General features: G+C 40.6%; 3 protein-coding genes across 4 annotated transcripts; all 3 read left to right on the forward strand.

The window, feature by feature from the left end:
• The first annotated feature begins 14,646 nt into the window (after positions 1-14,646).
• il6st (interleukin 6 cytokine family signal transduce) lies at positions 14,647-41,179 on the forward strand. 2 transcript variants are annotated; one of them, XM_072371301.1, is made up of 16 exons: positions 14,647-14,861; positions 15,193-15,270; positions 15,811-16,137; positions 16,375-16,522; positions 16,927-17,081; positions 17,262-17,416; positions 17,774-17,936; positions 18,943-19,022; positions 22,390-22,648; positions 23,504-23,674; positions 29,988-30,089; positions 31,242-31,388; positions 31,515-31,655; positions 36,701-36,791; positions 37,283-37,364; positions 40,015-41,179. In XM_072371301.1, exons 2-16 carry the CDS (start codon positions 15,201-15,203, stop codon positions 40,618-40,620), a joined length of 2,697 nt encoding a protein of 898 aa, XP_072227402.1. In that variant the 5' UTR covers positions 14,647-14,861; positions 15,193-15,200; the 3' UTR covers positions 40,621-41,179. The 2 variants fall into 2 exon arrangements, with proteins under 2 accessions (XP_072227402.1, XP_072227403.1); XM_072371302.1 differs by having other exon boundaries at positions 14,648-14,861; positions 15,835-16,137.
• A 1,299-nt stretch (positions 41,180-42,478) lies between these two features.
• purg (purine-rich element binding protein G) lies at positions 42,479-54,012 on the forward strand. Its single transcript, XM_072371937.1, has one exon. It carries the CDS (start codon positions 42,919-42,921, stop codon positions 43,948-43,950), a length of 1,032 nt encoding a protein of 343 aa, XP_072228038.1. The 5' UTR covers positions 42,479-42,918; the 3' UTR covers positions 43,951-54,012.
• Positions 54,013-56,346: 2,334 nt separating this feature from the next.
• Positions 56,347-115,734, forward strand: slc38a9 (solute carrier family 38 member 9). The gene is made up of 15 exons (XM_072372701.1): positions 56,347-56,572; positions 59,952-60,094; positions 85,643-85,772; positions 91,718-91,836; positions 91,947-92,010; positions 92,167-92,260; positions 93,016-93,186; positions 94,600-94,659; positions 97,917-98,126; positions 98,219-98,326; positions 101,329-101,435; positions 102,724-102,837; positions 107,979-108,127; positions 109,814-109,903; positions 114,620-115,734. Exons 2-15 carry the CDS (start codon positions 59,997-59,999, stop codon positions 114,783-114,785), a joined length of 1,680 nt encoding a protein of 559 aa, XP_072228802.1. The 5' UTR covers positions 56,347-56,572; positions 59,952-59,996; the 3' UTR covers positions 114,786-115,734.
• Positions 115,735-144,179: the final 28,445 nt, after the last annotated feature.

Below are 144,179 nucleotides of genomic sequence, written 5' to 3' on the forward strand. Positions count from 1 at the left end.
GTTATGCCGCAGAAATGGTCTGTGGTCAAGGTGAGGAAGCACTGCCATCCCGCGCCGAGGTCTCTGGGCATGGAGCCGGCACCGACGCAAGAAAATCCTCCGCTTCTTTGGGTGAGGTGAACGCGTTGTACTGGGCACCGTCTTTAACTTTCAGAGTGGCCAGATAAAGTAAAAACAAGTCCAGACCTTTAGCTTGCGCTGCATCCATAGCCTGGTGAAAACCTTGGCGTCTTTGACAGTGAAGTTGCTGAAATCTGGAAAAAAGCAAATCCTCCGACCTCCGATGGAGAGAGGGTCCTTCCTGGTAGCACCTGGCAGGTCGAATAGCGAAGCATGTTGAAAATTAGGGTATGGTTAGCTCCTTGGTTGTGGGCGTTGTCATTGTAAATGTGATACGCTCTCATAATCTCAATCTGGATGTCACAGAGAGTGGGGAACCATTTAGATAGAGAGTGTGATAGAAACTGAGTAGCGTTGGACCCCTCAAGCCCCTCTTCAAGGTCAGTGACGCGGATATTACACCTTATGTTCCTGTCCTCCATGTTGACTAGCTTGAGTTCCATAGTCTGAAGAGCCTGGTCGTGTCTGTTCAATGTACTGGAGTTGCATACAATGATGATTTTCAGTGTATAGTGTATAGCACTTAGCTTCTTATCGTTGTGTCTTCCCACCTGTTGAATCTGGGAGAGGCGCAGTTCAAGATAGTCACGCTGCTTCTGCAATACGGACTCTGCAATGGCGTCAATATCTTGACGGTTGCTTTTGACTTTTGTAGACATCGTTGTTATCTATCTTTTGAAAACACAAAAGGCCAGTAAGGAAACCTGTAGCTCTGATAAAAATCAACAATTTGGTGATGCTGGGCAAAGTGACTCCCAAAATGCTGTAATGTTGTAATTGTCTCTGTTTGATCTAATGTGGACCCCAGGAAGAATAGTCTTCATGTCAATGAAGACTAATGGGGATCAAAAAGATACAATAAGCAACAACAAACAATACCTATGTCTCATTTCTCTTTCTTTTTCTTCACCCTCCCTCTTTCCCTGTCCCTCAGTCAGGTCTCGGCACTATTACATGTAAAGGGTGGCAACACCCATTCCGAAATCCCGCCATTCCGCCATCCCGCTATTCCGACATCCCACCATTCCGACATCCCACCATTCCGACATCCCGCTATTCCGACATGCAAACGTCCCACCATTCCGACATCCCACCATTCCGACATCCCGCTATTCCGACATTCAAACGTCCCACCATTTCGACAAGGCTTTCCGTATAAGGAAATGTGCGTTACTCAACAGGTGAGTCCCTTCTTTCTGTTCATGCAATTTAAATGTTTAACACATGTTTACAGATAAGCGTTATTAAAAACACAAAGTCTGGGCAACTGGAGGAGGAGAAGCAGACCGCGGTGGTTTTTAATCACACACTCCAATGCCACTTGTTTCAACTTCCGAAAATTTAATCCAGGAAAAAAAGGCTTACAAATATGGACCGAAGCGGCTCCATAACACGCACAAGAATCCAAAAGAAACGAAAGTTAACTAAAAGAAAGCAAATACGCAGCATGAAGTGGTCAAAATTGGTTTTACGCATGCCTATGTGCGTCTGGCACATGCGTCTTCGGGCTCTCCCACGTTGGTTTGTGGATAAAAGCTATATGTTCAGCTGTAATGTCATGTAAAAACAATCTCTACATGACATTTACTCCCAGGTGTGACCAGTTAGGTCCTTAAGATATCAACAGGCTGTATAAAGCCTTGCGCAACGGCTGTGTGTCTGTGCCAAATGCGCAAAGCCCATCCGCGCTTCCCATAATTGGAGCGAGTACTCATGAATACTACTAACTACTAACTACTACTACTAACATGAATAAACGTTTTTACTGCATTTTGTTGTGTTTTATACGTTCTATGCTGTCATTTCTCTCCTCTCCTATTGACAAGGCAAGGCAGAGTGCTCGCAACTGTGTCCTGTGCAGTAGCCATGATATCTGTAATTGCAATTATTACTTTTGCATATGATGACAGCGTGCAAAAGACGCATGGGCTCTGTGGAGAGCTCCGCTCCAGCTGGCTGCTGTGACAGGTCACTGACACTGTATTTCTGCTTAATCAGTTTCAGTCTCGCCAGAGTTACATTAATATCTGTATTTTTATATTTGAAATTCAGGGGATTTTGATAATAGATTATTAAAGTTTGTTTGCGAGGCCTCTGTGGCCTCTGTATGTGCAGAGTTTGTGCGCCAAACTTTAGGGTATATTTGCGCCGGCATATCATTAGTGCAAAATGTTTTGGGTAAAAAATAGGCTATTAAAAGGAACTGTCGGAATCGCGGTATGTTAAAAAAAAAAAAACCTACCACCTACCGAATGGCGAGATGTCAGAATGGCAGCATGTAACCACATGTAAAGTATTGTAACAAAAATAAATGAATAAACAGTACTTCGGAATCAAGGGGAGCGTTACATTCTTAAAGCTTCCCTTGACAAAGCAAATGTAGCGTACTCGAGGACGCCCGAAAAGGGGGGAGACCCAGTAAATCTTTTGGGTCTCTACTCTGGGTTTCAAAAACACAGAAACCTAATTTACAATCGTGAGAAAGGGGGTGGAAAGCAGTCTCACTGGAGCCTTTCACCTATCTCAAGTTTCTTGAGATAGATTAACATCTGCTTGCTGGCCAGAGCTGTGTTTAGACTCACCTTTTAGTAGTTGTGAAAAGTTGTGAAACATAATCACGGACAGCTCAAGCTTAATTTTAAGGCTTTTCACAATGTTGTACATGGTACACCAGGAAAGTTCTGCCATGGTCTTGGCTGTCGTGCCGTGGAGCCACAGTGCCATCTGGAGGTCGGTGGTACCGAATCTTTGAATTAGAATCATTCTGATTAAAGACTCCTGTGAATACTCCTGTGACTGCAGTATTGATACGAATGAACTGTGTGTGTTACAATAAACCAGAGATCCAACCTACGGAATAACATTCAGTTTAAATCAAATGTTTATGTAATTACCGTCTCCTACCTGAAACTGGTACCGATTTAAGCTCACTATAATCGATTGTCTTTCATAATATGGACGCTGTCAAATGTTTCCTGTATATCATGCTTATGTTTCATGCCTGTGTTATAATCATTATACTAATGTACTCTTTGAATGTGCGCTGGGATGCTGAGATAAGAGATTAATTTTTACTTTGTAAAAGTTAACTTGAGAATGAAGCCATTCTGTTACACCCAAACCAATTCAGACACCTCACTGGCTTAGAGCTGAGAGCGAAACTCCTCCCTCGCGAGTAAAACTCAGACACACAAAGATTCAAACTCTCTTATGCTGTTATTATAATCTCTTAACTCTCTCTCTCTTAAGCTTAGACTTGTCTCTTCTTTTCTGACTTAGCTCCCTTACTTCACTTATTGTATTCTCTTTACACTTAGGGCCCGTCCACACGCATACATATTTTATCGTTTCGGCATGGCGTCCAGACAGATATGGCTTTTTCGAGGTGTGAAACCGGTATTTCAGAGTCACAGAGTGGGAAAATCCTAAAACACTGCATCGCCCAGAGTCGTCTGGACGACGAATGCTGATTTTTCAGAAACGATGACATATAAGCCCCGCCTCTCTAACCATTAACCTCAGCCGCCGTCGCTAGATCATAGACATATAAAGAATAAAACTTTAACAAGTCCATTATACTTGTATTTTTCCAAACTTTATGTCTATTGTCATAACAACAACAACAATGGTGGACTACAGGCTTGTACTACCTTTATCCATAGACATTATAAAGATTCTTTATATGTCTATGCCTATATACGCATGCTCTGTGGCTTCTCTTCCGGTTTTAGTGTATTGGTGTGGTGGCATCACAGCGCCACATACAGGCCTGGCATATATACTACAGTGTTATGTGTCGTTTCCAGTGACTCCGTGTGGACGCAGATATTTCTGAGAATTTTTTCAAAACAACAGCATATTGGGTGAGACTGCATACTTGTGTGGACGGGCCCTTACTCACAAAGAAACTCCATGTGGCAGACTGAAATTAATTCAGAAAGAAAGGATCGGAGCTTTGTGTTTTCATTTATACTCAGTTAAGTTTTCCTTTTTGATAAAGTTTAGTTAAAACGCGCCTGTCATTTGATTTTTGGTCATTTTGAGTCGGCATCGGTCCGACACCACTCAGCTTCAAACTCCTGCGGCCAAAAGGGACTGAGACTCAAACTGGTACCACCTGACTCTCTCCTCCTTTCTCTCTGGCATCCTGAGAGACGCCGGCAGAAAGCAACGAGATGCCCATAACACCAGCGAAACAGGATGGGACCCAGAGGTATGAGCTTTGGGCTCCGCTGTTTCTGACTACTAGGAAAGAACTCCAGAAAGCTGACCGCCTGGTGGACGGGTGACTCCACTCACAGTAATGCTGAGGTCCCTTTTAAGTTTTGTGCTGTGACTGGTGGTAATACACTGCAAAATTTTTCGCTGTGAATTTACAATAAGTAATTGGATAAATTTTGCATGACTTTCACGGTAAAGATTACAGCAATATATTCTGAAATATGCTTGCAGCTACGGTGTACATTTTAGGACATCCTCAGGATTATGCAATTCAGCGTCATTCTTCAGATGAAAAGGTGTCACACTCGCACCAAAAGGCTTCATAAAAAAACTTTTCACAATGAACGGCCTCAGAAAAACAAATGTCAGACTCAACGGCTTCAGCTCAAAAGTTCTCATATAAAACAGCATCAGCTCAAAAGTTCTCATATAAAACGGCATCAGCTCAAATGTTCTCATATAAAACGGCTTCAGCTCAAAAGTTCTCATTTAAAACGGCTTCAGCTCAAAAGTTCTCATATAAAACGGCATCAGCTCAAAAGTTCTCATATAAAACGGCATCAGCTCAAACGGCTTCAGCTCAAACGGCTTCAGCTCAAACGGCATCAGCTCAAAAGTTCTCATTTAAAACTGCTTCAGCTCAAAAGTTCTCATTTAAAACGGCTTCAGCTCAAAAGTTCTCATATAAAACGGCATCAGCTCAAAAGTTCTCATATAAAACGGCGTCAGCTCAAAAGTTCTCATATAAAACGGCTTCAGCTCAAAAGTTCTCATATAAAACGGCTTCAGCTCAAAAGTTCTCATATAAAACGGCATCAGCTCAAAAGTTCTCATATAAAACGGCATCAGCTCAAAAGTTCTCATTTAAAACGGCATCAGCTCAAAAGTTCTCATTTAAAACGGCTTCAGCTCAAAAGTTCTCATATAAAACTTCATCAGCTCAAAAGTTCTCATTTAAAACGGCTTCAGCTCAAAAGTTCTCATATAAAACGGCATCAGCTCAAAAGTTCTCATATAAAACGGCATCAGCTCAAAAGTTCTCATATAAAACGGCATCAGCTCAAAAGTTCTCATAAAACGGCTTCAGCTCAAAAGTTCTCATATAAAACGGCTTCAGCTCAAAAGTTCTCATATAAAACGGCATCAGCTCAAAAGTTCTCATATAAAACGGCATCAGCTCAAACGGCTTCAGCTCAAAAGTTCTCATATAAAACGGCTTCAGCTCAAACGTTCTCATATAAAACGGCTTCAGCTCAAAAGTTCTCATATAAAACGGCATCAGCTCAAAAGTTCTCATATAAAACGGCTTCAGCTCAAAAGTTCTCATATAAAACGGCATCAGCTCAAAAGTTCTCATATAAAACAGCATCAGCTCAAAAGTTCTCATATAAAACGGCTTCAGCTCAAAAGTTCTCATATAAAACGGCATCAGCTCAAAAGTTCTCCTATAAAACGGCTTCAGCTCAAAAGTTCTCATATAAAACGGCTTCAGCTCAAAAGTTCTCATATAAAACGGCTTCAGCTCAAAAGTTCTCATATAAAACGGCTTCAGCTCAAAAGTTCTCATATAAAACGGCTTCAGCTCAAAGGTTCTCATATAAAACGGCTTCAGCTCAAAAGTTCTCATATAAAACGGCATCAGCTCAAAAGTTCTCATATAAAACGGCATCAGCTCAAAAGTTCTCATATAAAACGGCATCAGCTCAAAAATTCTCATATAAAACGGCTTCAGCTCAAAAGTTCTCATATAAAACGGCTTCAGCTCAAAAGTTCTCATATAAAACGGCATCAGCTCAAAAGTTCTCATATAAAACGGCTTCAGCTCAAAAGTTCTCATATAAAACGGCTTCAGCTCAAAAGTTCTCATATAAAACGGCATCAGCTCAAAAGTTCTCATATAAAACGGCATCAGCTCAAAAGTTCTCATATAAAACGGCATCAGCTCAAAAGTTCTCCTATAAAACGGCTTCAGCTCAAAAGTTCTCATATAAAACGGCTTCAGCTCAAAAGTTCTCATATAAAACGGCATCAGCTCAAAAGTTCTCATATAAAACGGCATCAGCTCAAAAGTTCTCATATAAAACGGCTTCAGCTCAAAAGTTCTCATATAAAACGGCATCAGCTCAAAAGTTCTCCTATAAAACGGCTTCAGCTCAAAAGTTCTCATATAAAACGGCATCAGCTCAAAAGTTCTCATATAAAACGGCTTCAGCTCAAAAGTTCTCATATAAAACGGCTTCAGCTCAAAAGTTCTCATATAAAACGGCTTCAGCTCAAAAGTTCTCATATAAAACGGCTTCAGCTCAAAAGTTCTCATATAAAACGGCATCAGCTCAAAAGTTCTCATATAAAACGGCATCAGCTCAAAAGTTCTCATATAAAATGGCTTCAGCTCAAAAGTTCTCATATAAAACGGCTTCAGCTCAAAAGTTCTCATATAAAACGGCATCAGCTCAAAAGTTCTCATATAAAACGGCATCAGCTCAAACGGCTTCAGCTCAAAAGTTCTCATATAAAACGGCTTCAGCTCAAAAGTTCTCATATAAAACGGCTTCAGCTCAAAAGTTCTCATATAAAACGGCATCAGCTCAAAAGTTCTCATATAAAACGGCATCAGCTCAAAAGTTCTCATATAAAACGGCTTCAGCTCAAAAGTTCTCATATAAAACGGCTTCAGCTCAAAAGTTCTCATATAAAACGGCATCAGCTCAAAAGTTCTCATATAAAACGGCATCAGCTCAAAAGTTCTTATATAAAACGGCATCAGCTCAAAAGTTCTCATATAAAACGGCTTCAGCTCAAAAGTTCTCATATAAAACGGCATCAGCTCAAAAGTTCTCATATAAAACGGCATCAGCTCAAAAGTTCTCATATAAAACGGCATCAGCTCAAAAGTTCTCATATAAAACGGCTTCAGCTCAAAAGTTCTCATATAAAACGGCATCAGCTCAAAAGTTCTCATATAAAACGGCTTCAGCTCAAAAGTTCTCATTTAAAACAGTCGCCGGCTCTACTTACCTGTCTGTAGCAATTCAGTATGAATCGTAACGGCGAGGTCACCGCTGTTCGCCCAAAAGAAGCAGACACACCTGAAAAAGAAATAAGCGGCTTGCCGCAGTCTCTGGTAGATGAATAGCCGAAGGACCAATCCTCAGGTTACGAGACTACCAGCAGTGAGCCCACTGACCGGCTATTAGATTAGAAGGAACAGATTGCGTGATGACGTGGGACTCTTATACTGGGGCATGCACCCTATCTCATCACATCATCACAGGTAACTTTGTTGGTATAATAACTCGACCTGCACATATGTGAGATGGAAATATCCAGTGTTAAAGCACTGCCTCTGGCGATCAGGAGGAATGAAATAGAACAATGTGATCATTTCACGCTGTTTGTTACAGAAATCAAAGTAATTCGGCTGCTCTGGTGGGGACGAGGCTCGGTGGCGAACCTTCGGCCACTCTGGTGGGGGGTTTATGGGGGACAAAAAGGAATTGGGCTGGAGGGTAGATCTGAGCCCAGCATTGACCCGCTCCATCATCTGCTCAGTGAATTTCAGGTGAGGAGAGGAGGGAGAAAGGGAGGGTGAGGAGTGCGATGACCTGTCAGAGGTTTGGGGGGCAGGGGAAGGTCCTGGTCTTGGTCCCTGGTCCTAGTCATTGGTGCTGTTGAGAGGGTTGGGGGCAAATAAGGACCCCTCTTCTTGCCTCTGATGTCCCTCCTTTCCGAAGCTGTTCTCGGGTGGGGGCAGATGGCGTTCCTCCTTAAGGTTTCTGCTGGGATTTGTTTGTTCCTCTCTATGAGATAACTCCTCGTTTGTCTCAGCCTTGGCCCCGAGCACAGATGGATGACGTAGGAAATAAATATGTTGGAGGTGAACAGTTTCACCTCTGACTTGTTAAAATTCATGTGCCTGTGTTCCCAAAAAAATTTAAGATTATTAATAAAATGCACTGAGTGGTCAGCACATGCCAATAAAAGCCATTTATTCAGTGCCAACAACCTGCTGAATCTTTCCTCTCCTCCTCTGACTGGTGGTACAGGTCCACTGATGACTACAGCTGCATTCAGCGAGCTCATTGTGTTTAATAATCCAATGAAGTCCCGTTTCAGAATCTCTTTCTTGGACACATCATTTGACCATGTATGCAGAACAAGTTTGTCACAGTTGGATATTCATCTGCAATATCAAGAATTCTCTCCTTCAGATCGTTAACCATGTCCCTTGGAAAGCAGAGAACTTTAGTGTTCTTACCGCACATCCTTTGTACATAATTTACGGCAGAGTCACCCATAGTCAGAGTTTCAGGCCCATCCTTTAGCTTTCCCTGTGGCCTTTTACTTTTCAACAGGTTTTCAGTCCTTGCCTTACTGCTTTGGGATGGATGGTCATCCAATAGAGATCCAGAATCCTTCGATAGTGAAGCAAATATGTTCTGCAGTTTTAAACAATATAGAAACATTCAGTTGAATAAAACACTGAGAGTATGTCTTTTCTGGACCAGAAAGAGCAGCCATGGATGAGTATATCACTTCATCTCTGAAGGCTGATATAATCTGTCCGTCCTCATCTCCAGCTGGTGCAGGTTTCTTCTTTGTGGGTAGGAAGGACGGTTCACTTAGGCCATGTATAACTACAGCCCTCTAAATTAAATCACTATTAAGAAGAGATACCCACTCCCATTAATCTTATCAACTTTTGAACTGCTCAAGGGTGCCACTATCTTCACCAAGCTGGATTTAAGAAATGCTTATCACCTCGTCAGGATCAGAGAGGGAAATGAGTGGAAGACAGGGTTTAACACCCCAAATGGACATTGTGAATATGTGGTGATGCCTTTTGGACTATGTAATGCTCCAGCTGTCATTCAAGCATTTGTGAATGATGTTCTCAGACAGTATATCTGAATATTTTTGTGTTTGTATCTTTGGATGACATTTTGATTTTCTCACCAAATAAGGAGTCGCATGTAGGTCATGTTCACAAGGTTATTCAGAAACTTTTAGAGAACCAGCTGTATGTTAAAGTTGAAAAGTGTTATTTTCATGCAGATACTGTCAGTTTTTTGGGTTACATTATTTCAGCTGACATGATGCAAGGGTCCAGCTAAAATCAGTGCTGTAGCTAATTACGAATAACAGGATGCACTCCTGCGCCTATCTGTCGTGTGAGTTTACACCTGCAGAGAGGAATTACGATGTGGGGAATAAAAAACTGTTGGTGGTCAAGGCAGCTCTAGAGGAGTGGCGGCACCGTTTAGAGGAGACTGAACAGCCTTGTCTAGTGTGGACAGACCATAAGAACCTGGAATACATCAGGAAAGCTAAAAGACTCAATTCACGTCAGGCTAGCTGGACTTTATTTTTTAACAGGCTTAATTTCACGTTGTCCTTTCGACCAAGTTCACAAAATGCTAAGCCTAATGCTCTGTCTCGTCATGACTCTGAACCGGTTGCCAAAGAACCCCAAATTATCCTTCCAATGAACTGTGTGGTTGGTGCAGTGTCATGGCAAATAGAGTCTGATGTGAAGCAGGCAAAGTCCAGCACCTAGTGCGTGTCCACATAACCGTTTGTTTGTCTCGTTGTCATTACACTCCATGGTAATCCACTGGGCTCACATATCCTTGCTCACATGCCACCCAGGGGTCAAACGAACCATGTCCGTGATTAAGCAGTGATTGTCCAATCACTGGATTATTAAACACAAGGAAGTCTTGGAGTATGTTGCGGTTTGTTCGGTATGTGCAAGAAATAAGACTTCTTCTCAGGCCCAGATGGGTCTGTTACACCCGCTGCCTGTTCCTCAGCAACCGTTGTCCCACATCTCCATGGATTTTGTTAAGAGACTCCCCCCATCTAAAGGTAACACAACCATTCTGACCGTAGTCGATCGATTATCCAAGATGGCACACTTCATTCCACTCCTCCAGTTACCCGCTACTAAGGAGACTGCAGAGGTCTTGATGACTTATGTGTTTAGCATTCATAGTTTTTCTAGTGACATTGTTTCATATAGAGGGCCGCAGTTAATCTCTCGGTTCTGGACAGAGTTTTGTTGGCTCCTTGGTGCCACTGTTAGCAGGACTTCTGGTTATCATCCACAGGTGATGTGGTCAGAGTGAATGTGTCAACCAAGAGCTTGATACGTGTCTAAGATGCCACGTCTCCCGAAATCAGACCACCTGGAGTGACCACCTCACTTGGGTCGAATATATGCCCACAACACCCTTCCCTCATCAGCCACAGGTCTCTCACCTTTCCAGTGTATTCATGGCTACCAGCCTCCTCTGTTCCCGGCCAATGAGGGAGAGATTGTGGTCGCAATGGTCAGGCGCTGTCACCGGATCTGGGCTGGTGCTTGGTGGGCTTTCCTCAGGAACTTCAAAATATTGTTGAAGTTTTCATGTGAAAGTGTATGTCATTTGTATTATGAGTGGTCTTGTCAGCCGCTTCCTGTTTTATATTTTGTACTCACCTTTTTCCTCTTTAATTTCAGACCATGGCTTTCATCCTTTGTGGGATTGTCTTCCCCGCCCAAATTGTTTCCACCTGTTTTCCTTGTGGCGAACTCAAGTATGGAATTTAATACAAACTTAAGCCTTTAAAAGACTCCAACATTCCTTTGTTTGTGTGTAAGGACCAGAAATCCCCCATTTCTACACCAAGAAAGAGAAATTTACAACAACCTTTGCCATATGGAAAGGACTGTGGGGGAGTTTCTCTGCCCCTCTTTCCACAGACCTGCGCCATAATCTTAGGTGGATGCATTAACGACTTAGTGCTAATTAAGCTGAACAAAAAAAGAACCCTTTTAGGAGAATATTGGAGAAAACTAGACTATAACACTCCCGACCTTATCTGGACAAAGTCATCCAACGGTGACATTTGTTATTGTTTATCATATTTTTATTACATTTTCTCATAACACAAAACATATAGAACTGCTCAGACACGGCAGAAAAGGGAAAAAACCAACATCAAAACTGCTTTGGGTATGTGGGTACAGTAAATAGAAAATAATTAAGAAAATAAAAATAAAAAATAAAAATAACAGTGGGCACATTTTCCATTCAATTACAGTACTAGACCAGTAGCTTTGTAATTTCACACATGACCAGAGGCAGTGGACATAATTACCAGTCTCAGAGGCGCATTTCCAGCAGAGCGGGGAGATATTAGCATCCATTTTGTTCTTGACAACAGGTGTAATATGTTGAATGATGAAATGACCTCAATCAAGCAGGGAACAGAAGTTTGGGGTTGTGATAAATGTATCAAAATGTCATCTGCATATAAAGTACTTTTGTGTTCCTTTTCACCTTCGAAAATACAAGAAATTAAAGTCAGTGGGTCTACATGATGAGATTAAATGGATTATAGCTATAGTTGGGTTATGCTCCTTATCTGAGGGTAATTATCCTTGGATATATGACGGTGAATTAATTGAGTCACTGGCACAAAGCATGCAATACCGTAGTACGGTAGGTAGCGCTGTACCCATTTCAGCTATCGCTAATAGAGTCACTTCCTGTTGACGTCTTCACCACCAACAACAACAAAAGTAAGGCATTTGAAAAAGATGGTGAACGAAGAGCGAGATGAAGCTACATCCCTCTACATCGGTGATGAGCTGGTTAAGGTACAAACGCGATGCACAACGGCGCATTCTCCATCGCGTTGTTTGTTTCTTTCTGACGGCGGCGACAACAACAGTAATATCATCTCCTTCGACTTCCGGGTGACGATCACAGGAAAAAATCTGGAGCATGCGCAGAACACTCGATCCGATCCACTGTCGTCTACATGCACGTTCAGTGGGCATTTATCCCGGGGTCTTAATTCGATCGCAAGTAACCCGATCCGATTCGATTTCTTGTCAGATTAATGTGTCTACATGAGCTGATTAACTCAATCTTATTGTAATTTTTACCATTATTCTGATCTGCTTGCCAGCATGTAACCTCACTGAGTGTTTTGCCTTACTGCTTGGGCCAGCGGTTCAATTGCAATATCAAAGAGCAGGGGGCTGAGGGGGTCACCCTGCCTATTCCCGCAGTGGAGGGGGAAGTTATTGGATCTCAGCCCATTAGTCAGAACCTCTGCCATAGGAGTATTATATAGAACCCTAATCCAATTCACATGTTGCCTAGACCAAATTCCTCCAGAGCGTAGAATAAATACGACCACTCGACCTCGTCAAATGCCTTCTCGGCGTCGAGAGACAGCACGAGGGCCGGGTCCTTGTAGTTCTGAGTTAATTGAATGATGTTAAGGAGCCTCCTCGCATTGTCACAGAAGTTCTGGCCCTTGACAAAACCTGTTTGGTTTCTTGAGAATATGGGGCAGAACATTCTCCAGGCGTAGGGCCAAAATTCTGAAGAGCACTTTTTAGTCAGAGTTAAGTAAGGCTATCGGACTGTAAGAGGCACAGCTGTCTGGACATTTTCCTTTTTTAAGGATGAGAGAGATGTTGGCCTCCCTAAGGGATTGAGGTAGAATCCCATTTTCAAATGAATGATTGAGCATAGACAACATAGGGTCTAAAAGAATACCTCTAAACTCTTTATAAAACTTGCAGCCAAACCCAGCTGGCCCTGGGACCTTACCAGACAGCATAGATTTCAAAGCAAATAGCACTTCCTCTCTAGTAATTGGGGCATTAAGTTGTCATTTTTGATCATCCGTAGCTTTGGGCAGTGTTAAATCTGCAAAAAACTGATGCATAATGACAAAGCATTGTCAGGCTTTTCAGAAACATATAGGTTGGAGTAAAATTATGCAAAGTTTTTATTAATAGTTTTAGTATCAAATGATCTAACACTATATTTTGAGAATCTGCCCTCTTCTTGGCAAGACTAGCAAGATACCTGCCAGGTTTGTCCCCAAACTCATATAGTTTCTGCCTGGCAAATTTAAGGAACAGTTCAGAGTCCTGAATGAGAAAAGTATTCAATGCAGTACACGCATGTAACAGCTCCTTAAGCAAATCAGGACTCGGACTAGATATATGATTTTTCTCCAGTTCAGCTGTCAGGTACCGAGGACTCAGGAGACAGACGCAGGGTCGTTTTGGATTCCTAGAGGGTTTTTATTATTAAACCAAAGCACACAGAACACAGCAAGGCAGGGCGATCTCACGGCAGAGCAAAAGAATGGGCTATGGAAATCTAAACGCTCTCCTCTGTAACTATGGCAGAGGAGGAGCGCAGCTATGAAAGTTACAAAACAAATCTCTCCAAACTGGGAGGAAAACAGAAAAGCTATGAACAATTAAACAAACAAAGACACGCTCTCCTTATGAGGCGGATTTAACAAAAGACGCACTCTTAAAACAGAGGCACTATAAACTTTAACTATAACTTAAAGCTCTCCTTTAACGGAGGCGACTATGAATGAAATCAAAATGATCACCAAATTTCCAAAAATAGCATATCTGCCGTCTCCCTGTTGGGCTTTCGCTTTGGCTAAGGGGATATTGAAAAAGAAAAAAATATTATTTGAAGATAACAGTTTACAAGAACATTTTGTGACAACATCCATACAGTTAGAGAAAAAAAACCAACAACAGCATAACACGACAAAATTGTAATACAGAAAAATTAAGTAAAAAGTAAGACGTGACATTAATTAATGTCGGAAGGCAAACTGTTAAGATCTTTGAATAGATTTATAGTTCTTGTCAATTTCTTATTAGGATTTTTATGATGGCTTCAAGGGGATTTCTTGTTGGTCTTTTTATGTTCTATCTCTGTGCCAAATGTCATTGATTTGTAAGTGCTGTAGCTTTAGGGCTTCCACAATAGGTGGTGCTATTGGGCCATTTTGCCCGGCCCGTGCACGAGACCCCTAAAATATCAAAGATCTCACATTCCCTCGTGAAAAAAAAGTGGCATGGCTTTTTTGTGTAAGTCCTGAAAAAGGATATTCATTCACTGGAAGAATTTGGCGATGGCGATCGTTTCAATGACAAAGAAATTGTGATCTCTAGATGCTGATTCCACGCTTGAAAGCAATCACGATACTGATTGGCTTTTCCCTTATGATGTTTTTTACTTATTATTATTCAATCAGTCTCCATTTATACTGTCTGTACATTTATGTAAAGTCAGCGGCTACAGTATGAGTGCCTTCCTGTAATACAAGAGGCGGGGACATACTGGAAAACAACGGTGAAGAACGCCTCCGAAATGTCTCACTAATTTGATGGACAGTTTTTCTGTCCAATCAGAAAACAATGTGTGTTCCCCGGCCATCGAAACAGATTCGCCAACCATAAGCAGCAGTGAAGACTCACAGCAGATATGAGCTAGAACCATCACTATGTTGTGAGATCGTATAAAAACCTGCAACTTCGCAACGTTTTTGCAACATAAATTTTGCTGAACGGGAAGTGGGTGGTCCCAAATGAGAACCGCTGGCAGGGACGTGACTCAGACGGTGATCAAATCTGACCTAACTTGTTTCGACGGTTTTTAAGTTTTTACCTTAATGCTTGTACTTGAACATCTTCTTAGGTAAGTAACAACCTGTATACTGCGACTGAAGAAACAATCCAGTTGGTAGGGAAGGCACTATGAGCTCTCTGATAAAACACTATGTCGCCATTACGATGTACGATGTTACCATAACGCTCCCGTTATTATTGCTGATCTGTAGTTTAGAATTATTTGCTGGGGTCACTGTGTACAAACGTTGTCACATTTATTTAGGGCTTAGGGTCTTAGGTTTGAGGTTAGGAGCGTCAGAAGACGATTTGTGTGATTTTTTCCCTTTAAGGCTGATTATGGATGGTTTGTGTGGCTCTTGTCCTTCCTTGACGTACTCTACGTTTCTGTACCTATGTAGTCGTCGTCATGGTGTCTGCCAGGCTGTTCCAGTTGTTTGGATTAGCTTGCCTCGCCTCCCTGTTCCTTGCGAGAGACGGTCAGTATGATTTATATCAGGATATTAGAAGTTTTTACTTAAAATGAGCTAAATACAACATATGACATTATTGCACCATGTGATCATGTAAAAGCAGTGTGTGAAAATCTGAGTCAACACCTTGTTGAACCCCTGTTGTAACAGCAATAACTTGAAGTAGTTTTTTCTACTTTCACATCTTTTAGAAGGTATTTTGGTCCCCTCTTCTTTCCAACATTGCTTCAGTTCATTGAGATTTACAGTACTGGTTTATGCCCAAAGGAGTATTCTGAATTTCTGCAGAGGGACTATTTGTTTACCCAAATCAGCATTTGACTGTATTTCCCTGAAAAGCGATATATCTTAATATTAGCCTATTTTATTAACACGGTTTTAAAAAATTGTGTTTGTGAATGCTCTTTGCAATGTTGACTAGTGTTTCCAAACTTTTTGTTTATTTACGAGGGCCAATACAATCAAAATGTATTTTTTGTTTTTGCTGATGTATTGGTTGAGTTTGAATTTGAAAATTGATTAACCTTTTTTCCACTTTATTGTTAGGTGGTGGGGGGGTTTGGTCGTCAGAGGACAACAATTATTTGGTGACAGCTCCACAGAATCCTTTCCTCGAGATTGGGACAAACTTCACGGCTACATGCATGATCACTAACACAGCTGAAGTCACTGTGGATGATCTCTACTGGAATCTGTCCAAGACGACTGTATCCAAAGAACACTATATAAAGATCAACAGAACAACTCTTAATGTCACTGTCCCCATCATAAATGAGGAACCTGGATGGTTACATTGTCTCTGCAACAAAAAGTCCCCCGACGTTGTCCTGAATAAAAGCAAATTCATGGGAGGGATTTGGCTCAGGAAAGGCTGTAAGTTTTGCTGTAATCAAAAACATGACTTGCTGCAGTTGTGAATACTCATGTTAATCCCGTAGTTACTCGTAGTATTTCCAGTTTAGCTTTTCTTTGGCTGTAGAAACAGCTAAAGAGAAAAAAAGATACTAAGTGGAAACAGAGGAAAGTTATTTGAATAAAAATGTCATTTACTCAGATTTTTTAGGAGGAAAACAAAAAAGTTAAGATGTTTTATGTTTGTCCCATCATCAGATCGTCCAGAGAAACCGGAAAATCTTTCCTGTATAGCAGTACAAGAGAAAACTTACATCTCTCCAACAATCAGTTGCGAGTGGAAAGCAGTCGGACGCCAAACTAATGAAATACCTACAACATACTGGCTGATAGTTAAAGGAATGAAGTGAGTCCGCTGCCAAGTTTTTGCACTACCACTATGAAGTTATCATTACATTTTTGCATCATTTCAGCTTTTGATTCATTAGTTCATAGTTGAATAACTTCAAGATGGCTGTTAAGATCTTAATACAATCCTCTGTTAATGTCAAAATATGCTGCTTGGTTCGCGATCATTCAGTGTCTGCTGTTTACTAAGAGTTTATAGATTCCTAATCTACATTTCCTTAAAGCTCCTTTTGGACATGCAGTTTACTCTGTAAAAGTATTTCAATTCTGCATGTAATATTTTTATAACTAGCTTCACATGGAGAATCAGACTTCATAACCCTTTGACATTTTTGAGAAAATATGAAGGAAATGAGAGTAAGTTTATTGATGGGTTCTTTTGAATTAATTTCTTGTCCACAGTGAAAACAAGTATAATACATCAACACCTAACAACAGAGCCCAAGTGTCTTTTGACACATACCCCAACTTTATGCCTCTAGAGATTTGGGTGGAGGCACATAATAAACTGGGAACAGCAGAGTCTGAGCATCTGAAAAATGAGGCAAACTTCTTTGGTAAGTAAAAGTGATGCACGGTATGAGTTATAGTTCCACAGTACAGACATGTTTGTGTTCTTGTTGTATTCTGGTCTAAAAATGCAATCAACTTAATGTCTGGATAAACGTGACTCAAGTGTGTCATTACAGTTCTGATTCATCATTGTTCCTCATTGCTTGCTTGGTGTATTGTTGCAGTGAAAACAAACCCTCCATCAGAGGTGAAAGCCTACTCGGAGAAGGGTTTCCCGCTTTCTCTATTCATTAATTGGACTCATCCAATTGATACAGTGTATGTGAAATTGATGTATCAAATCCGATTTTGCCCACTGGGATCTCACAATTGGACCTATGTAAGTATTTTTGAGTAAACTTTTTATCTTGTTAAAAACTAAACATAAAATATCCTTGTTGTATTAATTCTGAAGAAAATGGAAAAATACTTTATTTATCCCTAAGGGAAATGACATTGTTGCAGTAATTTCTTTTGTCTAAACAGCCATTAAGGCTTTCATTATACGTAGCCTATTGCTGCTGGCAGGAATAACCTCCTGTATCTCTCTGTCTTACAGTGTAACTGAAGAAGCTTATAGCCCATGTTATTATGTTTTTTTTGTTTGTGTCTTCTGTCTTTTAATCATGTATGGGTTTTTTTTGTATGCCTTTTTTGTATTAGCAGGTCACTGAAAGATGTGTTTTACATTTTATAGGTACCTCTTGCAGATACAGACAAGTATATACAATCCTACAGACTCCAGAAACTTATACCAGACACAGTTTATACAACTCAGGTACGCTGCAAAAATCATTTAAAGGACTATGGTTACTGGAGCAACTGGAGTACTAATGCTACCGAAAGAACGTCAGAGTGCCGTGAGTATTACAGCTGCTTTCAGATTTAAAACACAAAGTGAAAATACAATACAATAAAAGACAAACAAATCTTTTTTTGTGTTTTGATCTGGTACTCTTGTTGCTCTTTTGGACATTTCAGAGCCGTCTCTTCTTTCTGAGACGGCTCGGGTCCTTCAATGTCTGCAGTGACATCATGTGCATGTTTTATCACACTAACATTGAGAGTGCACTGTTCTATGCTGTTGTCTGCTGGGGGAGTTGCACTTCAGACAAAAACTGTAGGTGCCTGGACAAACTGGTGAAAAAGGCCAGTTCTGTAGCAGGCAGAAGGCTGGACCCTCTCAGTGCTGTGGTGGAGCAGCGGATGAGGAAGAAATTATGTTCTGTTTTGGAGAACAATAAACATCCTCTCCACAGCATCCTGGCAGGTCAGAGGAGCAGCTGCAGTGAGAGGCTGCAGGACTGAGAGGTTCCGGAGGTCCTTTGTCCCCACAGCCATAAGGCTTTTTAACAGTGACTTCTGAGATATTTTTCTCTAGATATTTATTTATTCATTTATTACTATTATTATTGTTCTAATATAAAATCAATGTAAATATTTAAAAAAGATTTAAATTTCCCCCACTGGGGGATGAATAAAGTATTTTTCTATTCTATTTTTATTTTCTATTCCATTTCTTGTGCTCAGACTGAGGCACTAACATTGAATTAAGGTGGCAACATTTCAAGAAAATTTCTCCTGGAAATATGTCCCATAGCATCCTCATTGGCATAGCACATATGGGCTGGCAAGTGCAAACTTCTGTGTAGCCTCAATGGTTAATCTTCAGTAACACAACAGCAATATGATGGAAATGTGGCATGTAGTGTAAAAGCTCTTTGAGTGGTCAGTTAGACTAGAAATGCGCTATATAATTACAGTCTATTCTTTATTTAGGTAAAGATACATGTTGTGATGATTCTGTTTTTACTTTCCATCTTTCTATATTTAACTATTGTTTCCTTATCTTTTTGTTTGGCTAAGGACCATCAAGTAAACCGGATTTATGGAAAACCACTATTGAGAATGGCATAACTGAACGATATGTGCAGTTAATTTGTAAGGTAAATTCCCACATCATATTCAGTTTACCACAGACCTCTTTAACTGAATGATAAAATCATTTTTTACTACATTTTAATTATTGCAAAATTGTAGTCCGAGTCTGAAATATGATCTGACATCTATTTGTAATTTATGTGTACTTCATGACGAATTACAGACCAGTTTGACATTTATTAAGGGTAACATAATATAACCTTTTTAACAATTTGACACAATTTCCTGAGCTTTTATTGAAATATATAAGACAGGCTTTGGTCATCAACTGTAGGTTTAAGCAAAGTGTCCCTTCTCTCACCCTTAGTGAAAGGGCTGTTTGGAGGGGCAAAGAGTGAGCAACAACATAGGGGTTAGTTTATTTATGTATGTTTGTGTGTTGTCATGCTAGCTGGCACTGACATGAGTTTATATCATAATGTGTGTTTACATGCGTTACCTGTCATCAAAACCTGGGTGTCCGGAGTGCAATTTGATGTAGTAAACAAACACAATGATGCTATTTCTCCAGTCATAAATAAGTACTCGACTGATCTGAGATGGACATGGTTTAGTAGTGTTGCACTGTAAGTTAGCATCAGATGCTAACAAGGCAAGTTTATTTGTAGAGCACAATTCGAACACAAGGCAATTCAAAGATCACAAGAAAATCATCACAAGAAGGCAAATAAAATCATTCCAAAAACATAAAAAAAAGTATAGATATATAATTAATTACTTAAATTAAAAGCGAAGAGTGCAGATAATATACTTTCAGTTGTCATATGCACAGCTGAATAGAACTGTTTTCAGCCTGGATTTAAACATAGTCAGAGTTGAGGCCTGTCTCACATCTTCTGGAAGACTGTTCCAGATTTTAGGAGCATAAAACTGAAATACAGCCTCACCTTGTTTAGTCCTGACTCTGGGCACCAGCAGGAGACGCCTCCCTGAGGTTCTCAGAGTCCGGGTTGGTTCATATGGCTCTAACATGTCAGAGATGTACTTTGGTGATAGACCATGAATAGACTTGTACACAAGCAGAGCTGTTTTAAAATCTATTCTCTGAGCTACAGGAAGCCAGTGCAGGGACCTTGGCACTGGACTAATATGGTCATATTTCCTGGTACTAGTCAGGTCTTGAGCAAATAGTAAACAATGCTTTCTCATAAACCGTCATGGACTGAGCTGGAGATTTCCACAGCATAGTAATGCATGTCTATTGTTAATTCCTGTTTAAACATTTTGTAAATATTAACGTAATTGTGAGAATGCTGCATTTCTCTTTATTGTGAGAATGCTGATTAAGCATTGCCACTAATGTTTTCCTGTTTCTCTTTATTATTATTATATGTTCCGTACGTTTTTTGCCATTTAACTACTTCCGCATACTTTAAGAGTTAACTATGTATTCCAATGACACGGTATGCTCATGTGTAGAGTGGAGGCTCCAACTGACAGAGTGGAAGAATACAGAAAGATTCTTCAGAAAAAAAGTTTTTAACCTGTCACTGTTTCCAAAATATTTAAGCCACAGAAGTAATTTTAGCATTAAAACATAGATACATTTGTCCTCTTTCAGTCAGTGTGACTTTCATAGCCTTCAGGACTTTACTTTTTGAATTGGAAGCGAGTCAGAGTCACAAATGACTTTCTACTAAATTTTCACATTTTTCTGCAATGTTTCTCTTCTTTGTGAGTTTTTTTCACTTTTTGTTTTTCCATTTTTCTTTTTTCTGTAGTTTTCTAACTACTTCTACTTCTAACTACTACTTTCCTGCATACTTTCACTTATTTTGGTCTCAAAACGTTCAGCTTGTTCAGGAGATGGGTGCAATATATTTTGGTATTTCTGACTTTTATACTTTTTAAAATATTTAACTTTGACAGAAGAAGTGACACACTGATCATTTTCAGCTTGATCATTTTCACTTTCATACAGTTTAACAAACAGAAACAAATTTTAAATTAAAATGTAGGAACATTTGTCCCCTTTCAGCCAATGCAGCTACTAAAGAACTCACATTTACAGAATTTCAGCTATGAGCCTTGAAGCGAGAGAAACCTTTCAAATTATCTCACTTACTCCAATGGAAAGTTTGGTCTGTTGCAGCAGATAGCTTCAAGTGTGTTCAACTGGCTGCTGTTTAAAAATCTTTCACTCCATTGAAATAAAAACTACATTACCGTGTTCCTCTAACCCTTCTGGTGCTGACAGTCTTCAAATTATTTTCCTCGCTCTTTTAGTTTTCTCACAGGACGTCATAGTATCCATTCAGCCATTTCTGCTGGTTCTACTGGGTGTGAGCTCGTTAAGCCACAGCTGCTTACACACATTCCTATAACTGTGAGGACATCCCTCTTCCACGACTTTGCTACATATCACACTGCAACTATTTAACTATTACCCACTTGACTTCTGCTAAATTTTCACTATTTTTAGCTTTTTTAGCATGGTCAGCGATCTCCATTTGGCTTTTCAGCATTCTCACTGCTGTTTCGCAGGAACAGCTTTTTTTTTAGTTAAATAATTGTTCTTGGAGACCTACATCTTTGTCAGACACATTCAGATAATGTAATGTTAACATTCAGATAGCAGTGCACCGTGTTCACTGCCGCAGCAGAAGAAGAGAGGACCGGTGTTGTACTTAAAGCGCACCTTATCCACACAGCAGCGGGTTGTCCCAATTACAGATCATAACTGTTCAATTAGAATGCATTCAATAAAACAAAGTAATGGCAATTGAAAACATTTTGATTATTCGAAACCCGTTGTGGTAGGTAATTTCATTAACTTTCCCTCATCTGAGGTTCAGACATTGAGAGTTGCAACAGATCCCTCTTTGTGGTACAGTTTCTTTACATTGAACTGGAGCAAGTTATGAAAACAGTCCAATGAAAAGTGGTTGTTGCTGGAATATTACCCTCAACTATAGCTTATCCACTGAATTCTCAATCAGTTGTAAGATGCATTCTGTTCATTACGACTGGCAACATAACACTTCCATGTGAAACTTGCTTCACTGGTCGAGCAGATTGGATTCAATGGACAGGGCTGAGAGCTGGTAAACGTGGAGTTGCTAGGCAATCAAAATGGCTTCTTTGTCATTGTGATATATTAACAGTGACAATGAAACAGTAATGAGACAGGTTGAGATGTTGCTCTTGACCACTAAGAGCTCAATCTATGTGCAATTCATTTTCATTGTTTGAATACATTGTCTATTAAACCATAGGGATGGTTACCAAAATAAGTTTGGTTTTAGTAGCTTTTGACATGGATCTTGTAGGAATCTCACTAGAAGTACTCTTAGTTGTTTTTCTATGCACTTTGTACTGTTGTACCTTATAAATTGACAGTTAACATACACTGTTTTGACTTTGCACTTTCAGGAGCCTCAACTTAGCAACGGGAGGATATCAAGATTTGATGTAAGGATTAACAACAAAAAGGATGAATTCAAGAATGGAAGTTGGGAGAGTATCCCAGTCAACAAGTCCAAATCAGATAGCAGCTCCAATCAGAGGGGTATCATGAAGCTTAAAAAGATTTTCCTCCCTGACAAGCAGTCTGTGAAAGCGTGCGTCACTGCCAGCAATTCTGTGGGGACGTCTCCTGAGGCATGCTTGGTCATCTCTGCAAAACCACATGGTAGGTGTCCATAGCAGTTGTCCAGTGCAGGCCACACGTGGATAATATAAACCAATAATAAATAGTTTGTCGCACAACCTTCTCGGTCATAACACGTCACATTGTAAAGACTGAGACTGAAATCACAGCAATGGTGAACAGGGGAGCTCCAGTAATGTTGTCAAAGCAATTAGTTTTTCTGGTGAGAAATTATATTACCAAATAATAAAAAAAAAAAAGAGAATTATCTATTAGTCTGGAAGGAGTTGTCCTCAGCAACATGTGAATGGATCAGAATCAGTTTTATTTCGGCAAGTACGTAGACACATACAAGGAATTCTTTACTGGCAGATGTTGTCTCTCGCATGCACTTTTCATAGATAATATTAAGAAGAGATTAAAATATTTGTATATACCGTGATTCACCAAACTACTTTCTCTTCAACACTAGAGCTTTCTACAGAACTGCTTTCTGACTGTACTTAGATACCAGACTAGATTGACCATGTACCCACTGACAAAATCCAAGCTTAATATGCTTCATGACAGATTTGGGCTCCCAAATTTAACTTGCAGAAAACCAAAGGGCCTCACTTGTATCTTAAATTACCACACAAGAGTTTGTTTGTGTCTCACAGCTGCTGTTTTGTTTCTGAGATGTATTAAATCTGAAGTTTTAAGCCATCCCAGATACAGAAGTGGAGCTACAAGTACTTGTGGAGCTACAAATACACATATCTTGCCTACTGAATAACTACTCTAAATCAAGGTTTGATGGGTTAGAAAGAGAGAAATCATTTAGACTCTTTGCAGCATCCCATTATTGATGTTGTTTCAAATGTTAAGTTTAAGGTTTTGTGTATATATCTATTCCAGAGCATACCCCAGTGAAAGAACTGAAGGTGTGGCCACATGGGGATCGGCTGCATCTGGAATGGAACATTCCTAACAACACAGCTGTATCAGAATATGTGATCGAGTGGATCAGTGACATTCACATGGACTGGCAGAGAGAAAACAGAACAACCAGACATACAACAATTAAAGGTATTTTCTTTCCTTTACAGAATTGGGGAACACAAATAGTGGAGTTTGCGATTTAGGTTCACATAACATTAAAGGGATTTTTCACCATGTTAGGCAATCTGGCTTTAATGATAATGTAGCACCCACTGCTGTATTGTATGATGGAATGTGTCTATAGTAACAAACTGTAATACTACAATAGTACAGTCAAGAAGGAACGTAAGGCACCAGATGATTTACTGTATCAATACTTTTGATTCATTTGATTGAAATTCTTTTTTTCTCAACCTGGATTTTGTTTTTGTAGTAAAATATGGAAAACATACAAACATTTTTCAGTTGGACCCATATTGAACACGAATGCCACAACCAGCTAAACATTCACAATGTAAAAACACGGGACAGTTAGATGGGACAAAGTAAAATTATTTGTATGTGAAACTGAGAGGTTGCTGAAAGCTGACAGCCCCGAACTTTTCTAGACATGTTTTGAGAATACAAAGGAGCTATATGTGAGAATACAAATGTTGGTATAAGACACATTCACTAATAACTACATTAAATTAAATGAAAATTAGATGAAAAATACTTTATTTATCTAGCATTTATTTAGCAATGTCTCATGTTCTGGAGATTTTAGGAAGCTGGGTGGAAAATCTCCACAAGACGTTGGTAGTGAAAGTTGGGGACATCCGTGTTCACACGCCACTCCTTCAGAACATCTCTAGTGTGTGTGTGCAAGCCCATAATGTGTACGTGAATGGCTAAATCTAGTATTAAGTGCTCATTTTCCACCTGTGCATTTAATCTCTCCTGTTCCTTTTCTTGATGTGAAATCCCATGTCATCAGTTAGCCTTTAATAGACGTTTCATTCTTGCTGCCTTTCCCATTAGGCAAGGCAAGTTGGTGATTGAAAGTGCTTTACAGATAAATTAAAACAGTAGAAATAAAAAGCATGATTTCAAATTTAAACAAAAAAGAAAAAAATATGAACAATAGATCAAATCAGAGCAATAAAGATAAGATTGAATAAAAATTCAATAAAATAATATATATGAAAGATAAGATAAAATAAACTGTAATGAAAATATAAATGATGATAAAATCAGTAGTTAAAATATGTTTATATTTTGAAACTCAAGCTTATTTGGAGCTTTATTTAAATGCAACTGAAAATAAATGTGTCTTTAACCTGGACTTAAATACACTGAGTGTTTCAGCTGATCTGAGGCTTTCTGGGAGTTTGTTCCGGACATGTGGAGCATAGAAGCTGAATGCAGCTTCTCCAGGCCTGGTTCTGACTCTGGGAACTGATAAAAAACCGGATCCAGATGACCTGAGGGATCTGGAAGGTTCATACAATGTCAGGAGGTCACTGATTCAATTCAGTTCAATTCAGTTTTATTTGTATAGCACCAAATTACAACAATTGTCATCTCAAGGCACTGATTGATGTATTTTGGTCCCAGACCATTCAGAGCTTTATAGACCAGCATCAGATCTTTAAAGTCTATCCTCTGATGGACAGGCAGCCAGTGTAAAGACCTCAGAGCTGGACTGATATGGTCCACTTTTTTGGTTTTAGTGAGGACTCGAGCAGCTGAGTTCTGGATGAGCTGCAGTTGTCTAACTGACTTTTTAGGCAGACCTGTAAAGATGCTGTTACAATACTCAAGCCTAGTAAAGATATGCATGGACTAGTTTTTCCAGGTCCTGCTGATACATCAGATCTTTTAGCCTTGATATATTCTTAAGGTGATAGTAGGCTGACTTTGTTATTGCCTTAATGTGTTTGTCCAAATTTAGGTCTGAGTCCATCACTACACCCAGATTTCTGGCCTGGTTGGTAAATGGACTGTACTTGTATAGCACTTTTCTAGTCTAGATGACCACTCAAAGCGCTTCCAACACTACATGCCACATTCACCCACTCACACACACTCATACAGCACGTCTTAAGTCTACACATAACTACGTGTCTTTCTAACCATTCATACTCCGATGGATACATCGGTAGACAACATGTAGCCCAGGGAAGCCAGAGTCTAACCACCGACCTTCCAATTGATGGGTGACTGCTCTGTAGTTTTTTAGGTGTATAGATTGAAGCTCTGTGGTGACTTTCAATCGTTTCTCTTTGGCTCCAAAGACTATTACCTCAGTTTTGTTTTTGTTTAGCTGGAGAAAGTTGTGGCACATCCAGTCATCAATCTCCTGAATGCATTTACCAAGGGCCTGTACAAGTCATTGGTCTCCTTGTGACATTGTAATATATATCTGCTTGTCATCTGCATAGCTATGGTAGTTTTATTTTGTTGTTTTTTATAATCTGTGCCAGTGGGAGCATGTTGATGTTAAACAGAAGAGGTCCCAGGATGGAACCTTGGGGAACTCCACATGTGATTCTTGTCTGCTCAGATGTTACCTATTGACACAAAGTACTTCCTGTTCTCTAAGTATGATCTGAACCAGTTTAGTACAGTTCCGGAAGACGCGCCCAGTTCTCCAGTTGTTTGAGTAATATATTGTGGTCAACTGTATCAAAAGCAGCACTGAGATCCAGTAAAACTAAGACTGACATTTTTCCACCGTCTGTATTCAGACATATGTCATTAAACACTTTGGTCAGAGCAGTCTCAGTGCTGTGGTGCTGTCTAAAGCCTGACTGGAAGGTATCATAGCAGTTATTTTGTGTTAAAAAGTAATTAAGCTGTTGAAAAACTGCTTTTTCAATGATCTTACTTAAAAATGGGAGATTTGAGATGGGCCTGTAGTTGTTCATTTGCATCTTGTGAAGATTGTCCTTTTTCAGCAGAGGTTTAATTACAGCTGTTTTTAGTGGCTCTGGAAACACACCTGACGTTAAGGACAAGTTCACAATCAGTAACAGGTCTGACTCCAAAGTCTTTGAGACCCCTTTGAAAAAACCTGTTGGTAGGATGTCTAAACAGCAAGAGGAGGACTTCAGGTGACGTAAGATGTCCTCCAGGTCTTTACTGTTAATGGGTTGAAACAGTGTCATGGTGTTTAAACCGGTTTTCGGTGGACACAGTACATATGCTGAACCTGCTGCTGATGTACCAACTGCTTGTCTAATATTTTGGACTTTGTCTATGAAGAATTTGGCAAAGTCATTGCAGGCCATGGTGGAATGGAGTTCAGTTGCCACTGACACAGGGTTTGTTAGCCTGTCAACTGTAGCAAATAAGGCCCGAGCATTATGACTGTTTTTGGTGATGATTTCCTTGCATTCCTCAGTTGTAAATTATAAGAATGAAGTTTCTCTTTATAGATGTCATAATGAACCTGGAGATTTGTTTTTCTCCATCTGCACTCAGCTTTTCGACACTCTCTTTTCCCATTTTTCACCAGTGTGGAATTTCGCCATGGAGACTTCTTCCTTCCAGAGATAACCTTCACCTTAATGGGAGCAATAGTATCCATAACATTTAACATTTTAGTATTAAAGCTACTGACGAGCTCACTGACTGAACCCCCGGACAGGGCAGGTGTTAAAGAGAAGACCTGGTTAAAGGTCTCACTACTGTTTTCAGTTATACACCGTTTTGAGATCACTGCTGTTGAGACATTTGTGTGCACTGAAATCGTACTCTCAAAGAAAACACAGGAATGGTCAGACAGGCCCACATCAGACACAGTGATATTTGAAATGCTCAGACCCTTAGAGATCAGTAAGTCCAGAGTGTGCCCCCTATTGAGTGTGGGCTCTGTTACATGCTGAGTCAGCCCAAAGTTGCCAGAGTGTTCAGCCTCACAGCATCCTGTCAGAGTTTGTTCAGCCTCCTTAACCAGACTGGCTCCAGAGGAGCTGTATGCACTTTTTACATTTGCATAGAATAAATCCAACTTTTTATTTTTTCTGGTGAAGCAGTTGACAAACTGTTGCATACTTTGAAGTGTAGCATAGAGGGACATGTGGTTGAAATCTTCAAAGCTCTCTATGAATGCATTAGGATGTTGTGTTCGTAACCTGGCAACAGCTGAGCTGAGCCACAGAAAGCGTAACTAACGGCATCGGGTAATATATACACTGCTATTTGAGTAACACGGGTGAACTCTCTCAGTGGATAATGTAGATGGAATTCATAGCCAACAATGTGAAGTCCTACACAAAGATCCTCTTTTTCGTAATGGCATGTCCAAGATTACACTTATTTATTCTTGACAAACACTGGAATATCTCCGTCTTTGCTTTAACAACTCTTTTGAATGTCTGTCTGCCTGAATCATCAGAAAGCAGGGTAGAGAGGTGCTGGAGTCCGATGTATTACCCTGCAGCCATGTTTTGGTAAAGCGCATAACATTGCATTCTCTTGCTGCGTCGATAGGTCCAGGCTTGTGCATTTTATTTGCTAGTGATCTCATATTCCCCGTGAGAATTGAGGAAAAATGTGGTTTATACTTCCTCGACCTGTCTCTCCGTCTTGCATCTGCTTGACAACTACAAGATTTATTTAACTCGTTGGGGATTTTGTTTTTTTTTCCGGGAGGTTGAATGATTTTTGGAAAGCTCTGTAAGCTGCTTCCATTTGTAAACAGCTCTTCCATTGTCATGGTAGTTCAACACAACAGATATTAGAACGTGTCAGAAATATGAGAAGAGATCATTTAAACAGCACAGCTTCTAAACTAACTCAGAAAAATTTCTCAAAAGTCTGTTGGAATTTTCCACAATTAGAAAAATGGATTCATTCAAGCTAATACAAGTTGTTGTCACTCAGGTGCGGTGCAAAAGATTGAACTATCTAAGTGTTTGTTTTGGTTGTGTTTAACGCTTTTCTAAGTTTGGCTGCTGTGACAAACAGAAAAAAGCTTTTCTGAGTGACACTTTTCCACTTCCACTTCCACTTTGGTTGAACCCAAAATATTCCCAGGCCAGATTAGATAACTGATCCCTGCACTGAGTTCTGGGTCTGTCTGTAGAGCATATGTCAAAGTCTGCAGTTGGATGATATTTTTGTGGCGTGTTCAAGTGTTATCCTTTGCACCAGACACAGCTGATATGAAGAGCTAGCAGGGCCTGTTTGGTTGCTGTTGGTTTGGTCTGTGAGGACCTTCATGCTTGAACATGGCGTTTGTTATTACAAGATTCAGATCCGTTCCCCCAGTCATCCTGCTCACACTTTTTCCATCATTTCCCACATGATCACTGAAGTCCTCTCAGTGGAACCTCCTCTGGACACTGGGAGATGCTATTGGACAAGTGATGGTCATCTCGGTCACAATATCCATTGCAGTCACAGTGATCTGCAAGTTCTAGATTATGGTCAGGAGTGCTTTCATCCATTGTAACAACTCAAGCCAGGACCTCAGTTTGTCCCAGTCCTTTTTAAAGTGTGGTTCAACATTTCTGATCATTACAACAAAGCTTCATGTATTCCAACCTTGTAACGTTAGCTAATTGTTCCCAGAGCAGTTGTGTCTCACTCACATGCAGACTTTTCTTTTTTCCTGCAAAAACTCTCCCTAAAAGATTTCAGCAAAAGACTTCAGTAGTGGTCCTTTTCTTGTTTTTAGATGCTTTTAACAACGGTAAAGGTAATGTTCCAGTTTCAAACACTTCCACTTAACCCCTTTCTTATCACTCTGCAGCTTTTTTAGTGTTCAAAGGTCATGGCGTTCTTGTTCAATATGATTCCGATTGCAGATTTTTATCCTGCATCCATAAATGAAGGAAATTAGGCTGAACTCATTTTAGGGTACAGAGAAGAGAAGAGAAACAAATAAATTCCATTTCCCAAGCATGTTGGAGGCCATATTTTGCACAACTCCTTGAACTTCTCATAGATACAGTTTTCTTTTACTCTGGGACCTATAAAAAACTTTCATGATAGTAATGCAACTAGAATATGAAATACAGAGAACAATACACTCTTTGTTTGCTCTTCAGATTATTCATCAACTGTGATAAATACCACACTGACTCAGGCAACTACACTTATTTCTACATTTAACACATCTATGAACATACTGTATATTATGTGTTTGCCAGAATGACAAAAGTAGTTTAAAACTCTTAGGGTTCCACAGTTAAATATGAAACTTTAAGGCCCGTTGAGCAAGCTTTTGATGTATTTACACATACAAATCTGTGGCTAGCCAGGTTTAGCCCATTCTACATCTGTAACTGCAAAAGTAGAATACCTCACGTTTTGCTGTAAATTTTCATATGCTGGTACACTGTTTCAGTCAGTTGTGTGTTTTTTATCATCATGAATGCTAAAGCCCAAACATTTTTCAAGGTTCACAAACTTGACTGTTAGCTAACATGTAATAACACAATTTACCTCCTGATCGCAATGTCAAATCCAGGGAACCTTGAGCGCTTTGTTTGCTACAATGTGTCTGTGTATCCCATATACATGAGACAGATTGGGAAACCAGCACGGAAAGAAGCCTATCTGGAGCAAGGAGGTAAGATATTTTCCTTGACAGTGACTCACAGTAAAAAGTAAATCATTGCATTTTTTTTTTAATTATACTAATATTAAGAAAGAGTATGGAATAGGATCATTAAAAAGGAAATAAAAACGTTGTTTTCTTAGATATTTCTGTCCATAGTTGTGCTTTCTTGTTATGTTGTCTTAAAACGTGCTTTATTCTGTTATAAATTTGACTTTGGCAACAGTTGGTGTTTGGAACAGAGCACCTCTGGGGATTTTTGTTTTAAAGACTTTATGTAGAAGTTCTGCTTTGTTTGAATTTAATTTTTTCAAAAACATTTTTGTAATACCCTTTGATGAATAATCTAGATTCCACTCGTCCATCCCTTTTTAAGCGTTTTTATTGATCCTTTTAGGTTAGTTTGCTCATTTAAATGTACAGGACAAAGCACATATGGCCATGAAACCTATTTGAGCTCTGAAACTATTTTGAGTTTTTTTTTACTAAAAATAATCAGCAGAGTAATGAAAATAATCCGAAACTAAAGTAAAGTTCTTTATTGTCCCATTGTGATGATAGTTTATGATATGGCTCAGCTGTTGGATGAAAAATGTTGGCCCTTTTTGGGATTAATAAAGTATTATCTAATTAATGTGAATTAAATTATTCTTCTGAATCTTGTTCACATTATGTTTGGACTATTTTCACTTCTTATAACTCTGTATTTAGCACTCATTAGCCACTTTTAGTCTCTATTTCAGTCTCCGTAGTTGTGGTTTGTATTTTCAGATAACTGTCTTGATGGTATGTTCTATGTTTGTGCTGCTTTGTTGCTCGAAGCTCAAAGCTGGAAAATTGGTGGGATGGTTTTATTGTGAAAAATGAAAATGAAATTAGATGTATGTATCACAGAGTTGGTTCTGTTTAGCATTTTGGTAAGTGGTTTTACTGGAGCACATTGCTTTGGACAGACGGCAGCACAATAAAGTGGAAAGTACTTGGTGAACACAACTGTAAACTGTCCACATTGTTGCTTAGATTTTTATTTTTGACATTATTTGACAAGTATAGTTCAGTGCAGCCATTTTCAGCAGAAATAATTAGTTTGAAGTCCATCTGTATGTTCCTGTAGGAGGGACCCCAGTATGACCAGCATAAATGATGTTGTTGTTTTGGTTGCAGCTCCATTACAAGGACCATCTGTTGAACTGAATGGTTACCCAGGACATGATGTGGCTGAAGTGATGTGGAAAGAGATTCCGAGGAAAATCAGACGGGGCTTCATCACAGAATACAAAATATTTTATACAAATGGAACTAAAATACAGGGTATGTTCCTGTTGCATAGTACCATGAAGAGTTTGTTTTATTTCTCCACTTTCACTTTGCAGTTGGAGTTTTGCTAACATTATCTTAACTACCAGTTTACTTGTTTTCTGTTTTGCTTATTTGCAGTCGTAACAGTACCAGCTAACACCACTTCATGTTTTCTGAAGTCCTTGTCGGCCAACACCAGATATGACGTGTGGATTGAGGCTTCAACCATCCGAGGCTCAGCAAAAGGCTCTAATCACTCCTTCACCACACTAAAATATGGTCAGTATAAAACCACCCTCTTGATCAGCTGTTGCTTTTCCAAACACTGGTGGAGTACAAAATATTGATAAAGAGCTTACATTTGATTACATTGACCATTCATTCTCACAAAGACTTACTTATCTATTTATATATTAGTTTCATTTGTAACATTCAAATGTTATTTTATTTACAAGTTATTACTCTTTTGCATTGATACTTAATTTTCTGCTTAAATTAAAATATGTATATTAAAATATACAATATACGACAAATAAGGTGCACATAGGCGCTTAAAAAGTTTCCTGTAGTGCAGAATGAAGTGTTATTGTCCTATATAGAAAAAGGGGAGGAGTTGAAAAGTTTGATAGCCACAGGGAGGAAGGATTTCCTGCAGCGTTCTGTGGAGCACCTCGGAAGTGTCAGTCTACGACTGAAGGTGCTGCGGTAGGAGTCCAGTGTGGCATGCAGGGAGTGTGTCCCATTGTTCAAGATGCTCAGCAGTTTCCTCAGCTTCCTCTGCTCAGACACCTCTGCCAGAGACTGCAGTTCCACTCCCAGGACGGAGCCAGCCCTCCTGATGAGCTTGTTGAGCCTGTTGGCATCAGCTGTCCTCATCCTGCTGCCCCAGCACACCACAGCGTAAAAGAGGACGCTGGAGACCACAGAGTGATAAAACATCTGCAGCATGGTCCTGCAGATGTTGAATGACCTGAGTCTCCTTAGGAGAAAAAGGCGACTCTGCCCTTTCTTTTAGAGGGCATAGATGTTGGCTGTCCAGTCCAGTTTATTGTCTATGTGGAGCCCCAGGTACCTGTAGTGTCCACCTCAGTACCCTTGGTGATGGTAGGGTTGGGATAGAGGAGTGTTCTCTTCTTCCTGAAGTCCACCTGTAGCTCTTTGGTTTTTCCTATATTGAGTTGCGGGTGGTTCTGTCCAAAGCTGTCCACCAGATCTCTGCATTCAGCTTCCTGGTCACCGGTGATGCAGCCCACAATGGCAGAGTCATCCGAGAACGTCTGCAGATGGCATGATTGAGAGCTGCACCTGAAGTGGGAGGTGTAAAGTGTGACCAGAAAGGGTGGGAGGACCTTCCCTTGAGGAGCCCCTGTGCTGCTCAGTATAGTGTCCGAGGTGGTGTTCTGCAGCCTCACATACTGCGGCCGACCTGTAAGGTAGTCCCCAATCCAGGTGACCAGCGAGTCTTTCACCTGCATGTCCAGGAGCTTACTGCAGGTAGAGCAGGTCTTATGGTGTTAAACGCACTGGAAAAGTCGAAGAACATGACTATTACAGTGCTGCCTGCCCTGTCCAGGTGCGTGTAGGCTCTGTGCAGTAGGAAGGTGATGGCATCGTTAGCTCCAATACGTGGCTGGTATGCAGATTACAGGGGGTCTGGTTCCACAACTGATCGGACGTCATTGGACCAGCCTCTCCAATGACTTCATGGCATGTGATGTTAAAGCCACGTTGTAGTCACTGTTGGAGTTTGGGAGATTGTTTTTTGGCACCGGGACCAGGCATGTTGTTTTCCACAGAGCAGGAACAACCATCATGCTCAGGCTCAGCTGGAAAATCCATTAGCAAACATCACAAAGCTGGGCCGCACATCCTTTCAGGAGTTTGGGGCTCAAGCCTTCTGGGCCTGCAGACTTGCCTGGACGTAGGCGGCTGAACTCCATCCTCACAGCATCCCTACTGATCGTGATTGGAGGCTCTGTTATATTAGGAAAAGACAAGGGTAAAGCTTGTAGTTTAGGAGGAAGACGTGTCTACCTATCAGAAAGTGAGAATGTTGAAGACGCTGAACCCTACATTGCCTCAGATGCGTCCATTGCTTTGTGAATATGTAATGTTTGTGTATTCTTATAGCTGCACTAGTGGCAGCCTGCTGTAGTAGCTTTGGACATTTAGTCTCTTGTGACCTTTATCTGTGAATACAGACCTTTATTTTAATTTTTTTGCTGATTGACCTTTCCAAATCCCAAGTAATACCTGGAATAAGACTCCAAGTCCAGATGAGTTGAAGAGGAGATGTGTTGGATGGAAAGCAGGAACAAAATGTTAAAACGGGAGGATGAAGTTTGAACCATTTCTTCCCTTGAACATTATGGGAAGTGTGAGATCACTGGCAGGTAAAATGTATGTGTTTGGAGCTTTAATGAGGATGCAGCGAGAATATCAGGAAGGCATTATTGTTATGATCTATTTTTATTTATTTATTTTTTACTGGATTATGGTTACAGGAACAATTCCAACATCTCTATTCAGATTTAAGAATCTATGGGCATAAGAGATACGTTAACTTCTGTTAACAGCAGATGATATAATCCTGGACATGTTATTGAGAAGGATGGTATCTGCACCCCAGACGGTTTCCCGTGAGTCCATGTTGTCCACCAAGAGTTCACCTGTGTCACCTGCTGATGTTTGGAGGTATTATTGAATGAAATAGAATTGGATTGAACTGATTAAATCAGGACTGTCCAACCTTGGGTTAATCAGTCTGGTTGGTCCCATCCAATAGCAGCTGATTAATTTGTGCTACCAGGTGTTCGTGGACTAGTTTGTAAAGCCAGTAGGTGTGTATGATGTCAGGGCCGGTGCAGTCCAACTCTTAATACCCTGTCTTGGATGTCTGATGTTGTGATGGTCACTTGTTCTTGTTCTGGGAGATTGCTGTAGTAAGCCCTCAAATCCACTAGCAGTACAGCATTGGTATTATGTGATGCTTCTTTCTCCCATATGGATCCTGGATGGATCTATTATAACCTTATCACCCTGCCACTGATAGTACACTTTGGATGGTTCACGAGAAAACATCTGATCTATTCTCCTGGCTTCAGCTTCTCTTGTATACCTTGTCAGGCAGGTAGTCAGAGCTGTGAGTCATTGTTTGGCAGTATGTATGGACAGTTTGTTTTATTTCTTCCTCATGAAGCTCTGATATCTGGCTAACCTCCTTCCGTGCTGCCTCGATCTTCCACTCCATCGTGGGTACTGCCCCTTACTGCTTTTTGTGTTGTTCATCTTGTAGCCAAGCATCTCTAGGATCACTGCAGATGTGGTGTGCTGCATTCACATCGTCTAGGAGACTTTCAGAAGGTCCACGAAGGCAGTTAATGAAGTACTTGTCAGACATAAAGTTTGTGGCAGAGAGTGCAACTTGCTTTTCCGGCATCCACGGAGTTTGCATTTTCAGAACCAGTGACTCAAACACACCAAAGAAACTGATTGGCTTGGTCAGCCAGAATCAGCAGCAGCAGGGAACTTCGGCCAGCAAAGGTTTATCCGTCTCGATTGGACCGGCCTGCTCCTACTTGTTGTCATGCTGTAGAATCAGTTTGGTTTCAAAACCAAGCTGTTTCTGGGTCAAAGTGCTTTCTGAAAAGTGAAGTATTTTTTATGCTGCTTTTCAGTTTTCCTAGTAGAGTGACTCCACTGCTTCTGTAGTCGAACATCTTTGGATAAGATATTGACGCTTACAAAATCTTTTTCCATGCTGTCACAGTTATGAACAGAACACATCTGCCATTTTAGCAACCAGTTTCTCCTATGATTAGTGAGAGCACCACACAGCAAGGTGTCAGAATTGGTTGATGCTGCTCCCCCCACATAGTCTACAGTATTTAGAACTTTTGGGCTGTGTTGATGGCTGGATTTCCTTTTGATAAGTCTTGCAAAAGTTTTTCTTTTTTGTTTTATACATTATACGTGTTTTATACATTTCTGAAAAAAAAAAAAAAGTTTTATTTGTTCTTATTTCCAACAACAATGGGATTCTGAACTAAGCATTTCTAATCCTGGTGTGCAGTGTGTCTTTAAAAAATGTTTGAGGAAGCTGGATGAATGGAGGACAAAAAAACAAATGACAGGCCAAGAAAAGAAAATATCTACAATCAGAAAGTCACCTAGAACACCTAGAACATTGGGGGCTTGAAGTCACACTAACACGGATATAAGAGGATGTCATCTAGTGAGTGCTTCATATTTGAAAGATAAGGGAAGGCTGCGTCACTCTTTCAGCTACGAGTAGAAATGGCCTCTTTATATTAGTTTTCTCTCAACTTCAACTTCACATCATGCTGCATTTGCTATACCCCAAAATTGGTAATGTAAACTCTTGCTATGCTATTAACAGTAATTTCTCATTAGCTATTCAATTGTTCATCGATTTATTTATTTATCTTTTATTATGATTATAATGATTTTTTCTTTTTATTATTATTAGTATTTAAAAAATAATAAAAAGAATGCTCCCTCAGTACTGCTCAACAGTTTATATCCAGACTAGAAGCTATTATCAATTGGTATTCTTTATTTTCTTTTCTTAATCAAAAGTGTGAAATTGTGATTTCTAATTTGTCATTGAATGCTAACATCCAAAGAAACCTTTTGAAATGTCCTTCAAGAAGGCTGGAGCACTATTCCTTAAGACTACTTAAAGAAATTGCAAAAACGCTTGTCTAAGAGGGTTCAGGCTGTGTTGAACCATTAAGGTGTATTTGTATATAGATAATATTGACTTCCAAGGCACATTAGAATTGTACAAACTTTGTTTTTCCCTAATATATTGTATTTCTATTTATGTTTCATTGTATAGATAAGTTGCTGCACCTATTTCCTGTGTTACTCACAATATATAAAGAAATCTGGAGCCGCTCAAGATCTTTGTAGAGTTCTATACTTTTAGGATTTATTCAGTTCAAAGTACATTTTCTTTTTGTGTCAACATGTGATGACTACTTACTTTAAAATGTCAACTATCTACAAGACACTGAAAACACAGACTTAAAACTGAACCTCTAAAGCACATCTAATCCTGCTTGATAGCAGAGGCATCTGGTTGAAAACAAAACCAAACCTGAGCTAATGTGCGATGAAAGAGAAAGAAACTCATAATGAGAAAACTTTTCAAAATCAGTAACTGAATTAAAAAAAAAAAGAGAATTCATTTCAAAAAGATATGTCTGAATGAGTGCTGTAGAGTATGCAGTAATGGTGTACTATAAAATATTTGTACTCAGTGGTCCTCTTGAAATGGCCTGTTTTCCTCTGCACTACAGAATCGATCGAGGGCACTGTGGTAGGAGTAAGCATTGGCTTTCTGTTTCTTGTTCTCATGGTCATCCTGCTCTGCATCTACAAGAAAGATGTGTAAGTTACACCTCAACGTTCCCACGTTTGCCTACGGTAATGTTTCTTAAATGCTCCTTTAGATAGTTTTCTTATGAAACAGACGGTGGTCTCCCTGTGTTGGTCATGCTCCATTCACCACTCATCTCTGTTTAAAGTATTTCTTTTTTGACAAAGTGTTTAATTGGATATAAAATTAACATATGCCTCTGACTGCAGAGTGTTTTTAAATACATTTTCCACAACTATTACATTACAAGCAAAAAAAAATGGAAGAATACCAACAAAACACATACTGGGACATTTTCTTGTGTGTCGTTGAACTGAAGAACAAGATCATATAAAACCTTGTAATTTAATATTACAGGAGCTTAATTAAGCTGTAACCATCTACAAAACACCTGCAGCTACTATTTATAAAAATGCATTGTGAATGTAAGCATCTGTTTTCTGGTTATGATAGCAGTCTTTTGACCGATGGCTATATAACATTCGCTTTCTTCTTTTGACAGAATTGAGGACAACTTTTGGCCTCGGATTCCAAACCCTGGAGAGAGCACCATAGGAAACTGGTCTCCTGATTGTCATTTGACGGTGAAGACTTGTTTTGCTTTGACACAAATAGTGTACTTACATGCACATACATATCTTGGTTTTGAGTCCGTTCCATGTTTTGATCATATTCTGGATTTGGTGTTTACATAGAGAATGAGAAACCTGGTTATTGATATTGCTGTATATGTGGTCTGATAAGTATTCAGGATGCATTTGTATTAGAGTACTTAAAGTACAATATCCAGCATTAGTGTAGGTTCACTAACCACACTCTTCAAGTGTTTTGTCTCTAAAAAGGTTATTTCAGGACTGCCTCAGTGATTCACGAAATGAGATGGCTTTTGTGACCATGTAGAAATGGATGTTGGCTGCGATTCACATTTCAAGATGGAATTTCTTGTTTAGGTCTAATGTCTTTCCAATCAAATAGCATTGGGAGTCATTCCACCAGAAGCAGCAAATGCTGAGTTATATTTTTTGTTATTTAAATTTGACTTGTTTCATATGGCGATCAAAGCAAACAGACAGAAATAAGGAGATCCATTTTCATGTTTCCTAAAGATTATAATGATCATCATTATTATTATTACTCCGAGTGATCCTGCAAGAATTAAGAAAAGTGCCCATTGTTTGCTTGACAGTAGAATGATACATCTTACAAAGATTAATGGACAGTATGGCGGTCACTCTTTACAAAAATTCATTTTGAACTAATTTGAATTGAGATGCTCATTCTTTGAATATATTCAAAAGAACTTTCACGCTGTCAATGCTGTATTCAAATAACTTTATTGCAATTCAAAGGTTCCCGTGCTCCAACAGATGTTTGAACTTTGAAAGTGGCAGCCCTAATGGACAGAATTATAAATCATTGCTTGTATATGATTATTTGTAATTTAATGTTTCAATTGGAGAAGGAGTCCACACAGAGTTGCACTTCAGTGGGAATGTTCCGGCACTGGACTGGAACTCGGTCATGCAGTTCAGTGCAAAGCAACAGAATGAGGAAGAGACATTGAAGAAATCTCTATTCCTCTGGTACAGACTTGTTGAGTCATACTAGCTGGTTGTACTGTAAGTGAGGCTGAAGAGAAATGTGATGAGGCAAAGAGATTCTCGCAAATGGTTGGTTATTGGAATTGAAACGGATCAATGTGAACTCTGAGTGTCGTATTTATTTATGGATATACAGTGGGGCAAAAAGGTATTTAGTCAGCCACCAATTGTGTAAGTTCTCCCACTTAAAAAGAAGATATCTCAACTAAGAGAGACAAAATGAGAAAAAAAATCCAGAAAATCACATTGTAGGATTTTTAAAGAATTTATTTGCAAATTATGGTGGAAAATAAGTATTTGGTCAATAACAAAAGTCAGGTTGCAGAGGTCAAACGTTTTCTGAAAGTTTTCACACACTGTTGCTGGTATTTTGGCCCATTCCTCCATGCAGATCTCCTCTAGAGCAGTGAGGTTTTGGGGCTGTTGCTGGGCAACACGGACTGACTTTCAACTCCCTCCACAGATGTTCTATGGGGTTGAGATCTGGAGACTGGCTGGGCATCTCCAGGACCTTGAAATGCTTCTTTGTTTGGGATCATTGTCATGCTGAAAGACCCAGCCATGCTTCATCTTCAGGTTTTCTCTCAAAATCTCACGATACGTGGCCCCCTTCATTCTTTCCTTAACACAGATCAGTCGTCCTGGTCCCCTTGCATGAAAACAGCCCCAAAGCATGATGTTTCCACCCCCATGCTTCACAGTAGGTTTGGTGTTCTTTGGATTGCATTCTTTCTCCTCCAAACACAACGAGTTGAGTTTTTACCAAAAAGTTCTATTTTGGTTTCATCTGACCACATGACATTCTGCCAATCCTCTTCTGGATCATCCAAATACTCTCGACTACTCTCTACTGGCTTCAGGAGCGTTCTGGCCCTGCAGGATTTGAGCCCCTGGCGGCGTAGTGTGTTACTGATGGTGGCCGTTGTTACTTTGGTCCCAGCTCTCTGCAGGTCCTTCACTCGGTCCCCCCGTGTGGTTCTGGGCTTTTTGTTCACCGTTCTTGTGATCATTTTGACCCCACGCAGTGAGATCTTGCGTGGAGCCCCAGATCGAGGGAGATTATCAGTGGTCTCGTATGTCTTCCATTTTCTAATAATTGCTCCCGCCGTTGATTTCTTCACACCAAGCTGCTTACCTATTGCAGATTCAGTCTTCCCAGCCTGGTGCAGGTCTACAATTTTATTTCTGGTGTCCTTTGACAGCTCTGTGGTCTTGGCCATAGTGGAGTTTGGAGTGGGACTGTTTGAGGACAGGTGTCTTTTATACTGATAACAAGTATAAACCGGTGCCATTAATACAGGTAACGAGTGGAGGACAGAGGAGCTTCTTACAGAAGAAGAGCCACAATTCTTGCTTGTTTGTAGGTGACCAAATACTTATTTTACAGAGGAATTTACTGATTAATTAATTAAAAGTCCTACAATGTGATTTTCTTGATTTTTTTTTTTTCTCATTTTGTCTCCCATCATTGAGGTATACTTGTGGTGAAAATAACATGCCTCTATCATCTTTTTAAGTGGGAGAACTTGCACAACTGGTGGCTGACTAAATACTTTTTTGCCACACTGTATTGGTGGCGAAATGCTTGTTTTTTGATTTGAGATATTTCAGTTCAACTCGTTCTCTTCCACAGACGGAGATCCCAAAGGAACACTGTTTATCTGGCATCAGTGTGCTTGATGTGGGTGTGTGTGATGCAAAGCATGGCTTTGACGAGGATAAGGCCAGTCTGTCTCTAAAGAAGGACAAGTACCTGTCTGAGGAGCACAGCAGTGGCATTGGTGGCTCCTCCTGCATGTCCTCACCTCGGCAGAGTGTGTCCGACAGTGACGAGGGAGCAGACATGGTCGACACCACAGCCAGTACTGTTCAGTACTCCTCTGTTGTGGCCTCCAGTGGTTATAAAGGTCAAACCCCCAGTTCTCAGCCTCAGCATTCCATTTTTTCACGGTCTGAGTCCACACAACCATTGCTGGACTCAGAGGAGAACCCTGACATGTTGGTGCAGGAGGGCAGCCAACACTTCCAGCGTTTTCCCAGACGGTCCCGCTTTACACAGGGTTCAGAGAGCAAAGACGCCACCGGCTGCACGCAGCTTGATGATGAGCAGCCGGACTTCTGCCCCTTTGAAGAGGACACTGAGCAGACAACGCTTCCAGACAGCCCATCAACTGATGTATCGCCAGCAGCACCAATCTCCAGCTACATGCCTCAACGTGGTGGCTACAGGCCACAGTAGGAACACTTGTCACCAGTGCGAATAGTTTTTTATCTTTCTTAATGTCCTGTTGTAATTTCAGTTCTTTGACAAAGTGACGAAGGCTGTCCTGACATATCGTTGGCATTTAACCAAGTCTATGCAACCTCGGATGCTTTAAAACTTTATAAAGTGCAATGTGAATTTGAGCTTAAAGCTGTGGTGTGCCAGCTTTGAACTACTACTGTCAAAAAACGATACCCAAAACATTCTTCACCCACGGAAAGTTCACATAGAAAAGTCATTCAAAAATGACACCTGCATGAACAGATTAAGGGAGAGACTAAAGTACAGCAGGCAGCATCAAGATGAAAGTGTCTGCAGCGCCCCTGTTTGACCGGGCTCTTGCTTCAGGGCCTTCTGGAGAAGTTGCAGCTCTGCATGGATGTTACAGTTTGGTAACCAGACATTGTCTTTTAACACACAAATTATGTTTCAGCTCAAGTATATATTCTTCACAGGAATGTAATCAATTCATTCAAGTTAAAGCTGACATGTGCTATGCATTTACAATAAAGTTTAGTGTTGCTACCTTTGGAAACTGAGGAATAGAAGTCTATCTTCTTTATGTGCAGTTCTTCTGACATGCAGTTTGAAGGATCATTGCTGCTCTCCCACTAATCTCACAGAAAGCATTTGTTTCCTCTTCCAATGTTCAGTCAGCACTGACTTAATGTTGCCATTAACAACTGGACCCTCCTGCACAAAATAAAGGAATGAATGAATGGAAAAAATGAGTACGTATGTACAAGTCAATGAATAAATTCCAAAGTATCTAGTAATTAGTATCTCTCAGATTTGGTTTAACTGTTTTTACTTCCTTCAAGCACATCTTCTCAGGTGTCTTAATCGGGTAGAGAAGTTGTGTTTGGTAAGGTAAGACATGTTCTAAACTACACTGAACGCTGTGATACAATCCCTGCAAATGTTGGAATCACCACACTGGTAGGATGTTCATTCAGGTTTGGTTTTTTCTTCCTAGTGTGACAAAAATATTCTATCGTTGAGCACAATAGCTTCGTAAAACGCATCTAAAATATGTCAATAAAATAGCTGTAATTTATCTAATCTTTAAATGGAGAGGAAAAATATGGAATCACTCAAATCATGAGTCAATAATTATTGACTCATGAATAAAAAGCATCGCTGCTCTTTTCTGACAGCTTGAATTCTTTCTTATTTTGTATTATAAAGCAGTAATAGTCAGCCTTTGAAATAAAATGATTTTGTGTCATGTCTGTGATTAAATTTTTTTACAAAACTGAAACAATATCATCCAAGTGCAGGGATTCCATCATTTCCCCAGGAGTGTTGTTGTCTCACAGATATGCATACTCCACTTTGGTGTTATTTCATTTGAAGGGGCTAATGTACAGAGCCTCTAAATACCTTCTGATGGTCATTACATTCTATTGTATGCTGCAAGTGTTCGTTTTTCCACTGTGGCAAAGACATGACCTGCTTTGATCTGCCTCTTTAACTTGCTGGTTGTTGCCTTCATTGGACTGGTTGGTTTGGTTAAGGCAAAAGGTTTAGGGTGCCAATTCCCTGATGCCAAGCAGCAGAGCATGTGTAGATCTGTAGATATTACAGTCCCAGTTTTGAGTCAGCTAACTAAGGCAGAACAGTCTTATGGACATGTTGCTTTAAAAAATGCGACCAGAAATAAGAGTAAACCTACTCTTGGTGATGAGCATCGCATCACTTGATGCATTCATTGCTGATTGAAAAGTATTATTATGAGATACTCTCCATTTTTGGCCCCTGAGGTTTTTTGACCACACGTGATTTATTTATTTTTTTTTATTGCTCAGCATCAGAATAGAGTCGACCATCTCTGGCACATGTTAACATGCTGCACTGAACGAAGCAGTCCCCGCATCGGTCTGGTTGGTGAATAGAGCTGCAGATGGCCGTGATGCGGCTGCAGTGAACGCAGCCTTCATTTGCTGCTCACGTCGTGTCTCTTTAACGGAGGTTTTTTCGGGACGGGGAGGGAGTGAACGGGTTCATCGGGTTCATTCTTCCTGCTTCATCCTTTAACGAGTAGCTGCAACACAAACTGATGATGGAACATGGAGGGAGTCCGCAGTGTGGATGGTTACATAGTCGATCTTGACGTTTATACGGGATACTTTATTCGATGAGCTGATGACTTCAAACCAGCAGCCATTTTTGGGTGATCTTGTCTGTTGCTCCAGCCAGTTGTGTGTATGAGCCTACTTCGTCACCGGAATGGAGTAACAGCTTTGTTCTGAGTGCTGTGGTTGTGGAATATAAATGATGATGGCCGATGGATGTTGCAGGGGAATGGAAAGAGGCAGAGGTAAGACTGCACCCGATTCTTTACCAAGACATACTTATCCCCAGCAATACATCCAGACCGGAACACAGCAACAGGGGAATGACATTCAGGAATTGGCCTCTAAACGTGTCGACATCCAGAAGAAACGTTTTTATCTGGATGTCAAGCAGAGTGTACGCGGTCGCTTCCTCAAAATTGCCGAGGTGTGGATCGGGAGAGGCCGTCATGATAATGTCAGGAAGAGCAAGCTCACCTTGTCCATGTCAATGGCTCCAGCTCTTCGCTACTCTCTGGGAGACTTTATAGACTACTATGCCCGCATCGGACTCCGTGGGGGGATGGCACCTCACCTGCCCGAGGAGCACAGCAACAACGGTCAGGGCCGCGGGCACGAGGGTCGCAGGAAAACGTACGAGCAGCACGCAATGCTGTCCCCCACCGGCTCGGTGGGCTCCGAGGACCATACCCACCGCCTTCTCAAGAGCGAATTCATCGAGCGAGACAACAGAAAGTACTTTCTGGACCTGAAAGAAAACCAGAGAGGTAGGTTTCTCCGCATTCGACAGACGGTCAGCAAAGGACACGGCACAATGGGCTACTACGGCCAGGGCATCGAGCAGACCATAGTGCTGCCCGCACAGGGGCTCATCGAGTTTAGAGACGCCTTGTCACAACTAATCGAAGACTATGGCGACGAAGACATCGACGACCACGGCCACGCGGGCTCCAAGAATCGCATCGACAACCCCGAGCTTCCAGAGGCTGCGTCTTTTCGAGTGGACAACAAAAGGTTTTACTTTGATGTCGGGTCAAACCGTTATGGTGTGTTTTTGAAAATTAGCGAAGTTCGCCAGCCGTACAGAAACACCATCACGGTTCCCTTTAAAGCCTGGGCTAGATTTGGAGAGAATTTCATCAGGTACGAGGAGGAGATGAGACGGATCTTTTCGTGTCACAAAGAGAAGAGGACAGACGCTCGCCAGGACAGCGTGGAGCAGGAGGACTGAGCTCCGCGGCTGGCTGGCTGGCCGGTAGGTTAGGGGCGCCACGCGGACACACGTGCGATGGCCGGCCACAACACCCACGTGCTTCGTACTGCTGTGACTAATTGACGAAATAGCCAAGCGCTGGTAAACTAAAACTTTCAACCTGCCAAGAAGTCAGAATTCATAGCCTTATACCAACATCCGTTTTTATTTACCAGTGCTAGTTAATGATCTGGCGTTGGCTAGTCTTTGTTAATGTTTTGCCCCAAAATTGTTTTGTGGCTGGCAAAAGTGCGAACAGCTCTCTCAGCTATGGGGCAAGAAGGGTGAGTCCTAACCCTAACCCGTCATCGTGTGTTTCATAGACTGTATTATAGTTTTAATAAAAGGCAGTTCAAGAAAAAAAGGGGGAGATTTCATTATGACATACAAAATTCAACTGCATTTACCATTAAAGTCCTCACACATCGAATTTGATTGGTTGGTGGGGTCTCCCATTGATCATTAAGCCCTAAGCAGGAACCCGGGAAGTACTATAAGCCTAAAACACAGCAGCATCAGCCAGTGCTTGTAACTACACTGGACGGACAACAGAGACGGAAAAAGTACTTTAGGTGAAGTACCCAGAATGAGCAAAAGTGATATCCATCCACTAATTTTCTATACCCGCTGTATCTAAGTCAAGGTTGTGAGGAGCTGGAGTCTGTCCCAGCTGGCATTGGGCAAGAGGCAAAGTACACACTGGACAGGTGGGCAGTCCATCGCAGGGCCACAAAAGTGATGTTACATTAATGAGTGCTGGAATCATTTCCAGAAATAACGTTCAGTGACTCCGGGAAACGGAACAGTTGTGTGAAAGTGCATGCTGTTGTGTAGGCATACTTAGGAAATAATATGTAGGTTTTGTGACATGCTTCGTACTCTGCTGGTATGTGTTACTCTTCAGCCGACTGATGCTGTAGTCCAACATTGAAGAGTGTTTTTATATGCACAGTAGGATCCTGGTTTTGATCATGTTCAGGTTATGAAGTTATAAAAAATGGCATATCATGTTTGAAGACCTGGATCAGGTGTTGACGAGCAACAATCACCCAGCTCCTGTGGGAATACTCCAGGTAGCATTTCCAAATTTCTGAAAGCAGAATGAAAAGTTTAAATGGGCCACATATAATCAGAAAAGTCCAGAGAAGCAAGAAGGATTCTAGTGTGCATGGAAATACAGTCTTTTTCTACTATCTGTGCTGGGGGGTCTGTCATTTATCATAACAATGTCAACTGCCTGTGAGAGATGTTAGTTTTTCACATCAGTAACAGGCAAAAACCTTTTAGAAAACCTTTTTATTGTGCTGCAAAGCTGTAGGTCAGTCAAAGACTTGATATAATGCCCTGGTATCTGTAAAATGTAAATATGTCTCCCGAATTACTGCTCTTCTCCTCAGCTTCATGATGACAATGACAGAAAATGATCTTGTAGTTCCACACTTTCTGGAGTCAAGAGTACAAAGACACAAAGAGCTACGTGGTGGCCTGTTTTTTTAGTGAGCCTCCAGACCAAACTTTTGTTAATTCGCATCAAATATCCCATAACATAGTCAGTGGAGATGTCCCTGAAAGCACCAAAATGATGCGACCGACAAGTAATTATTCAAATTCTATAGTTTGTGCACTTTACTTCTTATTGGTTTCACCAACACACGCACTGTGAGTCTTGTGTTGGTTAAAATTCTCATTTAAATGTACCTGATTGAGTTTTGTGTGTGACTGCGCTTAGTTTCATTCATGGATCAATAGGTCAGCTGGTTCTTGCTTTGAAGTTTCAAACACTAAATGATTTACCTGTGCACTTTGCTGCTTGAAGATATCGCTTTAGGACTATATCCTTTAAATTGTTAAGAAGAGGTTAAAAAACATGTCTCCTGAGGTCACACTGTACCTTTTGGAAGAAAAGTATGTTACATTGTGCACAAACGAGATGTTTAGATGCAGCTTCTTTGTCCTTCTTTAGTCTCTAGACTGCCCTGCCTTTTTCATCGTTTTCATTCACACTTAGTCTTGACAAAATAGAAAAGATGAGCCTTGTTGCATAATTGCTTGAATAGGAGCCTGTGAAGCTTTGAGTTTATGACGACCTGGAGCAAAGAAACTTCTGCAAGAAATGACAATTTGAGCTAGAGAAGGTTTCTTTTCAGGTGAAATTACTTTAAGTGTTGCGTAAGGAAGTAAAGTGGTGATTTGCCTCGTTATTCCAGTATCTTGTGCTCTTGCAGCCCTTTAATGTGCTCATGCCCACTCGACAAAGCACTGATCCCAGTGCTAGAGATTCCTCTAAAACACTGAGAATTCTTTATTTTACCACGTCCCATAGAATCTTTACTCACCACTGATATTTGCAATCGAACGTAGCGTCGACTCCCTAAGAGCTCTTACACCCCGAACTGACAGAAAACAGCAGCAGGAAGGACAGGCCTCTGCATAGAATCCGTGCCACGCGTGTGTGTAAGTGTAAGTGAATTTGGTTTTTAGTATAAAAGCCCTTTCAGTGGTCAACAAGACTAGAAGGTAGAAGTGCTAAATTGTGCACCCTGCTTTTTCATCCTACATTGCCAACATCTGCGCAAACAGAGTAGCACCTGAACATGCTGAAAAGATGACTTCCTTCTTCATCTTAAACGTATGCTTGTGCAAGAACACCTAAGCCACTGCAGAAGGTGATAGTAGTGGGAATGTTTTACCGTGAGGAAGGCCACGTTTTTGAGATCTTGGTCTTGTCTTTATTTTGTCTCAATATCAGACAAACTGTACCACAGGTGTGGGGATATAAAAACAATTGCTAGTAAAATGTTGGATAGTGATTTAACAAAAAAAAAAAGCATTCTCTTACAGACTGTGTAGAAAAAGGTGTGATGACCTACCCTCTCGTTCCCACTCTGTTTCCCTTTCGCACCACTTAGGCTGCAGCACTCCGGCTCTTTTCAGTAACATCCATCATCTGCTTATCTGAGATTGGGTCATGGAGGCAACAGGTCTAGGAGGGAAACAGTGTCCCTCTTCCCAGTGACACTGTTTAGCGCCTCCTGGGAGATCCTGAGACATTCCCTGGCCAGAAGCAATGCATAATCTCTCCTGCGAGTTATAAGTCTGCCCTGGGGCCTCTAAAGGGAGGTGACCTGGTGGCATCCACGTCAGATAACCGAACCAACTCTGCTGACTTCTTTTGATGTGGAGGAGCAGCATTTCCACCCTGAGCTCCCACCAGCTGTGCAAGCTCTTATATTCCAGTCTTGATCTTGTTTTAGTATTGAGACACTCGGGTCTTGATATGAGTTGATCTCAGCTGAGGTGGTCTTGACTACAACAACATGACGCAGTCATCCGGTTTCCCTTCACATGCACTCCCACCTCTTTTTGTGCTGTTGAACTTGTCTCCCTGCACAGGTGTAGATTGTCCTGGCTGGCAGTGGGAGGTCATCTTTGCTTTGTGTTCAAGTACTGTTTTGCTTGGTCAGACGCTATTGAAGCAAGAAGACCCAACTGGAGGCCTCTTATCACCACTGATTCTTCAGGTCTGTTTAGTATTTAGGAGTCTTGAAGCAAGAAGCTCTAAAACCACTTGCCTAAATTTTGGAGTTCATGTTTACACATTCATGATTCACACTTGGCCCCTCCTTCCCAGTTAGTGGGGTTATTTGACATATTTAATGCATTTTATGTGCAGCACATGCACACTCAGTTACACATTCTTGTAAAGAGGGACAGATTGTTATAATTGTGAGCCATAAAAAATAAGCAAAATGTTTCCAGCATAAAATTACAATGTTGCAGAAAGTAAGATTAGTCCCTCATTTCTTTATATTGTTCTAGACGACAGCAGTGTGTGTGTGATTCTAACAAGCATGTCAGTCGAAATTTGGTATGGCCACCTTTGTTCTTCAAAAGAGCCTGAACCCTTTCAGTTTTCAGCTAAGAACTCTTTGGTATTAATAATAAGTGCTAAATAATTTTACCCCTTTCTGCCACAAAATTGATATTTTCTGTCTGTTCGGCAGTTTTTGTAGATGCAACTCAAGAAATGGGAACAAATGGTGTGTCTTTGTCCCAGGCTGCTGGTAACAAAGTGCTTAAAGTACTATTTTAAATAGGTTCTGTTATGTGTAAGCAACACTGGTTCATCCCTTTTTGTGGCTAAATGATTCAATGTCAGTGTTAAGACGAACACCGTATAGTAAAAATGTTGGGTACCAGGACAGAAGAAAAACCAGCCAGTGTCCATGCAAATAAACTCTTTAAACAATAACACGGAAGTTTGGCTGCTTGGAAGAAAATCTAAAGAAATGAGGTATGGCTGAAAGATGTTGCAGAGCACTACATTTATTTTAACACTGCTAACTGTTCACGTTAAAGTTCCGTCCTCAAAGGATGCGTTCAGCTCTGTGCCGCGATGAAAAGGGAATCACTTTACAGTTCAAATGTTCTCTGTGATAAATACAAATAGACTGATCATTTTCTTATCTGTGCTCCTTCAGTTCGTTCATCAGCATAAGAGAGACTTTGCTCTGCTTTTAGGATGCTTATTGGTTTATTCTGTGCACTTTCAGAATTGTTTGTGAAATCTAAGCACCTTCATCTTCACCTTCGTCTTTTTCAAGGGGTGCAATGGGGCAAATGAACATAGCATAAATCAAATGCTTATTTTTTTAATACCTTATCAATGCTTTTCAGGCAAAGACTGTCTGAAGTCTGAGGCCCATGGGCTTCAAACACTGCTTTCATTGTCCATCTCCACTGAAAAGTTTCATCTCGTCATCTCTGCTTCATGTTTGAATTTGAGCTAACGATATATCCCTGGACGCATCTGACTTCATCTGGCTTGTTTGTCGCATGATCAATAAACACTAGTGATCCATGCATACCCGTGCCATCATGCTACCTTCATGTCAGACCTTGTAGCTTCTGGTCATGCGCTATTTCACTTTTTTAAATCTGGAATTGTTCCAACTTAATGTGAATGCACTCACATTAAAGCAGAAAGGCTGCTCTACCAGCAGATTTTTAGTGTGTGACAGTAACTTGTGTGGGTGGACACGAGAAAGGAGTCAGTGGCCATAACTCAGCAGCTAACTGTATAGCACTCAAAGAGATCATCTTCAGGAAATGAAATGGAGGTGCTTGTTACAGCCTTTTTGCCTGATATTCAGCATCTGAATGTCTGAATAAAACCCCTTTCAAAGTAGATTAGGTGCACAGCATACATTAGCATAGGTTAACATTGTTAAAAATGAACTTCCTCCATAACATAGGAAACTCAGGACACTGGCTTCTCATGTGGCTAAACCATTAATCCTGTTTCTTAGTACATTCCTGTAGTGTTTTTTGACATCAGGCCCGTTTAACCCATTAAGGGACAACAATATCTCAAGGGGGTAGAGTGGTTGTCCTCCAACATGTCTATCCCCAGCTTGTCCTCATGTCAGAGGCTCCTTCAGCAGGACACTGCATCCCACATTGCCCCTAATATATTCAGCACTGCGTATAAAGGGTGAAAATATAAAGGCACTCTTTGGATAAGACATTGTAAAATGCTTTGCTGAACCTCTACAAGGTTACCGACCCACGGCACTCCTGTTACCTATAAGTACCAGCTGCAGGTCTGCTAGGCTGATACCAAACATTGGGGGCAAAATAAGATGATAAATCCTGAAGTGGCCAAACTCAAAAAACCATGCAAGAAGGCAATTCTCTGATATGAAATGGTCACAGCAAAAAGGTTCAAAGAACAATATGGCAAAAAAAAAAAAGCTAGGGGTGTGAGGTCAGAGAGGTATTTTTCTATCTCCAGGTGCTCTGCGCCTGCCGCAGTCAGAAGGGCAAATCTTTGATGTGGCACTTTAAAGACTGTACCTGTGCATGTGGAATTCAGAGTTTTTTTTGGAAAGACATTTCTCTGTTTTTATATCCCAGTCATAGAAAACACGTGTGGACTTGTTGAATTGAGAACATTTGAGTTGTGGTCAACAGTGAAACTAAGCCTAACCCACCTCTGAATCTTTGTGCTAAAGGTTATTCAGCTGCTTGGCACCAGCTGTTGCCAGATAAGGTGAAACGTTGGGTATTTGGCTGTAGTCAGTTGACCTTTTTCACTGCACACTTTTGGGCTGTCACAGTAAATGAGCACAGGTGTCGCTCTCTGTCAAGTGCAACCACATTCCATTTTGGTTTGCTACATGGGAGACCGTCATACTTTGCAGGATTACTGACTGGTAAGTCTTCCTGAGGCACTTTTGAACAGAATTTGCCTCACCTGTTGTAACAGGTCAAAATGTCTGCGGTGGAAAAGGTCTGTCGTGTCCTTTGCTTTGTGACATGAAACTTTCACGTACTATATCCGCACTTCTAACCACCTGAGTGGGCTTTTGAGTCCGGCTCAAAGACGAATGCTCCTGATGTTCCTGTTGATCAAGGGTTGTGCATGAAAATGATGCGACGAGTTATCCGTGCCCTGTGTTTGTATAGTCTGGCAAACATTGCTTATCATAAACGGTGGCTTGTTTTTATTTTATTAGAAAGATGTGTCATACTAACTCAAAGCACAATTTATTTTAATATATGACATGAAATTATGCTCTTGACTTGAAACTGGTTTAACAATGACTAGCAGTGATTTTGATTTTAGAGGCTAATTTCCTTAAAATTCAATCTTGTCTTAGTCAAGATGTTATTGTAAAGAGTAAGTATTTATAATGTAGTAAGTTGAGTATTAAATACTTTAAAGATATGACAGTCATCAGCATTTTTAAACAAGTTATCACGACAAGAAGCACTTTAAACAAAAGCTGCACTTTTGTGGAAATTGTTCATTTAGCGGGAGCATTTCCATACCTGCTTCATCTGTAAAGTGACAATCCTGTATTAGAGCTCCTAGAATCTGATAAGCTCCACTTAAAAATTCACACAGCTTCTCAATCAGGTGGCAGTTCAACAGTATGTTCATGCTCACGCCATAATGAATCAGAGTTCTAAGATATATGCTGAGTCTATATGAGAATTAGCCCTCCATTTAAAACGATGATCTCATTCTGGCTCAATAAAATGTGCATAAAACTTTACAATGAGCAGGACGAGCTGCCACTTAGTTTAAGATTAAAAACGCAGCATCAATAAGCTAAGTGGGCTGTATCCTGTAACCCAGAGAGGACCATTTGTTTAGTATTTTACGGTATAGATTGCACTGCAACGTAATGGACCAGCATTTAACATGCAACATAGTTTCACATTGCACAGTTACATGTGTAAGATTCACAAAAACCTGACCAGTATGAAACTGGCCATCGCAACATTCATCAAAGGTTCTTGTAGCCTGTTACCGAAATAAACACTTTGTTTGTTTTCTGGGAGCAGCTGTTTCGTTTTACAACTTTATCCTGATTTTAGAGGATTTGATGAGACCCAGATGAGCTAAACTCAGTCATTGATCTGATTTGGCTGGATATGCACCTGTCTTTTCAGTTGTCATTCGAAGTAAACGCAAGAAACTTAAAAAAAAAATAGAATAAAAATATAAAAGGGGGCGGGATCAGTGACCTCATAAAAAGTTGAATCGCTGCTTATGTAGGAAGAAGCTCTTAGTTATCCAGGAACTAAACAATCCACCCATTTGAAAATGTAAATGTTTCCATTTCCTGCTTCAACCTCTTCAGCCCAATTCTTACTTAATGTGTGCAAAGGATGGCTATGCTCCGAGGCATTCTATATTGGAAGTATTTTCAGTTTTACTTAGAAATGAAATGTTTAAGCCACATTGATGATTACACTTTCTGTGGTTCAGAAAATTCTACTGATGTGACTGGAACCCAAATCAATCTGACCAGTGACATACTGGACAAAGTATGGCAGGATGAGGCTGCAGATTCCTGCAGACAGAGAACAGCACTTGTGATCAGCTTAATTTTAGCTACAAGTGTGCTTCAAGGTGGCATGTTTTCTCAGAGGAAAACAGCAATCAGCTTAAGCTGAATTTGATTAGTTTGAAATGTGGCATTATATTCAAGTACTTAGATCTGACGAACATAAAGCTGAAGGGAAAGCAGAAAAGTCCATCGCCTCACCTTTCCAACGGTGGTGACCGTTAAAAGCACGGAAAAGCTAAGATTTATGTTTCATACTTTCCTCATCCAGCGCCTGTGCCGTCCATCTCTGTTCTCAACCCAGCTTCACACAAGTATGAAAGCACATTAAGAATTCACATTCAGCCACATTTTGATGACTTGTGCTTGTCATGATGACTGCAGATTCTAAGAAGCAGCACCGTCTCAACAGCCAAAATTGTCTCTACACAAATGAATCGATTAAGTTTTCGTGATTATTTTATGTTTTTCCAATGAGACTGGGTTGAAAGAAGTCAACATTTAGGTTGTTTCAAATTGGGAAAAATACATACCAGTAACTGGTGTCGTCTGTGTTTTCAATAAACAGTCATTGGAGGGCTACAGGACGCTGGACTTATATTATCCACTTGTTACAATGGAGTCTGGACTGCTGAAGATTCACTATTTCCAGCCCTGATGCCTTACAGCTCCTTAATAGTTTTTCTGCTTATTTTGATTCTTGTGCTTTGTTTTAGGAGATTAAAGTGTTTTAAAATAGTCAAAGGCAAAAAAAAAAAGTTCTGATAGGATTTCTGTTGAAAATGTGTATTGCATAGACATGTCCAGGATTAGATTTCCAGAAGTAATTACTCACAGGTCAATGGTGGAGCTCAATTTGAGAAAATCGATGTTTCTGTGTGGTTGTGCAGGTAGAGTGATGTGAATGTAGGCGTACTGAAGAAGAAATTCTGGTTGTTCTGTTGTGTTTTGCTTTCAGTTTTAGACTTGGCACTGTAATAGATGTTTTTTTTTAATGAAAATTAACTGAAGTGAATCATGAAAATGTGCAAAGATGTAAATTTGAATACATATGTTACACTGGTGTGTTCTATATTTATGTAAACTAAGACTTATGAAAAAAGGACATGCTGTTCTCTAGCACTTTCTTTAATGTGTACTGTATTCCGTTCATATTCTACATGTAAAGTACTGTATGAATATTAATTACTTGCCTTGTAACATTTTAAACAATGCTACATTTGGAAATGGTAACCAAGAACACAATGTGTTTAGAGTGTATGCATGCCAATGATTGGGTGCCAGTATAATAAGATAACTATGAAAAATGGTGCTATGTAATAAAGGTGCTTTCATGGACCCCAATTGAATGCATGCAAAGAGTATCTATTAAAGGAAGAAAAAAGAGAAAATGTCCAACTGCTGTTCTCAACTAGTGCTGTTTCCCAAAGATGTCAGAAGCTGAAAAGAAACAAAATCCAACTTTCTCTTTGTTAAAGTCCTTCAAGTTAATATTCAAACTCTGGTTTACAATCGAGACATCTGACAGCGTGTCAGTGTTCTCTGCAAACATGAGCACATGTTTTTTTCTGATTCTCCAAGCATCTGTTCAGCGTTGTTTGTTTTGAGGTAGCATTGGAACAGTTTTAAGTGTTTCCCATGTTGTGCTCTTTCTGAGGGACATTCCTGGAATACATGGAGAGTTATTGCAACTTAATCTGTAATGCATAGTGTTTCTGAAATGCGTATCCAATAAATTTTCTGCTCTCAAATTAGTCAAAGCCCAGATCAGTTGAATTCTGTGAGTGCAATCCAGGACTACCTTCAAATTTTAGTGGCAGGTGCCAAAATGTCAGGTCTACTTACAGTAAAAAGATCCACAGATAATCTAGTGACATGCTTTTGTGCCTATTCTTCTGTTTCTCTCTTGTCTTATGGTGCACACTTCGTGGACTGCAAACGATTTTTAAAAAGTCACTGGAAGGAATTTGGAAAATGAAGTTTGCTTGTGTTAATCAGTGCTCTGTTTTGTGTTTTAATTGGATGTTTTGCAGGATCATCAATAATTTTTTTCCTATCTCAAAATCTGATCAATACCACACTATACTTGATGCATCTGTGGGCTGTAAATGGTGTGGGTTTTTTCTGAGATGCAAGCATTTATGTGAAATGTTTCTATTTGATCAAATAATTAAAACAGATGTTGCCCACTTGAGACCAGGTACTGATTCAAACTGTTCTTTTTCTAAAAACAATACTTTACAATATTTTATAGAATAATTCAGAGTCAAATTGAAAGAAAACATAGATGTTTGCAATTTGTCGCCATGCTCTTCGTAAATTCATGAAGAAGGGAAGCAGTTCTGATGGAAGTCAGAATTCATCTGGTGGTGTTGCAAAATTCTTTTTTTCAACAAATGTCCTGTCCCCAGACAAAAAGACCCAAGCACAGACTCAGAAGGGTACAACAGAAGGTTAAGTTTGAAAGATAACTTGCAGGTGGTCCTGCGAGTGGCAGTGGGCAGGCATGCAAGTAACTTGTAAGTTCATGAAAAGAAGCAGGGGTTTCCACAGCAACAGGCCTCCAGCAGAGTGGCAAACCGCTGGGAAATGAGGATTATCACTGGGAAAAGGAACAAGACAACATGATGATCAAAGTCTGAGGAGGAGGGAGAAGGAAACACAGTCCTCAGGTACTACTGCAGTACTATGAATGTACTCAACCAGCTGCTGCCCTTACAATGTCACATCCTAATTTCAGCTCATTCAGGAAGCCTTAAGAGACAGAAGCAGAGAGGAAGAATCCAGGGAAAGAGAGCAAGGGAACTGAATAGAGAACTAACAACGAGAGAGCACTGGACTCTGGTGCCCATGACATGTCACAAGAATTTTCCTGAAGTGAGTAATGGTTTGAGTTCCTGAGCCTTTTTTGCATTAAGAAAATATGTCCTTGTTTAGCATGTTTTTCCCCTAAGTTTGGTTTATTGAATAGTAGAAGATTATCCCGCTTTGTGTGTCTAGACAAACGGTTCTCTTAAAAGCTCAATACTCATAGATTATTTAATTCATTTCCCATACCTGCTTTGTCCTAGGCAGGATCCAAGCTACCGCAGGGTGAGAAGCAGGGTATACGCTGGATAGCGTGCCAGTTCATCACAGGGCGAACAGAGAGACAACCCTGCAGAGTCGACTTAAATCACCAATGAACCTAATGTGTGTTTTTGGACTGCGGGAGCAAAGCCAGAGTACCCAGAGAGAACCCAGCCAAGATTTGAACCAAGAGTCTCCTTGCTATGAAGCAAATGATCAAAGCACTGCAAAAATGTTTCACGTTTTCTTTGATCAGTTTTGAAAATTGGCTTGCAACATGCCCACAAGCACCGTATAGTGTTGGATAAAAACTCCTCTTTTTTTACCGTGATCGGGATTCAAGTGCAGGGTTGAATTTTTAACCTTAACTTTCCTGCTTCCATAAGAATGCTGTGGGGCACCTGATAAACTGTTCATCATCAGGTGCGACCACCTCTGTAAAAGTTTCAGCAGTTTGCTGGTATTTCAGGCACTCAGGTATGTATTAACACAAGGTGAAGGAATAAAGTCATCAGCAATGAAACAGTTGTTGCTGCCCATCAATCTGGGACAGTTATTAGGTTGTGGTGAAAACTATACAGTCCATCATTCTACAGAGAGAAAGATTATTTGCAGCTGGAAAAACATTGAAGACTATTGCCAATCTTACCAGAAGTGGATGTCTCGGCATATTCACCCCAAGGTCAGACCATTTAATGCTCAGAGAAGTTAACATGGTAAATGTTAAAGTTAATCATTACACAGTTGGAAAAAGACTGAACTGGTATGGCATATTTAGAAAGATGGCCAGAAGAAAGCCTCTTCCCTCTGAAAAGAGCACAGAAGAACAGCTTAGATGTGCAAAGCTGCATTTGAATAAAAACTACAAGATTTCTGGAACAATGTCAAATTCCTCCACGATGATGAGAGGATAATATCGTTGTACACATAACAGTTACCTCAGGGTATTACTGACACAGGTGGTTCTATAAGGAATTCATCTATTGGGTGGACTTCTTGTTTTTCACACTGCATCTGAATTTTAGCTTACAATTAGTTTGAAAAAATATTGACACTGTAACATGTTATTCATCTGAGGTTGTATTTGCCCAATTGTAAGACCTGGTAAAGCTAAGATAATTCATTTTTTTCTTTTATGTTCCTATACGACAGAAAATAGGAAAAACACATCCCATTGTTGATCAGGTAAAATGGAGAGCCCCCCAAAAAAGGGGATGCAAGCACTGTACTGAACGATCAGTATGGCTCAAAGAAATAAAAAGTATCAATTTTATACCAGTAGGAGGCAGCCACACATTTAACCAGCCAAAAGAAGACGAAAAAGAAGGAGAAGAAAAGAATCCTGCTGCGTTCACTGTACTTTAAAAGTGGGAATCAAAACCGGAAATAGTATTAATTATCTTCGATGTGTACCAGGTAATTTGACTAATTCTGTATTTGGTCATTGAGTTGGTGTTTTTGCGTTATTCTGGGGGAATAATGTAAAATAATAGGGTGTCGACTGACTAACCTTACCCGAATTTGACGTTAAGAAATCCCGAGTTACCAGGTCCCATCAATGCAGCACTAATGCTTGACATAAAGATTAATTTGAGAGAACACGATAGATGGGTCTCAGCCCACAACCATAGACACAGAATCAGCTGTTTCACTTCCTCGACATTCGCTCTCAGGTCAGTAACAGTTTTATTTATTGCACTTTTCGTATTTTATCATTGGTGTTTCTGGTGAGCACACGTCGGGCCGTTCTGTCGACGTTTGATTCGCAGCTCAGCATTGTTGTTGAATCATTTGCTGTGACAGTAAACCTGAGATTTGGGATATCCGGAGCACCTAAATGCAGACTTTTGTCTAACGTCTCATGAGCGTTGGGTCTCTGAATTTATTTAAAACGTACGCTGCCGTACATACGATTTGATATATAATGATGCTTTTAGGTTTTATACCTCAAACTGTTCGAACAGGAGGCTACTTGATACTTTGTCCTAGGTGCACGGTCACGTGCTGCCTGGTTGTTGTCACATCTTGTGACAGAAACGAACAACAAGATCTGTGAAAACAAGCCCCGAACAAGTGACTTTAAAAGAAAAAAAAGCTTGAAAACTGAAGCCCATAACCACGTGATCTGCCCGACCACTGTATAAGTGTGAATATTTCATTGATTGAATGGAAATAGTTCTCATCCCTCTCCCTATTTCATGGAGCAGCCAGCAATGAAGAAGCTTTTAGATCATTCAAAGTAGGCCTTCTTCAGTGTAAAAGTACGACTAATGACACAAGTAAGTAAGTAAGTTATAGTTGGTCTGTGATGGTAAAGTTTAACTTTAAACACTGAAGTAGACAGAGTAGTTACAGAGGCCAGTTTCACTTTATTATTACATAAATTAGGTATTTTTCTACAGCTGGGTAGCTTAACGCCAAAAAAGCCTGTTTTTACTCCTTTTGTATGAGAATGTTTGTTAAATTCTGAGAAAAAAAATGTTTGGTGAGAAAATTATGCAATATAAGATGTTGTTTCAGCCCACAACATTTTTGCATGATTAATTAAATGAAAAACTACTTTACTAAGGGGAAATATTCATTTGGTTATCTAGTACATTCAGAATTTGTCGTTCAAGTTTGGTGATAATTGTATTATTTTTCTCCAAAATAGACTTATTTTCCCAAAATATAGTGTTACAGAGATAGACCTGCAACCAACAACTAGAAATGTAAAATATTTACATGCATTTAAAATAAGCTATAAGCCTAGAAACAAACCCTACCCTTCAGATTCATCAGGACACCAGATTTCAGCTCAAATCTTGTGGTTGCCCTCAGCCATGTGACTGGTTTTCTTTCGTCTCTTCCCCTCTTTACCAGATTTTAGCCAAACCAAAAACTAACCAGGCTACAACTAACAAGATGGCAACCACAGGGTTCTAACATCAGTGTCCCACGGCTCAGCTAGTGAAACTTCATGACAAAAGTACCTGTCAACCTTCCACAGTTTACACAAATAGCTGCTTCTGTAAATGTACTGTACAATGCAATAGTCACAGGAGCTCAGTCTGGGACATTACGCGGGAAGTTTTGGGAACCACACTCATTGTATTAATAAATTCTCTCTATATACTATTCTTGACCACAATTTGCTTGACTTGAACAATTGTATGGCTTATTCTATACTTTTTGTTGAGAGGCCCTGAGCATGCAAATCCATTCATCCATTTTCCATACCCACCTTATCCAATTTAGGGCAGACTGGAGCCTATCCCAGCTGTCACTGGGCAAGAGGTGGGGTTCACCCTGGACAGGACGCCAGTTCATCACAGGCCCACACGGACAGACAAACCTACACACTCACATTTAGGGTCAATATAGATACACCAGTTATCCTAACATGCATACTTTTGGAGTTTGGGAGGAAGCCAGAGAGAACCCACTCATACACGTGGAGAACATGCAAACGCCCCAGCCAATTCAAGCCAGAAGCCCTTTCGCTGTGAGGCATATAAATGCGTATAATTACTTTCTTTTGTCTAGCTACAAGAGATGAATTTCACAACACAGGATCAGAGTTTTGCATTTTGAGATGTTTTGAGATCAGTGGATGGTGCAGAGAGACTCTGCCTTTGACACTATCAGGATGCATCAGGTCTACCCTTTTTAAGGCCTTTTTAATATTTATCTTTTTGTGCCACAGTGATGGATTTCCCTCAGAATATTGATCTATTTCTGTCCAATGTTTTATCAGTTGGGACAGTTTACTGCCATATCCCTGTTTTAGAAGTTTTGCTCTGCCAAACGAATTAGGACGGCCACTAATTTCTGCCCCCGCATGCACCTCTGTGATTTTACTCCAAAAAATGTTTTTTGGCTTATTCATAGATGTATTACTTGGGATAGTTCATGTAAACAAGAATATAATGATGTTTGTCATAATTTCTGCCATTTTTATTATTGAAATTTCTATTCATTTTTTAAAATTGGGTCAAATTAGATCTCATGAATTAACAGGAGTGAGTAAGAATTTGTGCATGTGTGTGTGTACCTGTGTCTTTTGTTGGTAAGAAACCAGAGATTTAATGCGAGACTCTCATAGTCATTATAACAACAGCGTTGGGGACAATTAAAACTGGCTGGATCGCCATCTGTCACTCTGTTCTATTCCGTTAGTAGCCTGTTGTTCCCTCATTTCACTTGGACCTTTCAGCTATGGTAAATCACACCTGTCACACGACAATCCCGGATCTACTTCTAGTCACAGATCTACTCTCTCTGACATGAAACAGTCCCAAAGTTTACAAGGTAAAGATACTGCATGTAAACAAATGCTGTGCATCACATGTACTGCTATTGCTGTGGCCCAATGTTAGTGTGGGTTGCTGAATGAACCATACACTTTGAGCTGGAAATTTGTTAACACATGACATAAACCATGCAAAAATGGAACTGCTGCAGTTCATCAGAAGGAAGATACTGAGATGACAAAATTCTGTACACGGGGAGCACCTTCATTGCTGTTCTTTCAAGACACCCCTGGAGTGCTTGAATTGATGGTACTGGCGTGACTAAACGTTCTATATGGCTGCAGCTGCTAGTCATGGGACTAGGAGTATAACAAATGAGTATCACCCTAAATTAAAGACTGTTTGACTTAACTGGGATTTTTACCACCTGCAAAAATATCTAATGACCGTGCACAGTAACATCTAGCACATGTAAATAATGCAGTCCAGTCCTTGCACTTCCATTTTCTGATTTAAATTTTCCTGACTCTTTTTTTCTCCTGAACACACAGCTTCTTCTTTTTCTTGCTGATTATTGTAATTCAGTTCTCTCTGGTCTTCCTTTCAAGCTCTGCAATAAACTTTAGCTCGCCGAGATTCAGCATGCATCGTAACCAGAAGGAAAACCTTAACTGAGCTTCATATTTGCATACCCAGCCTTATTCCTTTTAGAATGGAGATGGGGAAAAGGTTATCTTTAATGTTATTGTATGGCAGAAATAATGTTTCATGGTTGTTTTAAGTGTTTGATAAGATCCTACAACATTCTATGTCCTCCCAGACAGGTGATGAGTTGAGAGGCTTTAACAGAAAGTTTGGGAGAATCATGGAGGACGACTGCAAGCCTTTGCTGAGCTCAGAGCAAATTGGAGAGAGTTACGTACACAGAGGCTCCGCTGACTCACTGGACTTCAAGGCTAAAAGGTACAGTGAACTAACCGATATGTAGTATTCCCGACATGAATTTCTCCACAAGGAGTGGAAGTGAATACTTTGATCAAATAAATAGCTTGGGGTTAAAATATGGTCAGCTCTTTCTTTAAGTGCTCTTGTCAGACAGGTAATATATGGAGACTGTCCTCTGCCCAAATACATCTCTATGGGGCATTTATTTATCATCCTGTTCTTGAGCTACCACGATTAGCGCCTCTGCACTGTCTTTCAGACCAGCCTTTTCTAGCCACTCATAAGACATAGCGGGCGGCTGTAGCTCAGGAGGAAGAGCAGTCGCCCACCAATCGGAAGGTCGGTGGTTCGACTCTGGCTTCCCCGGGCTACATGTCCTTGGGCAAGACACTGAACCCCACGTTGCTCCCCCAGTGTATCATTGGGGGTATGAATGTGTGTGAATGCTTAGAAAGCACGTAGTTATATCTTAAGACGTGCTGTATGAGTGGGGTGAATGTGGCATGTAGTGAAGCGCTTTGAGTGGTCAGCTAGACTAGAAAAGCGCTATACAAGTACAAGTCCATTTACCATTACCATTTACATTTCTTGAGTCCATTGGTGGTACACGCCATGCGGGGGCTTATCCTTCCGCGGTGGTTCCTCTTCTTCCACCTCTTTCATGGGTTTCAGCTGCCTGACGCACACACAAAGTTCATCACTGGGGGCCATCTTATTGGTGTTTCATCCTGTATTGTGGCTCTGACGCTCACTAGCCCCTGGCCTCTCTCCTTTGGCTTACTCTACAATCTCAGGGTGCTGGACTTGGAATGAAACCCGTGCATTGTGAGGAGCTTTCTTGTCTTGATATCAGTGACTTCTTTTTCCTCCTTTTGTCAGGTTATTATACCAGTGGGGTATCTGATGACTGGCAGAGCTGTGAGTTGTTGTTTGGCAGTATCCAGTGGCTCAAGTTTGGGGGGTTTGTTGTATTTCATTAGTGCATTCTTTCTTCATTGCACCTTCCTGAAGCTCTGATATGAGCCTCATTGTATGCCATGTACAAAAGGTGCGTACGCACTTTTTCACGTCAACGATCAGATGTATCGAGCAAAATGACCGTGGAAATGTGCGGTGCCTCACGCCAACTTCAGGGCTGATGTACGCACTTTTCTACAACTGTTAATTTTTTTAAAATTCAACAGAAAAATTATATGTAATAACTTAATGTAATAAACCACCAAAATGGTTGTCCTAATTAGAAAAAAACATACCATCAGAGCAACATTGACTTTAGGCATACCAGCATGAATCGTAAATATGAGTTAATTTTAAACACCAGTAGGATTTTTCATTGGTCAAATCTAAATCACATATAACTGTATTCATTGAAAATGTATTTGAAAGCTCATAGAGACAAAAACTGCCCTAAATGAGTGTTACTGGCACGAACATTATCGGGGCACTGAAATGTTGGAAGACATTCAATCTGGATTATGTTATGCAAATATTATGCATGATAGAAAAAAAACAAAACAGGAAAACAAATATGGAACAGAAAAAAAACTTTATTACAGCTCCATTTCTTTAATGCAACATTGATGTCCTTTCCTGTAGTGGATAAAAATAAATGACCATCAAAACTAAACCAACTAAAAACAGCGTGAAAAATCTTTCACATCAAAAGATATAGGTTTATGTAATTAAAAAAGAAGTCTATAGACAATTGACGATTAACAAAAATTTACTTTAGCCTTGATGGGGAAAAAAAACAACTTCTTTCTTCCTTCCTTACATGTCGCAAAACATGACTATTATTTCTTCCAAAAAATGTCCTTGATTGTGAAATGTCCATAGGCCATGTGCCTCAACACAACCCAGACGCTCATCCACTTGCTATTTTTCCCAAATAGTCCCTTTAGTCTCAGTGAGAGACCACTCCCACGTCCAGCTAATTTATATAGCCTCATAATACTAATGACATTGTCATGGTCATGTTCCAGCTGAAGGCTGTCAGCAAAAGACTCCCTGATGGAAAATCTGCGGAAAAAATTGTAAGGTCCTGAAAAAGCTTAGACACTGAATACGCCATGCATTGACATGTCAACATCTAGTGTCAACTGAATAATATTAAGCAACTTTGTCGGCAGGTTGGGCATTTCAGAATTTCCATCCTCACATGGAAGGGCATCACCATGGGGTATATCCAGAGGGTCATGATGGTGTTGATCCAGTGATGGTACAGTAATCAGGTTTATTAAGCAAATGGTGATGGTTTACATTGAACGAAGCATAATGACACTGATTCAGGGTATCAGAGGCTTTAAAAAGGGCATCATCATGGGGTTTATCCAGTGGATTGTGATGGGGTTCATCCAGAGTGCAGTCATTGGGTACATCCAGAAAATGGTGATAGTTTTCGTCACATGTAGCATCATGGCATTCATTCAGGGCACCATCTGGTTTAGCATCTTCTTGGTTTGATTCGCACCCATATTTTGAAATAACCTTTCTCTCTCAGCTTCCATAATATTCTCAATGGATGAAGACTGGCCCTTCCAGACTGAGATAATGTTCTCCATGCCCCTCTGCAATGTGTCCAAGGAACTTTCTGAGTATGTGTTAGACTCTGATATAATAGAAGATGCATCAGTTCCTAGTGTGGAGATAATAAAAAATTGAACATTGAAAATCTCAGCTGCCCTTTGTAGTGTTATGTGATTGCCATAAATCCCTCATTGCAACATGCTATCCAAGTATGCATCCCAGTCATTTCCATCCACATAGTGAGACAAAGGTGTTCGATTTATGGTAAATGGGTTAGACCTGAGATCTTGGACTATTTCATCCCTAAGAGTTGCTGCTGATCTGAATATTCTAATGAAGCAAGCTGATCATCAGTAGTCATAGCACTAAACTGGTCATTTTCACCAGGTGCTGGGTCAAACTGCACACTCCAGTTGCTTGGAATTATAGTCCCTTAGTCTGTCTTCATGTGTGTATGGCATCAAAAGTGGATGTAAATGTTGCGCTGACTTTGAAGACTTGGAGTGCATTTTTTCTTGCTGTGGTGTGGTACCAGGAATCTGAAACTCAACTTTGTATTTTGAAAACTTCAGGTTACGTTTCATGATCCTACCAGGCAACACCCAATACCTTTTTGAAACTCGATGGGTACCATCTTTCACTCTGACCAAAACAGTTAAACTTTTTTTAGATGCATGCCGTATCATCCGCTTACTGCAAAGCTCAGTTGCTTTCTTTGCCATTTGTCTTTGCCATTACAATCCACGTTTTTCTTCAAATCTATACCGCTGTTTCAGGGAGGGTAAATTAATTTGTGGATCATTTGTGGACTGTTCACCAATGACACTGGATGGAGACCCTGCCAGGGGAAGCATCACCATGTTACTTTTTCTCCCATAGTATACTTCAAATGGAGACATCCAGCTTAAAACTTCCTTTGGTTCTTCATTTAGCACTCGGGAATATGATGGCCAATGTTTCACCCAGTTAACCCCTTTCCTCTGACAAGTCACAAGGACCATAATATTTTTCACAAGGTCACAAGGACCATAATATTTTTCCTTAGCACTCTATGGGTCTTCTCTACCTTTCCTTGGCTTTGGGGATGGTATGGTGAACTCTCAATTATTCTAACTTGCATTGATTCCATCAGCCTTCGCACTGCCATTTTAAACTCTCTTCCTTGATTATGCTGCAAAACTCGGGTGGGCCATGTACAGTGTAGATATCACAAAGATGACAAATCAATCAACATAAGATTCTAAAAGAGATTTTCTGAATCTGAAATCTGTTCTTTGTTCATACCTTTCATCATGTTGCCTTTTGTTTATTTTCCAGCTATAGAGGACGAAATTACTCCCCAAAACTGAAGCCAAAATGTTTGCGTGGCAAAATGTGTGGCATTATGAATCTTTACTGTACATAGATGCACGTTTACGGAAGTGTATTGCTACCATACCAGAAATGTGTGTGTGTGTGTGTGTGTATATATATATATATATACATATACATATATAATATCAGTTTCACGTTACAACGTAAGAGCTATTTGTTTGTGGATCTGTGTGAATTTGCAGGAAGAATTTCTCAAAAATACGACCGTGTGATTGGTAAATGTAATTTATTTAAACAGCCCTTTACAACAATCCATTTCAGTGTACCAAAGTGCTTTATGGCAGATAATAAATAAAGAAAAGAATATGTAAAAAAAAACAATAAAATAACAGTAAGATAAAAGTGTCATCATACTACTGGGTATTAAAAGCCATCTGAAATAAGTATGTTTTTAGCTTAGATTTAAAGAGGCTCAGGTCAGAAATAAGATGGCTCTCGGGGGGGAGCTTATTCCAGAGCCTGGGGGCAGCAACGGAAAAGGCTCGGTCACCCCAGGGCTTGTATTCTGACCTGGGCACTTCCAGCAAAAGTTGATTTGTTGACCTCAGAGCTCTACCAGGATTACAGACAGTTAAAAGCTCAGATAAATACTATGGGGCGAGGCTGTTAAGAGCTTTAAAAACAAACATTAAAAGTTTAAAATCAATTCTATAAAGGACAGAAATCCATTGAAGGGAGTTAAGAATAGGAGTGATATGCATACTTCTGTTAGTGTTGGTTAAAAGACGGGCAGCATTTTGCACAAGTTGAAGGCGACTGAGAGAAGTCTGGGAGACGCCGACATAAAGTGCATTGCAGTAGTCTAACCTCGAACTTATTAGGGCATGGATGGCTTTCTCAAAGTCGTGACGGCTTAAAAACATATTAACTTTGGCCAGGAGACACAGCTGAAAAAAACTAGTCGTGACAACATTGTTAGTTTGTCTGTCAAACCTCAGATGACTGTCAAAGGATACTCCCAGATTTCTGACGGTTGAACTGAGCTTTGAAGACAAGGTGCTAAAGTCAGCCGTCACAGTATCCCCAAACACAATACATTCAGTTTTGTCATCATTTAAATGTATAAAATGTTGGGCCAACCACTGCTTAATGTGAGAAATACAATCAAACAAAGAACATTGTGCACTGTTACTATTTGGCTTCACTGGCAGATTTGTAAATCGTCTGCATAACAGTGAAAAGAAAGGTTGTGCCTGGCTATAATTGACCCAAGTGGTAACATGTATAATGAGAAGAGGATAGGGCCAAGAATAGATCCTTGTGGGACTCCACAGAAGAGAGGAGCAATGGAAGAGGACAGGTCACCAACCATAACGGAGAGGGTTCCACTGGATAAGTAAGATGTAAACCACTTCAATGCAGTGCCATGGATGCCAACATAATTACTTAGACGTAATAGGAGGACAGCATGGTCCACTGTGTCAAAGGCTGATGTGAGATCAAGCAACACTAAGGCAACAGGGCACTTGGCATCCACAGACAGAGCAATATCATTGTGCACCTTTAACAGTGCAGACTCAGTGCTGTGAAGAGACCTAAAAAAGACCTATAAAGCAGATGGCAAATGCCCCCTTTAAGACGGGGAAAATAATTAACTTCATGGATGACAAAGCATCCCTTGTGCTGGCCAATGACTTAAATGAACATTTCACCCGCTTTGAATCTAATGACAGTGGTAATGCCTGGCAACAGATTAAGACTGTAAATGACAATGCTGGGATGGAGAGCACTTTGACCATCAAGGAGGAGATGGTCCAGCGGGTGTTTGAAAGGACCAATGTACGGAAGAGCCCAGGGTCGGATAACATTGGAGGTAGAGTGCTGAAGCACTGTGCGGCCCAATTAAGTGGAATTCTCTGTTCCCTCTTCCAACGCTCAATGGACACCCAGGTGGTTCCACTGCTTTGGAAAACAGCAAGTGTGACCCCCCCTTCCAAAGGTCTCCCATCCATCCTCATCCAAGGATTACAGGCCCATTGCCCTCACCTCTCTTTTAGTTAAATCACTTGAGCGGATCATAAAAACTCACATCATAAATTCCTGTAAACATGCCCTTGACCCTCGACAATTTGCCTATAGATTTGGGAGGGGGACAGATGATGCCATTGTAGTGCTGCTAAACTACTTGTATACACATCTGGAGGGTTGCAAAACATATGCTCGAGTTTTATTTGCAGACTTTTCATCAGCATTCAATACAATACACCCACACATTTTAGCAAACAGACTTAGGGACAACTTCCAGCTGAACCCTACACTAATTAATTGGATCTTGGACTTCCTGAGTGGGCGGCCCCAAAGAGTGAGGGTGGGGAACACATTATCTGGGGTCCGCTTCACTTCAGTTGGGACACCACGGGGTAGTGTCTTGTCACCATTACTATACATACTGTACACGGACTGTTGTCGCAGTGGGTACCATGGACATCATATCACTAAATTTGCAGATGACACTGCTCTGATCAGCTTATTGGAGCAAGACGAAACTGAACATGGTCCAGTGCTGCAAGAATTTGTTTAGTGGTGTGAAGCCTCCCAGTTGCAACTGAATACCTCCAAGACCAAAGAGTTGATCTTTGATTTTAGACGTGAGGCTCTCTCACCTACTCTGTCTCTGATAAATGGAGAGGAGATAGAGATGGTGTCGGAGTATAAATATCTTGGTGTTATTAGTGACCACAAGCTATCATGGGATCAGTGTGCTGATGCTGTTTTTAAAAAGGGCCAACAGCGCTTGTATTTTCTTAGAAAACGGAATTATTTTAATGTTGATAACAAAATTCTGACCAAGTCCTTTATTGAGAGTATTCTATCCTACTGTATTGTATGCTGCTATGGGCATTCCAAAATCACCCATAGGAACAAATTGGGGAAGATTGTTAAAACCTGTGGAAAAATCATTGGCAAGCAACAGGTAGACATGTACCAACTATATCTGACCAGATTACAACAGAAGGCAGACAGGGTTTGCATGGACACAAGCCATCCACTTTCAGTGGAATTCATGCCACTCCCTCATAGATACAGATACCCTAAAGTCAGGACCAACCGAGCAAAAAACTCTTTCATTCCAATGGCAATAACCCAATTAAATAAGATGCGGGGGGGAAGACTAGAACAATATTAGTAGCACTGCATAGCAGTTTAATTCATTGATGACACATAGGCTTCTAGGAAGTGCAATATAGTTCTTACTATATTTGATTACTGATGTGCGTATGTTACGTATTGCATAAATAGTGCTGTTGATTTAGACAAATATTTGTAGCACTGCGCAGTAGTTCTTACCTATTTATGTTTTTTAGGCCTTCTAGGGAAGTGCAATATCCTTCTTACTGTACTTGACATATGTTATTAGATAAATAGTGCTGTAGATTTATTTATGACATTAAGCTTGGTAGGGAAGGGCAATATGCTCTATTTTAGAGTTCTATATTTAACTGATGTGTGTATGTTATGTGTATGTTTATGTGTTAGACATATAGTGCTGTAAATGTCTGGTTCAATGTCTGTTTATAGATTATATGTCAATGACTGTACTGTAAAACAAATTGCCTCTCAGGGACATTAAAGTTTTCTAAGTCTAAGTCTAAATCCAGATTGGAACTTCTCAAGAACAGAGTTATCCTCAGGAAAGGACTGTATTGAATTGAATTATTGGTGATTCATTGGTGAATGCTGAGTCACGATTCACAAACTGAATTTTCAGTTTCACAAATGGCTTTTTGTTTTACAAATAGAAAATTATATATTTACAAATACACAAGTTACAGATAGGAAATTTGTATTTGTGGATAGCAAAATAGGTGTGCAACTCAAGGCATATTTGTAGATCACCCTCTGGGCATTTGCATTTATTTTTGAGACAAATTTAAGCCCATACTAACCTAACTTTCCCCCTTCTAAGCAGCTGGCAAATCACTGGTAGGATGAGACAGAGCTCTCCAGATTGTATTCTATACTAACCTCCCTGGGACAGCAAGAGACTGCCAATCCCCACACAACAGTATAAAGAGGTTTAGTATTTTAATTCAGCAAACCTTATAATCAAACGTTAGCATCTTGGTTGTAGATTATAATGTATTTTTCCATCATCTGTTTTCGCTATGTATCTCCTCAACATAACTCTGTGCCTCAGCCACAGTTTTGAGTTTCAAGCCAAAGTTTCACCTTGTTGTCGTGTACGACGCGCAGCGCAGCTGGAAACAGCATCCGATCCTCGACCCCCAGTGCTTGGAGATATTTTTTTTTACCTTTTGTGAACTTGCGTCTGCTCTTCTCCACCGTAAGGGAGAAATCTTCAAAGAAATGGATGAGGCTCCCGGAGACGGTGATCTCGCCCATGTTCCGTGCCTTTTGCATTCTTTTCTGTTTATCTACGTAGTTGTAGAGGTGGATGTGCATGATCCGCAATCTGGTAGAATCTGCGTACCGCTGTGCAGGTGTCCGGTGGATTCTCTCGGTCTTGATCCAGTTGTTTTTCACCATGTATTTTAAGATTTTTGGTAGCCACGTCTCAAAACTCCCTGGGGTTATCACCTTCAGTGTGCTCTGGTAGATTGATAATCTTTAGATTGTTACGTCTTGACCTGTTTTCTTGATCATCCAATCTGTTAATGGTGTCCCTCAGCCGAGCATCGCTCTGTCAATGTGGGATTGGAGTTGCGACACGGTGTCTTCCAGATCAGCAATTCTTCCCTCTGCGTTTACCATCCTTTGCTCCACCACTTTGACTTTTTCGCCCACTGAATTCACAGATTTAAGTGTTTGATCGAGTTTTGTGTCGAAGCAGGAGTTTAGCTTTGCAAACACCCCCTCACTTATCTTTACTACCAAGGTGTCTGTGTTGTCTTCCGCCATGTTAGCCGCTACGCTAGCAGCTGAAAGTTGAGTCTTCCGAGTTTTCCGGGTGCTGGATCTCAAAGTCCTTATATTCTTGGGTGTTGATATCCAAGATGCCCAAAAGTCACGTAATGACATTCCTACATTGGTTATGTGTTGTTTTGGCCACCTCCACCACCCCAGAAATGTTTTTTTGTGTTTGTTCTGGAGAACCCTGCTCTTGCGCTTCTACTCGCTCTGTATCACAAGCCACTCCCCCAATTGGCTGGATTTTAACCTTAAATTAAAGCTGCACGCAGCGATGATCGGGTCCGAGCATGTGTGCACGTCCTGGACAAGTTTGAAGGTGTTACCATTACATCTGTAGGCAGAGTTCGATCATATGCGAGGTGTGGAAACAAAGTGAAGTTTCCAACCACCAGCAGGCGGCTCTATAGGTGAGTGTCTGTATGCGCATATGTACGTAGTCAGGACAGAATCCTGGGCAAGCCCATGAAGTTTGGTCAAGAGCGAACAATGTATGTACAAGTTATGATTTTGTGTTTTGTGGTGAGCAATAGGGAGTTGTCAAGGTTTGAGGGTCACCCACACCCTTCAGACTTTGGAAAAGATTGTCCTAACTTTTAATCCTCCTTGGTTGAAGAGTAACCTGATCAACTTTGAAGCCGTTACCATTAAATCTGTAGGAGGAGTTTGATCATATGCGAGATGTGGAAACAGGCAAAACGGTACCAATTTGCACCTTACGCTCAAAGTGGCTGACTTCCTGTGAGGCTTTTTTGTGCGCCTGGGCACAACGAAGGTGTGTACTGAATTTCATCTGCCTGTGCAAAACTAAACCCAGTGGCAGGGGTATTTAGTAAATTAGTAGGGGGCGCTACAGAGCCATTTAGCTCCAGCCACACATGATATTCTTTACATATGTATGAGGTTGTTAGCGTGGACATGCGTGTCAAGTTTCATGACCTTGCGATGATGATATGGGTTTCAACCTACAATCACCATCACACGATCTTCACCGCCTGGCCATGCCCACACCGTTTAGACTTTGGAAAAGTTTCTCCTAACTTTTAATCCTCCATGGCAGAAGAGTAACCTGACCAAGTTTGAAGCCGGTAGCACTAACTCTGTACTTCCTGTGGTCCCGGCGCAATGAAGTCCCAGGCTTTTTTGTGCGCCTGGGCATGACGAAGGTGTGTAGCAAACTTCGTCCAGCTACGCAAAACTAACCCCAATGGCACGAGTATTTAGTCAATGAGTATGGGGCACGACAGTCATTTTGAAGCAGCTGCACTATAACGTAGTTAGGGCTGCCATGATTAGTTGACAGGTCACGATTATGTCGACTATTAAAATCGTCGACGACTAATTTAATAGTCGATGCGTCGTGTTTTTTTTTTTTTTTCCAAACTTTGTTTTCCTCTCAAAACTGCTGCGGCACATTCCGCTGCTGCGTCTGCCTTTCTGTTCTTGACACACATGCGCAGTAGTGGTAACCGGGGTCAGCCGTGATGTCAGAAGTTAAACCAAACGGGCTCTGGTATCATGGCTACCAAGCAACGGAGGTCAAAAGTGTGGGAGCATTTTAAGAAAACTAATATGTGATGTGTGCAATGCAATATCTGCAAGGCAGAACTTGCCTTCCACAGCAGCACAACAACGATGCACGAGCACCTGAAAAGGAAGCATGTTGTTGTGGCTGATTGTGAAGAGGTACTGTCATCTTGGTACGCTAACTGCCTAGTTAGCTGCTAAAATTAGCGTAAACAGACAGTTAACTTGCTCCTTACTCATATTGATAGCTGTAAACGTTAACATTAGTGATGACAATTTGATTAATTAGCCTTAGCACACATATTTTATGTGTTTTCTGTAAAGTTATAACAGTGATGTGTTTGAATAGGAACGCTAATGTTTTCTAACGTTACGTTTCAGTGCTAAAAAAGTACGTTAATCTTCAATGGATGGCTTTGTTACAAAGCTAGCTACATGCACACCTCAGCAAGCAAATGTTCTGACTGAGTACATACTGAACATGTTGGTGTTATATTTGATTTAGTGAGACCAAAACTTTGTGAAAAATTCCTTAGTTTCAGGTGCCTACCTTATTTTATTTAAATGCAGCTGTGTTTGATGCCAGAGACAAATGAAGGAAAGAAGAACCTAAAAAAAACAAAAAAAAAACATAAGTATTTATTTTTGTGTGTTTGCTACACAGTTAAATAATTGTTTGTTGCAACAAGCTGCATATTTCATTAAAGGGTTAATGAACTATGATATTGTCTTTTTTTGTGTTAGCATATACCTTAAACACTCCAAGCTGAAAGATAATGATGGTTATATAAGAGCAGCTGCATGCTGGTGCGATAAGCTGCATGTTTCACATTCAATATACGTATGATCCGATTAGTCGACTAATCGAAAAAAATGATTGGTGATTAGTCGACTATTAACATGATCGTTTGTGGCAGCGCTAAATGTAGTGTACACCAGACCTGACACGCATGGAAAAATTGGTGAGGTTTGGTGCACGGGAATGCACCGAAAATTGTGTAAAATGCACATAGAATATTGACGCCTTGAAGAACAATAGGGCTTTGCTGCCTTGCAGCTCGGGCCCTAATAACGCCTTCAGATACAATAGGCGTTATCCTTGCAGCTTGGGCCCGTAATTAAAATTTAAATGAAAAAAGGAGGTTATAAAGAGTTATAGCTGCTTGCATGAAGGACTTCCTGTATCTCTCCGTGTTACAGTGGAGCTGAAGAAGCCTTACACTAATCATACTCACACACATTGTTTTAACAAAATTATATGAAGGGGTTGGACAGTATTCTTCTTTATGTTCATTAACTTATGCAGCATTCTTCTTTATGCAGTCAGGTCTTGGGGCTCCAGAACAGTCTCCAGCACAGAGCCAGCAGTTTTCATCAGTTTGTTCACTTTCTTTGAGCCACTGGCTCTGATGCTACTGCCCCAACAGATGGCTGCAAAGTACACTGCACTCTCCACCACAGATTTGTAAAAAATATGCTACATTTCGGTACAGACATTGAAGGACCTGAGCTTCCTCAAAATAAGTGCAGTGTGTTATCAAGTCAAGTCAAGTTTATTTGTATCGCACATTTCGTATACAAAACAATTCAAAGTGACTTACATAAAATAAAAGCATTGCAGCGGGGAGTGGAAGAAGCATTAAAAATACATAAGAGCATATCAAGAGAGAGATGTAGAATAATTGAAATGAAATTATTAAAAACAAGCAACAGTCTCAATAAGTTAAAAGATACCGTGCAGATTCCATGCATAGACACATGAGAAAAGAAATGTTTTTAACCTGGATTTAAAAATGTCTACATTTGGTGACAGTTTAATCTCCACTGGCAGCTTGTTCCACTTGTTTGCAGCATAACAGCTAAATGCTGCTTCTCCATGTTTAGTCTGGACTCTGGACTGGACCAGCTGACCTGAGTCCTTGGATCTAAGAGCTCTGCTGGGTTTATTCTCTGAACATATCACAGATATATTTTGGGCCTAAACCATTCTGGGATTTGTAAACCATCAGTAGGCTTTTAAAATCTTTTCTGTGACTGACTGGAAGCCAGTGCAAAGATTTTAAGGTGTGATGTGTTCAGATCTCTCAGTCCTGGTTAAGACTCTAGCAGCACCGTTCTGGATGAGCTGCAGATGTTTTTGCCCTTTTTGTGAAGTCCAGTTAAAAGACCATTACAGTAATCGAGTCGACTGGAGATGAATGCATGGATGAGTTTCTCCTGGTCTTTTTGGGAGAGAAAACCTTTAATTCTGTTGATGTTTCTGAGTTGGTAAAAAGCTGCCTTGATGTGGCTGCTGAAAGTCAGATCTGAGTCTATCAACACTCCAAGGTTACAAACTTGGTCAGTGATTGTGAGGGCCCGAGGCTCAAGATATTTACCAATGCTGACCCTCTTCTCTTTGCTATCAAACAGAATAATCTCAGTTTTGTCTTCATTATATTGTAGAAAATTCTCTCTCATCCAAGAGTTTATTTCCTCCAGACACTGACACAGTACATCTGCTGGGGTGCAGTCATCTGGTGACAGAGACACATAAAGTTGTGTATCGTCTGCATAACTGTGATAATTGATGTTAACGTTCTGCAATATCTGACCCAAAGGGAGCACAAGTTAAACAGAAGAGGTCCAAGAATTGATCCCTGGGGGACTCCACAAGCCATGGCCACTTGCTCAGATTCATAGCTGCCAATTGTAACAAAATAACTCTGGCCTTCTAAATGGGACCTGAACCAGTTAAGGACCACTCCTGAAAGTCCAACCCAGTTTTCCAGCCTGTGCAACAGGATTCTGTGATCTACAGTATCAAACGCAGCGCTGAGATCCAGCAGAACCAGGACTGAAACATAACCAGAATCAGTATTCAACCTAATGTTGTTTAACACTTTGACCAGAGCTGTTTCAGTGCTTATTGGCAGCTGTATTGGGAAACATCCCTGATGCCAGTGAGCTTTTAACTATTTGTAGGAGATCACTTTCTACTGTGGTAAAAACAGTAAAAAGTCAGATGGTATTATGTTCAGAGTGCAAGTTGTTGATTTCAGTTGCTGAACTGTTATCTCCAGGATTTTTAAATCAATAATATCAAATTGTGACATAACATTGAGTTATTACTAGGTTTTAGACACATTAGTTTTCTTGTTGGTCTGTGTGGCGTGAATGTTTTGTCTAATTGTTTTGATTTTCTTGGCTAAAAAGGTTGGCAAATTCATTGTATTTCTCAGTGGAGAGGAGGTCTGGGTTTAACTGTTTAGGAGGATTTGTGAGTTTTTCAATCATAGCAAACAGTTTGAGAATTGCAAAATTGACTGAAATTCACATGCATATGTTGTAGTTTGTTTAAAAAAAAAAAGAAAAGAAATGTTATATTATATATAAAATTATTTTATTATATAAAAGTTATATTAATTTCACCAAAACAGCCCACTTTTATTGTTCTTTATTGGGTTGTTCTTCTGTCCGGCCTGTTGATGACATAGTAGTGTGTATGTGTGAGCGTGTGCGAGCATCCTGTAGAGTGGGGCACGCGTGCTTCGGTCATTGCCATTTATGCTGACCGGAGTGTCTGATGTTGAGCCGCACACCCACACACGGAGGTCACTATTTTTATTTCTGTTGACAGCAAAACTGTTGAATTGGATCCGAGTCCCTATTTTTCATTCCCGCACAACGCAACGCAGAGGAAGAATGCACAGCGAAAGGCACACGCCCGTTACACATATAGCGCGGTTTGAATGGCTTAATGTGACTGGCTTATTAGTAAATCTTCTCCTACGTTGTGTGCATTCTTATTATTGGCTGAAACAAGTAAGATATCTGATTGGTTGCAGATAATTCTGTGTTAAAAACAAGACACTTGTAGGTTGATGCAAGTCAGGGTAGTCTCAAAAGTGCACACCAAAGTCCAAAGACCAGAAGCCATTTGTAAAAAAATAAATAAATTGATATTTGTGTGCATCAGTGACACTTTGTAAATCAGATTTGTAAATTGTCCTGCGCATTTGTGAATCGTCCTGTGCATTTGTAAATCGTCCTGTGCATTTTTGAATCTTGTCCTGTGCATTTGTAAATCTCGTCCTGTGCATTTGTAAATCTCGTCCTGTCCATTTGTAAATTGTCGTGCGCATTTGTGAATCTCGTCCTGTGCATTTGTAAATCGTCCTGCGCATTTGTGAATCGTCCTGCGCATTTGTGAATCTTGTCCTGTGCATTTGTAAATCGTCCTGCGCATTTGTGAATCGTCCTGTGCATTTTTGAATCTTGTCCTGTGCATTTGTAAATCTCGTCCTGTGCATTTGTAAATCGTCCTGCGCATTTGTAAATCTCGTCCTGTGTATTTTTGAATCTTCCATCCATCATCTGCCGCTTATCCGGGGGTCGGGTCGCGGGGGCAGCAGCTTGAGCAGAGAAACTCAGACGTCTCTGTCCCCGGCCACTTCCTCCAGCTCTTCCGGGGGGACCCCGAGGCGTTCCCAGGCCAGCCGAGAGACATAGTCTCTCCAGCGTGTCCTGGGTCTTCCCCGGGGTCTCCTCCCAGTGGGACGTGCCCGGAACACCTCCCCAGGGAGGCTCCCAGGGGGCATCCTAACCAGATGCCCGAGCCACCTCATCTGACTCCTCTCAATGCGGAGGAGCAGCGGTTCTACTCCGAGCCCCTCCCGGATGACTGAGCTTCTCACCCTATCTCTAAGGGAGAGCCCAGACACCCTGCGGAGGAAACCCATTTCGGCCGCTTGTATTCGCGATCTTGTTCTTTCTGTCACTACCCACAACTCGTGACCATAGGTGAGGATGGGAACGTAGATTGACCAGTAAGTAGAGAGCTTCGCCTTCTGGCTCAGCTCCCTCTTCACAATGACGGGTCGGTGCAGAGCCCGCAACACTGCAGACGCCGCACCGATCCGCCCGTCAATCTCCCGCTCCATTCGTCCCTCACTCGTGAACATGACCCCGAGATACTTGAACTCCTCCACTTGGGGAAGGATCTCATTCCCGACCCGGAGAGAGCATTCCACCCTTTTCCGGCTGAGAACCATAGTCTCGGATTTGGAGGTGCTGATTCTCATCCCAGCCGCTTCACACTCGGCTGCGAATCGCTCCAGTGAGAGCTGAAGGTCACGGCCTGACGACGCTAACAGAACCACATCATCTGCAAAAAGCAGAGACCCGATTCTGAGGTTGCCAAATCGGACACCCTCAACGCCCTGGCTGCGCCTAGAAATTCTGTCCATAAAAGTTAGGAACAGAATCGGTGACAAAGGGCAGCCTTGACGGAGTCCAACTCTCACCGGAAACGTATCCGACTTACTGCCGGCAATGCGGACCAAACTCTGGCACCGGTCATACAGAGACCGAACGGCCCCTATCAAGGGGTCCGGCACTCCATATTCCCGGAGCACCCCCCAAAGGACTCCACGAGGGACACGGTCGAACGCTTTCTCCAAGTCCACAAAACACATGTAGACTGGTTGGGCGAACTCCCATGCACCCTCCAGGATCCTGCCGAGGGTATAGAGCTGGTCCACTGTTCCACGGCCAGGACGAAAGCCACACTGCATCTCCTGAATCCGAGGCTCGATTATCCGACGGATCCTCCTCTCCAATACCCCCGAATAAACCTTACCAGGGAGGCTGAGGAGTGTGATACCCCTATAGTTGGAACACACCCTCTGGTCCCCCTTTTTAAAGAGGGGGACCACCACCCCAATCTGCCAGTCCAGAGGCACTGTCCCCGATGTCCACGCGATGCTGCAAAGGCGTGTCAGCCAAGACAGCCCTACAACATCCAGAGCCTTGAGAAACTCAGGACGGACCTCATCCATCCCCGGGGCCTTGCCACCGAGGAGCTTTTTGACCACCTCGGCAACCTCAGCCCCAGAAATGGGAGGCCCCGTCTCCGAGCTCTCCGACTCTGCCTCTTCCGAGCACGTGTTGGTAGGATTGAGGAGTTCCTCGAAGTACTCCACAATCTCTTCGAGGCCGTCCGGAAATCGTTCTCCATGGTCTCACCGAACTCCTCCCAGGCCCGAGTTTTTGCCTCAGCAACCGCTGAAGCCGCAGCCCGTCTGGCCTGTCGGTACCTATCAGCTGCTTCCAGGGTCCCACTGGCCAAAAAGGCCCGATAGGACTCCTTCTTCAGCTTGACGGCTTCCCTCACCACTGGTGTCCACCAGCAGGTTCGAGGGTTGCCGCCACGACAGGCACCGACCACCTTACGGCCACAACTCCGATCAGCTGCCTCGGCAATGGAGTCACGGAACATGGCCCATTCGGACTCAATGTCCCCCACCTCCCCCGGGATATGGTTGAAGCTCTGCCGGAGGTGGGAGTTAAAGCTCCTTCTGACGGGGGATTCTGACAAACGCTCCCAGCAGACCCTCACAATACGTTCGGGCCTGCCAGGTCTGATCGGCATCCTCCCCCACCAGCGGAGCCAACTCACCACCAGGTGGTGATCAGTTGACAGCTCCGCCCCTCTCTTCACCCGAGTGTCCAGGACATACGGCCGCAAGTCCGATGATACAACCACAAAGTCGATCATCGAACTGCGGCCAAGGGTGTCCTGGTGCCAAGTGCACATATGGACACCCTTATGTCTGAACATGGTGTTCGTTATGGACAGTCCATGACCAGCACAGAAGTCCAACAACATAACACCACTCTGGTTCAGATCGGGGGGGCCGTTCCTCCCAATCACACCCCTCCAGGTCTCACTGTCATTGCCCACGTGAGCATTGAAGTCCCCCAGCAGAACGAGGGAGTCTCCGGTAGGAGCACTCTCCAGTGCCTCCCCCAGAGACTCCAAAAAGGGTGGGTACTCTGAACTGCTGTTTGGCGCATAGGCACAAACAACAGTCAGGACTCGTCCCCCCACCCGAAGGCGGAGGGAGGCTACCCTCTCGTTCACTGGGGTAAACCCCAATGTACTGGCCCCACCCCCGGGCCTGGCTCCGGGGGGAGGCCCCGGTGTCCCATATCCGGGCAAGGGATCACGAGGTCCAAATTTTTTGTTCATCATAAGGAGTCTTTTGAGCTGTTCTTTGTCTGGTCCCTCATCTAGGATCTGTTTGCCTTGGGTGACCCTACCAGGGGCTTAAAGCCCCGGGCAACATAGCTCCCAGACTCATTGGGGCACGCAAACTCCCCCACCACGATAAGGTGACAGCTCAGGGGGGAGAATCTTGTCCTGTGCATTTGTAAATCTCGTCCTGTGCATTTGTAAATCTCGTCCTGTGCATTTGTGAATCTCGTCCTGTGCATTTGTAAATCGTCCTGTGCATTTGTGAATCTCGTCCTGTGCATTTGTGAATCTCGTCCTGCGCATTTGTGAATCTCGTCTTGTGCATTTGTGAATCGTCCTGTGCATTTTTGAATCTTGTCCTGTGCGTTTGTAAATCTCGTCCTGTGCATTTGTAAATCGTCTTGTGCATTTGTAAATCGTCGTGCGCATTTGTGAATCTCGTCCTGTGCATTTGTGAATCTCGTCCTGTGCATTTTTGAATCTTGTCCTGTGCATTTGTAAATCTCGTCCTGTGCATTTGTAAATCGTCCTGTGCATTTGTAAATCTCGTCCTGTGCATTTGTAAATCTCGTCCTGTGTATTTTTGAATCTTGTCCTGTGCATTTGTAAATCTCGTCCTGTGCATTTGTGAATCTCGTCCTGTGCATTTGTAAATCGTCCTGTGCATTTGTAAATCGTCCTGCGCATTTGTAAATCTCGTCCTGTGCATTTGTAAATCTCGTCCTGTGCATTTGTGAATCTCGTCCTGTGCATTTGTGAATCTTGTCCTGCGCATTTGTAAATCTCGTCCTGTGCATTTTTGAATCTTGTCCTGTGCATTTGTAAATCTCGTCCTGTGCATTTGTAAATCTCGTCCTGTGCATTTGTAAATCGTCCTGTGCATTTGTAAATCGTCCTGTGCATTTGTAAATCGTCCTGTGCATTTGTAAATCTCGTCCTGTGTATTTTTGAATCTTGTCCTGTGCATTTGTAAATCTCGTCCTGTGCATTTGTAAATCTCGTCCTGTGCATTTGTAAATCTCGTCCTGTGTATTTTTGAATCTTGTCCTGTGCATTTGTAAATCTCGTCCTGTGCATTTGTAAATCTCGTCCTGTGCATTTGTGAATCTCGTCCTGTAAATTTGTAAATCGTCCTGCGCATTTGTAAATCTCGTCCTGTGCATTTGTAAATCGTCCTGTGCATTTGTAAATCGTCCTGTGCATTTGTAAATCGTCCTGCTTATTTGTAAATCGTCCTGTGCATTTTTGAATCTTGTCCTGTGCATTTGTAAATCTCGTCCTGTGCATTTGTAAATCTCGTCCTGTGCATTTGTGAATCTCGTCCTGTAAATTTGTAAATCGTCCTGCGCATTTGTAAATCGTCCTGTGCATTTGTGAATCTCGTCCTGTGCATTTTTGAATCTCGTCCTGTGCATTTGTAAATCGTCCTGCGCATTTGTAAATCTCGTCCTGCGCATTTGTAAATCTCGTCCTGTGCATTTGTAAATCTCGTCCTGTGCATTTGTGAATCTCGTCCTGTGCATTTGTGAATCTTGTCCTGCGCATTTGTAAATCTCGTCCTGTGTATTTTTGAATCTCGTCCTGTGTATTTTTGAATCTCGTCCTGCGCATTTGTAAATCTCGTCCTGTGCATTTGTAAATCTCGTCCTGTGCATTTGTAAATCTCGTCCTGTGCATTTGTGAATCGTCCTGTGCATTTGTGAATCGTCCTGTGCATTTGTAAATCGTCCTGTGCATTTGTGAATCGTCCTGTGCATTTGTGAATCGTCCTGTGCATTTGCAAATCGTCCTGTGCATTTGTAAATCTCGTCCTGTGTATTTGTAAATCGTCCTGTGCATTTGTAAATCGTCCTGTGCATTTGTAAATCTCGTCCTGTGCATTTGTAAATCGTCCTGTGCATTTTTGAATCTCGTCCTGTGCATTTTTGAATCTCGTCCTGTGCATTTTTGAATCTCGTCCTGTGCATTTGTGAATCTCGTCCTGTGCATTTGTGAATCTCGTCCTGTGCATTTGTGAATCTCGTCCTGTGCATTTGTGAATCTCGTCCTGTGCATTTGTGAATCTCGTCCTGTGCATTTGTGAATATCGTCCTGTGCATTTTTGAATCTTGTCCGGCGCATTTGTAAATTTCGTCCTGTGCATTTTTGAATCTCGTCCTGTGCATTTTTGAATCTCGTCCTGCGCATTTTTGAATCTCGTCCTGTGCATTTGTGAATCGTCCTGTGCACATGTGAATTGTCCTGTGCATTTGTGATAATTGAGACTGATTTAGCTCTACAGGAAAGCTCCGCTCTTGAGGATGAGATTCTGAGTTTGCAAAATGACATTGAGATCAAAACCAGATCAACATCCACTCAACATGGAGAACATCTCGTGTTCTGGAAACTACTGATGGAGGAGAAGTCTCCAAATCTCAGAAGATGTTCCTTGAACCTGACAGCTCTTTTTGGATCAACTTTTTTGTGCGAGTCTGCTTTCTCACATATGCAAATCATCAAGTCCAAGTACAGATCAACAATGACTGATGACCACCTTGCAGCCTGCCTACATCACCAGCTCCTACACTCCTGACTACGAGATGCTAGTCTCCTACTCCCAGTGCCAGGTGTCCCACTAGGGCAGAAAGTGATTTCCTTTTTTCAAACTCAGAGATCTTCCTGTTTCGTATTTGGTTTATTTTTCTGTTTGACTCATATTAAGGTCAGTTATGGTTATCGCTCATCAGGCAGGTTTGTGTGTGTGTGCGCGCATGCGTGTGGGTGAGGAGCAGAGAGCGTGGATGTGTGTATGTGTTTGAGAGAGGGAGGGTTTGTGATGTGATGTCTAGTGGTTGTGTGACAACAAGAAAAACTGTTGTGGGGTTAGTTACTGCGGGCTGGAAATGATGTGTGTGAGTTTGCGATGTTGACACTGGACTGGTAGATCTCGGGAGGTTGGCTACTTGAAAAGTAAATCTTGGGTCAAAAAAGGTTGGACACCCCGCTCTAGTCTATCACTGATACACCCAACAGCTGCAAAGTTATCTGACTATGTCTGGTGATGACAGGACTCTGAGTTGTCAGACATATAATCCTTCAGTCCTACAAACTGTGGCCGGTTTGTCAGATAGTCAACAATCCAAGTGGTTTTGGAGGCACCCACCTGTATTTTCTGGAGCTTCTTACATAACAGTGCAGGCTGAATTGTAGTACGAAGTACAAAAGAAATCAAAGAAAAAACATGATTGTTGTGGTTGTCTAGATATGAGGGAAGCAGGTAGATGGTGGCATCTTCTATCCCAGTCCCCAGACGATAAGTTAACTGCAGTGGGTCCTGAAAGGTGTTCACTTGCTTATTAAGGGGAGCTAGTAACAGTCCCCAAGATTTTCTCTATATGGGATTTTAGGGCAACTGGTCTGTAGTCACTTAGGACGGGACAGCAGACTGGACTGGAACTTTCTCCTGACTCAGGCTAAGGTTGAAGAGGTGCTGTAAAATCTCACATACACCATAAGAAAAAATTAAGGGCTATAAAAACTTGAAAATTCTAGGTAACTGGATGCAATAGATTTTTTATTTTTAGAACAATCAACATGCACCACATCTACTTCAGCAGAAGAGAATCACTGTCTTAATGCAGCAAACCCAAGTGCAGAACAAGTAGCTCCATAACAATAATAACTTCCAAGTGTTATTGCCCTGTGGTCAAATACATTCAAAACATTTTTACCATGTAGTAAACAAGTCATTGTGCATTGCATTACAATTAGAACAACAGCAACAACATTGCTGACATATCTCAAGTGGCTGTGTCAAACACAAATATGCAAAACCTGTAAAAGCACCTGTGAGGTTCACAGCACAACAGTTTATATGCCAGTTAAATACATGCAGTTCAACATTGTAAATTAGGTAGAATTATCCAACTGAATAAAACACCCATTAAAAACAAAACAAAAAAAGTTTGCCATGCATGTAGCCAAAAGCAACGTAAAGCAATGCTCCTACCATTTTTTTTCCTTTTGGTTATTAGCCTCGCGACCCTGATCCAGACAAGAGAATAACATTTTTTAGTTTAATTAGCTTCATTCCAATTAACGGTAGTAAACGGGATTCACTCTTCTTAGTCATCAGATAAACTTTGTACGTGGTGTAAATGGTGTACACAGTCCTGTTTGCCAGTTGCGATTGGTTTATTCACCCAGTTATGTCATTTTTAGAGTCAAATTAGCGAGTGATGTTATTTTTTAATCAAACACTTACAGGAAGTAAAGCGCAGCTACAGCACAAGAACAACAGGAAGAATTAGGTCAACAAAATAAAATGTCTATGTACGAGGAGAAGGACAAACATTTCATTTAGTTGTCTTCTTAAAGCAAACAGGAACCTGGAAAGTTTATCTGATGACCAAGCAGAATGAGTCCTGTTTACTACCATGCATTTATTTGTTGTTAATGCACACACAGTCTAAACAATTATATTTATCCTCTTGTCTGGATCTCGATTGAGATTACAAGAAAAAAAATGTTATATATCGCTTTAAGAATGGCCTTTTTTTAGTCAGGCTTTAGCTTACAGTAAAAGCATTGTTTTGAGGTTCCTGACACGCTGGGTGCAGTTGGTGGAAAGTTTCATAAAGATGGTCTCGATCACTTCAAAGGTGTACCTATTTTCTTTGGGGAAATTGATGTTCAAGGCATAGAACAGGCCAAACAGCAAGGTGAATGCAGTGGGGAGATCTGGGAGATATGTGAGGACAATGTCCTCTTCCAACGCAACAGCAATATTCTGGACTCATGACAGCAAGGTAGGGGCACCATCATCTTCAAGGACAGTGAGGATACTAATCTTGAGTCATCTGGTCAGACAGTTTCCTGATTTAAAAACATGTGGATGGTGCCAAATTTGGAGATAACTGAAAATGAAAAATTAATCTTAAAATTTTGAGCCGCCCACTGTACTCACCATGAATGTCCTGAAGAGCTTCTCTGAATCCTCGCAAAGAAACAGGGGTAGACCTTGAAGGGATGTGTTCCTTCTGTGTAGTCCAATGTCAGATGTCTGAAGCCCCCCAGCCAAAAAAAATAAACTACTTGTCAGAGAAGTGATCAACACTGTATTATTACGTAAGTGGTGTTGCCTCCTTAGAGCAACAATTAGAGACTGAGCCACAGATAGGTATGTTCCAATAATAAACATTTAGATTTATCTCAAGTGATCAGTTTATCTGGTGATCAAGCTTGTCAAGGGGTTTTTCCATTTCTTGACCAATAGCACCCGTCTTGGCACAGTTTAATTTCAGCAGGCGAGTAGAGGACTCATCTGAGGCTGACCTGAAGGTCTCCAATAGCTCCTTGGTGGTGACACGGTAGAACTCTGCACAGATCTGTTGAACACAAAAGCAGAGTCACAATTCAGTGTAAAACATTTATTTCAAATTAAAATATCACTGTAAATAATTGCTGTTGTGTTTATAGGAATCAGTTTAAATTGTTTATTTCAAAGTCACACCTTTTGTTTTCTTAGACGATTTCCAAGATGAACCAAAAACTTATGTTCACTACATATCTCGGAATTCACATAATTCGCAGGAATAAATGTGACTTCTCTTGCCGTTTGACAGTCCTACTGTGTGATCTGGAAAGGTGTGACCTGAGTGCACCAGCTGTTTTGAAGTTAGACGCACAGTCAATATGGATACAGAGCCAGTGTGTTCCTCTTCCGTGTCATAGCCGGTGGTGTCTCGAAAGAACATCTTGGTTGAACCCAACAAATGTTCAGAAATTGCACTGCAAATATGACCTAAAATGAAAATTAGCAGGAGACAACAATAAGTTGGTTGTTTTAACCAGAACACATGAAAAAAATACAATCTTAAAGCTGATATTACAAACTCAGTAATCAGGAAAAGAAGCTCATCTCATCCACACTAGTCTAGAAATGTTAGTAACTGTAGCCCATTTTACATTATTTTGCTCAGGATTAAAGAGGACATTGTTTTTAAAAAATGTATATATATCATTAATTTAATTCTCATCCTTTGCCTTGTTTGTCATTCATGAATTCATATTTCACATGATTGGTTGTGCCACAAACGAGCACTTGATTTCACAGAGAAACAGCCAGGTAAAATATTTTTCTGTGTTAGACTTAGCTGCTAAAGTATAGACCGAATCAGCTGTTTGTTTGTCACGTGATTAAGTGTATGCGTCGCTTAGCAACACTAATTTGCATAGATGTAGCAAATTTGCATTTTTGCTACAAATAGCACCCCCTAAAGGTCACAGGTCATCGAAATTTTTGGGCCTCTTAAAGAAGGGGTCATGAGTCTGCGCTAGAAGTTTGACGTCAAAAGATCAAACGGTTGCTGTTTGTTGCCTCACTTCCTGTTTGGCGTCGTTGCCGCAAAGTTTGATTGGTTGTGGTGGGTGAACAAAGTTGAAATTGAAAATTCCATCTCCTAACTTTTGTGCGGATTGGTCCAAAGATTGTCTGTGCCAATTTTCGTGAGAATCGGTCAAACTTTTCGACTGCTGAAAATTTTTGAAGGTTTTCAACAAAATCCAAAATGGCAGAAAATCTAGTTAGGCAAACAGACAGAGGTTGATGTCATAGTGTACATTGGACTTATCATGATCCAAGGATTCCAATGGTACCTCATTTGTGAAACTTGGACCAATGAACCCAAAGTTATGCAGCTGAATGCACTTCAAACTTTGACGTGTTCGTGGCGCTAGAGAGTTTGCTTTTTGAGCATGAAATTTCTTGACTTTACTAATGGCACTGTCCTGAATACTTGTGCCAAATTTCACAACTTTTTTTGTGTTTTGTGCCATAGACTTCAATTGCAGAAGAAAGTAGAAGAATAATAGGAAAAACCACTAACTCAATGGGTGCCTGCTCTGCTGCTAGGCCCCCAAAAAATGTCAACAACGTATGGACAAATAAGGGCTTGTGGTCAGATTAGCCTGATAATTTGTCTGCCTTTTTCTGCGTATATGAAATCGCTTATGGGTGGTTATAGTCACCATTTGCAAATATGGAGAATTATTTATAGCTTAATTGTAGCTGTGTTCAGTTGATCAGACAGCATAAAAGCAAAATAGTTGACGTTTGATATTATTCTCACCTAGTTTGAAGTCATCAATGCACATTCACTTGAAAGTGAAACTTGTGTTTGAAATCTTTTTACTTTACTTGACAATAAATGTAAGAAGAAATACATAATGTACAAAAAAGCAAAAGGTTTAACCTCTCAATTTTTTTTTTGCTTCAGATTTAGGATTCATTGGATGATGACAGCTCTGTCGGTTTTCCAGAAAACCCTTTTGACAGCTTTATTGTTTTTCAAATAAAGTTCAGGTTGTAGGTTATTTTTTATTTATTTTTTTAAAATTTTTTTAAAGCCCCTTTGGTCTTGATGAATTAGAATATGCAATAAATGAGATCCGTTTATGAAAATATGTCAGAGTTGACCAAGTTGACCTTCAGTTTTTCTTCTGAGGCCATGCTGGACCTGCTAGTTTACTGCTCATTGTCATTTACTCGCTCCTTCATGTCCTCATAAGCCTCCCATGTTTCCATTTGCTGACAGTCTATTGCTTGATGAGAAATATGGTCCTTTCCATGGGCTTGGCTTTCTGGAATTGTCTTAGAATGTTTAGATGCAAGTGTGAACATGTAAGTTTGGCACCACCCTGTCATCATTCTACACTGTATTAACAGTTTGTGTGAATTTTAATTCAGTTAGGTATTTCTCATTGAGCAGCGAGCTTTCTTGCACATCAAAAATTGCAAACACTCTCTTCCAGCAGGCCACACACACATATGTCTTTGTGTAAATACAACAATTTTCTTTAGAAAATAAATTGTTGTTTTTATATTTGGCAACATTTTTAAATTGATACATTTAGTTGTGTGTTTATATTTATCATTTCCACACTACACACCACATTATATTTCTACATTATACTGCAGAAAACAGATTTTAATCATATGCGTCTGAAGATTATTCTCAGACACATTTGGTTGAATCTGGTTGAATTTGAATCTGTTAGCTTTACTTCAGTTACTTTTGTTTCATCCTAATCTTACTTTACCATTAATATATGTAACTTTTCTGCATATTAATGTGGTTTGTTCAGTATGTAATATATATATATGCACATTTTCAAGGCAGACAGACGTAATGAAATGAAGTGATTGTGCTATTAAATTGATTCTGGGAATTGTTTGATAAAAGCTGGAACTTGTGTGATATTTGTGTACTTAGGCCCTTCCACGTGGAGCCCAGGAACATTGTAGATGATGACCCACAGGAAAGAATCTCTGCTGAGGCTGCCATACTCAACAGCAGAGTCCATTACTACAGCAGACTGACAGGTTCCTCTGACAGACTGTTGGTAGGTCAAGTCACATGTAGTTGCTATATTAATGAATGCAGTATAACCATATTTCATGAGCTTGTAGGTTAACTTATGTTATGGAAACTGTATATTGATGATCATCAGTGCATTTTATGTATCTTACAAACATTCAGCAATTAATTAGAAATGTTAACAAAAATGTTACAAAAATAATGATACAACATTGCTTGCACATAATGAGCAGTACTGAAAATGTATGTTTTCTGCAGAACAGTTTTTTTCTTGAAGAATGTTTAGCTGCCTTAAATGTGGTACTTGACCCTTGGATGTTAGAATTGAAGTCTGGTGTCAGATATCCAGAGCACACAGGAAAGAGTATGGTGATAGGGAATTTTGTTGTGGTGAGAAAGGGCCCGGTTATGAAGGACTTTGGTGTAGTGAAAATCTTTTAAATGAATCTTATTAGACTGGATTGATTAGATTTAGCTTTATTGCCGTTGCACATGTCACAGGTACAGGCAACGAAATACAGATTGCATATAACAAGAAGTACTTGTAGTAGGATAGTACTTGTAGTATGATAGGGTATATACGAAAGTATAGGTATGTACAGTGGACTATAACTATATGGTAAGTATAACCATACAGTGTATACAGTGGTGCAGATTACTACTGGGTGTTACGGGATAACAATAAAGTCTCCCAGGCTGAGGAAATAAAACGAGGGGAACTTATGGGTGAGGTTATACAGTTATTTATTTTGAAAGTAATAGTAACACAAAACCGAAAAGAAAATCACAACCCTAACAGAACCTGTTGAGAAAATCAGGAGCCTAAATGATTAAGATCAGATTTTGTTGTCATGTACATGCAGGGAATACACAAAATTTGTCCTCTGCATTTAACCCATCCACGTTGGCACCTGTTGAGCACATGCCATACACTGGGGCGTTGGGCAGCCATTCACAGCGCCCGGGGAGCATGGGGGTGCGATTGTCAGTACCCCCAACTGGAAGTAGTTTTTTTTCCATTTGAAAAGCAAATCTGCGGAGATCTTTAGAAAAGAAATGTGAATCAGACATTTCACCCTGACTGGTATGAAGTGAATAAACAAGGCTTTGTTTTAATGCCAGATGGTGGCAGTGTAAGCCGTATTGCTTGTGGTTGTGATTTAGTAGAAAAGGTTCTTAAACTAAAAAGAAACAAACCTTGAAGTGTTAAAACACATACAAACAAAAAAATTGAAAGCACTTTTCTTCAGGCAATACTTTAATCTCTGAGAATATCTTTTGCCTTGTCTGCCTGTATGTCACCAGAGAGTGGGAGGAGAGGATGCTGACTTTGTCTATTTGCCGCTTATAGTTTTTCTTTCCTGTGCTTTGTCAGGGCAAAGTTGCTCTTCTTGCAGCACAGTTTGTTTTAGATGCAGTGCCTGTGTTCAAATTTTGTATAGACCTTGGATCCTACGTCTCACCTATTCCCTTCATGGTGGGTTAGCTCGGTACCTACCTACTACAGACGACTACCAGCAGTAACCATGTCCGACCATCACATCGCCTTGACGGACAACTTTCCTCAATTCCACTACAGTTTCTTGAATTTCACACATAGTTTCCATCGAGAGGTATTCTGGCTAGCAGTTAGCGCAGCCAGGCAGCATCATTCGTTGGTCAGCATGGCTTTCAGCTATTCCATCTCACAACTCCACTGACTAAAACCCATAATTACTCCTGGAATCAACATCCCCATCATCGATGAACTTGGTCTTCAATGTCTCAATGTTACATTCACAGAGGCTCTGGTCGAAAATTAATTTTCCATAACCAGCAAAGCTGCTCTGCTACAAACATCCCGTCTTTATGGTCACCTGTCGCATGTCTGACGCGTAATCAGAGCATCGTTGCACCAGCTGCCATGAACTCAGGAAACACTGCGAGATCCCTGTGCACTGGGCTGGATGGAATTCATGGAGGAGATTCCAGTCTGCGCGGAGCGTATTTCAATGTTCTGCGACCTGTGCAGAGATTCATCCCACATTCGTTGGTCAAAGTCAAACTATTCAATACTCAATAAATCAACAATAAATCCACCCTGATTGAAAAACACATCAGGAAGAAAGGATTGGACTTCATGTGCTTAACAGAAACCTGGCATCAGCCAGAGGTTTACTCCAACCTCAGTGAAGCCTGTCCCCTCGGTTACAGTTACTTGGAGGCAGCACTGGCCACGGTGGTGGCCTAGCAGTCAGCCACCAACAGAACCTGGAGCTGTCCCCCATCCCGCTGCCCACAAAAACATCCTGCGAGTATTATGCATTTAAATGTAAGCCCCCCTTTCCCATGACTGTTCTCCTCATCTACCGACGCCCTAAACCCAACTCCACTTTCATCCTGGAAATGTCTGCTCTCCTCTGTGGATGTAACGATATGGAAATTTTGATATCTCGATTATCGTGACCAAATTATCACGGTTAACGATATTATTGCGATATTCTCAATTGCTGTACAAATGTCCAAAAAACACATACATTGAAATCATTTCATGAAATGCTTTTCTTGCATACTAAAACATTAGAAGTCAAAATCTTATCAAAATTAAACTTTCACATTAAAAGGGCAAGGACAAGACACAGTCCCAAGTTACTCGCAAGACTTGGATGAGGCTGTTATTACATATCCCTATAATCCACAGAGATAATGAGATTAATTCAAACATACACGGTAATTTTTCTTGCATAAAATTTCACCGTGATTTACCGTCATACCGTTACATCCCTACTCTCCTCACAACGCTCTGCACTACCTCTGCCAATACCATTATCCTGGGAGATTTAAATATACATGTCACACCCCTTCATGCCACTCCACTGCTGATTTCCTTTAGCATCTGGACTCCCTCAACCTACAACAACATGTAGAAGTCCACACACACTCAAAGGGGTACACACTGGACCTGGTCATAACAAACTCCACCTCCATCACCAACCTACAGGTTCACGAGCTTTGTGTGTCTGATCACAAAGTTGTATCAATGGAGTTGCCCTTCTCTTCTCCCCAAACCAAACCCATACGGCAGATCCACTTCAGAAATCTGAAAAATATCAGCACGGATGCCCTGGCTCTGGACCTTAAACTTCTCTCCTCTGGCTCTACTGACTTCCTCTTTGGCGCTGAGTTAGTGGATACCTACAACCAGTCCCTGAGCAGTCTTCTGGACCTTCACACCCCCATAACATCCAGGTCAGTCTCTTTCTTGTGCTCAGCACCCTGGTACACCTGCGAACTGCGTAAGATGAAGGCTGCTGGGCATGTTGGGCATGCTGTTCACAAACAAGATACAGAGAGCACAGGAAGGCGTATGCAGAAGCTCTGGGGGATGCACAGTCCTGGTTTTATTCCACTGTCATCAACAACAGCCATCATATGTCATCATATCTTCAGCCCTGCTGAAGGCAAACGCCTCTGTCATCTCTCCATTCATCCCCAAGAACACAAACCACTCCCTCCTGGCTGGCCATATCCCATCTGAAGTAAAAACTGCTGTCATCAGACCACTACTGAAAAAACCTGCCCTGGATCCAGAAGCTTTCTCCATCTACAGGCCCATTTCAAATCTTCCATTGCTGTCTAAGGTTCTGGAAAAAACTGTTGCAGCACAACTTCAGAATCACCTCAAATACAATAACCTTTTTGAGAAGTTTCACTCTGGTTTTTGCCCTGGCCATAGCACTGAAACAGCCTTGGTCAGGGTCACGAATGACCTCCTGATGGCAGCAGACACCGGTTCTCCATCTCTTGTCATCCTTCTGGACCTAACAACTGCTGTTGACACAGTTCATTACAACATCCTCCTTCACCTTCTGAAATACACCATTGGACTCTCCGATAACGTACATAACTGGTTCACCTTATCTGACCGACAGAATGGAATACGTCGCCCTGGGCAAAGCAAAGTCACACACCCACAACGTCACCTGCGGTGTCCCTCAGGGCTCACTGCTGGGGTCCACCCTCTTCACCCTCTATCTGCTTCCTCTGGGCAATATCACCAGCAGGCATGGGGTATCCTACCATTGGTATATGTTGATGAAACACAGCTCTACCTGAGGACAACCCCCACTTCTCCTGTTTCCCTCTCAACAGCCACACTCACCACCTGCCTGGAGGAGATAGAGGTGTGGATGAAGCTCAATTTTCTTCAGCTGAACAGCTCAAAAACACCACATGGCACACCACATTAGCTCCGCTCTTCCACCATCACCTGTATCACCTTCTCTGACCAAAATATTCTCCTTTCCACATCTGTCACCAACCTAGGTGTTAAAATGGACCCCCAACTCACTTTTGACACCCACATCAAACACCTCTGTAAGACAGCTTTCTACCACCTCAGGAACATCTGCAAACTCCGTCCAACACTGACCCTGGCAGATGTAGAGAAGCTCGTCCACACTTTTGTCTCCTCCAGGCTGGATTACTGTAATGCTCTCCTCATCAGAATCTCTAGCAAAAACATCCAGAGACTGCAATACTTTCAAAACTGCACTGCCAGGGTCCACAAATACGACCACATCAACCCCTTCTGAAATTCTTTTACTGGCTCCCTGTCCCATTCAGAATTGAAAACAAGGTCTCCCTCCTCACTCATCAGTGCATTCACGGACATGCCCCCCATTAACTAAAGGAATTCCTCACCCTCCAGACCAAGACCTGCACTATGGGCGATCGGGCCTTTTCCTCTGCAGCTCCGAGGCTGTGAACACCCTCCCTAACCACCTGAGGGCCCCACAGACTGCAGAGACTGCAGTCTCTTTTAAACGAGACCTAAAAACTCATCTTTTTAAGAAAGCTTATTGCTAAAATATCTTTCATAGGCTCTCCTTTTAAATGTATATTAAATTTTTCTTGTATTATATTTCTTCTCTGTAGCACTTTGCGTTTTTGCTGATACGAGTCCCTTCTGCCTTACAGGGAGCAGACAGTGGTGTTGATTCCACTGGAGTCATTCGAGGCTGTGGGACTCTGTATTCTGAGAGCAAACAGTGGCGACCTCTCTGAGTGCAACTATTATTCTCATGTATAGGAACAATATTTGTAAAATAAGCAGTTACACAGAAGTAGAAATGATTATGTGAGCATAAAGTATAAGATCTTTTAAATCAAATATACATATACCATGTAGATATTATATTATATTGTGCATATATGTCCACTTTTTAAATTCTAAGATTTAACTCATCAAGATGAAATGTAAAATCAGCTGGTTCGTATCAAATCCTAAAATACAAGCTTAAATAAACACTATGAAATGTGAGTCTATGTCATTGTTCAACAAAAACTAAGCATAAATGAAGAAGCAGTGTGTGAAACAAAAAAATTAGCACAGAAAATCCACAATCGTCCATTCACACACACACACACACACACTCATACAATATGTCTTAGTTTACACCGTGTCACAGGCTACACAGTGCTTTCTTCTATCCCACACATTCATACACTGATCAATGCATTGATGGGTGTGGGGGCTTCAGTTTCTTGCTCAAGGACCATTCGACATGCAGTCTGGGGAAGCCGGGAGTCTAATCACCGACCTCTAATCGCCGATTGGCAGATGACTGCTCTCCTTCCGAAGCTACAGTGACCCCCATTAATGTGTTAACTTGCATGTAATCTTCAGTGCCACTTCCAATAAATTACTGGCTAAAAAAGACTGGTCTGAAATAAATTATGGAGGCACTAATTACTGCTCACAAAAAGGGCAAGTGAGGAGTTTAAAAAAAAAAAATGTATATATATACATTTAATGGAAAAAATATTTATTTGAATATTCTTGCAGTAGAGGTAGGTGGATTTATTACAGTATTTGAATAAAATTATGTAAATGTAATGCCTTTATTTTTGTAATAGCTAATGTCACTTTAACTTGAGGACTTTGATTTTTGTATCTTTAGCATCTGTGGCTTTTTTTCCTCTCTTTAGAGTCCTCCAAACCATGTGATCCCCCAGCCAGAGGAGATCTACATCTACAGTCCACTTGGCACAGCTTTTAAGGTGGCAGACGGTGACTCTGCCTCTAAAAATCCAAGTATAATTACCATGTAAGCCCTATCAGCATCAGTCAGCCTGAGTAAAATGTTGTTTTTTTCATAATGAAAATGTTTGGATGCTTTTATCGTATCTTATTTATCATGCTTATCTCTTTTTGCAGCTTTGCTATATGGAACACAATGATGGGTACATCAATACTCAGTATACCATGGGGTATTAAGCAGGTGATTTGCTTTAGGTCTCATAGTTTAGATACCCAGCTTGCTTAATGCCACATATAATATGACCTCAATTATTTTTTAACAGCAAATATGGAGCTTGTGTGTACATAAATTAGTGCTAAAAACCAAATAAACCTTTTTTTATCTGCATCTTCTCAGGCAGGTTTCACTCTAGGGATCCTCATCCTCATCTTCACTGGCCTGCTCATGCTTTACTGTTGTTACATCGTCCTTAAATCACCAAAGGGAATAAGTATGTTTTGCAACTTGTCCTCCTCCTTTACCAAATCAAACAAACTTGCTTTAATTGTTTAGAAATTTAACAAAATCTATAAAACGACCTGTCCAGGGTGTACCCTGCCTCTCGCCAAATGACAGCTGGGATAGGCTCCAGAGGCTCCAAACCCCCCGCAAACCTGGAAAACCCCGCAAATTAGGCGGGTATAGAAAATGGATGGATGTATAAAAAGTTGTTTCTTTGCCGACTTTAGTGATGTATGCGGCCTCTTCCTTCAACTGTACTTCTGCCATTAGGAAAAGCAGACCATAATCATCTATGCAAAACATGTGTAACCATCTACATACTGTGCTGTAGATGGTTCAAATAAAAGTGTCTCATTCGTCTCCATGACATAGTTGCGTTATACTGCCGTCATGCACCAGGGGCTCAGTACATCTTCGGCGTTAAGTTTACATTGAATTATGGTCTGCAACGGTCAGGGATTCCTCATCACAGAGTGGTGTTCTCTTTTCATGCTGCGATTATCAGTTTTGTGGCCGTTTTAAAAAAATAAAAAATATATATATATATGATTTTGATTCATTGAGAATAAATACTGCAGCCTGTCTGCTGACCTAATCTAATGTTACACCCGAGCCTGAAAGTGAACATATTTAAACTTAAAGGGTGGTTTCTCTCTATTACATACCCTGGAAATTGGAGTTTTATTCTCTATTATTTCACTGTTGACTTTTTATGTAAGAATATCTTCTCTGTGTTTTGTTTAGTCTGCGAGAACACAACCGACTGGGAATTCCCTGATGTTTGTAGGTACTACTTTGGCAAGTTTGGCCAGTGGTCCAGTTTGATCTTCTCCATGGTGTCACTTATTGGAGCCATGGTGGTCTACTGGGTCCTCATGTCAAACTTCCTCTACAACACTGGGCAATTTATCTACAGTAAGTCACAATGACAAGACATAAGTGTCACATTAACATGTTGTTTGGCACTGTTCCTTTGCTGTGGTTACTCTTTTCTACTCAGTGTATAATTAAGTTAAATTTATTTTATGTGCATGGCATCAATTCAACAACAAATGTAATTTAAAGAAACTTTAAAGACATATTTTTATGGAAAGTTAGCTTTTTTTTCTGTGGTTGAGTGCATAAATTTGGGTGCCTGAAGGTAATTTGTTTATTGAATGCTTTCTAATTGAATGGTTACATTCTATGATAAAGACAACCTGCAGTGGTATGAATAAGTTGTGTTTTTGGCACAAAAATCCTCATTCTCCTTGCTGTAATGAACATTGTGGACTGCTCTTGGTGTGTTAACAGTGAGTTATCAACATGTTTCTGATAAAGATGCAAGTTTCCAAGCACAATTATTTAATGACGTTATTTCATACAAAATGTTTAAACGCAGGAATTAATTAAACACATTCATTACTATGAGACACATTTGTCACACTGTTCACATCTTCAACTTGGTCCATTACTGTTGATGAGAAAGCGTTGTTTACGAGCTTTTGTTGCTAATTCAAAGCTACACTGCTAAACATTTTTCCTCTCGGATCAATAAAGTGGGAGATGGGAGCGTTTTTGGTATGACTGGAGGAATAGCTTCATCGTGTTTGCTTTTACAGTATTAAATTGTACACTGGATACACAGGTTTTGATGACCGGCAATGTACGTAAACACCCCATATGATATAAATCTTTGTCAGTGACACCCAGCACGACACTGTCTCCTCAGCCAATGTACAAACATATATAACTGATCCTTCATTGATGTCTTGTGGTACCATGATGGTTGAACCTCTCTGGGTGCTCCTTCTTTGGCTGGCTCAGCTGTTATTGTTCATGATAAGGAGAAGCCATAGCGTTTGTCAACAACAACCCCAGAAAGTTATGGAAGGAGTGAGCAGTTGCTCACTCTTAGCCCCTCCGAACTGGCTGGTCTAAAGAAAACTGTTTTAGTAGGGGTGAGAGAAGTGCCACATTGCATAAACCAACAGACATGACATCAAATGACTAGTTTAGTTTCTCTAGTTTAGCTTATTATGCTGTAGTAATAGTTCTGTTATAATTATCTTAGTAGATTTAGTGAAATATCTGTCTTTATGTATGACTTTGTTCACTACATACAGTTACTTATGTACAATCCTAACAAAATATGCCAAATATAGAGGGGGATGGTGATTGGGGGTTTGAATAGATGACTTTGTCCTTTTGAAAAGAGTGATTAAATAGCACTAATGACATACCACAAATAACTGTTTCTGAAATATGGTAATTTAGCAAAAGGAAATGGAAAATGATAAGTGGTAGTAGTTTTCTTTTTATTAAGCTGATTGCTTCTTCTTTCTATAGACAAAGCTCTAAATGTCAACATGTCAGATTCAGAGTTTGGGACTAATGGCTCAGATAGAGGTGAGTAATCTGCATCTTGAAACTAAGCTTTTACATAAATGAAGGTTCTAACAGCATTAACATGATAGTACTTAAGTCTTTTCTCCAAGATCTAGGACCACTGCTTTGATGAGCAGCCAGATTTTATACTGAAAAACCATTTCTGACATGAACTTCTTTCTATTACTTTGCTGAGTAACTATTTACTCTTACAATGAGGTAACTGAGTTACTAACTCAATTACGTTTTGGGGTAAGTAATTTGTAACTGTAACTGATTACTTTTTTTAAAGTAAGATGACCGACACTGATGGCAAGGAGGATAGACATTGGCACTGATCTTAAAGAAGCTGCTGCCCATCATGACTTTGTCCCCATTATTCACAAGTGGAACCATTCAAGACAGTTGCCAAACTTAGTTGACGACCCATCAAATTATCTGTTGAAAGCAGAGAGAAATGTCAAAAACAAGAGCTTAATCTTGGACTCTATAGACCTCTGGTAGCATGTTAAATGTCAAAGTTCATGACAGTGCGATTGGGAAAAGACTGAACAGGGGTTCCCTGGAGAGAGTTTGGTCATCACCATTTTGTGGAAAACTGATCACAGCATATATGCAACACTTTGTGCTAACTGTCAGGCATATATTGGTGGAGGCCTGATGATTTGGACTTGTTTTGTAGCCACAGGACCTACAACACCTTGCAGTCATTGAATCAATCATTTGCTCCTCTGTATACCAAAGTATTCTAAAGTCAATTGTGGGGCCATCTGTCCAACAGCTTGGCTGAAAATTTGTTTGTGCAACAGAACAATGACCTCAAGCACACAAGCAAATCAACTACAGAATAGGTGAAAAAGACTACAAAAAGGGCGAACTGTTACACAACCTGGATTAAAACAACACTGTGCCTCCTGAATCCAATGTTCGACTGTCACTCGAGGATCTTTTCCAACACCCTGGAGTAGACTTTTGGGGGAAGGCTTAGTATTGTGTCTCCCAATAGTTGGAGCACACAAATGCAGTCCAGAGTTTTAGCTTCTGCAACCACTGATGCAACAACCCTCTTGACCAGATGACACCTATCAGCTGCTTCAGGTGATGGGTAATGACAGATGATGGTCAGTTGACAGCTCTGGACTTCTCTTCACCTGAATCTCCAAGATACAAGTTTGATGATAGGACCATAAAATGGATAATCAGCCTTTGGCCTAAGGTGGCCTGGTACCAAGCACACTTATGTACCACCTCTTGTTTGAATGTGGTGTTCATTCAGGACAATTCATAACTTGCACAGAAGTCCACTAGTTCAGATTAGGGAAACATTTACTCCAAATAACAACCTTTACAGCCACTCATTGCCCACAGGGGCATTGAAGTCACCCAGGAAAACAATTTAATCCTCAGTTAGCCAAGGAGCGTGTGACTATTCCCACACCCACCTGACACCTCTCCACCTGGGAAACTCTGGAGTTTGATAGAGTCCAGCCCCTCTCAGGAATTTGGTTCCAGAGCCTTCACTGTGCGTGAAGGTTAGCCCAACTTTATCTAGTTTGTACTGCTCCACCTCACACGCCAGCTCCTTTTGCAGCCAGCGAGTTGGCACTCCTTATCCCAAGAGCCAGTTTGTGATGCCAGAGATTGACACGCCCACACCTACACCACTGCCTTCACCTGCAGGCCATCTCAGTATGCAGCTGACGTAATGCCCCGGACAGCACAGCTCTCAGGATCTATTGGGTACTCAAACAGTTTCAAGTCACTAGGATGGGAGAGACCTAGGACTCGCTGTAGAGATTATTAACTATGCTGGCTTGGGAACACCTTGGTGTCCTCCCAGAGGAGGTGTGGCTAGGGAAAGGGTTAGAGGCCTGAGATATCCAGTCCTGGATAAGTGGCATGAGATGGATGCATGGATTGACTATGCCATTTTCACGAGGATTTTCCGACTGAAGTGTCAGTAACATCCATCCATTTTTGTCTACTTATCCGAGGTTGGATCGCTGTGGCAACAGGTCCAGGAAAGAAACTCTCCAGCTCTTCCTGGGGGATTCTGAGGCAGTCCCAGGCCAGAAGGGACATATAATCCCTCCCAGTAGGATGTGCCCGGAAAACCTTCAAAGAGAGGCACCCAGGAGTCATCCTAAACAGATGCCCGAACCACCTCAGCTGACTCCTTTTGATGCGGAGAAGCAGTGGCTCTACTCTGAGCTCCCTCTCCCTTAGAAGAGATGACCCTCATCCTGGCCGCTTCACACTAAGCTACGAACCACTTCAGTGTGTGCTGAAGGTCCTGGCTTCAAGAAACCAACAGAAACACATCATCCGCAAAGAGCAGAGATGCGACCCTGAGGTTCCCAAACCAGATACCCTCCTCTCCACGATTATGCCTTGAGATCCTGTCTATGAAGATCACAAATGGGATCAATGACAAGGGGCAAACCTTGGTAATACAGGGATGGATAGCTCGTAAAAGCGACTCCGGTACTCCATACTCCCTCAGCACCGGTCATAAGCTTTTTCCAAATCTACAAAACGCATGTAGACTGCATGGTCAACCCCCCATGATCCCCACAGTAATACCGCAAGGGTAAAGATCTGGTCCACTGTTCCATGACCTGGGCGAAAGCCACACTGCTCCTGCTGAACCTGAGGTTCCTGAGGGTGTTGGAGCCTCCTCTCCAAAGGGGTAAACCTTCCCAGGGAGGCTGATTAGTGTGATCCCCCTGTAGTTGGACACACTCTGTGGTCCCCTTTCTTAAAATTGGTAACCAGCACCCTGGTCTGCCACTCCAAAGGCATTGAGCCAGACCTCTATGTTACATTGAAGAGGCGTGTCAGCCAAGACAACCCCACCATGTCTAGAACCTTTAGCATTCTTCTTGCTTTTTTTTTTGTCTGTTAACTGACAATGTCTGTTTTAAGGCATCTACAAACTACAAGTCAATGGGTAGTTATATTCAAGATTTTGATTGGTACTACTTGTATGTGTCCATAGTTTCTTAAAATCTTGTTTTCTAGATCTTATCATTTCTTCCATAAATTATAACATTAATGACAAAATAAAGTTCTATGTATTTAACATGTACTGGTATAAGTGGTAAAAGATTATTTCTTTATCAGTGAAAATATCAGTTGTCTTTTTTTTCATGTTGGTAAATTAACTAAAAATTTTAAGTCCCAATTCAAGTACTTCCAATAATGATACACTTTTTATTTAGTAGAAAAATTAATCTTTTGACTCACTGTAAAAAATAATTTGTTGATGTGTTCCCCAGTCATCTGTCCATACCCGAACACTAATCCTGGAGGGAACAATACCATCAGCACGCTGTACGTCAGTAACATTGGAAATGATACCTCTGATGTCAGCTCTTTTGAGCGCTATTGGAGTAAAACCAACACCATCCCCTTTTATCTCATCATTCTTCTGCTGCCTCTGCTCTGCTTTCGCTCAGCTTCCTTCTTTGCAAGGTTCACCTTCTTGGGTAAGATAGTCAGACCATTGAAGAGTGGGTTGTGACATAGATATATATGTGGCACGCTAAATCACTTATTTTTTTTGTCCTATTTTATCAAGGTACTCTATCAGTTATCTACCTGATTGTGATGGTCACTATCAAAGCTGTCCGCCTTGGGTTCCACCTTGAATTTCACTGGTTTGGTGCAGCCCAATTCTATGTTCCAGGTAAACCTTCGGCAGACAAATCTAGTCAACACATTCTTTCTAACTGTAGCCCCCTTGTACGCCATACACTCCATGTGAGAAAAATAAGTATGTTTTATTGTCATAGTTAAATTTTTCAATATACTGAACAAGCTAAGCTAATGATCCTGTACTTCAACCTTCATTGTCGCTATCCTCATCCTGATATGTTTAAAGTATTGACCTAGTTTGCTTTTAAGTGCATTTCTTTTGGAGATTATCTACAGATGAGGGTGATATACATGATTAACCCAAAGAGGAGTATTTTCTATTGTTTTTCTAACAACAATATAAATAGATGTAGGTTTCCTCTTGGGAAGGAAATACACCAAACTGCCCCAGCAGGAGCAATTTTTTTACTGGCATTTAGATTGATTGTCCATCAGTTTCTGATATTGAAATGCTGAAATCTCTGTCCATTGTTTCATTTCAAGTTCCTCCAGTTGCTAGATGTTTTCTTGTATGTACTAGGGGAGGGGATGGAATAGATTTCAAATTTAGACTTTGACCTGGCCTCAGTTATAGTGTCTTCATTCTCTTGATATGATGAATAATTATTTTTGGACTCAATTACCACAAGTTGTCCAGACTAAAAAGAACTACACATGAACTTCTCCCACCATGCTTGACACTTCTCATTAGGTTTTACACTTCTTCTTTGGTCTGTGCCAAGTAGGTTTATGCTGACAATGGACAAATAAAACGATGTAATTTGCTAATCAAGAGTGCGGTTCTGCAAAAGGTCCCGGACCCCACACATATTAAAGTTTCTATATGTAGTTGGTATGTAAACAACTTAATGTTGCATGAGAACATGCAGGCAGAGCTGCAAAGTCTCCAGCAGTCTTGAAAATATACGGACCATCCTGCAAATTATTTTCTGGCTTATGTCAGCTGCAAGCAACAAATTACAAAGCACTGTCTCATCACAGAAACCATCAAAGAAAACGTTGCCATGTCAATGAAAAGCCAAAGTTATATAAGCAGATACACAATTAGTCTAATGATCTAAAAGTATTTAGTTTAATACTAAAAAGTCTAAACCCACCTGGCATTATTTTTTTTCCATTTACAATTACCCCAGGTACTGGAGGCAAATATTTTGTTCACATTTTGCAGAACACTTGTTATTCAACACATTGAACACCTGCAGAATATAATTTACCACAGCTGACATCTCTTCTTTTTTCATAAAAGTACTACTCGAGAGCTACTGTATCCAGTTTCCTTTCAGTTAGTAAAACAGATTTGCATAAACAAAATTTATATTCCACATCTTTATCCCAAGTTAAACTCTGTGTTTATGCTTTTAAAAAGTCTTAAGAAAATCAAGCCTATAAAGATGTTTGTAAAAAGACTAATTGTAACATTAATAACTGTTTGTTTATGCAAAACTATTATACTAAGGCTTATAAACACAGTCTAACAATAAAATTTGGTTATAATGCAATTAGTCCTATTATTAACATCTTGTAAGAACATGACCCCATTATTATCGATTGAGTAATACTTAGTATAACTAGAAAAAGCTGTTCCTGTGAAACAGCAGTGAGAAAGCTGAAAAGTTGAATGGGGATAGCTGACCATGCTAAAAAAGGTGAAAATAGTGAAAATGTAACCAAAGTCAAGTGAGTAATAGTTAAAATGGCTGCAGTGTAATATGTAGCAGAGTGAAAGACAGAAGTCATCACAGTGATAGGAATGTTTGTAACAGCTGTGGCTTAACGAGCTCCCTCCCAGTAGAACCAGCAGAAATGGCTGAATGGATCCTGTGAGAAAACTGTAAGAGCGAGGAAAATAATTTGAAAACCGTAAGAACCAGAAGGGTTAGAGGATTGCAGTAATGTAGTTTTTATTTCAATGGAGTGAAAGATTTTTAAATGGCAGAGAGTTGAACACACTTGAAGCTGTGTGCTCTGTCCGACCAAACTTTCTATTGGAGTTAGTGAGAGAATTTGAACGGTTTCTCTCACTTCAAGGCTCATAGCTGAAATTCTGTAAATGTGAGGTCTTTAGTTGTTACATTTGAGGAAAAACGACAACTTTTCCTATATTTTAAGGTATCATTTCTTTCTCTAAGTTAAACTGTATGAAAGTTGGTGGAATTTGTTAAAAATGATGATGTGTGCCACTCTGCTGGCTGCTCATTCATGAAAATCGAGAAGGAGCAAAAATCTTCATGTTTCTGAAACTATTATATTTCAAAATTGGCTTAATATTTGAAATAGCTGAACCATTTGGTGATAGCTGTATGTCTTGTGCCACGTTTAAAGTTTGAATGGTGTCTCTAGCTGAAAGTATGCAAAAGTAGTTAGGTTGGAAAGAGGAGGAAGACTTGAATAAAATTCCCTTCCTGGTCACTCAGGTCAGCTGACCAGCTGCTCCTGGATGTGCCAAGGACATGGCAAAAGCTCATAGGGGACAGAGCTTTTGCTGTGGCAGTTTCTTGGTTGTGGAACTGCCACTTCATGTTAGACAGGTATCTCTCCTGAAAACCCACCTCTTCTCATTGGCCTTTGACCCAGCTTGAGAGTTGATTTGAATTTTTTAAAATTATTTTAGTTAAATCAGATATATTTTTTATCTTGTTTTTTATGATTTAAAAAAATAGTTTTATTGTGTTTAAATTGTGAGATTTATAGTGTTCAGCACTTTGGTCAGTACAGGCTGTTTTTAAAGTGCTTTGATTAAAGTTGGCTTGACTTGTTACCAACCTGGTCCCATTATGAGCTTTACGTGAGCATCTTATAGTTTAAACTATACTAAACTAAAACCCAAAATATAAGTTTAGTCTGTATTACAACTCATATCTGCAAAGTGAGGATGGTAATGAACTCCCTGCCTACAAATAGATGAACATTTTTGATTGTCAAAATTTGTGAACATTACAACCACAAAGGGAAATTGTAGTGGTTTTAGATGTTTTTGTTATAATTTTCTTTCAGTGTCAGATGGCTGATTTGTGTGTTGTTCTCTTCTTCCAGAGTTTAGACTGATGTTTCCACAGCTGACTGGTGTCCTCACTCTGGCCTTCTTCATTCACAATTGCATTATCACTCTAATGAAGAGTAATAAACACCAAGAGAACAATGTAAGCCTCTACTAAAATTAGTTCAGACTTTGAAGTATAAAATTTCCATTCCACATCCACAGAAATGACTACCTGTTCCCTTCAAAAGAAATTGAAATACCAAGCAGCATGTTATATATGTCTGGATCAGTTGTAGAGTTTCATTCAATGAGACACTCTGAAACTTTGCACTTGAGTTAAATGCAACCTGTATCCTGCGGATAATGTACTCCAACTATGGGCAAACTGTTCTTTAAATTTACCTTCTTCTGAAGTGTACACTTCAGAGCAAGGAGATGTTTCATCTATGTCTATATTGTTTGGTAGAGTCATGTGGTGACTAAAATGGTACAGGTACCTGCCAGTGATTTGGGTCATCAAGGTATACTTGATGACCCAAATCTTGATATGCTTAATATGCTATCTTGTGGGCTTATTATCATCTGTACTTCTTTGAAAAACCTTGCTCCCAAAGTTGTCTGTGGTGTAAGGTAGAACAACCTTCTTTGGACACAAGGCAGAACTTGGACCAGTATACATATACATCAACATGTTGCTCGTGTGTGCATGTTGTGTCGGTTGAAAAAAGGAAACAAAAAGAAAAAAAATGTAGAAAATATTCATCTGTTCAACCTAAAAACATTCAAATTTACTACCTTTTAAGTTTATATGACTTGTACTGTCCTTTGTTATAAGAACTTAATAAGGAAATATTTTGATACATGGAACTCAACATAGTTATATGATAAATATATTATAATTAAGGAAAGCAGCATATGATTTGCTAAGTAATGTGCTCACAAACTAAAAAAAAGTGCTTCTTATGTATTAGCAACTGAAACAAACGTCCTCTAATGACTAGCATGTATAAGATTCATTAAACATTGAACTAAAATAATATTTTACTTTCCTAGAACATTGTCTTCATCAAATAGTCATCATAACAGTGTTTTTCATCTTTACTTAAAACACATCTACTCCAAGGCAAAAATGGAAGGTGCAACCTGTCTTTCAATGGTTACTGCAGAAAGATTGTTGTTTAACTGAAACAAAAGAGTGGAAAATTAGATTTAAGAAAAAAGAAAGTCCACATGAGGACGGTTGTGTCAACTAAGTAGAGGCCAAAACAATTATATTGTTATTATACCCCAGCTGTTTGACAGTCATGCAGTTTTTATGGTTTAGTGGTCCAACCACAAAGATTTTTCAGTGTAAATAATGTACATAAAAATGCCGGGGAATATAGGACTCAGGTAAAAAAGAAAAATCTGATTCTTCTTTTAATGGATTTTTGTTTTCATGTTTTCAGGTACGGGACCTTTCTGTGGCATATGTTCTAGTAGGTCTGACTTATCTGTATGTGGGGGTTATGATCTTTGCTGCCTTCCCCTCACCCCCTCTCTTCAAAGACTGCATTGAACCAGTAAGACTTAAGTTTTCTCTTTGTAATTAAGATGTTGAATTTTTGTCAAACTTAAAAAATTTGGTTGGTGGTACTTTTCCCCCCACAACCTCCTCCCCATATACCCCAACATAATCCCAGCACTGACTCAAGACATGGCTCTTAAAGTGAAATTATTAATGAACAAACAAAACCATTCTTAAAGGGGAACTCCAGTATTTTTAAACCTAGACCTTATTTTTGACTTGAAATACATTCATCTGCTCACCGAGAACACTTTGGCGAAAGTCGGCATCTTTCGGAAGCTAACTCGTGATCCATATAATAGAGTGAATGGGGCAAAGACGATGCAGCCTCTAAATAAGGCATTATCTGTCTTTATTTCTCCAATACTTAAAGACTAATTAATGAACGAACGTGTACTATTGCTCTGTTAGCACATAGCTACTGTTATGTGGCCACTTGCGGCTATAGGAGAGCTAACACAGGGCATTCTACACACACCTCTACTGGGACGACTTCGAGTATTGGTGAAAAGTTAATTTTCCTTAATAATGGTGTCTTCCTTATTATATCAAGTACAATCCTTAAAAAAAAAAGTATCAAAATGCAGCTTGGGATTTCAATAATGTTTTCCAGCTGCATCATGAAAGCTAAAGGGGGGAGGTTGTGTGGAAGAGAGTCTCTCAAATCCTCTCTCAAGGTCAAAGGTTGATGTAAATAACTGTTTCTTAAGTGTGTGGAAATCTCCCATCTGTGTCCTTGAATCGGAGAAAAGACACAGACTCTGGGAGATTTAATGGGCTGGAAGAAACGGGTTTGATTAATTAAATGGGGAATGTGGGATGGATGCGCATGAAGGCTGGAAGGTGTATGTAACCAGTTTCTTGGAGGTGGATTTTATGGTTATGTTTATGCATTTAGCAGACGCTTTTATCCAAAGCGACTTACAAATGAGGATATAACATTACAGCTAACATCAACGCTAACAATAAGCTACATAGAAGGAAACCACTAGTCAAACTTTGTCAGAGGTGACAGGGGTGACAGTGTAGAGATAGAGTGCAGGCATAGAGGGAAGTACAGCGGCACGATCGAGTCACAGTGGCAACATGATCTTTAAAGGTTAGTTGTTCATCAATCATGAAAAACCAAGTTTCTAGCTACCTTTGATGGAGCAAGAGATACGGATTCAGTTGGAGGCAGATTCTATGGTGTATGGTTGGTTTGGCTGGGAAGACACGCAGTTCAGTTTTTGAGAGGTTTAGTTGGAAGTGATGGGCTTTCATCCATTTTGATATGTCAGAGAGACGGTAGAGATGCGTGCTGAGACCATGTGGTCGTCAGGTGGGAATGACAGATAGAACTGGGTATCGTCCGCATAGTATTGGTATGAGAAGCCATGTGATCAGATGATCTGACCCAGTGAGGTGGTGAGGTGGGACCCCTTTGCCAAGTTGGTGCGCTGCAGAAGTGTGACCAAGCCAGGATACTTTGAATGACCGACCAGTGAGGTATGATTCAACCAGGAGTGTGCTCTCCCTGTGATGCCCATGCTAGAGAGTATGGACAAAAGGATACAATGGTTGACAGTGTCAAATGCAGCCTTTAAGTCGATCAGGATAAATACTGATGATTTGGCTTCTTTTAAGGCTTCTGTCACAGCCAACAGAGCCGTTTCAGTGGAGTGGCCACTTTTAAACTAGATTGATTTAGGTCGAGGTTGTTTTATGAGAGGTAATCAGTGACCTGCTTGAAGACCGCCCTTTCAATGGTCTTAGACAGAAAAGGGAGGAGAGAGACCGGCCGATAGTTCTCCACATGAGTTGGTGGGAGGGAAAGTTTCTTGAGCAGCGGTGTAACCCGAGCTTGCTTGACTGTGGTAGGAAATGTGCCCGATGTCAGTGAAGCATTAACCACGTGTGACTGCTGCAGTTACAGTAGGAGCAATGGATTGGAATAGATAATTAGGAACAAGGTCCAGCGGGCATGTAGTAGGATGTAGTGGCTACATGGGAGAAGTTTAGATACACAGCTCTCAGTGAGAGGGATGAATGAAGAAAATGATGCAGTAGGACTTCTGCATGCCGAGTTTGTGGCACAAGGTTCGGGTGTGGGCAGTTCGGTAAACTGTTTGCATATAGCTGCCACTTTTGGTAGTGCTGAACAGATGGAACCTCCAGGTCCCTCTCCTTTACAAGAAACAGAGGTGGCTGGTATCATATTGAAGCCTTGAAGGGTGACAGTCCAGTAGCAAAGGAAGTGAGAGAGTTGTGCGCATACTCAATCCAACACAACTGCCAGCTCCAGGATCAAGGGTTGTTTTTTGTTTTTTTTTAAATTTTAAAAAAACATACACCTTTTTTAGATACATTTAGTTGCAGATTGTACTGCTTTAACCATGTCGTAATATGTACTTTTGAATTTGTTTGCTCATTAGCAACTTGTGTTATACTACCAGCATGTATATAAATTACAGTATCATCGGCATACTTTTGGATATTGCAATTAGAACACATAGATGGAAGACCATTGATATAGAAGGTAAATAACAATTGGCCGTGGAGTGATCCTTGTGGGATACATGTAAACAAGCACATGGCAACTGATTCATGATTTTGTGCTTGACATTCTGAGATCATTTGCTAAGTATGATTTTATCCACTGACGTGTATGTGTGGAAAAATTATAACTATATCACTTAGATATAAGTACTAAATAATTGTCAGAAACCGGCAGGACACAGGTGCAGGATCAATTTCAAAGTAAGATAGTTTATTATATGAACTTTCTTAACAAGTCTCCGGACAGAGAAATAAACACTTATGAAAATTACTAAGGCTCTGATCACTATAAGAATAGACGCATCAGAGGCCGGTATAAAACTTAATCAAAAGAAACAGTCTCTCCACTCTAGGAGGAAAACAAAAGGTCTATGAAAAGATTAATATTTAAATTGAACCACACTCTTCTCAAGAGGTGAAACAAAGAAAACTCTCCTTCTAATGTAGGAACTATAGAATATATCAAAGAACAAAAATCAAGCATCCACTCCTATAACGGAGGAGCTATGAAACATTACAACAAAAATCTCTCAAAAGGAGGAAACCAAAAACGACTATGAAAACTAGTCAAAGCTAAACTGTGAAACTACTCAAACATTAACCAAAAGAAAAACTCTGAAGGAGAAACGCTCGACTTCAGCAAACATACAAGGCATCGAAATATTGAATACCACAATGGTCAGGAATCTGGAATAAAAGGAATCAAGTAATAGGTTTCGGAGGCTAGGATGAGGACTGTTAGGTACAACACACTGGCCACGAGACAAGGGAAGACAAAGACTATGTACACATGAGGATCCAAGGGGAACAGGTGGAAACACTTTGGTAATCAGGGGAGACACACAGACACAGGACACGGGAGGAAGGTCAAGTTAGCTGAAACGAGAGGAGAAGTTAACATTCAAAATAAAACAGGAAGTGACAAGACATGAAACAAAACCTAAATCCTGACATTACTAGTATCAAATGCTTTCTTTAGGTCAAGAAACAGTTCAAACAACACCACCTCTGTCAAATAAAGATTTGATGAAGACTGAAGTAACAGTCAGCTGTCTCAATTAACAGAACAATAGGAAGATACATTTAGTAATTGTATTTAGTAATGCTTTACTTAGGTCTTAAAGCATAACCACAGGCATACCAAAAATATCCTTTGCTCAGAATGGTTTAAAAGGCCCTAATCACTCTGGATACCTGTGATTCACAGACATTCCTAATGCTGAAAGCCCCTCTGTATGACTTGGACAAACCTTTATGATCTCAGGTGAGAAACATTGTGCAATGGCAGCTACAGAATCAACAAAATAGTTGTTAAAGAATCACACTACTTAAGCAGAATTATATTTTGGATTTCAATTTACATTAGTAGATTCCTTTCCTTTTTGGTATGTTCTGTTAAATTTTTTATCAGTTTTAAAATATATACGTTTATCCAAGGAACAGTTTTTTTTTTTGTTTGTTTGTTTTTAATATTTGACATAATATGAAATATGGAAATATTTATTCTTCCAAGTGTGCTCCCAACAATAGTCTATCCTATGCAATTATCTGAACAGCATTAAAGTTCTCCTGTTTATTTTTAGGGATTCCTAAAATTTGTCAAACAAGAGAGCTAAATCCCTTTTGGTTAGTTTTCAGGCCACTAAAGTTAAGTTGTTGTCAGAAAGACCAGTTATCATATTAAAAGACTTTGAAACTCTGTCAGGTCTGCAACTAAAATATCAATTTGAGTCCTAATAGTTTTAAGTGATGCTTGTGAGTCCATCGATTAGCTGTGTGAAATCAAAATGATCAGCTAACTTTAGTTTTTTTTCTGTGTGATTTGTCTTCCCAATTTGTTAAAATATCCCATAATAATTATGTCTTTGTGAGATTTCATTCTTTTATCAGTTGCTCAAATTCTTTCTAACAAACACTATTGGAAGACGTTGGACAAAAAATTTAAATTAGTGTAAAAGATATTTGTGCTGACAGCACAATGTTTAAGCCAATACATTCCAATCTAAGAAGCGCTCGCTCAATGAAAACTTGTTCGGGATGTATTGCGCTCGTACCACATTGTTACCCCTGACAGGTGTGAAAGCCAAGTGTACTTTTCAGCAGCATTAGATTTCTAAGATAATGCATAATTTGGCAGGTCGGAATTTATAGTTTTCATGATTTGCATGTTTGTACCCAAGTATGCGGGATACATGTATGAAAATATTTCTGACAAGTCAAAAAAGATAATTGTGATATAGGAAACACAAGTTGGAACCTCAAGTTTCTGTATTCCTCTCCAGGAGGGGGTGCATAATTTGGCGGTGCAGATTTTTGAGATTGCCAGGATTTGCAACCTCCCTTTATTGAGCCATAATTCCTAAGATATCATTGTTGGTATAGTAATTAGCTTGTTAATTGGTTCATACTTGTATCTTAGAAGAAGACTGGAAATATTTTACAAATGTATACATGTATAGACGAATCTATGTGGTTCAGTTCATACCATCATTAACATGATATAGTTTTATAATTGTATTATTGTCCACAGCCATTGCAACTTCCAGACAGATCTGTTAGAAAAGTCCATCATGCACACTGCACTTCTCTCTTTTACAGAATTTCTTAGACAACTTCCCCAGCAGCGATGTGATGGTGTTTGTGGCTCGGACTTTCTTGCTGTTCCAAATGATCACTGTCTACCCCCTGTTGGGATACTTGGTACGGGTCCAGATTATGGGACAGATCTTTGGAAAGCATTACCCCAGGTAACACAAAAAACCGCAGGTTTGCCGCAGTGTGGTAACAATCTAGTTAACCAGTTAAAAAGTTTTCTTTTGAGTTACTCTTTTTGAGTAAGTCCTCTGGAATGGGCTATCAGACTTACATACATACATATATGTGTGTATATATACAGTCATAGGAAAATGTTTGTACGCCCTTTGGAATTTCTCACATTTCTTCCTAAATTGGTCATAAAACATGGTCTGATCTCACCAACAATCTCAAGAATGAACGAGCAGTGTCTACTTGAAGTAAAACCACCCAAACAATTGTGTGTAATCATATTTTTATTGACCATAAGATGGAATTATTCAAAGGATAGGGAGGCATAAGTAAGTACATCCTATGAGTCAGTAACTGGTTGACCCTCCTTTAACTGCAATTACTTCAACTAGACGTTTCCTGTAGTTGCAGATTAGACGGGCACAGCAATCAGGAGAAATCTTGCACCATTCCTCTTTGCAAAACTTTCTTGGGAGGCCTGGAATGGATGGCTTTCTTGAGGTCAATCCACAACATCTCGATTGGGTTTAGGTCAGGACTTTGACTGGGCGTTTATCTTGTTTTTCTGGAACCATTCCAATGTTGATCTGCTTCGGTGTTTGGGGTCGTTGTCCTATTGCAGGCTCCATCCTCTTTTGAGTTCCAGCTTTTTGACTGATTGCTTTTTTTTTTTGTTGCAAGTTTTTCTGCAAAATATCTTGATATACTTGATAATTAATTTTCCCTTCAACTAAAGCCAGTTGTCCAGGCCCAGAGGCAGTAAAGCACCCCCACACCGTGATGCTACCGCTGCCATACTTAACAGGGGGGATCAGGTTTTGGTGATGGTGTACCAGCTTTCCTCCATACATGCTGTTGTGTCTTCCACACAAACAATTCAACTTTTGTTTCATCAGTCCAAAATATGTTTTTCCAGAAGCACTGAGAAGCATACAAATGCCTTTTTGCGAACTCTAAACGAGAAGAAATGTTCTTTTTGGGACAGCAATGGCTTCCTCCATGGCCTTCTCCCATGAATCCCATTCTTGTTCAGTGTCTTTCTAATTGTAGATTTGTCAACAGAGATGTTAGCATGTTCCAGTGATTTCCTCAGGTCTTCAGAGGACACTCTTGGATTCTACTTTACCTCATTGATGATGATATCAGATAAATATGACTTAAACCAGCCTAGTGCATCTCCTTTAATCACAATAACATGTTCTAGTCTCTGTAACAGAATGCTGTGATCGATCGTATCAAATGCAGCACTGAGATCCAACAGGACAAGCACAGAAACAAGTCCGCTAACACGAGGCTATGAGGAGATCCCGACTGATAAGCAGGTTATGGCTAACCAACCAGACATTATGGTGGTTGACAAACTACAGAAGAAGGCGGTAGTGTTAGATGTAGCAATTCCAAGTAAGAGCAAGAGGAAGGAACACGAGAAGCTTGAAAAATACCAAGGGCTGAAAGTGGAAGTTGAAAAGATGTAGCAATTCAAGGCGACAGTGGTACCACTAGCAATCAGAGCACTCGGGGCCTTGACCGCCTAACTGGGAGACTGGCTCCAGCAGATCCTGGGAACAACAATAGAGATCTCTGTCCAGAAGAGCGCAGTTTTTATTTTTAAGAAACTGTTTTTCTTATGTAATGTTTGCAAATAATGTCACTTTGTCTCTCCTCAGTTTCTGTCACATTATCACGCTGAACATCCTCATTGTTGGAGCTGGTGTTCTTATGGCCAAGTTTTATCCCAATATTGGATCTATAATACGGTATGTTTAAATTTGTTTTCTTGTTAACTTACAGATACAGCTACAGAAACTCCAACTGGTTCATACATGGACCATTCATTTCCCAGCTTATTCTCTGAAGGTTCCATCGCTGAAATTGTCTGACGTTTTTTATGGTAGCGACTTACTAAGTGGCTACATCTGTATGTATGATACCAAGTAATTGATCATGTAAATTACGCTGGTGATTGATTCTGGTTCAATAAGTTTGAGTTCAGGAGTCAAAGGTATAGTTTTAAAAAAAATATACATTTATATATAAATTTTTAATTCAGTTATTTCTTTATGTTAAGTGCTTACAAGTAGTCGGTAATCCTTTTTGAATAAGATTTTTTTAAGCTGATTTGAACCCTTTTTGTGTTATATATGCAGAGGTAGCATGAAGTGCAGATATTGATTCATAGTAGCCACGGAGATTAAACTGGCTATGTGTGTAAAGTGTTGCCACCAGCAATAACGGGAAGTGTTATGATGCAGCCTGCATCTGGTGAATGTTTTGATCAGTGAAATTAAGTCTTCAAAGCAGCAGAACAATCCTACATTGTAAATCTTACCAGTAAAGAGACAATGTATATAAGCATATCAGTTTATATCAATCGTTCGCATAGTTAAACCATTTAGTGGGATTCAAGATGTGCTTTAAAAAAATATTATTACATTTATATTACAAAACGTATTTGTATTACACACACTTTTCAGCCACACTGAAACATTAGTTTAAACTTTTCGAGGATCACACTACTTAAACTTCATGACTTACCTGAAGATATTTCTGATGCGATTTAATGACTTATGACTTAATGACTAATGACTTATTTTGGGTAATATAGCTTCAGTTATTTCTCAACCTCTAAAATTAATTTCTCGTCATCATTTTGTTAATATAGTTGATATGTGATAGTGCAGCTGTAAAAGTAAGGAAGGCAAAAAAACTGCTAAATAACATTTAAATAAGAGCTGCTGTTGGACAGGGGCGAAGCTATACTTGCATGGAGTGAATTATAATTTTTTTTTTCCAAGAATGGTAACACTGAAAATAGGAGAGTGTTAAGGGAGATTGGATATAGGTCGATAATTAGCCAACACTTCTGAATCAAGAGTAGGTTTTTTAAGTAAAGGTTTAATTACAGCAACCTTAAAAGTCTGAGGTACATATCCTATCAACAAAGACCGATTGATCAAATCTAATATGGAAGTGTCAATTAAGGGGAAAACCTCCTTGAACAGTCTGGTTGGAATTGGGTCTGAAATACAAGTTGATGGTTTAGAAGAGACTATTGCTGTTGTTAGCTCAGAGAGATCAACTGGGCAGAAGCTGTCTAAATACAAATCAGGTTCTAAAGATACTTCTAAAGCTGCTGCACTTGATGATACATTAGTCAATGTGGTTACATGCAGTTTTTCAGCTCGTGTAACAAGCTTAATCCGACAAGAAATCGAATCGGATCAGGTTACTTGCGATCAAATTAAGATCCGATTGCCCATTTAACGTGCCTGGAGACGACAGTGGATAGGATTTAGCGTTCTGCGCATGCTCGAGATTTTTTCCCGCGATCGTCATCCGAAAGTCGAAGGAGACGATATTACTGTTGTTGTCGCCGCCGTCAGAAAGAAACAAACAACGCGATGGAGAATGCGCCGTTGTGCATCGTCTGTGCCATAACCAGCTCATCTCAAATGTAGGGACGTTGCTTCATCTTGCTCTTCGTTCACTATCTTTCTCGAATGCCTGAGTGTTGCTGTTGTTGGTGGTGAAGACGTCAACCGGAAGTTGAAATGGGTACAGCGCCACTTATCTACTGCGGTATTGCATGCTTTGTGCCAGTGATTCAATTCATTCACCGCCATATATCCGAGGATAATTATCCTTGCTCAGATAAGAAGCATAACCCAACTATAGCTATAATTGAGTTAATCTCATCATGTAAACCCACTGAGTGATAATAGTGGGAAGGATTCCATTAATTTTCTCTCTGATAGAAACAATTTTATTGATAAAGAATCTCATGAAATCATCACTGCTGAGAGTTAAAGGAATACATGGCTCAACAGAGCTCGGACTCTTTGTCAGCCAGGCAACAGTGAAGAAAAGGATGATGAAATCAACTCTTTAAATCTGGTTACAGCATTCTCTGACAGACACCTTCTATATGTAGAATTCTTCTCAGAAACCGTAAGTAATGTAATGTAAATTCAAAAGTTATTAAAAAATGGTCAGACAAGACAGAGTTATGAGGGAACACTGTTAACTGTTCACTCTCAATGCCATAAGTCAGCACAAGGTCAAGGGTATGATTAAGGCAGTGAGTAGGTCTGTGAACACTTTGAGAAAATCCAGAGTCTAATATAGAATTAAAGTTAATATTTAGGCTGTCATTTTCAACATCTACATGAATATTAAAGTCACCCACTACAATGACTTTATCTGTACTCAGCACTAACTGGGATAAAAACTCTGAGAATTCAGACAGAAACTCAGAATAAGGGCCAGGTGGACGATACACAACAACAAACACAAGAGGTTTCTGTGATTTCCACTTTGGGTGGGAAAAACTGAGAATCAGAGATTCAAAAGAGCTAAAACTAATCTTGGGTCTAGGACTGATTAGTAACCCTGATCTGAAGATAGCTGCCACTCCTCCTCCTCTACCTGTGGTTGGAGGAACGTGAACATTTAAATAGTCAGAGGGAGTTGATTCATTAATGCTAACATGATCCTCCTGCTGCAGCCAGGTTTCTGTAAGACAAAATATATCAATATGATGATCACAAATCAAATCACTCACTAACAGAGACTTCAAATGGAGAGATCTAATATTCAGCAAACCACATTTAATAGTTTGATGTTTTTGTTCAGTTAAAATTTTTGTTTTAAATTTTTTTTACACAAGAGGATTTGCTCCTTTTGTGTTTTTTGATTGGGGGGGGGGCAGCATCAGGTGGGAAGCCGCAGAGAAGTGTGTAAGACTACAACTCTGCATCCTGGTCTCAACCCTGGGATGTCATGTTTTTGGATGACTAATAAATTTGTCCATATTTCTAGAAATGAGAGCCGCTCCTTCCAAAGTGGGATGGATGCCGTCTCTCCTCATCAGACCAGGTTTTCTCCAGAAAGATTGCCAATTATCTATGTAGCCCACGTTGTTTGCTGGACACCATCTAGACAACCAGCGATTGAATGAGGACATGCGGCTAAACATGTCATCACTGGTCAGATTTGGCAGGGGTCCAGAGAAAACTACGGAGTCCGACATTGTTTTGGCAAAATTACACACCGATGCAACATTAATTTTAGTGACCTACGATTGGCGTAACCGGGTGTCATTACCGCCGACGTGAATAACTATTTTACCGTATTTACGCTTATCCTTAGCCAGCAGTTTTAAATAGGATTCTATGTCGCCCAGTCCTCTGTTGCCATGAAGTCTGTTGCAGCTGCTTTCGCTGAAACAAGCTCAGGAAAGGTTGTTAATGGTTGCAATTGCCTTTGATATGCATATGTCATGTTCAGGGTGTGGTGGACAAAGGAGTGTGAAGAATTTGGTGCCAGGTCAGATTGTCTGAGAAATCTGACACCTTCTGGGGTTGAGATTAGACAAAGGCCTAATGTGCACATCAAGTTCCTGCTTGTCAGGTTACTGGAAAAGACTTTAGAGAGCAAAAATGCACATTTGAACCGTCTACACATTTGAATAGGCCAGTACCTCCTTCCCTCTGATCAGTGGGAGTCCATCTCTCTCCAACAAGCTGGTGTTTCTGTGACAGTCACGCCTCCAGTGTCCACGTTGGCCACAAACGAAACAGACGTCATTTGGAATTCTCTTTTCCCGGTTCCTGTAACGGGAATTTCCCTTTCCTGTTGTTCTTTGTGTGTGTGGAATTTGTCTGCCATTGGTTTCAGCTTTTTTGCATGGAAAGGGAATTTGCTTCTGCATTGATCTCTTACTTTGTGTCTCTGCTTCTACTTTCCACATATCTAAACATTCTTTTTGACCTTCCATAATTTCTAATTTCTTAACAGAAATTTTGTTTTTTCTTCTCAATTCTTGTTCTTTTTTCTTCAGTTTTTCTTTTCTATATTCTTTAAACTAAGGGAGGGGGGCACGATGCAGGATGTGTGTCTGGTTGAGAGAAAGGGTTAATGCTGATTGGAGAGTTTGTTAGTTCTGGGACATAAAATTTGTCATCACACATGCAACATGGTTTTAATGTTTTTTTCTAGTCATGTTCCTTTTAAGATTTAAAAAAAAAAAAAAATTTTAAAGAATTTTAAGATCTGATTTTATTGTCATGTACAGGGAAATACGCAAAATGTCTCCTCCGCATTCAACCCATCCAGGTTGACACCTGTTGAACACACACATGCACAGGGTCACACACTCATGGAGACAGATTCCACACACTGGAGCGGTGGGGCAGCCAATCACAGCGCTCGGGGAGCATGTGGGTACGGTGCCTTGCTTAATGGCACCTCGGCCGTGGTGTAAGGTGAACTGCCACCCCACCAGCTGTCAGTTCTCCAATCTTTGTCATTGTTGTAAAATGAAATGTTATTACATCATTTCAGAGTTTGGTTTTTCACGGTAATTCGACTGTCACCAAAATACACCCCAATACCAGTTTAGCATACTGGCTGACCTTTAGTGATCCTGTAATGAATCATCTTTACTGATGTTATATTTCTGTCTCCCTTCGCAGATTTTCTGGAGCAACATGTGGATTGACTTTAGTGTTCGTATTTCCTGCCATAGTTCGCATGATCTCCCTGAAACAGCAGGGGAGTCTCAGCTGGCCATCAGCTTTTTTTCACAGTTTCCTCATCCTACTGGGCTTTGCCAACCTGGTTGCTCAGTTCTTTATGTAAGAAGCAGTTTGTTGACTATTGAAAAAGGAAAACATATGATGAAGAGTTCAGACTCAAGCCAGTTGGATTCACTTCTGTCTCCATGCTATCAGATCAAATATCACTCACCTCCAATTGAAAGTGTGATTGTGTTTTAAGGTATAACTTTTTCTTTTATTGTGTGCAAATTAGCCTTTTGTTATTTCTGTGATTAAATCTTGCTCTTTGCAATGGCTTTCTAAGATGCTATTGATCATCCTGCCTCAGCTGACCCTATGTCCAGTTTAGTAATATAGAGCAGTGCAGAATTAGTTGAAACTCTGTCTTATTAAAATCAATAATGAACTGGCTGACATTTGTTAAATGAGTTCTCCAAGTCACCAATAATGTTTGAAATGATTAGTTTGATGACAATATCTCAAAAGAGTAACAAAGACTGTAGTGGTGAACCTAAGAGACCTGGGGGTAATCTGTGACACAATGTTTCTGCTTATTGTTAAGCTGTCTAGCTATGATTACAGTATTTTAGTTCTGTGTTGTTAATCTCATAGCACCATTTTTTTCAACTGTTTGCTGTGAAAAATGTCTTTAAACCAGCTGTGCAATACCTGATCAGCACCAAAAATACAAACTAAACAAAGAGAGTTCAAATAGTGTATCAGTAGAGATCATGCATGGTGAATAATGAACTTGCATTGTAAGGTAGACACCAGTCCAGTGTTATTTAGTAACGTCTGGATGTTGAAATAAGCAGCTATTAGCCGGCAGGTTAATATTGTTCCAAACTTTATGATTATGTAAACTGGTTATATGTTTTGAAGATATTTCAAGATGATTTCAAATAATGTTTATTTTCTTTATACATTGCTGATTTACTTCTTGGTCATTGTTTATGTAATGCTCATTTTCCGGATTTGTGCCAATTGTGTTTTACCAGTAATGATGGACAAAGGGAAAATAAAACTGAGTGTGAAAATAAAGCTTATGTGCCTATAATACCTGTCGTAAAAAATCATTCTGCTATATTGGGACTTTTTTTTAGTGGCATTGTCTATATCATTGATAATTCACATAAACTTTATTTAAATTTACGCTGTATAGACGAACAACACAGCCAAATTATTATAGCACTTCCAGTGTTAATATTGAATTACAATTACTATTGTCAAGTTATCTTTTATAATTTTATTTTGCCATTAGAGGTATATAGTTTGAAAACCTTCAAATAGAAACAGAAGTTTACATTCATCTCTCTCAAAGGAAAGGAAACAATGTTTTAATTCATTTTTAAATATTTTAAATAAAGTACCTTTAACTTAAATGGTTTTAACTTGCAATATTTGCTATTTTAACATTTCAAACATTCTACTATAATACATCTTATTAAATTACCATAATTTCAATGTGTAGACTCTTATAAAACAGAGAAGCACTCCAAAATAAACCCTCAGTGTTTAGCTCGCATTGACTACTGAAATGCATATTTACCAAGCAACAAACTACTATTTCGGCAGAAACATATGCACCGCAATACAGTTTCTTTTCACATAGGCCATTTTGTTACTTGAAAAGAATTAATTCTGATAAATATCCACTCCTTGTTAAATATTGTATAACTTATATCAAACTCTAACTCACAGAACATTTCTTTTCATTATTATTTAACATCATTGGTTATTTTAACATTAAAGAGTGAAATCAATACGTAACCTGCAGCATTTAAACATTACAGTATTTTAAACAGAAACATAAGTCAAAGAGAAAATCTAAGCAAGCCATTTCATTCAATTAATTCATTCATTCATTAGGACAGTAAACATTTTGTCGGTATCAGTCCATACCAGTAGCCTCTTTGTGGTTTTCCCCAAGCTAAACAGTTGTCTCTCTGTTGCCTGCTGCAGCCACTCTGAAGTACAGAGTGAATCTGTTGGTGCACTGCAGATAGGTGCCCCCACTCAGCTGATGAGCTGATCAGCCTGGTTTCCTCACCTAAGCAGGGAGAAATGTACTGCTCCACACAGCCTTCAGGAGGCGGCATTTCTGACTGACTGGGGTGAATGATCTGACACTGTGACTTTGGACCTGACAATTATCAAACTGTAGCTCAGTTATACACCCTAGGTATGAACTGGTACTAAGTGACATCTGAAGGGTTATGTTCACACAATTAGATAGAATTAGTGCTACAAGCTAACTGTTTCTGTCATGATGGCTTGTTTGATTTGTATGTGATGGCGTTCAAATGGTAAAAAGACTGCATTTATATGGCACTAATTATTCTTGTTGACCACTCAAAGTGCTCAGCCTATGCAGTACCAAATTTTCTATCATAAAAGAAAAAAGAACATTGTGCCTCATGCAAGAACATTTTTGTATTCTTATTCTAAATTTCTCTCACTTTTTTCACATGAAGGTCTAACAGTGCACAAGGATAGTAATTAGCATATTCAATGCACTGTCAGGCATTTCAGTGGAGGATGTTCCCCTGGCCACCGACTTGCATCCACCTGAATGTGAAGATATGGCCAACATACCTGACTGTAATGGAATTTCGTGTTTTCATAATTTCACATTTTCATAATTCATAATGACCACTTTAACATTAACAACTAGCATTAAAAATAAAAAGATTGAAATAAGATATACCCTCCTCTGATTCTACTCATTTTCCTTGCAAATGTGCAAATGTTGTAAATGTTACGTATGTGAAAGGAATAGTTAAATAATCATGTTCAACATTTTATTTAGAGGAAGCACAATTGGTCTCCCACACAGACAAGTGGTGTCCTTGTAGTTCTGAAAAACCAAGAGCAGGTTTTAAAATGTCTTGAGAATATGTCTGGGACATTGTAGAAGATATCAAAGGTTCGCAAAGTCTTGCATGCATAGCCAATTGAATTTTTTCTGAATAATAAAATGTAAAACAAAAACCTTTCTAAGTTCTTGATAATTTTCAATTAATTATTGCATAATAGCCTACCCTAAAGCCGTGCAATCAGTTGTTGCCTCCTCACAGTGGCACTTTGATGGGGTGGATGGGGTCTTCTGGCATGTTGTCTGACTGGGCCGGTTCAGGAAGAGGGAGACCCTCGTTCATGGCAATATTGTGCAAAACGCAGCATGCCTGATATTTCTGGGCTATAGAGCAGTTTGCCCCTGCTGTATCGAGACACATCCACCTGTCCTTCAGCACACCAATAGTGTGCTCCACAACGTGCAGGTGCGCGTATGACAGTCGCTGTACAAGCATTCCTCTTTCGTTACCGGGCCGACTAAGGGTGTCAATAGCAAGGGGGTTAAAGCATAGCCTTCTTCAGCTGGAGAAAATAGTAAATTTTAGGTTTATGTTTTTGACAGACACTTTTATCCAAAGCAACTTACACTGGTAGGGTAAGGGGGTCTTGCCTAAGGTCCCCTACTGGAGGTAGTACCTTTCATGCAGGGGATTGGAACCCAGATCTCCCACATGAAAGGGGGCAATCATATCACTACACTATCCAGTCCTAGGTAAATAACCTGATGAAGTTTGCATGGTGAATATTAACAATCAGACAAGTCACTTACTGACAAGACAGCCATCTCCATCTTTTACAGCACAGAGGAGTTTAAAAGACATTTAAAAGGTTCCATTTGGAGTCTGATATGATTTGGACGTTGACGGAGTGGTACTGTTTGCGGTTGAGGAAAGGGAACGCATCAGGTGAAGGTGCTTTGAAGCGTATATGTGTGCAGTCTATTTCTCCTATTGTGTTTGGCAGTCCAGGCATGAAAGTCCCTCTTAATTTGTACTTGTTCGACGGCGGTGTATGGGAATTTAATGTACGGTACCTGGTTGATAAACTGACAGCAATTCGTGGCAGTGGCAACCAGTAATGGCAGTTCCGGTGGGTTAAACCCTGTTCAATTTTAGTACTTCTATGAAAAACTGTATACTTCAGAAGCAGGTGATGGGGAGTTGGTAGAGAATTTCTTCAGTAAACTGGAAATGCCCTCCTTGGATGAATCAGACAAATGAGACTTGGAAAGGAATATAACCCAAACAGAGATTGATAGTGCGATCCAAAAAATAAAATCAGGACGGGTTTCCAGTAGAATTTTTTTAAACATTTTGTCCTAAATTAATTCCATTACTATCAAAGGTATTTGAAGAGGTTCTGGTTAACAAAAGTCTTCCCCAAACTATGACACTGGCTTAGATCTGGATAAAGGATAAAAGGATAAAGATCTGCTAATATGTGAGTCCTAAGGCAGGCTGGAGACAATTATGCCTAAACTGATTCATCCGGATCAGACGGGTTTTATTGTAGGCAGACAATTATCGAGCAATCTTTGCCGAGTATTCAACATTATATACCAACCCAACAATGTTGAGCCAGAGTTAATGCTGTCATTGGATGCATAAAAAGCGTTCGACAGGATTGAATATAATTACCTGTTCACCACACTGGAGAGGTTTGGCTTTGGTCCTACTTTCTGTGCATGGATTAAAATTCTTTATAGGGTGCCTAAAGCCTCAGTAAGAACGAACAAGATAATATCGGACTATTTACCTCTTTCCCCCAGATATTTGATATTGCCATCGAGCCCTTGGCAATAATGCTAAGGACGACCACCAATCTGGTAGGAGTGCAAAGGACAGGACATTCACATAAAGTATCACTTTATGCAGACGACCTTATTCTTTTTCTCTCAGACCCATGTACTACTATACCAATAGCTCTTGAGCTCATCACCAAGTTCGGGCAGATTTCAGGATACAAGTTAAACTTAACTAAAAGCGTTTTATTCCCCATAAATGATGAAGTGCGCCAGATGTCATTCCAGGACTTTCCTTTCTCTGTAATTAAGGATAGCATTACTTACTTGGGTGTTTGTGTCTCTTACAAATATTGGGATCTTTTTGACAGCGATTTCAAAAAGATGTTTAACAAGGCAGAACAGGACATGGAGAGATGGTCAACCCATTGTCCCATTGTCAACCCATTGTCACTTGCCGCAATGATCAACTCAGTAAAAATGACAATAATGCCCAGATTTTTATTTCTGTTCTTTATCCCTAAATTCTTTTTTAAGGACTTAAATAAGTTCATATCTACTTTTATTTGGAATAGAAAAGTACCTCATATAGGGAAGGAATATTTGGAAAGACAAAAAGCAGATGGCGGGCTGTCTCTTCCTAATTTTTTATTTTTTTATTTTTTATTATCATTATTGGGCAGCTAATATCCACAAACTGATGTTCTGGGTCTCTGATGTATCAGATGTCAGATGTGACTCTCCAGTTTGTCCCCGAATGGAACAGTATTCGTGTAATCCTGTTTTGTTTTGCTCTTTAATTTGTTCTTTACTGCCCCTAAGTAAATGCTGTTGGACGAACAACCCAATAATTTCAGGCTGCCTGAAGATATGGTCACAGTTTAGGATTCACTTTAAGCATTAGCAGGCTCTTGCCACTGCCCCTATTCTAGCAAACATCAATTTTGCTCCATCTCTCACAGACCCATCTTTTCAATTGTGGCATAGGAGAGGGATTAAATATGTGATAGACCTTTTTAAGGGAGGGCACTTAATTTCCTTTGAACAGCTAAAGGATGGTAAATGTACTGTATTTGTATAGCGCTCAATAGCGCTTCTAACACTACATGCCACATTCACCCATTCACACAGGACATCTATACATAACTACGTGCTTTCATACACCGATGGATACATCGGTATGCGACGTGGGGTTCAGTGTCTTGCCCAAGGACGTGTAATAGTTAGAAAAATGCTATATTTAGTTTTTATGTAAACTGGCACACCCTCTATTTTTTGTAAATAATTGAATTATTCATACATGTATTTGCAATTGACATTTAATACACTTCACATACATCAAAGTAGTATATAATTACGCCATAGGTGGTGCTCTAGTGCTTCTGTGGATTTCACATGGGAGAATAGCTACCTGGCTCCGCTCATGGGCAGCACAGAAATAAACTAGCATGAGCAACACTAGCTCTCGTCATCTCCTTGTTAATTCACAGGTACGGTAAAAATTAATGTTTCGGTATTCAGCATAATTCCATAACTAAGGTGAATGCTTCCTCAATTACTCTGTAAGGTTACGAGATCATTTTGAGTCGAATGTGTTTTAAGTTTAGTTTTGAGTTAATGGTCCCGACGTGTGTCGGCGAGGTGAGTTTTCATCTACTTAGTTTCACTGAGTGTTGGTGGTAAGAGTTTAAGCAACAGTAGCGATCTGTAACATGAGAAATGTGTGAAACTATCGTTAAAAGTGATCTGTCAGCGGCGTCGAAGCTGTAATCCGAAACACCAGGTTCAAACAACACTCGCGGGTTATGGCGCGATATCGCCATTTTATTAAGTGTCGTCCATAAATGTGTATGATATGAGTTGATTAATTCAGAAGGAAACGTGAATATGTATTGTGTTGAGGCATATTACAAGTTAAACCAATTTCTTTTATGAAATATGTTGAGTTTATATTTTGCATTGTATCAGAAATAAATGAGCATGAGCAACGCTAACTCTCGTCCTCTCCTTGTTAATTCACAGAGTTAGTACACGTATACCTTGGCTACGCAGTGCTCACTAGCCTGTGTAACCCTTGCTGCTGGTCCAGATTTCCCCTAGGTCTGGTACCGGTAACATACGCTTCGACAGGTTGCCCGGGGAACCCGGAGACCTTCCGATTGATGGATGACTGCTCTACCTCCTGAGCTACAGTCAATACCCCAGACAAGAAAGACTTCAGTATCCCTCGGTCATATTTCTTTAGATACTTACAGGTGCGGAGTTATGTTAAAATACACTTCTCTTTAATGACCCCTCAGAGTACATGGATAGATGAGTGTATGAACATGGACCCAGTTGACAGAGGTCTGGTGTCTATGTTGTATGATGATATCCAAAGGGTTGCCACCACATCACTTAACCGTTTAGCAAGGCTGTGGGAGGAAGAATTAAGAACCACCATTTCAGATGTAAACTGACAGAAAGCAATTACATTGGTACACTCTTCGTCAATATGTATTCGCTATGTTTTGCTGCAATTTAAGGTTCTGCACAGGTTACATTTATCTGCAAGTAAGCTAGCCAAACTCTACCCTGGTTTAGACCTGACTTGCATTAGGTGCAGGCAGGACCAAGCTAGCCTCAGTCACATGTTTTGGCTCTGCCCGAAACTGGCTCTATTCTGGACACATATATTTGATATATTTTCATATATGTGTAATAAAGTTGTCAGTCCCAACCTATTGACTGCATTATTTGGGGTCGTCCCTCGGGAGACACCAATAACTGGTGTCAAAAGTTCTCATATAAAACGGCTTCAGCTCAAACCTTAAGGTTCTGCACAGGTTACATTTATCTGCAAGTAAGCTAGCCAAACTCTACCCTGGTTTAGACCTGACTTGCATTAGGTGCAGGCAGGACCAAGCTAGCCTCAGTCACATGTTTTGGTCCTGCCTGCACCGTTGTCGTTTTAAATGACAACGCTTGAGCTGAAGCCGTTTTATATGAGAACTTTTGAGGTGATGCCGTTTTATATGAGAACTTTTGAGGTGATGCCGTTTTATATGAGAACTTTTTAGGTGAAGCCGTTTTATATGAGAACTTTTGAGCTGAAGCCGTTTTATATGAGAACTTTTGAGCTGAAGCCGTTTTATATGAGAACTTTTGAGCTGAAGCCGTTTTATATGAGAACTTTTGAGCTGAAGCCGTTTTAAATGACAACATTTGAGTCTGAGGCCGTTCATTGTGAAAAGTTTTTTTATGAAGCCTTTTGGTGCGAGTGTGACACCTTTTCATCTGAGGAATGACGCTGAATTGCCTGATCCTGAGGATGTTCTAAAATGTACACCGTACTTGTGAGATGTATTGGGAGTGCAATGTAATTGTGAAGGACTAGTCGCTCAGCCCCGGCCGGGAATGAGTCGATGAGTGGAACTGGAATTGTGGATACGCTTTTGGAGCGGGCAGGGGGTAGTCTGCGTCGTAAAGCATCTGCTCATGGTGATGTCTTGGTAAGGGCCAACCTTTAGTGCATAGAAGGGCGATAACCCGGATCAAGGCACACAGTAGTTATTAATTATACGTGGAAATTATTTTCACTAGTCAAGGAGTAGACGGATACTGATGATTGATTGACTCGAGAACAGAAAAAATTTTGAACGAGGAATCAACAAGTATCTCAAGAAAACTCTGAAAATTCTATCCAGTTCTATAGGGGCATGTTTTAATATATATGTTTATATCGTTTCATATATTTTTAAAACTCTTTGGACTCTTTGACCTCATTATAGAAAACATTTGAGAAAGAAATTCAAATTTGATCATGAATTGGCCACAGGAGATGTTATAAGAGGTCACAAATGAGGCTGATAAAGTACACATCAGCTTCTTCAGATTCCATAAATAAACCACAAGGCTTATAAAAAGAAATATTTTAAATCTCATACATCGTCTATGTCAATATCTCCTGAAAATAAAAAAGTCTAAATAAAAGAAACTAAACAATTTACTATTGTGAAGGACTGACACACACAGTGTTAACACACAACTTCTACATATGTAGTCTTAAATTGAATAAAAGAGAAGTGAATGTTGAGAGTAAAGCTGTTGTAACTGAATAAAGGTCAGAGTGAGAGATTGTTTAGGCTACGTGTGTTTGGGGATTGTGTGCGAGAGGAGAGAAAAAGAGTTTGCAGAGACAGAGCAGCAGTGAAAGATAGTTTGTGTAAGTAAAATAAAGGTAAGCGTAAGTTGTTTCCTTCAGTGTGATGAGTGGGTTTGAGATTTGTTTAAAGTTTAAAGATATTGTTGGAATAGGGTGTGGTTACAGTAATGATCTGTGAGTTTTAAATGCTACATATTACTTGCCAGATTTCTTTGAACATCTGTTAAGCTCTATTGAGTACGTTCTATTATCATTGTATTTTTTGCAGTGATTTGTATTGTGTATATAAATTTTTTTTAACAGTTTAGTTAGACTTGTTTCTGGTTCAGGTTGCTGGTTTGAGTTGCATTGCATGGATGTCCTTGAATGCTTTGACAGTTTTATTCTGTGAACAATACAGCTGTATGTTCTTGTTAAAGTCACACTTTCTTTAATCATATGGCCATAATATTATAGTTTCTAGAGTACAATAATTAAGCTGTTATTTAACTGTATTTCTCCCTGTTTCCAGCTTGTGAGTTTGTATTTTGGGCTCTTTTCTTAATTTGCTACAAGAGTGTTAAAAACGCCATTTTGAGTTGAAGAAAAGGGTGCGGTTCAATTGTTCTCTTTTGAGGTGTGTTCATATTTCATTGAATTAGAATTTACAGAGCTAACAAAGCTAAATTATGTGCAATTATTAAAGACCGTAGAGGACGATCTCTCTCGTTGGAAGTCCTTACCTATATCACTTATGGGGAGAGTTACAACCATTAAAATGATGATACTACCAAAAGTTAATTATTTGTTCTCAATGATCCCCATAAAACCATCTGCTACTTGGTTTAAGTCACTAGATTCATGCATCTCCAAATTTCTGTGGAAAAACAAACCACCACGTATTAGTTTAAAAACCCTACAGAAGACCAAGGACAGTGGTGGATTAGATTTACCTAATTTTCAGCACTATTCCTTAGCCAATAGGTTACAGTATATATCAAAATGGTTTAAACCTAGCCCAACAGATGAACCATGGATAAATATAGAACAAGCATTGTGTGATAATCTGGAAATCTCTGACCTGCCACTTATTAGTCAAAACGTAAAAAATCACAAATGTTTCAAAAGCATTAACATCAGCACCTCTCTGACAGCCTGGTGGGAATTTCTTAAAATAACAAAGTCTTCAATTGTCCCATGTAAGCTTACACCCATCTGGAACAATCCTGACATACTGCAAAACAAAAAAATGCTAAACTTTACTCTGTGGAAGATCAAAGGAATCAAACATCTGGAACATATAATCCAAAATGGAAATTTTATTTCATTTGATGAGCTCATATCACAACATCAGATAGGCAGCAATAAATTCCTAGAATATCAACAACTTAAGTCTATAATAACAAAGAAATATATCCTCCACCAACCAGACTTACAACTCCCCATTAGGGTAGCAGAATTTCTAAGCATCTGCACCCCAAAACTACTATCAAAAATATATAAATTATTGTCTAAGATAGATGACACAATGTCTCTTCCATCCTCAAAATGGGAGGCAGATTTATCCATCAGTTCTAGTCATAGCTTCTGGCCACAAATATGTTTGAACACCTTCAGAATGACTCAGAATCCTAATTTACAGCTCATACAATACAAAATCCTTCATAGAACACACTATACAGGACAAAGGATGTCCAGGATGGGTCTAACACACTCAAACATCTGCTCACATTGCACAGATAACACACCTGATGATTATGCACACGCTTTGTGGTTCTGTGTGCCTGTCCAGAAGTTCTGGCTTGAAGTCTGTGAGGACCTATCAACATGGCTAAAGTGTAGCATCCCTGCATGCCCCACACTGTGCATACTGGGTGACTTAGACAACATCAACATGGAAATTAACTCAGAACACATGGTCCTCACAGTGTTATGTATCGCAAAGAAAACTATTCTCATGAACTGGAAAGCGAAGAACAATCTGTGTATTAACCAGTTTAGAAATGTTCTTTTAGATTATATTAGCATGGAAACAATGTCTGCCTCCTCAAAACATCAATTGGCTGAATTTCATTCTCTCTGGTCCCCTCTGATTAGCTTTATCACATAGTGGTGGTGGTGGGTTGCTGTCCCGTCGCTCTGGGCGGTTGGGTGTGTGCTGGGGGGGGCTGTGTGGCTTCGGGCGTCTGGTGGTCTCTCGGGTCGTGGGGACTGTGTGTCAGGCTTGGAGGGCAGTTTTGGGGGCTTGCGGGTGGGGCTGTCTTGCGGTGTGGGGCGGGGTCCCTTAGGGGCCTTGGGGTGGTGGCTGCTGGCTCTATGCCGGGTGGCCGGGCCGCTCTGGCGTGGGTGGTGGTGCTGGGCCTGGGCCCTGGTGGCTGGGCGCTGCCATGCGCCCGGGGGGTGGCCCTGCCTGTGCCTGGGGGGGCTGGGTTGCCCTGGACGTGCCACAGTATGGGTGGGATGGTGCAGGTCCTGGTGCCGGGCTTGTTGCTCTCAGTAGCTCCCGGAATATGGTCGCTGCAGGCCCCGAGCCTGGTGGACATCAGGCCCTCCTGCCCTGTGTTGGCTCCCAGGTAGCGGGGATGCCTATTGCAGCCAGTCCCTGGCTGCCCTCTCCTACTGCTACTCTCCCCCGGTGTATATCCCCATACCCCTCTCCCTTCTGGCTCCTGTACACAGCACACACTCACACATGAAGGGCTTTGGGGGCGTGTGTGTGTTCGGTTGGGTGTAGTGGATGGGGCTACGTAGGTGGTCCCCTTTGGTTGCACTCTGCAGTTCCCCGCCCCTGTTTTAATTACACCTTAGAAATCACTACTTATCAAACACACTCACACACACACATTAGGTCTTGGGGGGTGGTTACACTGAGTGGCATCTGGTGGGCGGGGCTCTTTGGGTATGTAGGCTGCCCAGAGGGCCGCGCTCCCAGTTCTACAAGTTTGGCTGCCCCTCAATTTTAATCGCTCACTATTAGAAAATATTGAAGAGCCAGAAGGGAGAGGGGAGGGGTCTTCTTCCCACACCCCTGCTTCCTGGTTGCTGCTCGGGGCGGGAGTGGCCAAGAGGATTAATTAATTGTTCTGCTGGTTCGGGGTCTGTGGTGGCTGGGGGGCTGCTGGCCCCCTGGTATGCCCGCTGCACTACACCCCAGCGGAGTCGAGGGAGGGAGGACGTGTGGATGTGTGGATGTATGGGACGTGAAAGTGTGTGTGGTAATGATTGGGCCTGGATCTGGGACTTGCTGTCGCCTGGCCTGCCTGGGCTTCTCCCGATGGGGGGGCGGTACCTCCTCAATCACTGCACTAAGGTTCGGACTAAAGACACAGACAAGGTTAAGTCCATGGGAAAGGATGAACAAAATGAATGTGTTAAGATCTCTGATACTGATGAGCATCCAGGTGTGGGTGTTGGCAAACAGCATTCGTCCAAGAGAGCAGAGTCTGGAGATAATGAACAGGATCCCACAAACAGGAGGGTCTGGAAGGGGTCCCGTGATGAAGCCACCCCAGAGGGGAAGTAGCCAGACTGGGTCAGATGAGTATGATGCAACAATACACCCCCACTCAGACCATGATACACCAGAAACTTTGCCAGCAACACGAACTAGAATTACACGTGAACATACATCTGAAAAGTTTAAACTACTGTACATTGATGGGGAGGAGACGTGGATCATGGTTCCAGAGGAGGAGATGACCAAACCACCGCCTCAGGACACCACTACGAAGGTGCAATCTGGTGAGACCGTGTTGTTCTCAAGTCAGAGAGGGTTTGATCAGAACGAATGTAAAGCGGGAAAGATTTGTCAAGATAGTCAAGGAGGACTTGATACCATTATCACTACAGGACAGCGCAGTCATGTTAATCCAAGAACATATGGAGCTTACATGCACATGCATACACAGAGAGACGGTGTAACTGTGGAAGAAGGGTTATGGAAGAAGGCAGCACAGAATATAAGGTATTGATGGGTATGGTACACTACACGAGAACTGACATCTGTCTCATATGTGCAGACGCTCCAGGAGCATTGCCTGTTGTTGTTCCAGAACGGCATACTTTCAGAAACTGTGCAGTGGTTCAACAACGGGAATGCTGAGAGGGTAGGTTCACATCACGATTGGATAAATGGTCAGTGTTTGAGCTTCCTATGTGTGGTATTAAGTGCAGATTGATGTTTGGGGCAAATAAATTACATATTTTTTTCCAGAAAACGGAGGGCCACAGATTGGAGACTGTGCTGAATTTAATCTTACTACAACACAGGGTGGACCTCCTTCTGATTATAGAGTAGATTACAGTGGTGAGTTTGAATGCTTTACAAGTGGTGGATTTAATAATACCTGTGGAACTCACGTAGATAATACAACTGTTAAGTACAATGTCACATGGGTTTTGTCATGGTTTCCACACTCGAATATGAAACCTATATTAATCAGGACACCTGTGTGGTTTGAAAATCCAGTTCCTCTGGATCAAAAATGTGAAAATATAAGTATGACGATTCCAACTCTATTTCTTTTTGGGGATCAGACACACCCAATAGCTGATAGTTACTGGATGTGTGGAGATGATGTTTTGTTGAACATGTTGCCCAATAGGTGGATAGCTCTTTGTGCACTTGTGAGGATGAAGACATCCGTAGTGTTAGTGTATGACAGAGTAAACGAGATGCTAGGATTGGATGTTGAAAAAGGGAGAGTTAAAGGATCCAGTGGTAATTACGTCATTGATAAGCACATTTACGTGGATGCAATAGGGTAGCCGTGAGGGATTCCTTTTGAGTTCAAAGCATGCAGCAAAGTGGCAGCAGGATTTGAGTCTATTTTGCCATGGATCACAATTAACAAAAATGTGGATTGGATTAACTACATATACTACAACCAACAGAGAATTCTTAACTACACCAGTGAAGGGCTTGTAGCCTTTGGAGAACAACTACATGAGACAGGTAGGATGGCTTGGCAGAACAGACAGGCCTTAGATCGGATATTAGCAGAGACAGGTGGTCTTTGCCACATGATTGGAGAAAAATGTTGTACATTTATACTGCATCTGATGGGACTTTTACAACTGCTATGAATAAAATCAAAGATCTGAAAAGGAGCTGAAGGAAAATGCTGGAGGGAGTGGCTGGTGGTGTAATGATCTGTATGGGATTTTGGGGATTTGGAGAGCAAGGGGATTTGAGATGGGAATGTATTGTTAATACTGATAATGATCTCCCTATTGGTGTGTTGCGTTATACCCATTCTGAGGAGATGGTTGCTACAATTGATGATCAGACAGAGAGCGGAAGCAGCCAGACTACAGCTGACCTTGCGAGACATGGTTTAAGGACCACTGCAGGGAAGAACTGGTCAGCGAACGGGTTCCCAACTGTTCACAAAATTCTTTCCTTATGTGTAGAACCGAAGATAGCCTGACAGGGAGAAGAGGTGGACCTCTTTAATGGAAGTGAAGTGCTAGTAACCTCTCCTTCCAAGATAGCTTAGCACTTCCAGAGCAGACTTCCAGAGCAGAGAACTCCAGAGTTGGTGACGAGACTGGACTGGATGAGCTTTCACTTTTGCAATACTTCAATTTAGTAGATGTAGATGTAGGGTAGATTCTATTTTATTCTGTATGGTAGATATCAGAAGATATATTTCAAGTGATCATTTTTTTGATTATTAGAATAATTTTGTTAAAATATTGTGATACTTATAGTTTTTTCTTAAGGTATCTGCGCATTGTGGAGTTGACAGTCAGCTGAGTAATGAAGGTTGAACTATTCTGGGAAAGAGGTTCTGTTCCCAGCATCGTGATGAACACTCCTGATTTAGCAGGTTTAGCTAATTCATCTTATTTTTGTGTTATTTCTTTCTTTTTTTTTAAAGTGATTTCAGGGAGAATTATGTGGGAGAGCAAAGCCTTGACTCTGCCCCACATATATTGTACCTTGACTCTTGATCCACATATTGCACGAATAACATGTTGTTGAGGTCAGAATGAATGTCTAGATAATGACGAAGATGCAGTAGCATCCTCAGACAGCAGGCGCCGAACAGAGATCGGGTTTGGGCCACATACACAATGAATCATATAGAAAGGTATAAGAGGATGTCACAATTAGAAAAAGCTGTTCCTGTGAAACAGCAGTGAGAACGCTGATGAGCTGAATGGGGAAAGACGAAGGCAGAAAATTGTTAAAAAAAGAAGCAAAATGCAAAACGTAAAGTGAAAAAATTCAGAAAGAATAAGACATTTTTAAAAAAAAATTTGCAGATAAAACAGTTGCTGAAATATGGGTTGAAGGAATTTGAAGTTGAAATGACAACTTGAAGAATGGGGATAGCTGACCATGCTAAAAAAGCTGAAACTAGTTCAATTTTAGGAGAACAAATAGTTGCTGAAGTCTTGGTTGAAGACTTGGTTAAAAACAACAGAAGGAGAAGAAGATGTTGCTGGAACCCAAATCAGTTGGTGATCGGAGTCCTGTGAGCATAAGTGGTAACTCCATCAACCAGGTCACATCATTTAAATATCTTGGTGTGCACATTGATAGCGACTTCAGTTGGCACACAGGTGGAAAAGACCTGTACCAGGGTTCATCAGCACCTCCATTTTCTGAGACTACTCCAGCTGTTTGGCTCCGTAGAAATATTATGGCTATTTTCTACAGAGCAACAATAGAGTCCATAATCGGGTATGGCATCGCCTGCTGGTTTGGTAACCTCACAGTCAAATGCAGATCTCAGATCAACTCCCTGGTGAAGACAGCTTCTAAGATGCCTCAGGCACGCTCAGGATGGGAGATTCGACTGAAGACCAGTTTCGGTGCAATCTGTTGGTTTCCTTAGCTAGGATATTATTTTTTGAATTGGCTCCATATGAATTCATTGGATTATGATTACAATGAATTGAATTCCAATTGGCTTGAATTGGACTATATTACTTAAGTGCCTTGAGATGACAATTGTTGTAATCTGACGCTATATAAATAAAATTGAATTGAATTAAGATCATGGGCCCACCTGCCCTTTCCTCTCCACAAGACCTTTTTAAGCAGGCTGCTAATCAAGCAGGCCAAAAAACATCCTCACTGACACATCATATGTGCTCAGTCCAGAATACACATTATTAAGGTCAGGAAGAAGGTACAGGGTTCCACTCTGTAAACATAATCGCCTCAAATACTCATTTATCCCCCTATCAATTAATCTCATTAATGAGCAGCTAGGGGAGGAAGAAAAGGAAAGGAAGAGGCAAATGAGGCAGAGGTAATTGCGTATGTGTGTATTTTTCTGAATGTAGTTTGCACATTGTGTCAGATTGTTTTAAGTGTATTTATTATGAGTTTTTGTATTTATACATATGTTCTTGGTGTTTTTTTGTATTGCACTGCAACACTGCTCTTTTATCCAAGAAAAAATTCTCCAATGGAGACGAATAAAGAAACCATGATCTTTACCTTGTATTTTTGAAAGGAGCTGGAGCTGGATGAAGGAAGAAAACTACAGAAATGAGAAGAAAAATGCAAAACTAAAAGTGAAAAATTTCAGAAAGAAGAGAAACAATGCAGAAAAATTTGAAAATTTTGTATAAAGTCATTTTCTGAAGTTTCAAAAGACCTGAAATGTATTTTTGAAAGGATCTGGAGCTAGACGAAGGCAGAAAAGTATAGAAAAGAGAGGAAAAAAGAAAAACAAAAAGGGAAAAAGAAAGATGAGAAACACTGCAGAAAAAATAACAAGTACTCAGTACACACAGGAATTTGTACCGTGTGTACTAAGTATTTGTTAGTCCTGGTTGAAGGACTTTGAAAGTGAAAAAGACAATAGTGGAACAATTTAAAGGTGCTGGAGTAACTGTCAGCAAAGAAAAGCTGAAGGGTTAAAAACAACAAAAGGATTTCAAGCAGATAATAAGTGAAAAATCTTGACATTTATAAAGTGTGACAATTCTAAAACTAAAAGTAGTGAAAGTTTAGCAGAAAGAAAGTTGCTGAAGTCTTGGTTGAAGCAGTTTGAAGGTGAAAATAAAATAGTGGAATAATTTAAACCTTTTGGAAAAAACTGCAAAAGTCTTACTTGAAGAAGTTAAAAACAACAGAAAGATTTAAAGGATTTAAAATTTTTGAGGAAAAATATGCAGTTAGTGATGTTAAAGTATAAAAGTTAGAAGCACCAAAAGTCAAAACTAATTCAAATTTCATTTAATAAGTTCTAAAAGATATCTCCTAAATCTCCTAAAAGAGCTGAACATTTTGATACCAAAATTGTAGAAATTGGTGAAAATATGCAGTAGTTAACGTCCGAAAAACTGCAGAAGTGTTGAAGAAGTTGAACGGTTAAAAACAACAGAAAGAGTTGAAGGATTTAAAATTTTTGTGGAAAAATGTGCAGTTAGTTATGTTAAATATTGCTAAAAAAGTTGAAAATAGTGAAAATTTAGCAGATAATTGTTGACTCAACTCTCAAAAGGTCTGAAAGGTATTTTTGAAAGTAGCTCGATGAACGAACGAACGAATGAATGAATGAATTTATTTCAGACAATTACCACAAAAAGTGATTGGTAAACATTTACAAAAAGAACAATCCCAAACAACATATACATATTCACCAGTATTAGCTCAACATCGCATTATATATTCATATATAAATTTAAAAAATAGAAACTAATAACATAAACAAAATTTCCAATTGAATAAACTTGTAAGTATTTATACCTTCAGATATGACATTAATTTTTGCAAATAGTCTGAAAAGCAGTATGAAGAAGCAAAATTTTAATTTATTCATACCCCTTCCTTCTAATTGCCCTTATAGTAACCTTCCTGTTTGATTTCTATGCTTTTATCCAAAATTCACAAAAAAAATTAATAAATACATATATACATACATACATACACACACATATATACATAGATTGTATATACACATATACAAATACATACATGTACATATACATACATACATACACATACACGTACCAAACTGTATTCAAACCTATATAATAACAACCCCACAGCAGGCCCTTGTAAGACAATCACACCTAAATACACATTCACACCCTTGTACATCAGCACTCAGAGTACGGAGACCCTCCCCAAACCCCCAATCATCTGTGCCACAACCGACACCACAGTCCCTCTGCCAGGCCCCCTCACCAATCCCAACCCTGCACCCCACAGTGTCAGGAGGAGGATAAGGTCCCTGAGACCCCCGCAAACCAGCCCAGGTGAAAAGTGCAGACACCACACCAACACAGGCATCCGAGTCCCCCGCACCAATGACGGAGAGCCAGCCCAGGCACACTCGACCACCCCGCCAGTCACCAAGAAACCCCCACCCGCGGCTGCAATTCACCCACCCAGCCAAGGAGCAGAGCAGTCCCAGCAACTGCAGAGAGGGGCAGTAGACACCCGCACCAAGTCCCCAGCACCAATACAGAAGACCCAGAAACCCATGCCAGCACTGCGCCCCACCCCACCCACCAAACCCATCCGCAAGAGTCTCCTGCCACCACGAGGCACAGAGCGAGGCACAGAGCGAGGACCAGCGAAAGAAGCCAGGCTTCAACAACTGCAGTATCAGGATGCAGCAACAGAGGACCAGGAGAAGTGAAGTGGGCCAAGCACCCCTAAATGCACCACATGCAGACACACAGCATATTCACATATATACAGTGCTGAGTAGTGATACCATTCACCTCCCCTCTCCATCACAATACCTGTTGAAAATCACCATTTTGAGCCTTTTTTTAAACAGAATCATGTTTGGACTTTGCTTCAGTTCTTTTTGAACTTTATTCCAGACCTTCACACCACTGACTGAAATGCACATTCTCTTCATGGTGGTTCGAACCCTCAAGGTGCTGAAGTTCAGGTTTTCCCTGTAATCATAGCCCCCCCCCCCCCCTCCATCAGTGAACAGTTTTTGAATATTTTTTTATTTTTTATTTATTTTCATTTAACCTATATTTTGACAGGGAGGATCCATTGAGAGCGGGCTCTCTTTTTCAAGGACGCCTTGTGGCAAACAAAAACAAAAACAAAAATTATACAGTAATACAATACAGTGAATACGACAAGGTAAAAACAATAAAATAAAAAATAAAAATAGAGACATGATGGGAAACAGACGTGTCTGAACACCTAATAACGTGGTATGAAGTTTACTTTTAAAAGTGAGATGAGTCTGTCAATATTAAGTGAATCCTGTAATTTATTCCATCGGTATGGGGCATAAAAGAAGAAGGCTGTTTTACCTAATTCTGTATTTGTGTAAGGAATGTGGAGTCTGATATGGGACTGAGAGCGGGTGAGGAGACCTGTAGAGCGGAAGTTTAAAAGTGAAGTCAGATATGGAGGGAGTGTTCCAAGGAGTGCTTCATAAATGAATATTAGACAGTTCCGTTCTCTGCGGGCAGTGAGGGATGGCCAACCCACTTTGCTGTTTAAAGTGCAGTGTTGTGTTTCTTTATCTTGCTGGTAAATATAGTATGCATGTACGTATCTAAGAATTACCTCTGGAGGAATTGTTGATCGCAGTCCCACTGGGTAGTGCATATTAAAGCAATAGTAACTGCCAAACATCAGGCAGATTGCACAGGAAAAGGTAGTGATTTGGACGTTGACAATCTTCTGATCGATGCTCAACATGAAGCAGTCAGCAGTGAAGCAAGAGAACCCTGAATATAAACAACATGAACAAATATATATCAAAAAAGGCATCTGTGTCAACCATTCAACTATATTGTAAACTTGGTTCAGACATACCACACACAATGAGGCAGGGTGTTGCTGGCACATCCTCCTTCTCAACCTCTTCAGCAAGGTTTGTCTTCTCAACATAGTGGAACATATTCTCTTCTTTCTCACCAAAATAAGCAAGTACAAGAAGTACCATCTCTGTACAGCCACTGGACTGACCTTTTTCAGTTTGTAACTTGAGGAGAGACTCCAGAACTTGTTTTTGTTTCTGGGCAGAAAAAGTTTTCAGGAAGTTTAAGATGTGCTCCCCCTTTTTGTCGAGATTGGTAAAGAAAGCCTCAGTCAGATTGATGCCAGTAAATTGCTGGAAGTGTACTGCCATTCCAGCTTTGTGGAACAAAAAAGGCCATTCTTGGCATAGCTTCAGGATGCTTGTACCTTTCGTGGTGTGTCATAGGTGGACTTGACAAGTTCTTTCACATCTTCTGCTGCATAATTTTTGTCTTTGAACATCTTCTTCATCTTTTCTTTTTTCTTAAGCTGACTCTCTACAGTCTCAGGATGGGGCAAAACTTTGGCTCCCAGTTGACACAGTCATACGTGTCTTGAACACTGGCTTTCTGTTCAGCAGGTATCTCATCGGTGTCGTAATCTGATTCTGCCTTGCGTTTTGTTATCTTCGGTGTCGTCTGACATTTTCAATTCGTGCCTGGAGTTGCTTTACCAGGGAATGATAACCAAGTCCAATAACATCACCATCAATTACATCCTTAAGTGACTTTGGATATCTGCTCACCATCCTTTCTGCTATTTCAGTAGTGTTGCGTTTGGTTGGATTCTTGCAAATCTTCATAATTTCAGAAACAATAATCCTCACTATTTCTCTTCGTAGTCGTACACTCGGCCTTTTCTGTCGTTCCAAAGTCTGCATTAACTCTGACCTGAAAAGTGTCTACCCAGGTTGGCAAAAATGGGGAGCAACTCAGAGAAGGTGATGAGGTAGCAGTAGATGATGGCAGTGAAAGAGAGGCTGCACATTGAGAGGACTGAACGGACTGTGGGGAAGAGGATGCCATGCCTGAAGTTGAAGCCGTTGAGTCTGGAAAGCTACAACAAATTAAATTGAAAAGCATTAAGTACAAAATGTTTTGGTACTCTGTAAAAGAAAAAAAAAGTAGTTTATCAAAACAAGATATACAATCTGAATACTGCAATTATCTTAAAAGATTAAATCTTACTGATTGGCCATATCAACTTAATCAAGTTCTTATTGTGCATAATTATATGCAGGTACATTTACTTTTTACTGTTGTCTGTCCCCTGCCCAGGAACTACCAAGTGTAGATGAGAAACTGTACGTTGTTGTCTTTGTCAAATAAACAAACACATGAAATATTATTGAAAACTGTCCTTGTTACATTACACCTTTCATTTTCAGTTTGATTTGTAGTTTGATGTAAAGTACATATGTCTCCTTCAGTAATACACTGTAAATCATCTGTGGTTGTAGTGCAGAGTTTCTTCAAAGCATCCTCTACAGCAGCCACAACTTCATGTGAAAGACCTGGAAACGCTGCTCCTATGGCATCACGGATGTCCATGTATATGTTTATGTTTATGTTTATGTTTATGTTTATGTATTTAGCAGAAGCTTTTATCCAAAGCGACTTACAAATGAAGATATAACAGCTATATAAAAAGCTAACAATGAACTACATAGAAGGAACCCACTCGTCCGACTCTGTCAGAGGTGACAGAGTAGAGATAGGGTGCAGGCATAGAGGGAAGTACAGAAAGATAAAGTGCAGAGATAGAGGGGGTAGGGAAGTACAAGGTAAGTGCTAGGATAGGAGATGCTCTCTGAAGAGCTGGGTTTTCAGGAGCTTCTTGAAGATAGACAGGGACGCCCCTGTTCTGGTAGCGCTCGGTAGGTCATTCCACCATCGTGGGACGACACATGAACAGAGTTTGGATTGTCTTAGGCGTGGTGTAGGAGCTGCTAGACGACAATCCTGGGACCAACGGAGGGACCGAGTTGTGACATAAGCCTTTGCAAGAGCATTCAAATAGATGTTCCATTAAGCACTTTGTAGCTAAAATCAGGGACTTGAATTTGATGCAGGCGGCTAAGGGTAGCCAGTGGAGTTCAATGAACAGAGGGGGGGCGTGTTCTTTTAGGCTGACCTAAGACCAGACGCGCCGCCGCGTTCTGGACCATCTGCAGAGGTTTCACAGCACAGGCTGGGAGACCAGTTAGGAGAGCATTGCAGTAGTCAAGGCGGGAGATGACCATGGGCTGCACCAGGAGCTGGGTGGCATGACTGGGTGGCATGACCTTGTACTTCCCTACACCCTCTATCTCTGCACTTTATCTTTCTGCACTTCTCTCTATGCCTGCACTTCTCTGACACCTCTGACAGAGTCGGACTAGTGGGCTCCTTCTATGTAATTTGTTGTTTATTGTTCCTTCTATGTAGTTTATTGTTAGCTTTTTATATAGCTTGTTATATCTTCATTTGTAATTCGCTTTGTATAAAAGCGTCTGATAAATAGAGAAACATAAACATAACTCTTCAGGCAGGGAAGGCCCCAAGCTCTTTTTTTATTTGGTAGTTGTAAGGTCCTGAAATGGATTCGAGGTTTTTTACTGTGCCATATAAAACGATAGATTGTTTTATTCCACTCCTGAAACAACTGCTTGGGGATAGAAATTGGTAGTGTCTGGAACAGATAGAGAAAATCTGGGCAAGATATTCATTTTGACAGTTTCAATCCTTTGGCTTAGATTTATGTGTGAAATGAGGTTCCACTTTTCAAGGTCTTTCTTTATAAATGAGTAAAAAGGAGTGTAGTAGGAGTGTAGTTTTTTTCTAGAATTTTTAATGAGTCTTTATGAAGAATCACACCTAAATATTTGAGGGATTCTGTTTGCCATTTCAATGGGTAGGTCATTCGAAATGTTAATGGGGGTTTCCAGTAAGATAAAATTTCAGTTTTTTGAACATTCAGTTTGTATCCAGACATTGGGCCATTTTCATCCAGGAAATGCATCACCGTAGGTATGGATATATCTGGCTTGATTAGAAACAGTAAGATATTATCTGCATAACAAGCATTTTTATGTTCCTTCCTGTGAATTGTGACACCATAAATTGTTTCAGATTGTCTAATATATTGAGTCAGTTGTTCCAAATAGAGAGCAAAAAAGAAGGGGGACCAGGCACAACCCTGTCTCACCCCTCTTTCCAGGATCAGGGGATCTGTCAAATGGCCATTAATTTTTATTCTTGATGTTAGGCTATCGTAGAGGGCCCCAATGTTTTTTGTTATTAAATTATGTATTTGAAATTTGTGCAATACTTTAAATAAATGTCAATCAGTTTACTAACGTGTCTGCATTCTAATCTTCTTGTTTCATCTTTTACCGTGTACATGTGGTACTGTGGAAGAAATTCTCTGTGATACACTCTCATCAGAAAATGAAGTGCAGAATCATCCTTCATAAAAGTGAGGATGAGTTCACCAAACTCCAATGACTCATCATTCCTTTTTTCCCCCCTTGTCCTGTTCAGCATTATGGCAGCAGAATTGTAGTCTGAATACCTTTGATGCCAAACAGATTTGCTTTGCCAAGGGAAGTTTTATAAATGTAAAGCTCCCCTTGATGCCCATTTATTTATTTCTGTTTACAATATATGACATGTAATAGAACTGAACCGGACCGGGGGACAAGGAAAGAAGAAGAGTAAAGAAGAGGAAACAGAGCAAAAATAGAAACAAAAACCAGACAACCAGCTGCTACACCTGTAAAAAAAACAAAACAGACAACAATCCATGGTCTCTGAGGGGAATCCAGCCTTAGCGCCACCAGGAGCACCTGAAAGCAGACAAGCAGAGAAAAAACAAACACACAAACAAACAAAAACAAGCACAAGAAGCGGTAATCGCATACAACACAGCTGTGGATATAGATGACCTGAGACGACATGATAATACATCAACTGCTTATGCTACTGGACTAATGAATATGTGCGTGTGTGTGTGTGTGTGTGAGAACATGCAACACCCATGGCACAGGACCTACATGGTAACCGTGCTTAGTTATGAGTGTATAAGTGTACAGAGCCACAACCCACAACCCCCCCAAGCAGTCAGAAGCAGGCAGAGAGGGCCACAAGACCCAGGCCACCAGCAGCCCCCACGGAGCACAGAACCCAGGAAGCCCACCGCAGGGACAACCACGCATCCACCCAGAAGACTGCAGAGGAAGCCCCCGGACAGAGCCCCCATAAGCATAGGGCAGAGGCCCTCCGGGAGCCAGGGGCAACAGCCCACCGACCCCGCCAGGCCCCCGCCACCCAGACACGGGCCGTGCACCGGATCCGGGCCCCAGGAGCCCGAGCGCCCCCAAATCCCCCGGCAGAGGCCTCACCCAATACCCAGGAGGGCGAGCGCCCCAGACAGCCACACAGTGGGTCAGCGCCTGCCCCAGCGCCCCTGGCCAAGTGCCCTGGGAGTCAAGACGTGCCCACAGGTGGGTGAAGTCGCGAGCAGCGGGGAGAGGCAACGCCGCCCCCCCATCGGGAGAAGCACAGGCAGGCCAGGCGACAGCAAGTCCCAGATCCAGGCCCAATCATCACCACGCACACTTTCATGTCCCATACATCCACACATCCACACGTCCTCCCGCAGCGGGCACACCAGGGGGCCAGCAGCCCCCCAGCCACCACAGACCCCGAACCAGCAGAATAATTCCTGGCCCCTCCTGCCCGAGCAGCAACCAGGAAGCAGGGTTGTGAGAAGACCCCTCCCCTCTCCCTTCCGGCTCTTCAATATTTTCTAATAGTGAGCGATTAAAATTGAGGGGCAGCCAAACTTGTAGAACTGGGAGCGCGGCCCTCTGGGCAGCCTACATACCCAAAGAGCCCCGCCCACCAGATGCCACTCAGTGCAACCACCCCCCAAGACCTAATGTGTGTGTGTGAGTGTGTTTGATAAGTAGTGATGTCTAAGGTATAATTAAAACAGGGGCGGGGAGCTGCAGCCAAGAGGACCACCTACGTGGCCCCATCCACTACACCCCACCGAACACACACGCCCCCAAAGCCCTTCATGTGTGAGTGTGTGCTGTGTACAGGAGCCAAAAAGGGAGAGGGGTATGGGGATATACACCGGGGGAGAGTAGCTCCCCCAGAGAGGGCAGCCAGGGACTATTCCGGGAGTACCCCCCCCAACACCCTAAAAAAAACAACCACCTGCGGACACCCTGGAGGTCCCAGAGCAACAAACCCGGCACCAGGACCTGCACCAACCCACCCATACTATGCCTCTCTGAAAGAGTCAAACACAGATTTTTGAAGTTCTTCAGATGTCTGGCACATCTTTTGAAGTAACTATGTTTGCTCTCGAACCGCATAGTCCAGAGCCTCATGAGGGGACCAAATTTCAGGATCAGTCCTGGACAGTGCCATAATTAATGATTAGCAGGCCTCAGTTTGTTATCTGGAAACAGTGCCTTCCTGGTTTCCAAATATTCCTGGATGAGAACATCCAAATATGCAACCTGAGGCTTGGAAATTTGCTGAGCACAAATCAGGTCAACAATATCCTTAAGCTGCAATGTTAACTGCCATATATTATCTTATAAGTCCTGCACCTTATCACCAATTAACAGAGGCAACAGTCTCAAGAAATTCCAGTTTTGTATAACTTGTCCACTGTGTTTCAGTGCTTTCGGAGTGACAGCACAAGGTTTGGAACAAGCATCTGTTTCTTTGTATTTCAATTGTCTGATGCGCCTGTTCAAAATTGTGTATGTGAACCATTTCTTTTTGAGAATCATGTATTTGAGATAAATGGCAACATCGTATGAGAGGACACCCTCGAAGATGTCATGGCCCAGATAAGGGGGCATGCTTGATGAACAAACATTAAAATTCTGTAAAGTATCAAGCACTGACACGAACTTAATCCCCTGTACTTCTGCCACATCCTCTGTCTCCAGCTGTTCAGTGGCAGATCTATATGTCTGCTCCGGTCCAGCGATTGCTGTATCAGCACTCTGAAATTCAGACCGAGTAATCAAACAATAAGTACTGAGACGTACTAAAATTTTCCGTAAAACCCCCAATTCAGTGAGACCCCAAGTTGTCTCCTGCAATGCAGTACAGTGCTCCTTTCACAACTGATTCATCTGCCAAAGTTATCCCTTTCTCCTCTAGTAGTTTCAAGTCAGTCAACTGTTCTGAAAAAACTTTAGAATGGCCAAATTCCTTGAAATCCTTCTCTCTACACAATAAGACCAGCTGCATATGATCAGTATTTGATCGGACATAGGGTGGCATATTGAGTAAAGAAAAGTACACAGCTAAGACCTGTGCTTTTTTTTTTGCAGATCCCAGTGGCTTAATAACTTTGAACACATCTTGATATAGAACCAGCTTGAGACAACTTGAGTTTTCCTGAAAAATGTGTTGGACATAAATACCTTACCATCATCACAGTCACAGAGAACATCAGTTTTTGAAAGATCAGTAGCCATCATTAGGCCCTGCCAATAACTGGATTCCAGCATACCCTTTACAGTATTTAGCACACGTACATAGTATGCAAATCTATCTGTTCTGTCCTCATCTTTACCCAACAGCACTTTTTTGGGTTCCCCATATTTGAACAGGTCTTTAAAACACTGGGCTCTTGAATATGCAGTTCTCATGGGCCCTGTGTGGCAAGCTGAGAACAAGTCTGACTGCTTTTCATAACCAAAGGCAGAGGCACATTTCTTCTTTTTTCTGTACTTTTCTGCCTTCATACAGCTCCAGCTCCTTTCAAAAATACATTTCAGGCCTTTTGAAACTCCAGTAAATAATTTTCTGCTAAATATTCACATTTTTCTGCAGTGTTTCTCTTCTTTCTGAATTTATTCACTTTTTGTTTTGCATTTTTCTTCTGTAGTTTTCTTCTTCATCTGGACTAAAAAAAACAAGACAAGACTATGACTGTGGATAATAAGGCAAAACCTTTCGCATTTTTTGGTGCTTTCCCATGCACCAAAACTCACCAATTTTGCCATAGGCATCAGGCCTGGTGGCCGTTACATTTTAGTGGAGTTGCTTCAAAATTACTCTGTACCGCCCCCTAGATATTTAATAAATACCCGTGCCATTGGGGTTAGTTTTGGCTGGATGAAATTCAGTACACACCTTGGTCATGCCCGGGCACACAAAAAGGCCTTGGGATGTCATGGTACTGGGTACACAGGAAGTCTTCGGTTATGATCAAACTCCTCCTACAGATTTAATGCTAATGTCTTCAAATTTGGCCAGGTTACTTTTGAGCCATGGGGAGTTAAAAGTGATCGACTTCACCAAAGTCTAAATGGTGTGTCCGTGGCAGACCCTCAAAGTGTTACCACAAAACACAAATTCACTCATAACTTGTGCATACATTGCCCGAACTTCACCAAACTTTGTAGACTTGCCCGGGACTCTGCCCTGACTGCGAACATACGCACATACTCAAACTCACCTATAGCGTGGTTGGAAACATCACTTTGTTTCCACACCTCAGATATGGTCGAACTCCTCCTACAGACTTAATGGTTACGGTTTTAAAATTGCTCTCTCTTGTCTAGTGAAGCTTCTCTACCTTGTCAGATAGGTCTGTTACATTAGATGCACACCGAAAACAACACTCACACACAGGGGCGTAACTATCATCTCAGAAGTGAGGGGGACCAATTTTTCAGAGGCACAGTACAACACCGTGGGAACCAACTTTAGTTCTTTAAACTATATAGTGATACAATCTAAAGGTTTAGCTGCCAAACTGCCAGGGGAAGTCCTTATACCACTGTCTCTGAAATCTTAACATTTTATCTGCCAACTTTTGATGAACTTTGGCTGATATGTTTATGTTTGTGCCCCTTTTATCCGAAGTGACTGGTAGGCAGGTATGGTAAGGGGATCTTGCCTGAGGACCTACTGGAGGTAGTACCTTTGATGCAGAGGATTTGAACCCAGGTAACCCACATAAAATGTGGCAATCTTACTGCTACACAATCCATGTAGCAGTAAGATTTAGAGTGTGGCTTTAGAGCGGCCACAGAAAATCCATCCCCTGCTCTATCACTGTCTGCAGGCTCTCCCTGACTATCAGTGCTGCAGCCTGGTCTCTGCCCTGACACATGGCCTTCTCCCTGTGCTACCTATTACAATACAGACAAACAATATTTTGGAGTGTGAATGAGAGTAATTCTGAAATATCTGTGAAAACCCTGTCCTGATACCTGCCTGGTTTCTCCTCATAATAGATATCTTTTATCAGAAAGTTATAATCTCTCCTTATACGTGAAGACTCTGCATCATCGTCCCTGCTGCTGGCCTCTGCTCTAATGTCCCCTCCCTGACTCTGCTCTTTCTATTGTGGCAATAAAGATTTCTTTAAATTATGTGGAAAACAATAGTGAACATAAGTTCTGCACATAAAATTAAAGAGGAATGGGGTTATTCCTAGCATGAACTAACTAGCAAGGGATGTAACATAGGTAAAAACAATATTAGTATTCTTGTTAACTAAATTTGATGTGTTGGCATGTATTAACTATTAGCTAACATTATCTACATGCAACAGCATTATCTACTCGGTTTGTCTGGGAAAAAAAACTGGGAGTTTTCTTTGTTTTATTAAACTCTTAACACGCTAATTAACAATCCTACTTTACACGTCCAGGCAAACGCCATAACAGTTTCAGGCATATTATTGGCTGAAAGTTAAGTGTAAACCTACATCATGCCCCGTCTCCTCTAATCAAACTCGGAAAGCCACCAAGAGTAAATTAAAAGAAGTGAGGAAATGAAGAAGAAGGAGTATGATAATGAGTGTGATTGAAAAATAACAGGAAAGAGAACAGAAAGAAAGCATAATGAAGTAATAGAAAGATATACGTTTTTTGTGTTTCATTTGTCCGTCGTTAACTCGTCTACATGTCTGTTTTTCGTTGCACGTTTTAAACTCCGCTTGATCTTGCAGAGATGGTAGGTGTTGATGAGGGTTCAGAACAAGCATTTTCAAAAAGAGACAGTGGACAAATTGTTAAGTGTCACTGAAGCAACGTATACACTTTTGGGGACTCACATCACAAAGGATATTTTGAACATTTTTCAAAGATTTTGAGTGTCACTGAAGCAATGTGTACAGTGTTGGATGTTGAACCAAAGAACATTTGGAATTGAATTTAATACTTACTTAATACTGCAGTCTGGGAATCATTGCAAGCAGAACAACAACTTCAAAGGAAGAGCCAGAGACTGAATACGGCCATATACATCACACAAAGAATGAAGGAAGTGAAAACAAGTGACTTCTGGGGGGTAACATCTATATTGACCTTGAGGGGCCTATGAGAGGCAGACGGGTGTGCAAAGATCTAAAGGAGCATGCTGGACCTGTGATGAGCTTGGTCATTATACAAACAACTACCAAAGACCAAGAGGAAACTCTGATCCTGGGGTGAGGCCTTGGCCAGACTTTAGAATTTAAATTGTGATACCAATCTTCATATCCAATTGGACCCCTAACAATTTAACACGGAGAGATACTTTTCTAAAATTTAAATGAAAATCTGGTGTTCTTCCCAAGGTGTACATTATAATAAAACAATTAAAACTGAGCTTCTAATGTAAAAGCAAACAGAAGCATCTTTCCTGTTGCAAGCAAGCAAGTTTCCTGTTGAAAAACATAATTTATAAAACTGCTTCTGAAGTAAAATTTTTTATCCAGTGCTTTTTAATTACAAGATGCAAAATCATCAAAATTCAATATAGTGCATCAATGGTAGCAAAAACAGAGGCTCTATAGCAAAGCAATGAGAGCACACCATAAATCAAATAAAATCAGGTTAAAAAGTTATGTGTTGAAGACGATGCTAAGTCCAAAATAATTCATGGTCCAAAATAAAACTGCTTATCAAGAGAAAAAAGAGAGAAAAAAAATTCCAAGCTTTTCATAACAGACAGAAATGTCTGTTGTTGAGGGATTAAGTGCCTTGAGATGTTGT

This window comes from Leuresthes tenuis, unplaced genomic scaffold (assembly GCF_036924035.1).
Source record: "Leuresthes tenuis unplaced genomic scaffold, fLeuTen1.0.hap1 SCAF_19, whole genome shotgun sequence".
NCBI lineage: Eukaryota > Metazoa > Chordata > Actinopteri > Atheriniformes > Atherinopsidae > Leuresthes > Leuresthes tenuis.

What these genes read in the sequence shown, in the direction of transcription:
- il6st (XM_072371301.1), top strand. Translation starts at nt 15,201, where the DNA reads ATGGTGTCTGCCAGGCTGTTCCAGTTGTTTGGATTAGCTTGCCTCGCC. An exon ending in GATTTGGCTCAGGAAAGGCT is followed by an intron (nt 16,138 to 16,374) that starts GTAAGTTTTGCT and finishes TCCCATCATCAG; the next exon opens with ATCGTCCAGAGAAACCGGAA. An exon ending in AGCCTATCTGGAGCAAGGAG is followed by an intron (nt 30,090 to 31,241) that starts GTAAGATATTTT and finishes TTTTGGTTGCAG; the next exon opens with CTCCATTACAAGGACCATCT.
- purg (XM_072371937.1), top strand. Translation starts at nt 42,919, where the DNA reads ATGATGATGGCCGATGGATGTTGCAGGGGAATGGAAAGAGGCAGAGGT.
- slc38a9 (XM_072372701.1), top strand. Translation starts at nt 59,997, where the DNA reads ATGGAGGACGACTGCAAGCCTTTGCTGAGCTCAGAGCAAATTGGAGAG. An exon ending in CTGGACTTCAAGGCTAAAAG is followed by an intron (nt 60,095 to 85,642) that starts GTACAGTGAACT and finishes TTGTGTACTTAG; the next exon opens with GCCCTTCCACGTGGAGCCCA. An exon ending in GACTAATGGCTCAGATAGAG is followed by an intron (nt 94,660 to 97,916) that starts GTGAGTAATCTG and finishes TGTGTTCCCCAG; the next exon opens with TCATCTGTCCATACCCGAAC.